The sequence below is a fragment of the Falco punctatus genome, assembly GCF_963210335.1.
Source record: "Falco punctatus genome assembly, chromosome: 3".
In the NCBI taxonomy this organism is placed as follows: Eukaryota; Metazoa; Chordata; class Aves; order Falconiformes; family Falconidae; genus Falco; species Falco punctatus.
In genome coordinates this window covers 103,136,761-103,254,588 of record NC_137582.1, presented here as the reverse complement: position 1 = coordinate 103,254,588, position 117,828 = coordinate 103,136,761, and the positions used below count along the sequence as shown (strand labels likewise).

The 117,828-nt window shown below is 42.8% G+C and overlaps 2 protein-coding genes and 2 long non-coding RNA genes across 15 annotated transcripts; 1 reads left to right on the top strand and 3 right to left on the bottom strand.

The window, feature by feature from the left end:
- The first annotated feature begins 2,597 nt into the window (after positions 1 to 2,597).
- RECK (reversion inducing cysteine rich protein with kazal motifs) lies at positions 2,598 to 70,384 on the top strand. Of its 2 annotated transcripts, XR_013927183.1 has the most exons (22): positions 2,598 to 4,633; positions 8,274 to 8,332; positions 15,847 to 15,921; positions 19,633 to 19,669; positions 27,674 to 27,759; positions 29,807 to 29,854; positions 39,590 to 39,623; positions 40,473 to 40,670; positions 41,072 to 41,339; positions 42,703 to 42,882; positions 43,849 to 44,061; positions 44,810 to 44,946; positions 47,129 to 47,269; positions 49,881 to 50,069; positions 56,385 to 56,507; positions 57,016 to 57,187; positions 59,255 to 59,447; positions 61,551 to 61,761; positions 63,100 to 63,173; positions 66,604 to 66,759; positions 69,112 to 69,534; positions 69,566 to 70,384. XR_013927183.1 is itself a non-coding variant. In XM_080381188.1 (21 exons), the coding sequence occupies exons 1-21, from the start codon at positions 4,555 to 4,557 to the stop codon at positions 69,325 to 69,327; spliced, it is 2,889 nt and encodes a 962-aa protein (XP_080237314.1). In that variant the 5' UTR covers positions 2,598 to 4,554; the 3' UTR covers positions 69,328 to 70,384. The 2 variants fall into 2 exon arrangements, 1 of the variants encoding a protein (XP_080237314.1); XM_080381188.1 differs by having other exon boundaries at positions 69,112 to 70,384.
- LOC308061354 lies at positions 64,743 to 69,147 on the bottom strand. The gene is made up of 2 exons (XR_013927185.1): positions 67,617 to 69,147; positions 64,743 to 66,249 (listed from the first exon to the last, which is right to left on the bottom strand). It is a non-coding gene; the product is annotated as an uncharacterized lncRNA (long non-coding RNA).
- LOC308061353 lies at positions 69,472 to 76,126 on the bottom strand. The gene is made up of 2 exons (XR_013927184.1): positions 75,595 to 76,126; positions 69,472 to 74,737 (listed from the first exon to the last, which is right to left on the bottom strand). It is a non-coding gene; the product is annotated as an uncharacterized lncRNA (long non-coding RNA).
- A 12,289-nt stretch (positions 76,127 to 88,415) lies between these two features.
- ADNP2 (ADNP homeobox 2) lies at positions 88,416 to 106,185 on the bottom strand. Of its 11 annotated transcripts, XM_080381184.1 has the most exons (7): positions 105,729 to 106,183; positions 103,086 to 103,288; positions 100,701 to 100,819; positions 100,319 to 100,478; positions 98,424 to 98,543; positions 95,694 to 95,783; positions 88,416 to 91,965 (listed from the first exon to the last, which is right to left on the bottom strand). In XM_080381184.1, the coding sequence occupies exons 5-7, from the start codon at positions 98,529 to 98,531 to the stop codon at positions 88,984 to 88,986; spliced, it is 3,180 nt and encodes a 1,059-aa protein (XP_080237310.1). In that variant the 5' UTR covers positions 98,532 to 98,543; positions 100,319 to 100,478; positions 100,701 to 100,819; positions 103,086 to 103,288; positions 105,729 to 106,183; the 3' UTR covers positions 88,416 to 88,983. The 11 variants fall into 11 exon arrangements, with proteins under 11 accessions (XP_080237310.1, XP_080237308.1, XP_080237309.1 ...); XM_080381182.1 differs by having other exon boundaries at positions 100,648 to 103,288; XM_080381183.1 differs by having other exon boundaries at positions 100,701 to 103,288.
- Between the last annotated feature and the right edge of the window lie 11,643 nt (positions 106,186 to 117,828).

The window sequence follows — 117,828 nt, the reverse complement described above, 5'->3', positions numbered from 1 at the left end:
GGCTGATGGATTTGAGTGGCTGAACACGACTCCATTTGAAATAGTCTCCCCCTCCCCTCACATTTTGAAGGGATCAACTTTCTACTGCCCAAATTCAAGAATCTTCCAGTACAGTTTGCCTCATTTCCAATTTCTCAAAGAGAAAAGAACCCCAAACTTTTTTCTTCTATCAATTCCTTTAATGTTATTCCAGAAATAAAATTTGAAATAATCTTCCATCCCATTAGACAGCCTTTTACGTGAAGGTACTCTGCACACTTGCTAGCAACCCTGACCTAGGGAGAGTAGTCTTGAAGGCAGCAAACCGGTACAGTTACATTAATACATAACTCCACCAGAGAGAGTATGCAGTACAAAGACTATAGAGCATACAAAGCAGTATAGAGAATAAAAAAGGCTTCTGACCAAATAGCACAAATGTACACGTATCTTGGTGACTTTTATTAGGCACTGTTTTTAGCATCACCTTCTTTAGCCTGAAAGGACATGGTAATTGGGCTTTACCGATGCAGATTTTCTATGTCAAAGAGAATGAACCATCTTGATGCTTCCATCAGTCCACAGTCTGTTTTTAAATTACTCATTTCATAAGCTCTGTTACCAGGAAGTATGTTTTACTTCACTCAGCATTCTCATTTGATTTGAAGCAGACATGTCTCTAATCCCGTAACATTTTGGGGTTTAAAATTTATACAGACAGGTGACTTTAGTTTCAGGTCACTTGCTCTGTTGAGAAAAGTTGCACTATGTAAAGTGGAGCCAGGCATTTTTTTATGGCACCTTTTATGATCATCAGAACTGCTTCTTTCAAGAGCATGAGATCTATTTTAAACTCCTTTCCAAAACAATAGAATAGTTTCTTAACTATTCTCACTGATGATGATGACAGAATCTTATTTACTTCTTTATTAGCTTCATAGCAAATTATAATTAATTATATACTCCACATTTATTTAATCACTTTCAGTTGGCTAACCTTCCAGACTTGATGTATGCAACATTAATTATTTGCCTATGGCAAGATTTTATGAACTCTAATATGCACCACATGTTCAGCTTGCTTAAAATTAGTTGCAGGCATTGTATTAGCATTAACGTACATCTTTACTGCCTTTAATTTTCACATCTGTGTTGCTTTATAGACAACTTTATTAGCGTAACTGCACACTGCTTCTGATTATGTAACAAGAGCCACCAAACCTTGCTTTTATATTTGTGTTTTACCTTTTCATATAGTTTTAGTTTTATGGTTTTTTAAAAAGTGATTTGAAAATAAATTAATCTTTTTTATTTGTTATTTGGAAAGTCAGCTGTAAAATGCTGCCTGAGATCTAATAGCGAAAAAATACAGTAGCTAAGGTTTGCCTGTTTAAGAACAAAATCTCTTTGAAAGAGGCTTTGCTGTGGCAATCCATCCTTAGCCTGGCGAATCGGGACTAGCTGTCAGCTTGTTAGGCACAGCCCCACACTGCCTACCAGCGCACACAGACCCGTCTGAGGTAGCTGTCAAGCCCTACCTAGTTCCAACAGAGAACATGAAACAGAACATGCCTCAGCACAGGAAAGCTATTCAACATGCACTGAATACCTGGCAGTGGCTTATCATGCTGCTATCCTGTTGTTGATACACAGATTAGACAAATTAATGCTAATTAGGGTAAGTACAAATGTTGTAAGTACCTTTCCAACTGTAAGGTGTAGATGTTCTAAGAATTACAGTAAAGCAAACTTATTTTAAAACTTTATGGCTAAGATACAATGGGTTTAGAAATTACCAAGAAGGAAAATGCTACTGCCTTGCAGTAATGAGATAAAAGGAGGAACAGAAGGTGTATAAGCTGAAAACAACCTTTTGTCTGACAAAGTATTGTGTCGAGAGGGGTAGCTCTGTATATTGGTTCTTGGAGATCTTAAAAGGTTGTGAAGACAATTTTTATGGTGCATGGAACTTATGAACATCTCCAAACAGATATAACAATATGTTAGATTCAAGTACAGGACAGTGTATTTTCAGTCCAGAAAGTGCTCTGTTGAAACCGAGAGATATGCCACATTGACAATACAGTTCTCTGGATTTAAGGAAAATGTGGCATCAGTTTACTTTCCAAAGGGGATCCTGATCAGGTCAGATCTCTTTCAGCAAAACGCATGTTTGGAACAGTAACTTGGACCATGACTACGTCAGAACATTCACATATTGCTGACACATAAAATATGAAGTAAAGTTCAAGCCTTTTAACACTTCAGCAATTTTTAGGTTAAGGAAGCAGGATTAAACACTATTCAGAACAAAATTCCAGCTGATACAAAATCAAAAGGCTCTGTGGGGGGCTGGGCAGGCCGGGCAAGGGGCCGAGGCCAGGGGTACAGGGTCCCCAGGGCTCATTGCCGGGTCCCTGCCCGGGGGTCACACCAGCCCCCGGCAGCTGCGGGCTGGGGGCAGGGGGCTGGGAAGGGCCCGGCGGGAAAGGGGCGAGGGGCTGGTCACCAGCGGCTGGGCATGAGCCCCCAGCGTGTCCAGAGCCGGGCAGGGGCTGGGGCACAGGCTGAGGGGGGAGGCAGCCTGGAGAGGAGGGGGCTCGGGGGGGCCCTGATGGCTCCCTACAGCTGCCTGACAGGGGGCTGTGGGCAGGGGGTCGGTCTCTGCTCCCAGGGAAGGAGCGACAGGAGCAGAGGGAACGGCCTCGAGCTGCGCCAGGGCAGGGTTAGGGTGGGGGTGAGGGGACATTTCTGCCCTGGAAGGGTGGTCAGGCACCGGCACAGGCTGCCCGGGGAGGGGGCACCGGCACTGGGGGCGTTTCAGAGACGCGTAGATGTGGCGCTTGGGGACAGGGTTTGGTGGTGGTCTGGGTAGTTTTAGTTAATGTTTGGACTGATAACCTCAAAGGCCTTCTTCAACCTAAATGATTCTATGATTCTATGAAAATTAAGCCAAATTAAACTATTTGGCATAAGCGGGGGAAAATGCATTTGGTCGGTTCAGGCCTCTTCTATTTTCAGCGAAGCCAAACCAGCCTGCAGATTCGGCCGCCTGGCTAATTTTGCTTTTGGACCTGCTGCCACCTCGTGGGCTCCTGATGAATTTTAGGTCCCGAGACAGCAGGCAGGTAGAAAATTAACAAAAGTGAACAGTGGGTTTTGGGGGGAAAATCCCAGCTATTTAACTGTCATATAAGCCCACTTACATACAAGCACCTGTCTTGGTGTGGAACGTTGTGTGGTTTTTGGTTTTTTTTATAATCAGGTTACATTTGCCACTTTTCAGTTTCTTGAATTCATAATTACAGCAACAAATTTAAGTCTAACAAATTAATGTACTGTTATTTCTTAAAGCTTTGCTCCATAATGAATTAGTGCAATTTAACCACTCTATACTGGTGTATAGGCAGATAGACAAGATACAAAAGTTTTCCATCTCATTGGAGTGTTCTCCTGTATTGCCTTGGGTGTTTTTCTGGACCATTTATGAATTTGATGCTGGAATTAAAGAGCACTGGTTTCCAACAGGTTCTCCAGGCTGTAGAAGATCGTGGAGTCATTAATACCTTTGTAGCTCGTTAGACTGTCTTTGGAGAAGGAGTTCATTGGGATTGGAAAGAAGCTATCAGCAATTCGTGGGACAATAAATTTTCTGGGTTCTTAACAATTTCCCTGTTTCGCTATTGCCAGAAAATCCAGTAATGGGATGCTAAGGTGCTCATCCAAGAGGTCTGGAGCTGCCAGAAGCTATCTGTTCACCTTGGAATAGCCAGACTTTGAGGCAAAAAGCTACTAGCTATGAAATGAACATTAACTTAAGTTTTCTTTGCCTTCATTGGCCATCTTACATTTAATTTTTCTTAAATTAAAAAAAATAAATGGATAATTTGGTTTGTACAGGGAAAAGAAACTGCAGTGGTGGCCCAACTATACAGATGTTTCTTCAGTTCAGCCTCTTTTTGTAATCATCTGCACCGTGGACTGTACCTCGATGGGCTCGATCGCCTTCCTGCCCGCACGCGGGCCCTGGCTGCAGCGCAGGGAAACCCACAGCCCCCAGCGAGCCCGAGTGGAGGGGCAGAGGCGGGAGCAGCCCGGCGGCGCTCCCTTCCCGGGCTGGGCCCCGGCGCGGGCAGCGGGGCCGCTCGGCGGGCTCAGCTCAACGCTCCGAGCAGAATGCGCGGAACCGCGTTAACGCGGTCGGTGCCAGTAGAAACGAACCGGTTCAGCGGGGGTCTCCGCCTCCCTCCGAAAACTTACAGCTAAACCGCGGCTCTTCGCCCCTCCGCCCTCTCACCGAGCCGCGCGCGGCCCCGCGAGCCGGGGAAGGGAGGCGGCCGCGGGGTGCGGTGGCCGCGGGCCGGGGCAGGGGGCGGAGGCCGCCGCGGGGTCCCGGCGGGCGCAAGCACCACCGAGCCACCGTGGCGCCGCAGGCAGCCGGCGGGGCCGCCTCAGGCGGCGGGGCGAGGGGCGGGGCCCGGCGGCGGCCGCAGCCAATGGGCGCGGCGCGGGGCGCGGGGCGCGGGGCCCGGCCGTCCGGCGGGCGGGGGGCGCGGGGCGGAGTCGCGAGCGGCCATGGCGGCGGCGGCCGCTCGGCGGTCCTGGGCCCTGCTGTGCCTGGCGGCGGCCGCGCTGCTCTGCCCCGGGGCGGCCGGTGAGTAGCGAGCCGGGGGCGGGGGGGAGAGGCGGCTCCAAGGGCCCCTCTTCAGTAACGTGGCGCAGGGGCGACGCCTCAGGGTGCCGGGCCTGGGGGCGGCGCGGCCCGGCGCCTTGGGTCGCCGCTTCTCGCCGCAGCCGGGGCGGCCGCCTGGCGCCGGGAAGGAGCGGGGCCGGCACCCCGGCACCGGCACCTGCCCCGCGGGGGCGGGAGGCGCGGGACCGGGGCAAATGAGGGGCGCGGGCAGCCTCTTGGCCCTCCCAGGAAGGGGCAGCGTCGCCTTCCCGGTGCCGGCCCCCCGCAGAGAGCGCCTGCCAGAGGCCCGGGGCGGAGGCCGGCGGCCGAAGTGGCGAGGGGGGGGGATGCGCGTGTCGGGCCATGGGTCGGTCCGTGCCGCCGGCTGGTCCGCGGGTAGCGGGTGGGCGGCCCAGTCCCGGGCGGCCGTGCGGAGGCCGGGGCAGGGCCGCACCCCGCTGCTCGCCAGGGCGCCGGCGAGGACGGTGCGGGGCGGTGTGAGAGCCGAGGGGAGACGTGTGATAGCGAGAAAACCGTGCCCTGCGGTACAGCTGTGATGGCAGGTAACTGCTTGACGAGGCTGAAAGAGTAGTGACAAAAGAAGGCGGTTCAAGCGCAGATATTGGCAAATAGCTTTTAATAAATAGATCCCGTCAGTAATGTTGTCCAGGAACGGAAAATACAAAATACGTAATAAGGCTTTAAAGCAGAATACCGCAGGCACGGAGGCTCTCGCGGGCACTCCGTTGTTGTCCCATGCCTCTGGCTCCCCGGGGGACACGGGTTTGGCAGGAAGGCAGTGAGAAGGTGGCAGCGTGGAACATGACAGGCACTAGCCCGATGTCCTCGCCATAACCTTGTCGAGAGAGTGGGTCTCACCGGAGAATGAAGTGTCATTATCTCATAGTTGGACAAGAATAAAATTTTGATGTGAAACCTGGAAAATTTTATTAAAACTAGAGAAAGTGGGAGTGAGAAGGTAAGGGACTGACCAAAAGACATGCCATAAGATGTTTCAGAGGAGGTTAACTGGGAAGAGAAGCAAGGAATTGTGTTTGGAATGGATATAGTTCATAACTGCCATTTCTGAACTGAGCACTGAAGATCACTGGGTCCAGTTAATGTGCTGCCAGTTTAAGATACCATCAATTGATTGGGATTTTGTAAAAAAGGACTTAAATGGCTGTAAAGTTTACTACATTATTACTTCGTTGTTGCACTCTTTGGTATAACTGATAAGACTTAAAATTCTGTGGTGGAAGTGATGGAGGAGGACTGTCCTGGATGTGTGTTAGTTCATCACAGGAGGGTTGACAGCCTCTGCAAACTAACAGATAAACGGTCACAGGGTGTTAAATAATCTGTGTGAAGAAACATTTCATAAAACAATGCCTAAGACATTCATGAACTCAAATCCTAGTGGCGTACACAGCTAAACATACGCATTGTCACCTAAGCCGATGTAAATTCTCTTTACGGGTTGGGAACTCTGAATTCTTGGGTCTTTTAAATGTAGCAGCTAATAAAAACTTATGCAATGAAACGTTTCTGGGACTTACAGTAAACAAAACAACAGAAACATGCCTGAGTAGCCAGTATTTCTCTGTTCTTAAGTAAAGCCTATGTTTAGCTACGTCTGGTTGAATTTTTTTTACCTGTGACAATTAATTTGCTAGCTGTCTTTTGGTGATGAAGGTGGTGAACCTTAATGTTTTCTCCAGCACTGTGTCAATGAGCTTGCAGTCAGATTGCATGGGCACTGAAATTTATAAGTGTTTCTCAAAATAAGTGCAACTCTTGCCTTGAGAAAAACTGTTCTTCAAAGCTAAAGGCTTTTATTGTTACGTATTTCTAATACTGTGGCTTTGTAACAGGACTAAGCGAACATGAAGCAAAGCTTTTCAGTTAGGTGAAATAATACCTGAAGCTGAACATGGTGGAGCCTGCTAATGAAGAAGTTGATTCTTGGCAGAGGTCAGCTTACTGAACATAGTGCAGGAAAACCTGCAAGATCCCACATGTAGCCTGCAAATTAGAAAGGTTTTTAAGTCATCTGCGTCGTATCTCAATCCTTTTCTGTGATGGTAGAGAGCTGGCAGGAAATGTTGAAGTCTGGTTTAGAATTTCATTCCTGCATTTCATAGTGGTGTAAGCAAGATTTGGGTGCTGTTCTCATTCATTACAGGCATTTTGCTGTGTTGTTTCTGATCATTAATGAAAACGTTCACCAGTTACAAGGCCTACTTTGGTTTATCTTCTTTCCTATTGAGACATCAGATGGATTTTTGTGTTAAAATATAGCTCAGTCATGTAGTAGCCATTTTAAATTGTGACTGTTTGAGACAGCCTTTTCAGTGATTCCCCCCCCTCCGCGCCCCCCCCCCCCCCCCCCCCAATTCTTGACATTTTCAAGCTGACATTTTCTTTTTTTTTAATGTCATTGCAATATCGGATAATTTTGGTTTTGGTGGTGGTGGATCCTTTTTGGTTTTTGAATTGGTTATCATCTTATAACAACTGTAAGCTTTCAGATTAAAACACTTGTAAGTCCAAGGTCCTTCTTACTGGTTCAGTCAGAATCTATTTAGTGACTATGTATTGTGAGAGACAACTTTTGACGAGTGGTGTCATTGTACAGTATTGCTTTTGTGTGTCAGTGTGATTCATAGTTCAGATACAGTTGAGCAGAAATCTGTAATATTAAATGATGCTATATGTAAAGATGAGCATGGAAGAAAAAGCTTTGAAGGTCATCTCTGTCCGTCTGTTTTCTGATACACTGTTCCAAATGCTGAGCAGTGAGGATGAAAACACATTTAAGGGAGTTGTGCAATGCATTTTATACTGGCCAGGCTTAACTGAGTGAAGGAAATATTTGGCTGGTAGAGGGAACAAAGTATGATGTTAAAAACGCTGCTTTGAGCCTTGGTGTTTCACAACTTCTCAGTGCTTTGGTTCTGACTTGTTTTCCTGTTAATGTGTTTGTATCTGTGTTTGCTTTGCGACTTCCATCTAGTCAGGCAAAACCACTCTTAATCATCCATCACTAGTGAAACAGGTGACAGTTTTCTTCCAAGTTGTTCAGAAGCCCGAGATCAGCGGGCACCTGTGCTCACCTCTGTGGGAGAGGGGTTACTGCTCTGATTTCCTTTTCCACCTGTTCGTACCTGGCGCTCGTGCTTTTCAGATTCTGTGAGATGATTCCATTTACAAAGACATATAGTCTATGGAGGGGTTTTGTTCACTTTTTATTATCCCCCCCCCCCTTAATAAATTGAATTTAAATTGAATTGCGTCATGAAGGAGTTTTGCAGGTGCCAAGCTAGTGCAAGTTCAGCAGCAGAAATGTGGTGAGAAGATGAAGGAAGGAGAGTGAGAGCTCCTTTTGGTGGCAGTGAGTGTTCAGGGGTAATTCTGTGAGACTTGAACCAGTTGGCGCTAGCTTTGGAACAAAAAATTCTCACATTCTTTTTTGCCTTCTGGGAAGGAAAATTTCTCACGGTCATCTGTGGACTGGACAAATTGTCCTGATAGGCCATCACACGGGCACTGTGTTCAGAAGTGATAGTTAAGTGCTTCAAGTCTTTTAAATATTTTTTTCCCTTCCCCTGCTTTTCCATAGGCTTGTCTTGTTGTTACCATGCAAAGGACAACTTAATGTGCCGTGATGTCTGTGAACAGGTAAGCTTGTTTTAAATTTGGTTTATCCCTCAGAGTTAAAATCATGCTTTAGGCAATGATGTAGCAAGATTAGGTTTATAAGCAAATGATTTTCTGTGTGAATGCTATGCATGAACCATGAGATGTATTATTTCTGTTATTTAAATGAGAATGTAGTCCTGTTTTCTTTCAAGGTGGAAAACAGGTTCTGCTGAAGTTGAGGAGAGACAGAGATACAAATCTGAGGTCAGGGTTTAGTCAAGAAGTGATAAGCATCTTAGGAAATGGAAGGGGTGAAAGTATTTTATCTGATTTCTGGATCTGGTGCGTTTCCAAGTTTTTGGGAGTTTAAAACAAAGAACAAGTTTTTGGTACTGATCTTTCTTCCTGCCACTTCTTGTTTCTTAGCTAAGCATCTGAGAAACTCTTTATGATATAGGGTTTTGTGAATCCAGCAAAAATCTGTTTCATTACTCTGCTCATAAGGGTAACAAAGAGCTGCTTGTGCTAAGTTCGAGCTTGGAAAATAGTTTCCCACATCTTTAGATTTGTACCTTTGGGTAGGCTCTGTGTGTGTGTTTATATAAATTTATATACATAAAAAATCTACATCAGTAGAGCATAGATACACATATACACAATTTTTACATTAAAATTGTGTCCTTACATCATACCTGCCCCCTTTTCTTGTCTTCATTACCCGCTTTGGGGCTATTCAACCACTAAACGTGGTTATGATTAAGTTTATATTTATCTATGATTGTAGTAAGAAAACTTTCAGTTTAAATTGCACTTCTCTCTCCCTGATATATTTATAGAGCGCAACTAAATCCCCTTTCAGCTTTCCTATTGTTAGGCCAAAGAAGGAAAAATCTTACAGTCTCTTTGCATGAGATAGTCTTTCAATTCCTATAATTATTCTTGTAGCACCTCCAGCATAAGTTTGTCTTTTTGAATACAGGTAAGCAAAACTGTACATGGCATTATGAACAAAAATATATCACTGAGTCTTAAAAATTGTGTTAAAACTTCTGTGTAAGTAAGAGAAAGATCCGTTCTTATATACAAACAGATTTAATTGGCAGGTTTAGCAGCTGCATTGAGAGGGCATTTGGAATAATCCGATTCTTTCTTCTGTTCCATTGGTTTGAAGTTTCCAGTTTATCATGTGAATTCCTGTTAGCCCCTCATAAAAAGCCTTGAGCTTCTTGCTGTCATATTTCACCCCATTTCTGTTATACTGGTTCTGATTATTGCATAGAGTTTTCTGTGGTTTTTGTAATACATCTGATCGTGCCTCATCTGGATGATCTCTCTCTGCTTGGATAATCAGCATAATCAGAGTCCTTGTGGCGAGAGGTCTAGAACAAGTCTAAAGCAAGACTGGCGTCCCTCACATTTACGTGTAAGGAGCTTAGTTACCTCTGTCATTTTCTGAATGACCCTTTGCTGTAGGCCAATGGGCTGGCTGCTATTTTTCTACTGATTTTCATGTTCTGTAACTCAACTATTTTATGCAGCATGATTCAAATACTTTGTCTTTGTTGAATCCGTTTTGGAATGTTTTACTTAATATTTACCCCATTGTCTTAACCTTCATCCTACAAATGTTATGTTTTACTTATGTGGGGGGATGACTGTAAGGGAACAGAGTTGGATAACTGATTTGCCTTCTTCCATCTTTCCAAAAAACCTTTTCTAAAATATTTGCCAGGTACTTGTTGCCTTGTCTGTACCACCACACTTTACCATCCTGACATGATAATTCATTTAATGATAAAAAAATAATGTTTTCCTTCTAGACTTGGTAGTTTGGGCCATAAAACATTGAAGTTGCTTGCCAGGGACAGCCGGGAGAGAGCAGGCTTGTGCCCCATATTTCTGTTTAACTAATGCTTGGGGAACGTCGGTGACCAGGGTGCACAGATGGGAATTTGGGTGTTAACGCAGCCGATTCTTGTGGAGAGGGCCAGCAGGAGGTGTGGATTTGCCACCTGGGCACCTGTTGTGGCTCTGGTACTTGCTGGGCCAGTCCCTCAGGACATGTTGGTTGCCTTGACCCAGAGGGAGCTCTTGAGGAAGGATGTGTCCATCCAAGGTGTTGAGTGCAGGGAAGGGAGGGCGTCTCTGCATGAGTCAGTGGCGAGTCATGCTCTGGTCTGCTTCCTGAACTGTCAGATAAAGAAGCTGAGGGTAGAAGCATTGCCTTAGCGTACCTGGGAGCTGAACAAGCTCTTTGTGGAGAACCTTCAAGGGCAGTGGCATGGAAAGAAGGACGGCCAGAGGCTGTGCTCACTGGAGACTGAAAGTTTGTGACTCCTGGCAGCAGGAAGAATTTTCTTGGCCTCTCGTTGGATATGCACTTACAGAATAGATTTGGGGCCTGGAACAGGTGAAGAGGAACAAGCTACATCAGGGAACCATGCTAAAGAGTGCCACTGGGAGGAGGACTCCCTTCTGCAGGGGATGGAGGCACTCACCTGCAGATGAGACTTGCCATCTAAGGTGGTTTGGGTTTTAGGGGCTGAGGTCTAGGACACGGCAGAAATTGCAAGTTTTTTTGACCCTCAGACTAGGACCTGTTGGCTGCTCATCTACATGGACACTAGTAATGCTATTGAGGGAAGCCTTGCATGGGTAAAAGGTAACTACAGCCCAGGGGCTAGGGTGAAGGGCACGGGAGACCTGGTGGTGTTCTCCTTGATCCTGCCAGTTAAGGAAGAAGGCTTGATAAAGAGTAAGGGATTCTGCAAACTAGTAGTTCAGCTACTTTAAGCGAGCCCTTTGAAAAAGAAAACAGATTTGTTTGTCAGCTAACATGACTCAAACATCTAATTACTTTGCATTCTTAGTAAGTATTATTCCAAGCTTAGTTTCAGTATCATTTCCTTTTTGTCATTATTTAATTAAGTCTGTTGGATACTCTAGCAAGGAATACATGAGCCTGTCTTTCTTTAATTGATATTTTTTTCCTACGTTTATTTCTGGGAAGTTTCACAATTACAAGGTTCCTGGCAACATTCATCTGCGTACCACTCCAGAGATCTTTATCCAGATCCTCCTCCAAGCATAAGAGCAGTCCATCCCAGTCCTCGGGAAAACACACTAATGTTTCAGGAGGCTGGCTTGGCTGCGTAGAGAAGTCATGAACAAGCTTCAATGCAGAAAGACTGTATGGAGAAGGTAGAAGCAGGGAAAGGTTATAAAAGAGGCATTCAGAAAGTTTGCCCAGGCATGTAAGTTTATATTGGGAAAGGCAAAGCTCAGCTGGAGTTGAGGCTTACAGAGGATGTGAAGGGCAGCAAGACATCCTGTGGCAGTAGTTAAAGGCTGAAGAAGGAAAAATGTGAGACTTGCTGAATGCAGCACGTGATTTAGTGTCAGCAAACACAGGTAAGGCAGAGGTACTGAATGCCTTCTTTCCTGAGTCTTTGTTAACAAGGTCTCCCCAGTCCTCTGTGCATAGAGATGGGGTCCAAGGAGGGATACTGCCAGTAGTAGGTGATACTTGGGTTGGGATTTACTTGAGAAAATCTGGCTTATGCAAGTCCATGGGACTAGATAGGCTGTGTCTGAGGGTGCTGAGAGCGCTAGCTGCAAGGTTACACTCTATCATCTTTGAAAGGTTGTGGAACTTTGGGGAGGTCCCCAATGACTGGAGAAGCACAATGTGCCCATCTTAAAAAAAATAATAAAAAAATTAAAAAATTTACAAAACCAACCAGAAACCCCCAAAGGATAGATCCCAATCCAGCAAACGCAGGCTAGTAGTCTTCTCTTAAATCTCTGGGAAAATCATGGACAGAGTCCTCTCGGAACACATCTCTGAGCATGCGGGAGGTAAATTATGCCTGATAAACCTAATTGCCTTTGATCATAAGATTGGATTTCTGGATGAGGGGGAAAGAGTGGATGTCATTTGTGTTGATTCTAGCAAGCATTTCAACACTGTCTCCCTCAATATTTTAGTATCCATTTTAGGATAATACAGTTTTGATAATGGGCATCTAGATGAATAAAAAAAAAAAGACTGGGTCATCACACTCAGAGATTAGAGGTTAGTGGGTCCTACTCTACCTGCAGGCTCATAAGAAGTGGGATACCCAAGAGGTCTGTCCTGGGACCTGTCCTGTTTAACATCTTTATTAATGACCCGGAGGAGGTGACAGATTCCACTGTTGTTGAGTTTTCAGGCAATACCAAGCTGGAAGGAAGAGTTGATAATCATAATGGCTTAATGGCAGGACTGTCATCCAGAGGGACCTGGACAGATGGAAGAAATTAGCAGACAGGAACTTAATGAAATTCAACAAGGACAAATGTAAAGTCCTGCACCTGGGAAGAAAGAATCGCTTGCAACAATATGAGTTGGAGATTGATTTGCTAGGGAGCAGATTTGCTGAAAAGGGACCCAGGGTACTGGTATACAGACAGCAAGCTGAGCGTGAGCCAGCAGTGTGCCCCAACACTACAGGAGGCATCCTGGGCAGTATTAACAGTGGCATAGCCAGTTGCTCTAGAGAAATGATTCTCCCCATTGAGTCAGCAATTGCTAATGGCATCTAGAATACCGTGTTCAGTTTTGTTACAAGAAAGACATCAATTAACTGGAACAAGCTAGCAGAGAGTCACCGAGGTGATTTGGGCTGTAGCATGTGCCCTCCCTGGGGAGGCTGAGGGAGCTGCCTTTAGCCTGGGGAAGAAGGAGCACCTCAGAGCAGCCTTCCGATATGTGAAATAAGATTGCTCAGAAGGCAGGACAAGAGAGAGCAGTCATAAATTGATACTAGAGAGTTCCAGCTGGTTATGAGAATGAACTTTTCCACCATGAAAACAGAGAGGCCGTGCATTCTCCATTCCCAGGTGTTTTCACAACCTGACTGGATAAAGCCTTGAGGAACATGGTCTGGCCTTGTAGTTGACCCTGCTGTAAGCAGGAGGATGAAATAAATGATCTTCTGATACCCCTTCCAACCTGAATTATTTTATTCTATAACCCCAGAAGACCCCAAATACTACTGCAGTTCTTTTCTTGCTCTCATTTCTGAAACCAGTACTATTGTTTTCCTGTTTTTCTTTCCCTGAGTTTATCATGTTGCAAATTTAGATCTGTACTGTGTTTCTCCTGAGAGATCTGAAATGCATCTGTGTTTCAGTTATTTCTATAATTTCCAGTTGTTTTACTTGGTTGGACTGCTAAAGGAACAAGGAGTCAAAATATGATTAATGTGGGACCAGGAAACAATTTGAAGTGTGCTGAGACTCAATTTGTGTTAACACTTCCGTGAAACTTTAAAAAACAAAACCAAAATAAAAACACCACCAAAATGATTGATGAGGTAAAGTCATCATGTAATAAACTCTGAAAATACTGCTACTGTTTTAAGGAAATGAGATGAGCAATGCTACAAAATGGTCTGAAGGGCACCTGGGGAAAAAAAGATAAATTTACATGATTCAGAATTGTGTATGGAAGTCAATAAGGTAAGGTAAGATTTCTTCCCAAGTGTAGCTGTGCAGAATAATTTAAGTTGGAAGAATCATTTTATCTAACCTCCGGCTCAGAGAGGTACTAGCTTCAGAATTGAGTCAGGTTGATCAGGATCTCGTTAGTCAAGTTCTGAATATCCTCAAGGATGGGCTCTCAGGGGAATCTGTTCCAGCACTGAACTACTCTCATGGTGAAGATGTTTTTTTTCCCCTTTGCATCCAGTCAGCATTTCCCTTGCTGCAACTCGTTACTTTTGCCGCTAATCCTTCCACTGTGAAACTCCGAGAACAGTCTGACTTCTCTTTTCCTGTAATCTGTCTGCAGGTACTGGAAGACAGGACTTGAGATCCCCCCCTGCTCCCTCTTAACCCTTCTTCAGTTTGAACAGATTCTTTCACCTTGGCCTGTGTCGGTATGTTGTCAAGCCCAGCACCTTTAGTGGCCTTCTGCTGGACTCTGCAGTTCATCAGTAACGTTCCTTGCACAAGGGATGGCACAGGGATGGGTTTGATGTTGCAGATGTGGCCTCAGCAGTGCCTAATGAAGAGAATGGTCATCTTCCTTTAACCTGCTGGCAGTGCTGTTGCTAACGAAGGGCAGTATGCTGTTAGCCTGCAGGGCTGCCTCGCAGCTGGCCCACGTTCAACTGACCATCCACCAGAACCCAGTGCCCTTTTCTCCAAGGCTGGTTTCTGGCCAGTGAGCACCCAGCCTGTACTGGCACGCGTGAGTTTATTCCATTTCAGCTGGAAGATTCTGGTTTGCCTTTGTTGAACTGCTTGAGTTTCTTGTCAGTGCATTGCTACAGCCCATTGAAACCTATCTGAGTGGCAGCTCCACCCTTGGGGATATTGATGACAGCTCCCAGTTTAGGCTCCTCTGTGTATCTGCTGAGGATTTTTTTCTGTCCCGTTGTCCAGCTTGTTAGTAAAGCCATTTATAGTGTTGGTTTGGCTCTTATATTATACTGCTTCTAGGTAGCTAACACTTAGACATTGAATGGCTGACTGGTAATCTTTGAACCTGCTGTCCAGGCAGTTTGTCGCCCGCCTTGTAGCCCACCTATCCCATCCATGTTTCACCAGTTTGGCTCTAAAGATATGGTGGGGAGACCATACAAAAAACCTTTTTAAAGTCAAGGTAGGCAACATACATAGTTCTCTACCTTTTTACTAAACCAGTCTTATTGTTGTGGAAAGCTGACATGGTAAACTTGCCCTTGGTATGCCTGTACTGGCTGTTCCCAGTCACCTTCTTGTCTTTCACGTGCCCTGAAACTGCTTCTGCAAGGATTTGTCCCACAGTATTCCTGCAGGGTGAGGTTATGCTGAACAGTCTGTAATTCCCTGGATTATCCTTCTTGTCTTTCTAATGGGTATGATGTTTGTCTTTTTTCAGTCATCAGGAACCTCATCCAATCACCATGGCCTTTCAGAAAAGGTAGCAAAGCTGCCCTGTAAGGACAGTGACAGTGACTCACTCCTCAGGGTCCTCAGTTGCATCCCATCCAGTCTCATGGACTTCTGGACGTTCAGTGTGCTTAGGTGGTGCTTAACTTGATCTTGTGCTGTGGGTAGTACTCAATCCCCAGTTAGTTTTGGTAGTCTCTTTAACTAGTCTAGGTTTTGTTCATCAAATTACTTGTTTCAGGGTTCTTTGAGAGGAGTTCAGTTGCCTGAGGTCATGTAACATAGCAGGAGGGTAGGTAAGTAGAGTTGTATAATACAGAGGATTTCTGCCCCGCGTATCAAATGTTTTTCACACTGCCTATTCAATAGAAACTTTTTGATTGAAGTGTTTGAAGGAATTCTCATTCAGTTCAAAATATAAAAATCCTTTATTCATAAAAAAGTGCAACGTATTTGAAAGGCTATAGATACATAAAAGAAAATCTTAACTTTCATTGTTTACATATTAACTGTTAGCCAAAGTTGTCAAAAGGTAGATAGTAGTGAAACCAAAAAAACATTAAATTAATTGACAAAAGTATTCTATGTGTAGCTACACATTCTACATGGTTTAAGGTGTGTTTTGTTTCTAACAGATTTTGTCTTCTAAAAGTGATTCCCGTTTGAAGCACTTACTGCAGCGAGCACCTGAGTATTGTCCAGAATCAATGGTAAGGCTTGCTAATATTTAATTAAATAAAACATAACAGCTAATTTTATATTAATAGATTTTGCTTGCAAAAAATTACTTGTATTTTATTTACTGAGTGAGTTTTGAGCAGGTAAAACATGTGTTTGTCTTCAAGCTTTTTCTTGTTATGAGAACTAGAAAAATCATCCTCAGAGTAGGATTTTTTAAAATTTTTTTTGTGTGTGTGAAGCCTTCGTATGTTAAACTACTTGCAATAAGATGGACTTGACAATTTTGTTAGGTATCCTGGTTGTGTAAGCTATGAAATGCAATGAAAATCTGACCTATGTTCTAAAAATTTGTGTTGGGTGATTGTCACTTGGTTATTGATGACAGTGACTTAAATAAGATCATGTGTTCCAGCTTGTGTATGGGACAGAGCTGTGAGTTCTTGATTGGGCTAAGGCGAGGAGACCCTCATAGCTGCTCTGAGTGGTTTCTGGCTGTATCTGACAAACTGAAATAATGCTTTTATTGGATAAGTAAGATTATGGTTTCCTAGAAGTGTATCACTAAAAAATTGTACAATGTAATGTGTTCCCTGTCAGCGATGATCTAACTGGGGGAGAGATAAGTACTGTCATTCAGATTGTAAATTCTGGAGTCTTATCTCTTGGCAGCTTAGAATATCTCAACAAATTCCCTGTCAGAAAGATTTGCTTTCTTCTTGTGATTTTTGTTACTTCTATACAGTACCAACACTGTTTCCAGCTAACCTAAAACATAAACTCAGCTCAAATGGGCAATATGTAGGAGTAGTACATCTGAGAATAACATTTTATAGGCAACTTTGCAAGAGTGTGTTTGCTTATAGATTCTTTCCTCCTGAGTGTCAAAAGTATGTTGTTTCAATGTTTTGTTTCTGTGGGTCATCAGCTCTAAGGTCTTGGAAAATTATAGATGGCTGATGGTATGAGTAAAACCTGTGGCATGAAAACATATCAAAGTGGTGAATAGCATTTGTTTTGGTAATGGTTTTCTTCATCTTTTATTCCCTGACAGGAAGAGTAGGATCTATCTGTATAGTAAAGCAGTACATTTTCAGAAGACAGGATTGGAGAGTATGTGAAAGGGGGAAAATGATTGACACAATGATACTGTGTTTTTTTTTTAACCCCAATTACCATCTTTATAAATGGCAAGTCTACTGTACAGTGTGTATCTTAAATTAATATCCCTGAGCTGGTAATATTTATAAACTTTTATAAAAGACACTAGATATAAAATAGTTAACATTTCAACTTAATACCATATTTCCTGTTTTCAGATACCACCTGTCTTCTGTTGGAGCAGGGTTCTAGTGACATCCAAAGATGAGCAGATAGGTTACACTCTTTTCATTTAAGGCCCCTTGGTTGACCTTGGCTGCATGCCCAGGTGCTACCAAGCTGCTCTATCACTTCCCTTCCTCAACTGGACAGGGGAGAGAAAATAGCATGAAAGGCTTGTGGGTTGAGATAAGGACAGGGAGGGATCAATCACCGATCACTGTCAGGGGCAAAACAGACTCAACTCAGGGAAATTAACTTAATTTGTTGCCAATCAAGGTGCTGCTGCTTCTCGGGCTCAGCTTTGCTCCTGGTTTCTCTGCCTCGTCCCCTCTGGAGCAGCGCAGGGGGCCAGGGAATGGGGGCTGTGGTCAGTTCATTGCACATTGTCTCTGCTGCTCCTTCCTCCTCGTGCTCTTCTACTGCTCCAGCCTGGGGTCCCTTCCCACAGGAGACAGTCCTCCATGAACTTCTTCAATGTGGCTCCTTCCTGTGGGCTATGGTTCTTCACAAACTGCTCCAGCATGGGTCCCTCCCACAGGGTGCAGTCCTTCAGGAACAGCCTGCTCTGGTGTGGTCTCCTGTGGGGCTGCAAGTCCTGCCAGGAAACCTGCTCCATCCTGGGCTCCTCTCCACGGGGTCATGGGTCCTGCTATAACCTGCTCCAACGTGGGCTGCTCTCCCCAGGGCCTGCCAGCTCTCTACAGGCTGCAGCTTCCTTCAGGGCACAGCCACACTGCGGCTTGTCAAGGACCCCACACCAGGGCAGGTGGATATCTGCTGTGCCATGGTCCTCCATGGGCTGAGGGGGACAGCCTGCTTCACCGTGGTCTTCACCGTGTGCTGTGCCAGTGCCTGGAGCACCTCCTCCCCATCCTACTGCACTGGCCTTGGTGTCTGCAGGGCTGTCTCTCTCAGATTCTCTTACTCCTCTCTTCCAGCTGCTGTTGCACAGCAGCTTTTACCTTTTCTTAAATGTCTTATCCCAGAGGTGCTACCAGCATCGCTGATGGGCTCGGTCCATCTTGGAGCCAGCTGGTACTGCCTGCATCAGACACTGGGGCAGCTTCTGACATCTTCTTCACACAGCCACCCCAGTAGCCCTCCCACTACAAAAACCTTGCCACGTAAACTTAAAACAACCCTTAAGACTTGTCACTTACTGCCTTATTCTCTGCAGAATTTTCCTCTGATTTCATCTAATTGGGGTTTTCCTAGTGTTTGCTTAAAAATACTGAATTCAATGACATTGTACTAAAATACATGTCATCCTTCAAGGCTTTTCTGTACTCTTGTGTTTTTAATACTATACTGTGATCATATTGTCCAAGTGTAAGACTCCATTTGTAGGATGTTAAACATCTAACACACAGCATATAGGAACTCCTATAGCTTTTAATACTTCAGGCTTCTAACACAGGGCACCCACTGTAACTGCGATATGTACTTCTGACAGTTGAACTAAAATTTTTGCCTTAGATGGAGTTCTTCCTCTGCTGGCTAAACCACCTTCTTCCAGGACATTTGTAATTTTATTGGGTGAGTAACATAATTTTACCTGTGGTAGACCAGTGTCTGACCTGAAATTTTTTTGTACTAGCCCCAGTGTAAAGAATCCCCTGTTATCAACTTGGCTAGTAGTCTTGGTAGTAACAGTAATGACAAAGATAGAGACAGCAACTCTTTGGTAAGCTCTTCACCTTTTTCTTCTTTTTCTGTCAAAAAAACCCCAAACACCAAAACATTTACAGAATTCTGCCACAAACAAAAAAAAGACACATTTACAGAATTCTTCTGCCTAATACCATCAGCCACCTAGGTGCATTTAGCAGGTCCTGTGCTTAGGACCAGCAGCGCTTTGCATTTGGGGTGAACCGAACAGATCCCTGTTGTAACTTTTCATGTTGGTAAACTTCACTTCTACAACTTTTTCTTCTGTGTGTCTATCTTTCCCTGAAGCTACATTTCTGTGGTTTCTGGGGTACCTCAAACCCTCTTTGTTTTGTTTTGTGTGTGGTTGTTATGTGTTGTTTGGGTGGGTTTTTTTTAAGCTGGTGGAAAGGAGTGCTAGGGCAATAAACTTCTCTACAGGTCTTGGTCCTACATAAATCTTTTTCTTTGTCTAAACCGTTGCTATTAGTTCTCTAAACACTGGTGGAGAAAGTTGGCTAGCTAGCATATTCCAGATGATGACAGTATGTTCTGCTATTGACACCATACTCTGTAGATGGCAGCCTTCCTGTCAAAGCAAGTGGTACTTCTATCATGTAGCACTCCTTCAAAAGATGTTTTAAATAAAAGCATTTTTCTCCAATAAGATTTTTAAAAAACAGGGCCAAAACACTGAAAGTACTGTTTTGTGTCTGCTAGAAACTCTCTTATTCTGTGGAGTTACTTTTGCTTAATTGCATTTTACTTTTCAGGGAGAAGTGTGGGGTTGCATAAATTCTTCTTTGCCAGGTAAGAAATACTACTTTAGTACTGAATTGTGTTGCTTTTTCACATATGCATGTTTTGATGTTGTCTACCACCTGCACCTATAGACTTAATGATAATTTAACTTTCAGTATGCTTCCATTATAAACTGTATTTGGTGTCTAGTTTCCTTTAGTCTAAACTGGGGTGCCTGTGCATTTTTTTAACACTTCCTTTCTTTACCTGGTTAGAACATGTTTAATATGTTTGTATGATTAAATGTGTGCTTCTGTTGACACATTCAAGAAATATCAAGGGTTCTTTCGAGGTCTTCTATTATTTTTAGTTTCAGTATACTTTAGCCTATCTATAAAACCATGGACTATTGCAACTTTGCTCTAGATGCAGTATAATTTTGAAAAAAACCCTGAGTAACGGGGAAATAGCAAGAGCTGGACAATTTAGAAGTGCAGAGGCTCAGATCAAGAAGCAAACTGCTTGGTAGATTTAGAAACTTGATTTAGAAAGTTAAAGCATAAATCACAAGATAGGACTGTTAAATTAAAAGGAGGGAACCTTAAAGGACATTAACCACTACTCCCAAATTGTCTGCCTGTACTTTCTAAACTGGTGTGAGGCCTCTTCAGTGCCTTCATGGTAGAGTTCTACTATCCTCTTGAATTACGGAAACAATAACTTCAGTGGTGGTGTAAATTGTAGTTTAGTCCTGTGATAAAAATGAAATCTTCCTGTAGTATCCTGAACTTGTATCCTGAACTTTATACCTGCACGAAGCCAGTTGCTTTTCATTCTTCGTGCACGTGAAGTTATGTTACTGTTTTCTCCTTCTTTGACATGAGGCATTTTTAACATTCTTTTGAGCATTCTCCAGCGATTCTGTGCACTGTAGGATTTTGTACGTGAGCGGTGTGTGTACAGGACAGCATTACAGGGGAAGCTCTTACTCCCTTTCTGGGGAGTCGGTGCAGCCGCCTGCCCCCACGGTGCCCACATGCCAGCGCCCGGCATTGGGGACAAGCAGGAGGCATGAGAGTCTGTGGGCAGTTACAGGGCTGCAGTGTTATTGGGGTTGCAGGGACATGGCAGGAGGGTCCCATCGTGGGAGGGCTGTGATGGGCAGGTACGGGAATGGCTGGTCTGGAAGCGGGGGGGTGGGGGTGGGGGGGTTGGGGTGGGGAGCTGCCCTCTGTGCAAGAGTGTAACTGGCACGTGTGGAGCTCTGCCTGGGGATTGATGATGAGCCGGCAGGGAGCAGCACATGGGCCTGCGAGTGGCGTAGTGCAGGTATGCCAGCGTGTCAGTGAGTGGCCCAGCCTGGGTGGTGCTGTGGGTGTCAGGTGCAGGCTGCTGCATCAGGAAGCAGTGGCAGAGGAGGCGACCTTTGTACAACTGGCAGAAGTCTAGTGTTCACAGGTGCTGATGCTCATGGGCAACTATAATCACTCTGGTACCTTTTGAAGAGACAACACAGAAGGGCACAGGCAATCTGCTTGGAAGAATCCCATGGGATATGGCCCTGGAGAGAAGAGGGATACAAGAGAGCTGGTTGGTTTTCAGGGATCACCTTGTCCAAGCTCCAGTTACATATGTGATGGAGTTAGAAAAGTCAGAGTCCATCAGGACTTGATCCTGGTGAGGTGTGTGAAGGACAGCCAGAAAGATCCCCTGTTTCTTTAACTGCATCAGCAGCAAAAGGAAGGCTAGCAGGAACGAGAGCCTGGTGCTGAATGGGCAGGAAACCTGGTGACAGGTGACACTGAAAAGGCCATGGCCGCTTTTGCCTCAGTCTTTACTGGTAAGGTAAGCCTTCAGGAATGCCACATCCCTGAGACCAGCAGTAAAGTCCAGAGCAAGGAAGACCTGCGCGTGAAGGAGGAGGATCAGGTTAGCTAATATTTAAGCAAACTGAACACCAGTCTGTGAGACCTGCTGGATGGCCTTACACGCTGACTAACATCATTGCAAGGTCACTCTCAATAATGTTTGAAAGGTCATGGTTGTTGAGAGAGGATGCTGAGGACTGGGAGAAAGTGAATGTCACTCCTGCCTGTAGGTAGGAAGGGCAAGGAGGACCTGGGGAGCTACAGGCTGGTCGGTCTCACCTCAAACCCTGGGAAGGTAATGGAGCAGATCCTCCTGCAAACAGTTTCCAGACATGTCATGGACAAGAAGGTGATTGGTTACAGTCAGCATGGATTTATGAAGGGGAAATCGTGCTTTAACCAACCCCGTAAGCCTCCATGATGGGATGACTGGCATGTTAGATGATAGGAAAGCATTGGACGTTGTCTGTCTCAATTTAGTAAGGCTTTCAGCACTGTTTTGTATAACATCTGTATAGACAAACTGATGAGGCATGGGCTGGGTAAGTGGATAGTGGAGGTGGGCTGAAAACTGACTGAACTGTTGGGCTCACAGGTTTGCGATCAGCAGCACAGAGTCCAGCTGGAGGCCAGTGTTCCAGGGGCTGATGCTGGGTCTAGTCCTGTTTAACATCGTTAATGATGGGACAGGGTGCACCCTCAGTGTATTTTCAGGCGATACAGAACTGGGAGGAGAGGCTGCTAGACCAGATAGTTGTGCTGCTACTCAGGGATGTTGGCAAGATGGAGAAGTGGCCAGACAGGAACCTCATGAAGTTCCAAAAAAAAAGAAATGCAAAGTCCTGTGCTTGGTGACGGCCCATGCTCCACAGCACACAGGAGGCTGGCCAGCTGGAAAGCAGCTTTGTAGAAACATACATGGGGATTCTGGTGGACAGTGAGTGGAATGTGACCCAGCAAAGGCCAACAGCACCCAGGCTGCATTAGGGAGAATGTTGCCAGCAGGTCAAGGGAGGTGATCCTTCCCCTCTGCTCAGCATTGATGAGACTGCATCAGGGATACTGTGTCCAGTTCTGAGTGTCTCAGTACAAGAAAGCTATGAACACAGTGGAGCAAGTCCAGCAAAGAGACATTTAAGATGAATAAGGGGCTGGGACATCTATGAGGACAGGCTGAGAGAGCCTGTTACCATTGACAAGAGGAGAAAGCTGATGGGGGTGAATCTTATGGATGTCTAATTATCTGATGGAAGCATGTAAAGAAGATGGAGCCATGCCCTTCTCAGTGTTGTCCAGTGATAACTCAAAATGTGGTATCTCAGTGGTATCCCAAGAGGCAGTGAGTACTGATTGAATAACAGTAACTTCCATTTAAACATAAGAAAAAAAACTTTTTTACTCGAAGTATCATTGAACCGTGGAAGAGGTTGCTCAGAGAGGTTTAGGAGTCTCCATCTGTGGAGGTATTCAAAACCTTATTGGGCATGGTCCCAGGCAGTTTGCTCTAGCTGACCTTGCTTTGAGCAGGGAGGTTGGACTAAACAATCTCCAGAGGTTCCTTCTGACCACAGCGATTCTGTGGTTTTCTTTCTGATTTTTCTCCCCGTCACCTACCCTCAGTACAGGAAGTATTTCATAACAATTTAGAATGGGGCCACAAACTGAGATTTTACTGGATCAGCATCTCAGATTTTTCATAGTACAGCATCCACAAAGTGTGTTCATACACACATGTGCAGATGCGCACACACTGATGAAACTGTATACAGCCCTCCCAACACCAGCGTTGTCATGGACAGCTGCAGGATATTGACTGGATAAACAGACTTTGGTAGTTTCTTTCTTTCTTAACGGCTCTATGACATGCCTGGCAATTTAGTTAAGAATGCAGGCGGAAACCTGTTTTGCATATGGGTTTCAATGGCATTTTATCATAACACAACATATAAGGCAGAGTCCCAAATGACTTGGATGTATCAAGCAGCGAATTATGTGCTTTTTGTGTATTTTCATTATATTTTGTGTTTTCTTTTCTTCCATTCCTTCCCCACAGCAACTTGGCATTACTGATCTGTGTTAAAATTTTGAAATGGTTTGATTCACTACAAGTTTGATTGTAACGTCATCGCAGTAGCTACCTTAAAATGTTAATGTTCTCACAGCTACCGCTTGAGCTACCGTTCTATTTCACATTTGTTTCCACTTCCTTAAACCCATTATGATGGTCTTCTATTAACTTTCTTTTATGTCTCATCCTCACAAAACACTGTTAAGTCTTTATTTATTGTTTTTGCCAAGGCAGTGTTGTAAGCCTTAACTACTTAAGACTAGGTATTCAGGAATGTAAGTATTCTCTGAAAGAAAATTATTTTTCCATGTTTTCTGAAAACAAGTATCATTAATTTTTCAGTGTTTGTTTATTAAATACAGTAGGCCTACAGAACATGCATTATTTTTTGGGACTTGTCTAGGAAATTAAAGTTTATGACCACGCACCCATAATACTCTTCAAGAAACTGCTTATTAAAGATGCTTGAGGGACCCCCAGCTGGGGATGGGGGGGACAGAGAGCAAACCCAGCAACCTATAATTCCAGATGATAACTATGTTCCAATCTTAAGCTTTATCATTTTCTGCAAGCAGACTGTGGAAAACTTCAAAGAGACAAGAAACTTCTGACTTGGGCTTTCTTGCACCCTTCTTGACACATACAGCTCTTGAACATGAGAAACCTAGTTGTTTTTTAATGGGTTTTTTTCCACCTAGTTGTTTTTTAATGTTTTTTTTTCCATCTTCCTTTTTGTTTTCCTCCCCAGTTTCCTCAGGATCACAGTGATTCAGCATTTCTCAGACATTTTCAGAATGTAGAATGTTTGTCTCATCACAAAATAAATGTTTTAGAGGTGACATTCTCATTTTTCACGTTTATGCAACTTCTTATATCTGTTTCTGACTTCAGTACTCTTGTGGAGACCACAGTAAAATATAAGGGTGAAAAGTGTGTGCGTGTTGTTAATCATCTCACTAATGGGATGTGGCTTCTGGAAACTTTCTGGAGATGTGGGACAAGAGCCTGTGTTATGCAACTAGATGATTTTTTTTTTATAGTTCAGGGATCTATATCATACTTAGATCAGTTAATTTGGTGAATAATCAGAACAATGGACGCCAATCAGTTAGTTGTGCACTGAAGGTGTATTTTCATCTAGAAATACATGTGCTTTAATTACCTTGGCTGGAAAATGAATTTACAAGTTTGCTGTATTCAAACTGCGGTTCAGTTTTTTTGAGGATGTGACATCAGTTTTTTCTCCATAAGCTTGTCTGCTTCTCGTAAATAACCTGGGAAGAGGGCCACTTGCTAAGAAAATAATATGGCTGAAACTTATCAGCACTCCTAATTTGGCATGTATTTGTAGCTTGCTTCATTCTTTTAGCACAGTTTAGTTCCAGTAAAAGTATGCCTGAAAATCAGACTCTGTATTGCACAAAATCAACAGATGCTGGAATCACTGGTGCCTATTGAGTGGCGACATTGCCCCCAAAGCTGTACAGCTGTATTTATCATGTGTTTCTCCTGGATGTAGCTGTTTATTGCAGAAATCTTGTTTTCATATTGCACATGATATTTTATGTTTTTTAGATTGCTTACACATTACAATATCAATCCTTGTAATAAATATTCTACCAAATGTTACTGTTCTGATTGAGTCTCTGTATAGCTTCACATATGAAAGTGACGCAGAAACAAGAGCTAGACCTGAAATAGGATGTAGTGAGTAGTTGATTGGCAATTAACTGTACATACATAGTTAAACGTATGTGCATGACTTCCATGCAGACGTGCATTTACTTTTGGAATTAGTTTTAAACTGTGCATCAGATGCTGAATTTTTGAACATCGATTACAAACTATTGATTGTTATACAACAGCCGTCTCTTTGGTGCTTTCAAAAAGATGCTCAGTCTCTGAAAAACTGATTCCATACCCCAATTATGGGAGTAGAAAGTGAGCTGAATTTGCAGTTGTTCGTGGCCTTCACAGCTGCTTTGAATTAGTTTGAGTTGGAGAGGTGAGCCAATACTCTGAATAGATGTAAAGAGGATTTGGACAGTCTCCAAGAAGACCAGTACCTGGCTGGCCTGCAGTGCCTCCAAGTCTGGACCGTTCAGGCGACATGTGGCCATGTCACGCTGGCAGGCTGCAGGCTGCGTGGGAAGCTGCTCTTCACCTTGCCTCGCTGCTCCCTCCACCTGCTGCGCCATCCTGCTACCTTGTGTCAAGCAGTAAGGTTTTGACTTGCCTTTTAATAAATGTAATTAATATTGTAATTTTCTGGGGAAATATGTTAATTTAGGTGAAGATTTTTCTCCTCCATCTCCAGTACAAATTCAGTGTTGGTGTGTTTTCTTAATTTGCCCATCAGAATGTTGTGAAAGGCTGATACTAGTAAGACTTTCTATGCCACCTGTGCTTGTAAAGATGACAAAGTGTATTTTAAAGGCAGTTTTGTTCATGATCAATACCTACTTGTGATTTTTTTCCATTGATTGCAATGATTTCTAATGACCTTATTTCCAGTATTTTCTTAGCATTTGCATTTAAGCTTACGGGTTTCACTCCTAGCTCTTTCATGTCCCTTTTTTTAAAGCTGGACATCCCATGTGACTTTTCTGAATAGGCATTTCTACTAGGCTTAAGAGCATTTTCTTAAATTAAGTGGTTGAGTATTTTACTTCATACTTCTTTTTTTCTACATAAAGGATATAATTTGTGCGTGTCCTAAAATACTGCTTTATTTTTATAATATTCATGACAAAAAATGAGCGGTTCATTTGAGCTGGATAAGAAAAAGGTGTAATGAATTTCCCACAGCTGCTGGGCAGCTGCATAGGTTAAACCTTCCCTTTAATCATTTCTATCTTTGAAGTTATGTGAGAAATCGATACAGGAACGCATTCTTCTTTTACTTGATTTCTGATGTCTTGAGAACATCAGAAAATCTGTTTTTGTGAATAGATCAAGAGGGTGGAACAAATTATGGCAGCAGTTTGCTTTTCTGTGTAACTTTATGGTAAGAAATGAGGATAATGGGAATAGTGAAATAAATGGAAAAAGAGGAACAGGGACATGGGAAACTTTTATTGAAGATAATTGGGGGGGATAAACTACTCAAGTAGTGTCATGGTTAACCCTGGTGGGCAGTGATCGCTCCCCTGCCAGTGGGGTAGAGGCAGGGGAACAAGAAGGGTAGAAGTGAGAAGACCTGCGGGTTGAGATAAAGACAGTTTGTAATTAAATAATGGAAGAAAAAAACAAAACAAACAAAAAAAAGCGAGAAATAAAAAGAAAAACAGATGACACAAAAGAAAACAATTACTTGCCACCAGCTGCCTGCTGGCCAGCCAGTCCCCAAGCCTTGGCAGCCCCTGCCAACCACCTCCCCGCCCCCCCCCCCCCAGCTGTACATGCTGAGCATGAGGGCGCATGGCCTGGGACACCCCTCGGTCAGGGGGGGCAGCTGTCCCGGCCGTGCCCCCTCCCAGCGCCCGGTGCCCCCCAGCTGCTCGCGGTGGGGCGGGTGGGGAGCAGAGGAGCCCTTGGCTCAGGGTAAGCACCACCCAGCAATAACGAGAACATCCCTGTGTTATCAGCGCTGTTCCCAGCACAGAGCAAACCACAGCCCCACAGCAGCCACTGTGGAGAAGTTTAACTCCATCCTGAGCAAAACCAGTACAGGGAGCTTGAAGAAAAAGTAAGAAACACATTTTGCATTTGGTTGGTAGAAAATTATGATATTGAAACCAACATGAGGATGTGTCTGTAGGAGGCAGTGTTAATTTTAATGAGGTCTTTCTCTGTTGGCTTATATTTCAGATTAGATAAATCAAATTATCAAACTCTGGTAACTTCCAGTGAACATATAAAATAGTGTGCGTAAAGCATGTTTAAACTCAGTGTATAGAAAGTACTTTATAATTGCCAAGTTCAGTATTTTTCAAGGTACAGACTTGCTCTTTCCTTGCTTAAAGTTGGTTTGGAATGACTTCATAAATTCCAATAAAAATGGAATCTGTAAATGGCCTTCTTGAATGAGAATGGGATTATCAAATCTGAAAAGGAATTGACTTGTGGGGAGGGAAGGGAAAATGATGGCATAGTTTCTCTTTCAAATGTAATGTGTACTGTCATTTATTTTCAAAGGAGTTTTGAAGAAGTCTGATGGGTGGGTTGGATTAGGTTGCTGTGAGCTAGCTATTACTGTGGAATGTCGCCAAGCATGTAAACAGGTAAGGCCTTCTAATTGTTTTTCTGTGGTTAATAAAAAATTCATGTTGAATTCATTTATGTATTAGCATTTGTGAACTTCAGGCTTAATGCATTTTTTATGTCAAAATCAAATTACCTCATAAATTCCTTTCAAAATTGCAAAATAAGCCTAGGTACTTCCCAGAAGGTACTACTGGTGATAAATGTCAGCAACAGAATTCCAAAACATGAAAAAATTTATGTTTTTAAAGTTAATTTTCAGCAAAAAAGTGAAAGTTCAAGTCTACTGAGATGAACACCTAGTTAAAAACAAAAAAAAATCGTGGGTTTGGGGGCGCGGGAGGATTTCTGGGGTATGTATTTTCAGCTGTGCTGTAGGACTAGGCAGCTTGCTGTGGTTCCGTGAGCCTGACGAAGGCGTTTTAAGACCTTAGGGGGGTACCGTGCCTTCCTACTACTTCATAGTAACTGATTGAATCCATAAAGATCCTGAAGCTCTTTTTGGTTATACTAAACTTAATTTCTTGATTTTTTTTTTTTTTTTTGTCACAATCTCTACATAAAAGTTGTTATTTTAGAACAACAGTGCTGAGTGGAAGGCAACATGTGGCTGTTACTAAGCTCTCCTTTTTTTGCGGTGTAATGTTAGTGATGCAAGATAGGGTTGTAACCACAAAATAGATTTTTATGCCTCTTCAAAAAGGTTTTTATTCATCAGGTGGATGAAAATTGGTTTTGGTGTTAACTGTATCACTGGGTTTTGTCAAGTGACAGTTATAAGCATAGTACGTAAGTTTAGCAATGGCCTTTTTATTAAAAATCTGTGAAGCATTTTGTGGTTTTATTTTTTTTCCCAAACACATACTTGTGACCTTAAAAACATCTTCACAGTCAAAGAGCATATATTTATCATCATCCTTGTGACTCTGTTCTGGAGCACAGACATACTTGGACCAGCAGCTTACTGCAAATTGTCATGCAAAAAAACACCAAAAGATGCTACCTTCACCTAAAAACATGTAGTTTAAACTGTTTGACAAGAGATGAGCAGTAAGTACACAAACTGAGTAGTGTGGAAGAGATGAGGAGCAAGTAAACAAACTGGGTACTTTGCATCTTCTGAAAAGAAGATACACATATCTGTTCCTAAATGTATTTTTTAGCAAAATTTTCAAATTTATCCTAATGTTTTATTTTTGCAGACTTGATAAAACTAATTCTGTTTATTGCAGTGTCCTATGAATCATTTCTCATTGTTCTCAGAATCAGGTGCTGTATTGTCCGATTGCACACTGCTGTCTCAGAATCCTTGCTGTAGTTTGTACTTCAGCCCACTTGGGTTGATACATTTCATATTATTTTCATTTAAACTAAAATATAGATTCTTGCCAAAATTTCGGGATAATGGGAAATGTTAGGAATTAATTTTGATTTTTGGAACTCGAGGGGGGTTTGGAGGCATTTTGAAGGTGGTGAAATGATAGGTCCAAGGTCAGACTTTACCCTGGTATTTTAAATTACTACAGAGGAGAATAGCTGATGTTAGTAGTAATAATAGTAATTAACTCAGAGTATCAGTTATGTGAAAAGGGAGCAAGAGTTGCTCTGCAGAAAAAAACTGATCTGCAGTTTGAAGGGAGAGTATGTGCAACTCGCTTTGACAATAGGAACTGCAAGACTGTGCACAAGAGGGCGGAGAAGGGAGAAAGGGACGTAAGTGGTACTGAGCATGCAGGATGAGATTTTTACGCTCAAGTTCTTCCATTTCCTAAATAAATTTCTTGTATTCTGCTCTATCTGGTAGACCTTATGAAAACAAAGTTGCTTTGTGTACTTCCAGTATCAATGAACTTGGTGCAGAAAAACAAGGGTTTGTTTTTTAATTAAATGTAGTATGGGCAGTCATGGTTTCTGCTTTTTTCTTAAAGTTTTGCATGTAAAAAGGACCATTTAAATAGATCATGAATCCATGATTATCACAGTTAGTATAAAGGTAGAATTGTCTTTATTTTGCAATATGATTTTATTGTCTTCTACTTAAAATGGAGAAAATTATTTGTCTTTCAGGCTTCTGCAAAGACTGATGTCTTAAAGGTCTGCAGGAAGGAATATGAGGTATGTGTGTATGTGTATATGTGTCTGGATACATCTTACTAAAAATCAGCTATTTCATAAATTCTGTGAAAGATATCCTGTAGAAAAGCGAAAGTCCAGTCTCCTTATAGTCATATTTCTGGATATACTCATTTTCATCCAAATGTAGCTTACCTCTCTCTACAGTTTTGGTGGAAGTATAGTTGTCTGTAAAAAAGACCTTTTTTTAGATTTGCATATATCTTAATTTGAATGAAAAAGATGCAGCTTTCAAAATGGAGACATGGATTCCAAAAACATTTGTTTCATAGGAGTTCTGATGAAAGTTGACATTCATTTTGAGAATTTGTTCCGTCAGAAACCTTTCAGCTTCTTTAGTGGGAGAGTCAGCTTAAAAATGACCTAAAGAAATAAACTCAGGAAAGAATAAACTTTTAAGTATTCTATCCTAATTTAAATAATTTCAAATTAATAATTTTTTGTAGCATCAGTGATACTGTTAATGCTTGCAATTATTTTTACTGTTATGCTCTTAATCATCAGGAAGTTCTCAGAAATCTGCCTTTACCTGTATTATTTTTAACGCAATTTGTAGAAATGTTGCTCTGCTAGGACTTCCTTTTTTTCAATCTGTTTCTTAATTAAAAGCCAGATTCCTCATCCCCACCTTTCATCTCATTTCCTCCTACCCTGAGTTAGGTAGTCCTGCATAAATTCTGCTCATAATCAACAGTTTAGGATATCAGGCAATTCTGTGTTCTCTTGATTTGGGCAGAAGCGTAGCAGGTTTCCTGTTTTTCCAGAAAACATAAAATTCCTCCCCCACCCTGTCCATTTATCTAAACGATCTACGGAATATTTTCCTAGACCCTTGACTGTTGTAGTTACCATAGCTTGTTGTCTAAAAATGAAATTTCATTTTAAGTAGTTCTGTCTCCTCTCACGCTCTGATATGCTATACTGTCAGCATCTGTAAGCTTCTCCTCTACTATGCTGGTCTGTTTCCTTCTTTTTTTCTGAATTTCTGCATTGCTATAGGAAGTTGGCCAATATGGGTTGAAGGAGAACGGGAGAGGAAAGGTAAGAGATTAAAGAATGACTACGAAATGGTGATGGTCATCTTATTTAGTTTTTCTAGATTGTGTTTTTCCAGTTTTTTTCTGGAATTTTGCAGTGGGTCCCTCTTACTCAAGAGTGATCTTGCTGTGAATGTACAGAAAACCTTAACTCTTCCTGCCTGGGCAACACTAAAAGAGAATGAGAGGTTGAAAAATGATGGAAGAAGGAATCAGTCTTCTGGCAGGTGAAGAAGGAAAGAGAACTTTTTTAATGAGCACTAGGAGTAGTAGATACAGATACTGTGTTAGGGACAGAAATTAATTATGACATAGTAGATTGTTAGTTATTACAGAATTTTGTATGACAGTGGTTTTTCCTATGTGTCTAGGCTTACAGGTACTCATGAGAAATAGCACTTATAATGCTCTTGAGACCATTGGTTATATACAAGTCCAGGAAGTTTTCCCTAAGTTAGGAGATTCCAAAAAATACTTCTGGAGGGAACCTGTGCTTTTTCACACCCTAGTCATTCTTTCTCCTTTTTTTAAAAACAATTTTTTTTCTTGCTACCTTGGTGAATGTGCCCTGTTCCTTCTGTAGTCTGTGAGTAGCTTCTGTGTCTGTGACTGGTACCATACTTTGTATTTGGTTGGATCGGCTGGGGAAGAAGTTGAGGAAGTGGTTAGTTTAAACTGAAAGATGTGAGAGAAGATCAGGAGCAGGCTGTGATTTGCATACATTCAATGTCATATGTTCTGTGTTTGGCATTGTGTTTTAAGAGTTCATGCTTCATTCACTAAAAATGACATACAATTTGAAAACTAATTTACAATATAGATCATAGTGATTGTTTATCAGCTCTCAAGCCTGTTATTGAGGCATTGAATATATAAGTATATGACATGTAAGTAAAACCTAGCTGAATTAAGAATATGAAAGTATGTAATACCTTTTTGTGAACACTCTCATAGCTCACCAACTTTCGTAGCTTGCTTACATATTCATATAAGGATTCCCAGGAGGATTTTCCCAAGCTTCTTAAAATAATTTACTGAACTGTGCATAGTACTTCTCTGTAATCTTTTGAGATTAGGGAGGCAACTTCAGGAGTTACCTTTCAGCTTCCCACTAAATTAGTGAGCATGAAGAATGAGGTAAGTCTTTGAGGGCAGGGCAGAGGATTCAGGCAGTGAAACCCCCTCCCCCAAACCCCAAGCAGGAGGTGTGACCAAGTTTGAAGTTGCTAAGCGGTGTCTCAGGTTGTACAGTAGGAGAATAACTTTAGCGTTGATGTGTCAGCTTTTAACAAGACTAATTGAAAATGCTTTTTCTGCTGAGCATATGTTTCTGAATTACTGTTACTGTAAATATTTATGAAGCTTGTGATTCCTCTAATCTGGAAATTTTACACATTTTAGAAATTATTTATATTGTCATAAACTATTCGGTTTTGACCAGTGCATTGAAGATTGTGTATCCTCTTAAACTTTTATTTTCAAGTACCATTGCATACAGAAATTTAAAAATTTAACATAACTTGCTGAGTATTTTTGAGTATCACTGAAACGTACTTTATTTGCCTTCTTCCAAAAGATTTTATTCTGGTAGTCCTTTTTCCCCATCTGCTTCTCAGATACTCATTTTGTCATCTTCATTTTTCTCTAGTTCTATGTGTCTCAACTCTTTATCTTTCACTACTTCTTCCAGCTTTCTGCTGTCCTGTTCATCTTCCTCTAAAAAGAAGGTAGGTAATAGTCAAAGGAAGAAGAAAAAAAGAAGTGGAGAATGGATTGTATGTAGGATTTTCTGATTTTCCTATTTTAAAAAGTTTTGTGTAAAGTTGAGGTTCATTCTTTGAAAAGAACACATGGATTACATGCTTGGAGGAGTAACTGAAAGTAGTTTATAAAGCTTGAAGTAAGCTGTAAAGGCTTTATTATTGCATTTAAGGTCACACTTCTTTTTTCTGTGCATGGAAAGTGTATTACTAACATTTCTGTCAGATTGCAGCTCTTGAGCCTCTGCACTGTATTCTGTGAGTTCACCTCTCTGCACATTAAGAACTCCAGGTCTTATTTCATGTACTAAGAAAGACATTCAGACTTCTGTAGTTAACTGGTATTATGGGAGCTTTGCTGCAGCAGAGCACTAGTAACATCTGCCAGTTATTTAGCTTCTGCTCTTAAAACTGTTTTTGACACACAGTAGTAAAGCCATCTGATGTCTCGGGGCTGTTCAAAGGTATTTTTGCTCTCTCAGATTTGAACACTTTTTAGCTTAATCTGACTTTGTTTGCTTACAGTTTTTAAAAACTGAAACTTCAGATGCAGTGCCTGCAGCTTCCAGTGCTGCAGTAGGGATTCAGAGAAATATGCGCTGTGCTACCGTACTGGCTTGGTTTATCTCCTAGGGTCTTATGATCCTGCTTTGTGCTGAGGTTTTAGTGAGTGCTGGCTACTAGTTACCCCTTCTGAAAAATGCAGCCAGCAGTTTTTACTTCTTATCTAATTGTTTGTGCAGATTATTTGGAGGCAATAGATTATAACTCAAGGAGCTGTTTAGGCCATCGTTTAGGAGAAGGTTCCAAAACAGTTTTAGTGAACTCTAAGGCACGTGGCCATGTGTGGCCTGTGGAAGTACTACTAAAGAAATTCAGGGTGGACTCTGACCACGTTGTAGCCAGGATTTTTTTCATCTTGCCTGCTGGTGCTTTTTGTCTCAATTCTATTCTGTTCAAAGAAAGCTGGTAGAATACTCAGCAATCCTGCCGGAATTTAAGTTCCAGTGATTTTGTTCTACCTTACTGTGCAAGTGTTCCCACTTCTTTACTGGTTTACATAATTGAGGAAAATCTTGGCCTTACTTGTTAATTACTGCAAGTTTTTAAAGTTTTTAACAGATGTGCACCATCATTTGAAACTTCAGCTGATTCCACTAAACCTTAGTATGTTACCTTCTGACTTTATCTTCTGTTGATAAATTGGAAGATTAAATGAACTCAAGGAGAGATTAACAGGACTTTCATTGCAAGGAGTGAAGCATTTTGTTTCCTAGTGTATTTGTTAACTATATGTAATGCTTCTAAATTAAGATGGCCTTAATTGGATAGGACCTATATTCAAGTATTTGACAGGGTTAGGTTGCCCAAGACAACAGTACTAAACTTATTTTTCTGCCAGAGCTAGCAGAATACTGATATCATGATAATTTTTAGGAAGGAAAATAATTGATTTTTTAGCAAAATGCTCTTAATTTCTGGTGTGAAAGAACAGCTTCACTGTCGCTTTTCATTCAAGGTGCAGGCGGTGGCCGTTTAGAGAAAATGCGCTTGTAATACACAAGCATGCCTTCTAATGCAGAAGACTTCTTCCTTTAGCAAATGTTCTGCTCTGTTTGTGTGCATGCATTTTGGGTTTTGAGCCGTTACCTGCAGCTGATGAGCTCCAAAAAGAGCGAAACCAGTTAGGTCCTGCAGTACTGGCTAAAATCTTTCTTCAGGGAGCTTCTGATGAAGAACACTGGACAATGTTTGTGCTGGATAAACTTCAGTTGCCTTTTTCAATTTCCGTAACATCAAAAGATCTTTGTGACTGTTTTCTTGAAGGCACACACAGTTGTGTTGCCTGTGTCTGCCTGCCGCTTTCCATTCCTTCTGTGTATAGTCATATTGGCTTTAATCACCAATTCCAGCAACATTTAGTTTTAAAAAAAAGAGTCTGAAAGATTAGATTAATGCATAAGTAAAATATCATCATGTTTGTATTTTATAAATTCAAATATTGCCATCTTTGCTCACTTAACATGTTTATTCACAAGCTGAAAATGGCCTATCAGACTCTGTGTGTGTAGACAGTATTGCCTTTTAATCCTCATTTTCCCAGATTTTGATGATTTAGTTCTTCCTTTAAAGAGAACATCAATTTCTGCTCTTCTGTTTTTTATGGGATTTGTTTGGTTTTGTTTTTCCTTGCCTATATCTCTGGTTTATCTTTTGCTTTGTTTTCTCTTTCTTTTCTGCCAGTGCCCTAGCAGATTCAGAAGGACGCTTGAGTGGGTCAAAAAGCTGCTGATTTCTTAAATATGAGTGCTGCTGTACTGGAGATGGGCATTAACCCTGTGTTCTGTAATGAAGTTAAGATTAGTAACTGAAATCAGACAGACTCTTTAATGCGGTTATCGGCTTGATTTATGAGCAGGTGGCTACACATTAATTTTATTTTTTTTAAGATTCTCTTACATCTGTGTAGCTATGCTCCCCACATGTGTACCTGTACTTTTTGGAAAGCGAGCAGTTACCCAGAGCTACACAAAGATCAGTCAGCCCCTCGCTAGCACTGTGTTCTGTGGTGGCTACAGGTGCTGCAGGTTCATGGGACGCAGCGAGTTGCTGTCACAACTCCAGGCGGCTGTTGTGCTTTCTGTGCCTTCCTGCAACTGCCCTTCTGCCACAGATTCCCTCCCATAGCTAACCTGACCAATATACCGCTCCTTATCTTACTCTGCCTCTGGCTTCTGGCAGGTCCACCTAAAAGGTGATACTTCAAAGATTATTCTGTTCTGTTCTAACTTAGTGTTACACCTGTTGAAATCACCGTTTTAAATTCCTAGGAGATGAGAAAAAGGAGTTCTCAGCAGGGTTACTGAGAAAACTCAGGCCCTGAGAAGACAATTAGTGCCAGAGCTGGTGTAAAGGCATACACAAGACTACACAACTGGGAACAGGGAGAGAGAGTTGAAAACAAGGTGAAAAAGAGAAGACCACCTGCTCTTAACAGACACAGAAGCATTATTGTGGTGATTCAGTGGTCTGTGGAACTATAGTTTCAAAGCACAGAAAGAATAAGGTTTCTTACCTGGTTCGGGCATCCTGCCTGTTTAAAATTGGTGTGTAAAATTGCTGTAAGATGATTTTGTCTCAGCTTGAGTCCTCCTTTAGAGGAGGAATGTTGGTAGACACCATAACCCTCTGAACGTTCTCCTGGTTTTGTGCGGTTACAAACTGCAATCTAAGCTAACAGGGCTGGTGACACTGTTATCTCTGAACTGCTTTGTAATAACTTTCTGTGTTAACATTAAACTTCTAAATAACATGGCAATTTCTAGCTGAGTTTATAGCAGCATTACACCATGATTCTAAGTATTGTTTGTGCTAACAGTAGGTCAAGTACTTATGTGTAACCGACAGACAGACCTCAGCCTTTCCAGGAGCCCCTGCTATCCCTGAGCATTAATAGTTACAGTGATGCTTTCTGCCTGGTGGGTTTGCTTGCCATGTTCCAGTGCGTGGTACAGAGTGGGTGTGGAGAAGTCTTAATTTCAGCAGCTTCTGAAGACAGTCAGTTTTGGGTCAGAGCGATGTTTATATGGCAGTTCCTATCTGACAGTTGTTTCTCGTTTCATACATGGAAGGTCCCAAAGAAACCAGGTGGCTGCGTTGAAACAGTGACTTTCTGATAACCATTTGTTGGAACTCATTGAGAAGGATGTATGGTGCTATAAAAATGACATGAGCCTTTAGTCAACAGTATAAATCTGTTCTTTACAGATACGGGATAGTGATTCTGTCTACATGTTCTGTTTTCATGAGTTCTCTGGTCCCTCATCCCTGTTACACAGATGAAGGGGTGACAGGATTTGCTTTGTGGGTAGTAAAGAGGGAAAATCTAAAGTGAATCAGATGAAAACTTGCTGCTGGGATGAGGAATGCTGCTGCAAATTCCTTCTCAGTCTCAGAGAAATTATGCAGGATCTGTGCCCTTGGGATAAAAGATCTACAATTTCATAGAGGATATTAGAAGAATGAGAACAAAATGTCTGAATTGTTACTCCGTGAGGTTTTGGACCTTGTTTTTTGTAAGGCAAACATGTAATTTTTGTGTGAGGTGTTCTCAGTAGACCTGTGCTTTGATTCATGATCACTAAAATTATAAGTAGCTGGCATTCATGGAGAACAGACTAACATTTTTCAAGTTAGATTTGTGTTCATTCTCCTAGGGTCATTGTTTCAGTGCCACAAGTGCCGTGGTTTACCCATGGTTTAAAGTAATTTCAGACTAAATAGAAGAAAGTGATGCTGCTCACAACAGTAAATGGAACTGTCCTCTTAAATCTTGCTTTTGACTGTTAACATATTTCACTATCCAGAAATATATTATCCAAATGATATAATTGTGAAACTGTAGAAGACAGGATTGTGGCGCTATGATTTACATGGCATAAAGAGTTAACTGGCAAGTTGGAACTTGTGATTTAAATTAAAGCGTAAAATAAAATCATTAATGGCATGATAGAAACTGAAACTTCAAGGCTTGAGCTTTTTAAATCTAAGTTAAAATGTGAGTCTTCCATCTTCTGGTACAGTAAATAATTCTTTTGGCTCTTCAGGTTTTCATCAGAACCGCCTCTGCAGGAGTGGTAATTCGTTTGAATGGTAATTCACACAGAGGGAGAATCTGTGTTCTGAAGTGCTTGCTCTTAAATGAACACCAGAAAAGAGGATAAAGATAGCCATGAAAATGAAGAAAAACATTTTTAAAAGAATCACGCTTTACTTGGGCACTTACAAAACTTGCATGAGGGAAAAAATTAATAACAAGGGGAAGTGGGATTGTAGAATTCTCTGGTTCTCTGGTGGAATGCTTGTGCTCAGTGCATAGCACTCCCGTGGGATACGAATTTGGGACTCTAATGCTTGCTGGTCCTGGTGTCAGGCTTTGCAATGCCTCTGAAGGTCAGGGAAGGGTGCAGGAGGTGTGAGCTGTGTACTGAAGCTGCCTAGCAGAGATGCAAACGCAATGTTTACAACACAGAAGTTTTTCCTTTTTCCTGCGTCTCCTCCCCATCCCGCTGCAGGGGGTGAATGAGCGGCTGTGCAGTACGCAGCTGCCGGCCAGGGTTAGACCAGGACAACACCAAACAATCAGACAAAAAGAACATTAAAACCTCAAGGTGATTCCTAGTGCATTTATATTTTCTTTACTTTAAAAATGTAACACTTCCATCTGTTTGCAGCAGTACAAATTTTCACAAAAATACCAGGCAGGTTGTTGGGGATACCCACTGCTCTGCAGGGCAGTAAGAGCTGGTGACCAGCGCGGGTGGATGCGGCGAGCTGCGGAGCTTGGGTTGGGGCTGCGTCTTGGGGTCTCCTCCTTTCCTTAGGTGGAGGTAGTAGCACACGTGATACTTTGCTGTACTGAAGCAAGATTTTAATCCCACATTATGTTCATGGATCAGTATGATGGCATTTCTGATTTCTTCTCTATATGCTGTGTAAAATACAGATTTATTTAATGGTGGGGGTAGGGGAAATTACGGAGATCAGGAACTTCAGGCAGATGAGGATTGTGTTTTGTCACTATGTTAATATATTTGATCACTTTTCATCATGGCTGTTTTGACAAGTTTGGAGGTCAGGTGTGGAAAAAGGTTCAGATGTCTCTTCTTTTTCACAACCGTGATTTTAAAGTCTTTGATAACTGGCTACTACCTTTTGGAATTTCAGCCTCGTGACTTCACCTTTTCACAGAGTTCCAGAAAGCTTATATGCTTATATCTATTTTTTTAAGAAGGAATGTGCTTTTTCAGTGTGAGGGAGGCCATGGTTGCTTTGGGCAAGAGTTCAGTAGTCTTGAGGGAGGGGGCTGTGCCCCTCTGCCCGGGTGAGACCCCCTGCAGTGCGGAGGCCCCAGCACAGGACAGACATGGACCTGTCGTAGCGGGTCCAGAGGAGGCACAGAAATGCTCCGAGGGCTGCAGCAGCTCTGCCGTGAGGGAAGGCTGGGAGAGCTGGGGTGGCTCAGCCTGGGGAAGAGAAGGCTCTGGGGACACTCACTGCAGCCTTCCAGCATGTAACGGGGGCTCACAGGAGAGACGGGACAGACTTTAGCAGGGGCTGTAGCGATAGGACAAGGGGGAATGGCTTTAAACTAGAAGGCGGCAGATTCGGACTGGATGTGAGGAGGAAATCCTTGATGATGAGTGTGGTGGGGCAGTGGCACAGGTTGCCCAGAGAGGCTGTGGGTGCTCCATCCCTGGGAACGTCCAAGGCCAGCCTGGCCGGGGCTCTGAGCATCCCGATCCAGCTGAAGGTGTTCCTGCCCATGGCAGGGGGGCTGGGCTGGATGGCCTTGGAAGGTCCCTTCCTACACAAACCATTCTGTGATCGCTCTGTGCGTTAAGAGTCCTCTGAAACAGAACAGCAGGGTGTACGTTTCCCTTCTGTCACTTGGCATGTTGTGTACCCCCAGCTGTACCTTTTGGCTGCTGTCTGAGTGAGCTGGTGGCATGCTTTAGCTTTCAAAGTGTATTGCTGTTGAGTTGAGATTTTAGATTTGCGTCTGTGCAGACTTTTTTTCACATAGAATCTCTAAAATTACTGCCATTAAAAAAAAAACACATGACATTTTGGGACATCCTATTATAGCATGCTGTTTCTAAGTTATTCCAGGGAAGTCTTCCTATTTGCTCGCTTGAATATTTGTCTGTTTTGGTACAAGTGCACACAGAACTCAGGTGACCTCTAATCTTTTAATTTGCTACATTCGGTGGTTTTGTATAGTATTCTTGTTTTAATCCAATCTAATTGGAACAAATAATAACCAAGTTAGACTTACTAGCTCATTAGAAGAAATGAACGGACACAAATATTTATTTGAAGTTTTCTGGCTTGTAACACTCTTTTTGTTTTGATTTCAGAATGCTCTCTTTAGTTGTATTAACAGAAATGAAAGTAAGTATGTAATGAATAGCTTGTCTTTTTTGTTTTCCTTTTATATCGTTCTTTGCTTTTATCTCTAAAATGTAAGCATTCTGTGGGTGTACATATACACAGATCACATGGATTCAGTTCCATAGGACAAACCACAAGAGTGAATTTTCTTGCTCAGTGATAAGGGGATTTGGCAACTCGTATAATTTATATTAGTTTTTAATTTGTTCATCTGTATTTGTTTTTTCTATTCTATTTTGATGATAACCTAGAAGCTCATCTTTTCCTTCTGCTTTGTTTATTTGATTAGTGTTAAGTAAGAAAATTAAATGCCTGGATAAAGTCTTGCATCATGCAAGTGTTTTGTGCCCAATGTCTGTCTATATAAAATGAAATCAGCATCTCAGAATTAATTCTAGTAAAAATATTCCTCAAGAACTGTGTATTTAATAAAATATGAAAAATGGGTGAAACATGATGCCATCTGTGTATTTTTTTGAATGAGTTTTAGGATTCTACTCTATTTGTTTGTTTACTAATAATACTTGTCTAATAATTCTGTCTGGCTACCCTAAATAAGAACAAAATAGCTGATGATAAAATTCAGCTGTCTTGCTTGTGTCTTGAACTTGAGTTCAGGATGGCTGTAGGGACTTTTTTCTCCAGCCAAACAAAAAATGTAATTTGGCTAATTACAGATCCTCCTACTCATTCTGTAGATGGAGATTATTTTAATAGAGCATAGAAGAATTTCTTCCTTTCTTTTTCCACAGTAATACCTTGAGCATCATTGTGGTACAGACATGGCTCATTTCTTCGTTTCTCTGTTTGGGAACCCATAGATTTTCTGTTGTTTGTTTGTTTCCCCAGTGGGGTCACTCTGTTGCAGTTATGCAGGTCATCACACAAACTGTCGGGAATATTGTCAAGCAATTTTTCGGACAGACTCTTCTCCTGGTCCTTCACAAATTAAAGCAGTTGAAAATTACTGTGCATCTATTAGCCCTCAGCTTATACACTGTGTTAACAACTATACACAGTCATATCCAATGAGAAATCCTACAGATAGTAAGTATAAAAAATTCTTCTTTGCTGAAAGTTGTGAAAAATACTGAAAATGTTTGAGGATTGTATGCACTTTTTATATAAAATGTGTTATTGTATGAGTCTTTATAAATTGTATTAATGTATTTCTATATTATAATTTTGATTATATGAGTTTATAAAATGATAACTTTAGTTTGTAGGTGCATTATTGATTTTTATTTATGTTTTTGATTCCACATAACACTGTTGTGTTTTTCCAGAGTTGAATCTCTTAGCATTTAAAAGCAGCAATTTTCTGTGAGATTATCTGGGACGGGGCGAGGAAAGCCTTCTTATAGGACTTTTTCTCCGAGGGCTGTTACATCATGCATCTTGGTGGTTGTTGTATGCTTGATCATTGATTATTTTTAATTTTTTGACAGGTTTATATTGCTGTGATAGAGCAGAAGACTATGCATGTCAGACTGCTTGTAAACGAATTCTGATGTCAATGAAAACAGAGCTTGAAATTGTTGATGGACTTATAGAGGGTTGTAAAACAATGCCTCTCCCCCAGGACCCGCTTTGGCAATGCTTTCTTGAGAGTTCAAGGTCTGTTCACCCAGGAGTCACTGTGCACCCTCCGCCTTCAACAGGCCTCGATGGAGCTAAGCTCCATTGCTGTTCTAAAGCAAATTCTTCCACGTGTAGGTCAGTATCTCCCTGCCCTCATGGCCACTTGTAAAAATGCTTCAGAATTTATCTCATATCAAGTCTTTGCCTGAATTCTGCCGTGTACATCAAACAGAGTTCTGTGAATTCTTAGGAAAAGTAAAGGTTTAGGTAGTCACGTGGGTGTCCCATTCTGTCCAATACTTACTTTGTATCTTAAAAAGTAGCTGTAGAAGAGGAATCACTTCTCACATTTAGCACTGGCTATTTATAGGAGACACAGTAATTACTGAAACCTGTACCTTGCATGTGGCTGTGACAGCAGATACTGCAGCAAGATGCAGAGCCCTTAACCAGGTGCTGAAGGGAGCCAAGGAGCCAGCAAACTGCACAAGCTCTCAAGTACCTGGTTGCTGCTTGTTCCTTACTAGGTGCTGTTCAGATTTTTGTCAGTGAAAAATAGCTTAGATTATTTAGTTAATAATTAAATAATGGAACTAACTATTCTGACGTTAAAAAAAAAAAAAAAAAGGTTTGCAGCAAATAGTTGCACACTTGCAAATAACTGACTTGGAGCATTTTTAGTGTCGAGCAATTTTCTGTCCACTTTAGAAATAGATTGTTGTTGCATTTTAAGTGCATCAATATGTCAAAATAAGTTGCAAACATTGATTTCTGAGCTGTCGCTTCCTTTTCTATCAAACCCTCCCATAACAAAACAATATGCAGCAGGATCTTACAATGCGTTTAGTAGTAGAGCGCTGGAGTTGTTATTTTTTTAGAACATCGAAGCACAAAGCAGTTGATACAATATCTTTTAGCTGCTTGCTTTAACAATGAGTTCTAAAAATGGATCCTTCTCTCATGTTTTCAATGTGCAGTAGACTTTAATACCACAGCAAAATTCCGTACCTTCAGCTGGGGTGGGAACAGTTGTAGTTTGTAGGATGTTGCTGTGATCAAAGTGGCTTGGGTATCACTGACACCAGGAAACAGCTCAAACACAAGCAAAAAACCAGTGTGCCTGTTTCAAACATCAGGGCAAGAGAAGAAATGTATTTTGCTTGCCAGTTGTTTCTGGAGGAGGAGGAGGAGTGATGTGAAGTTGAAGGATGGGGAATTAGAAGTTGTTCATTATCATATCAAACTAGATTTATTACAAGTAAAACTAGCTGGGATAGTTTGCACCTTAAAGTCATTAGTTCAGGTTTCCAGCTATCACATTTTTATTCGATACTGCAGTTTTATATTCTGAAGTCTTTCAGTATCACTAACAGAGTTTTCTACAGCGAGCATAGGCTGTTGTGATCAGCGGGGAAACGATAGGCTCTGCTTTAGCTGGATGACTGCTGTTCTTTTAATTTTATGTTCTTTGTCAATTTTTTTTTTTTTTTTTGTTTAGAGAGCTCTGCACTAAACTTTATAGCACGAGCTGGGGCAATTCACAGAGCTGGCAAGAATTTGATCGCTTTTGTGAGTATAATGCAGTTGAAGTTTCCATGTTGACCTGTTTAGCAGATGTACGAGAACCTTGTCAGCTGGGCTGTAGAAATCTTACTTACTGCACTAATTTTAATAACAGGTAGGAGAGAGACACTGAATATTTTATAAAGGAATTCCTATGCTTTGATTTAAAAAAATAAAGTAAAATGTTTTTCAGGCTTATTTTGAGATTGTATGTAGCTGTCTTTCTGCACATATTTTTTTACATAATTTAAAAATGAAATTTTTTCTTTAGAATAAACTTCTAGAAATGTATTTAACAACAGACATAACAAAACTTACAAGAATAAAAGCAAACCCATGAACTTGTAAAATGTCATAATGTATTAGCAGCATATTGCTCTGTCTTACCGTATAGATAAGTGAGCTATGATTACTGGAACACTGTGTATTATAAATCATGTAAAGACGCTTGTTAAATTTATATATTACCCCTTTTTCAAAATTCCTTTTCTTTCAGATATTTCTGTAGTTTTATACTTTTTAGGGCAAAATTCATGATTTAAAAGTGGTGTCTGAATTAGTAATTGCAAGGTTACAAATTAAATAATTGGTTTCAAAAGAAAACATTTAAAAATTTTGTTAGCTATTAAAGATCTCTGGCTTGTCTTTCAGATAGTATACAGTGGTGTGAGTGTTACGTAAGTAGCAGAATTACGTATGTGATAGATGCAGCCTGGGCAAATGTAAATTATAAATCAGCTTGCATTAGTGATTTACCAGGAAACATTCATAGAGATATTCTGGATACCTAAGATATTTGCTTTTAAGTCACCTTTCTTCAGGTTAAAAAAAATTAAGTGATATTTGGTCTAAGAGGTAGAGATGAGAAGGGAGTTTCAGTCTTGAATCTCTAAAAGCTTGTTTTCCTTAAAGACAGAATTCAAGTTGATTTCGATCTTGCTTAGCTGTGGAAGGGTTTTGTTTCTTTTATACCACAAAAAAATCAAGCTATATCAAGGCTGTAGAATTCATATGGTGAAAGAAGAGATGTGTGGTGGTTTATTTTCTTGTATACATGCCATATCTTAACTTTCTTTTTAAGACCAACAGAACTTTTTAGGAGCTGCAATACTCAGTCAGACCAGGGAGCCATGAATGACATGAAGCTGTGGGAAAAAGGCAGTATTAAGATGCCATTTATAAATATTCCCGTGCTTGACATTAAAAAATGCCAGCCAGAAATGTGGAAGGCAATTGCCTGCTCACTGCAGATTAAACCTTGCCACAGCAAATCTAGAGGAAGTATTATCTGCAAGTAAGTACTTGGGGGGGCTGGGGGGACAGAGTTCAGAACTTCAGCCTAAGGATTTTAATGAGAACTAGAAGACTGCTGTAGGGCTGTTTGACTTACATTAGGAAAGCATGGCAAGGCAAGCACAAAAGAATGTGAGCTTGTGTAGTTGCCGTTGCTTGAATCTCCATCACTGGGATGGGAAGGTGCTTGTCTGTTAACGAGATGGATGTATATGCTTCCGTTGTAAAGCTGATTTATTGTTGGAGGTTTTTGGGCACTCTGTGGTGTCTACAAAACCTTTCCTCTTTTTTTGTGTTGGGACCTACTGCAGATTTTCAGCTGACAGAAAGTTCTGGGAAAAAAATTAAGTTTATCTTTTAAAAAAAATAGATTTTGAAACTAAGTGATTGGGTAGAAAAGAGACCAGCTAATTTAGTACAGGTAGTGAGATAGAGTTCAACCCATATTAGATGTTAGTAAATCAAGGAAATGTTTGGTCTTGAGAGATACATGCGTATGATGCCACAGAAAATGAAGTTTGCCAAGCCCAAAGTGTAAGAGTATTGTAAGCAATAGTTCTTGTCTTTGTGTCACACATTTGTTCCTCCCCCTGATTTATATATATCTATAAATAAACACTCTGTTGTGAGGCAGAAGAGGAAAATCATGGATTCAGTGAAGGGAAGAACATGGAAAGAAGCCTTTTTCATACAGGACCTTTTTTCTTGAAGTAGTGTTCATGAAGTTCTGTTTCTTTATTTATCTGAAGATCGGATTGTGTGGAAATACTGAAGAAATGTGGAGATCATAATAAATTCCCTGAAGGCCACTCAGCTGAAAGTATTTGTGAGCTCTTATCTCCAACAGATGACTTGGAGAACTGCATCCCATTAGATACATACCTGAGTAAGTATCAACATGCCTATGCGAAGAAACAAGGTACTTGGAATGCTTATCATCGCTTTTAATAATTGTCATTATTTCTTTTAAAGAAGTTGTATTGAATTTGAGACATTTTATTTAGGGTATTAGAGAGAACTGGATTGTTCACATCACTATAGTTCATGACACTTATTCCTTCTTGCACTGGGTGTACGTGGCCAGGTTGCTTTGGTAGCAGCGGAGGCTGCAGGGGCTGCGGTGTGCCAGGCGCAGCCAGCCCTGCATGGGCCTGCTACAGGGCAGAGCTGAGCTGCTTCGCAAAGTTTGTGGTGCCTCTGTGAGAATGTGTTGAAGAAAGAGCAAAAAATGCCAGGTGGGTGTAGGAGGGATCAGGAAGAGTGAAAAACAACAGAGGTGGCACAAGGTCGGAGGAGCAGAGGTGCTGCATGGCGGAGAAGGTGGCCACGAGGCAGGCTGTGGGGGACCTCGTGCTACGGCAGGTGGGCGTACCCAGAAGGAAGCTGCTCCCATGGAGAGCCCATGCTGGAGCAGGGCAGCGGGTAAGAAGGAGTGAGCAGCAGAGAGAAACTCCTGTGTACTGACCACAGTCACCATCAGTCCCCCCTTGCCAATCACTGCTGCGTCACTTGGGACAGGGGCAGAGATGGCTGGATGATGGTGAGCCTGGAGAAGAAAGAAGTTGCTTTAATGTTTGTCTTTTAGTTCCCGTTACCTGCATCTGTAATTAGATGCTTATTTTAACTGGCAGTAAATTTAGTTAGTTTTCCCCAGGTCAAATGAGTTTTGCCCACAGTGGTAATTCTTAATGCAGTCTCCCTGTCTTTATCTCAGCTCGTGAGCTCTTCTGTTTCTGTTCCACCTGTTCTCCACCCCCATCTGGGGTGGGGGCACTGAGTGGGAGTTTGTCAGCCAAGGCTAACTCACCACACTTCTATTTTGGGGACTGTATATTCAGGACAAGTACGCTCGTCTGCATCATCTCATAATCTGGCTTGTTGAATTTCAGTGATTTTTACATATTTGAAAATAGACTAGTTAGTCTTACTTTAAGAAAACTCTGTTCTTCAAGTAGTCATCTCGCATGCCAAAAAAAGTACTATGACAATAAGATCGCTAGCACCATTTATTTACAGGACAGAAGCTGGTCATGCTTGGGAGGACTAATCTCAAATGTCACTTAAACAACAGCATGATTTATAGCATGACTTCTTGATGTACAAAATTAAACTTTTGCCTGATGCAAAATCTCTATTCTTTAACCGTGCAATTAGAGTAACCAAAACTAAAACGAACTCTTGGGGCAGTAGAACATTAATTTAGCAGGCATATGGAAGAACTACATTTTTGTGATTCTGCTTTCTTCTAGCATGTCTTATCCCTTAGAGTGGAACACAATTGTATTAGCAAAATTTCATCTTGGTTCTAGATTTCATTTAAATGCATTTTTTGACATTATTTTCCAAATCTGCTCTACCCTATTACTTCTTCCTGTTCTAGCATTTAGACCTTTTTAGCTTTTATGGGATTTATCCATTTTAGACCTTATTCTGAATTAAACTTTGATACTTCTTTCTTGGAATCCCAGGAACTTTGAAAACAGTAGATTTTTGGTTAGTAAGAGCTGCAACTGAAAGTGTGCTTCAACAAATAAATTGATCCCAGAGGGACGATGTATTGAAGCTTTGGGTGGTGCTTTCCTTTTAGCTGCTGCTTTTCCATGTTGCCTTCCCGTTCCCTAGTCTTGTAACAGGAGAACTTTACTAGTGAGTTAAAGGGAAAACAAAAGTTTATTGATGATAGCGAACTTGGTTAAACAGTAAGTGTACTTTAAACCTGCAATTTGTTAATCGTTGACTATGGGACTTGTCTTGATTAAACTGCTGGTCATTGTCAGTTTGTATTTTTGTCATATAGAGAAAATTATTTTGAACACAAGGTAGAGGACCTATATTTTGCTTGTGAAGAATCATTTGGGCTGTCATTTCTAGGATTGAGGACTATAAACTTTTGAAATCAGTTAGTATCTTGCCATGTGAAGCTTCTACAAGTGTAGTTTTAAAAAAATACATATTTTTCACAGAACCATCAAAAATATGATTTCACTGGATGTAAGAAATGCTGTGTTTTGTTGAAGAAAAATAAACCTCATTTAAGTCAATGTAAATGCTGTATGTTCTGTTCTCAGGCCCAAGTTCTTTAGGTAACATTGTAGAAGATGTTACACATCCGTGTAATCCGAATCCATGTGCAGCTAATCAGTTATGTGAAGTAAACAGAAAAGGCTGCCAGTCTGGAGAAGTGTGTCTTCCGTACTTGTGTGTGCCAGGTAAGGGGTTTGGATTTCGGTTTACCTGAGTTTTGCTGGTAAAGATAACAGCACTGAAATTTTGTTGAAAGTTCTAAAGTTAGTTGCTGATATCCCAGAAGAATTATTACTGCAGTTATCTTGTGTTTTCAAAATCTGTAGCCTACCTTCTACCTCTTTTCATTTCTTGCTGTGTTTCTGGTTTTATTGTCCACTGAAACATAACATCTTATTAGAAGATGCATTACTTATTTTGCTTCAGAAGAAATAAATGCCCGTACATGGCCTCAAAGCAGCTTGCCTGCTATTTAGAATTACAAGCGTGCAGTACTGTAAATACAGTGCAGCTCACTGTTGCTGCGGACGCTGTGACATGTATTGCCCTGTATTTCCATATATTATTAGCCATATCTGCGTTACTTTCCATACTGGTGAATTAAATGGACATTATGTCAGGCTTTGATGTTAATGGAAATCAGACTGTTGGTCTTGGGAGGTCATTCTGAGAGCTCTGAGGGTCTGATCAGAAGCAGGGTGCCCTGGGATGTACATTTGCGTGGGCAGCAATTCTGGTGCTATATTAAAGTTTGAGGTGGTATCTTACATGGAATTGTCCTAAAGCCTTCTCCACAGGCAGGTCAACTTCTCGGACTGCCTCCAGCAGCTCCTGGGTAACTAGCTCTGGTCTGAGTAAATTAATACCCAGACTTTTTCTTAAGGTCTTCACTGTTCCTGCTTCACTGGGTCTGGAGTGCCCAGGTTTGGGGCTTGGGAAGGAAGTGGCATGGCGCGTAATTTATTGCCCTCTCCTTTCTTCTCTCTACTACTTGAGCTTGCAGCACTGATGCAGCATCTCAGCACTTAATCTTTAATGACTGGCAGTGCTGTGAGTTCTCTGGCTGGCAAAAGGCAGAACCACAAGGCTGGTTAGCTCTGTGTCTCTCCCAAATCTGCATGTAGACTTGCAGTTTGGTGGAAAGCGATGCTGACTTTGGGAAACAACAAAAATACAAATAATGCTTCTTGTGCTGCCTTGCACTTCCACGAGACCCATGGTACTGCCTCTCATTAAAGATGACGTCTGGAGGTGCAGCAGTAACGGCTGTGTGCACTTCTGCTGCTGCTCCATTGAGCGATACCTGTAATGTAGATGCACCTCGCTAGAAAGGCATTGGTGACCATTTGGGAACTGCCATTTTAGAACACAGGCATTGTCTAATTCCCGCACCACCATAAATGCGAGCTGACTGGGGAGAGAGCCTCATGTGCAGTGAGTTTCAGCTATCTCACTTTGGAATGGCAGGCTTGGATGGTGTGGGTAACAAGGGTCAAATCCACATGAGGAGGTGGGAGACTGTAGGATGTCCCAACTTCTACAGCCCCTTCGTTGTTCTACCTCAGCTAGTAGTAGTGCGTGCCTCAGTTTTTCCCCTTCCTTTGTCGCAAAGTGTATCGCTCAGTGACTGGAGATAGCACCTATGGTTCTTGAAGCAAAGAGGAAAGCTTGTGTTTGGTGACAGCTTGAACACATGTGTTGAGAGAGACTGAGCAGGTGAGAGTGGCGCTGATTTTTAAACTGAATTGCATGAAGCAGCCTCCTTTCTAAAGGAAGTGATAGAATTGCCATAACTGTCTTGCATCTGTTCCCTGAGCATCTTTTGTTCCAGTGGTTCTGTGTCTGATCCATTTCTCCAGTGATTTTTAATTACAAAAAGGAAAACTGGGTTTTGCTTCACTCATACATCTGCTACAGTCATGCTTTTCTAAAAGTGAGGACAGACCTCAGCTTGTTCTTTTTGTGAGCCTAGGGACATTGTTAGGTTTCTGTGACCCTTACAACATATTTTTGTTTTTCTGAAAAGCTGAGCATTATTGCTGTAGAGGTGGTATTGTCTTCACTTGCTGCAGAAGTCATTCAAAGCGATCTGAAAACAAGCTCACCCAGAACTTTTTAAGAGACAGTTTACTTCCTCTAAAGGTTGTAAAGTGACTTTTATGTTTGAATTCAGTCTTTTTATTGGTTGAGAGCTTTGGGGGAATTGTTGAAGTTCATAATTTCTAGGGTAATTTTAATCTGCTGTTTGTTTTATTATTTTTTATTTGTGATTTTAAAAACAATTTTCCTTCTATTTCTTTTTTTTTAAAACCAGTTTTCCTGCTTTTTCTCCCTTTCTCCCCTCCTCACATCTACCTATGTGAATCCTTCAGTGTTCACATAATATGTACAAGTAGGGAAGGAAGACACCAAAATACGTGAGAGAGAGGAAATGACTACGCTTTGCTTGTGAGACCCTTTAATTAAGATTCGGTATTGGAGAGAGTGAAGCATATGTGGTATTTGTCGTATTGCATACATTTTGTACTACTGTCGAACTGTGGAAAATGAAATTACTTGAGAATTGTTGGAATTACCAGTCTTTTTGTCTTAAATGACATTTCTACAGGTACTTCAGAACATCTTCTATTTCTGCTACTTGTTGCCTCTATGAAATGAGTGTATTTGTCTAAAGGGCAAGAGCAAGGCTGCTTTAGGAACACCTTAGCAGTTTCACGAGTCAGAGTAGTAGTTTCGATAGTGGCACTTGCCAAAGTATTTACTAAATACGAGCTAAAATTTCTCGTTGTTATATAGGTTGCAAACTGGGAGAAGCCTCAGATTTTATTGTCCGTCAAGGTACACTTATTCAGGTTCCATCCTCAGCTGGTGATGTTGGATGTTACAAGATTTGTACCTGTGGACACAGTGGATTGCTAGAAAACTGCATGGAAATGCATTGTGTTGACCTCCAAAAATCATGCATTGTTGGAGGACAAAGAAAAAGTAAGTATTAAAGCAGCAATTGTATCTTTACACAGTGCCTGCTCCTTAAGTCATGAAATCTGAGGTACATATGAAGACCCAGAGGATCTGAATGCAGAGTTTATCAGAAAATACAAAAGTTTGCATCCCTATATATAATACCTGTTTAGTTCTTGCATATGCTGGAGGGTTCCATTATTGAAGTCAATACTGAACTGTGTCTGTCTCAGCCAGTGAAAGTCCCCTGTGAAGCGTGTTCTTAGTATGCCATTTTTCAGCCAAGGTGAAAACAAAGTCACTGACGTGCCTCACATCCCCTGTGTTTTAGGGTGCTTGATACTAGGGAGCTTCCTTTCTGGAAGAAGAATTTGCTGGTGGGAGCTCTGGGGGATGAAGGAGGGGAAAAGTTCTGAGAGAAGCCAGTAGGCAGCAGGGGTGAAGCAACAGCAGCAAAACAAATGGATCTGCATTAGCATGCTGTAGTTCTGCAGTTGAAGCACGGTGGAAGTGACTCTAAGTGGCTCCTGTTTCCTGGATTCCAGCTCTGCAGGTGCTCTCAGTCTGCTTTTAACGGTGTTGGATATTCAGTGACCAACAGATATGTCTGGGGAAGAGTATGAGAAAAGGCAGAGGAGTTAATTTTATTTCCCATTTATATTCTCCCAGAATCTGTTCTCTGCTTCAGACTACAGACCCCTTGAGTATGAGTTTCTTAACTAGCTCTTAATGGTTTTGGGGGGGGGGGTTGGCTTTGTCTCGGGTGGTTGGTTTCTTTTTCTTCCATGGATCTTAAATACATGTTGAAAAAAAAAAAGAGTCGGAAACTTTTATCATGAGCTATAACATATGACAAGAAGTTTCACATGTTAAGATGTGTGCCTAAAACCCCTCCCTTTTGTGTTTGGTTTTTTTTTGGTGGGATTTGCAAGGGATTTCTTTTCTTCGAGCCTTCATAATTTGTTTCATCTAGTTCTTCCTGGTTTATGAGATGCATCCTAATTCTTGTACTGAAAAAGCTGACAAATGATTGTTACCTATTTGCCTCCTCTTTTGGACCTCTGTCATATTCCCCTCAGCTTTCTGGGTTTTTCTCCAAGCCAGTTCCTATTCTATGTACTCATTCCTTGTGTAAAAACAGGTGTATGCTTTTGATCATATTTGTTACCCTACTGTGTACGTTTCTCTAGTTCTTACATTTTCTTTGGAATGGGAGCTGAACTTTATGCGCCATTCACAATGCAAGTGCCCAGTCAAGCATATGTGATAGCAAAATGATGTTCCTTTCATAATTATTCTGAACATTATCTTTTTTTGGCTACTAGTTCTGCTGAGGTCATGCTTTCACAGAGTTGTGTGTTGTAACACCATGGTCCCATTCTTAAGTGGGAACGGTCAGCTCGCAGCTCATTGTGTGAACTGTAGAGACCTACTGTATGTTCAGTGCGATTAATTTCCTCCGCTGTAGCCTTCCCCAGTTGCTCAGTGTGGTGAGATTTTTCTTGCAGTTTTTCATTATTTGGTCCTTTGTACATGAATATTATTGGTAGACCTTGTCATGTAAATACTTGCATTTGTTTTTTTGGATCACATATTTATATGTTGAACGGAACAGCCACTGCATAGAGCATGGAGACTCTTCCAGTGACCTCCTCCTTTCATTGCCCATTCATTCTGTTTCACAGTACTTAACCATGTTAGTGCCTTTTTTTCCTATCTCTGCTTTTTTTTTTTTCCTTGAAAGCCTATATAAAAGAGCTGTTAAATGCCTGTTGGGTATTGAAGCGTATCAACCTGATTTTCTGTGTCCACCTGGCTGTTGACTCCTTCAGATAATCCAAACGATTTGTTTTGTGACTTGTACAAACCCTGTGATTCCTTCCCCTAATGTGGCATATGTAGTTATGTGTCACTGGGGGAGTTTAAAGCAAGAGGTTGCAAGTTAAGTTTGCTTGTATGAGCAGGTATTTCACACCTGAGGAGTTCTGGATTTTTTTGCTGAATACCTGCTCTACTCACAGAGTTGTTAGTGCTTGTCTGTCCAGAGCTGTTTCTGAGGCAGGTTGCCTAGCACATTGCCTGTGCAGAAGGTACTCTCTGGGACCGTTAACTCCCTCTGCAGGGAACAGGGATGCCAGAGAGGCTTTTACTTTTTGCTTTTGCTGTTGGCAAATCTTCTGAGTGCTTCAGGTGATCACTGTATGATCCTCCCTCCTACAACAGACCTAGCTGTAGGTGTAAAGGCCACATAAAACTGATTTTGCCAAAACAGAATTGGCAGTGAACAAAGCCAGAAACCACTGGATGTGTTGTCGAGAGAGAGGCACCCAGAGGCACGCGCACACACACGCACACACACGCACACACACACACAGAGGCGTGCTGCTGATGTGGGCAGCCACACTGATCAACATGGACAGAAGATACTGCTTTACTGGCACCCACATGAAGACACATAGCATTAACACAAACCTGTTCCTGCCCTGCTGCTGATCAGAAATGAAGGCTGCTAATAAGCGGTTCTGCCCGGTGGCGGCCCGCCGGCCGCTGCCCGTCTGGCAGAGCTGGTGGCATCCAGGCCCAAGCAGAGCTCCCAGGGCTGGTGTGGCCGCTCCACTGCTGGCTCACAGGCCTCTTACCCTATGCACTGACTCATCCAGCTTAAAGCCTGTTAGCATTCCTGCATGTATTCAGGGTAGGAAGTGAACGCACACAGAGGGTAAAAATAAAATTGAATAAAAATGTAGGATGGATTGTGGTGAGAGAAGCATACTGACCTGTCTGCACCCAGCAAATCCCTTTTTCCCCCTTTCCATCTGCTTTCCCACACATCTTCATGATTGATCTGTCTTAATTCCTCCTTTTCCTCATCTTTGGTCCTTCCACTAAACATCCCATAATAAGTTTTGCACAATCCCAGCATTCTCTTCCCTTGGCATCACATAAGAAATCTGGTACTCTTTTAGGCAGCGATGCTGGTGTAGTTCTTACAGCATTCTGGGGAGGGAGTTTCTTTTACTGAGCAATGTTGGTAGGTTTCACACCAAGGACAACGGTTTCAAAAAAAAGTGTTTAGAAGACTGTTCTGCTAATGTGTACAAATGTGTTAGAAATACATACCAGGCGTCGTCTGTCCTCTGCACTCGAATGTCTTTGAAACCTTCGTAGCGTACAGTTGAGCATCACAAGGCAGCCTGTGCCTTTCAGAAAAAAAACCTACTCATTTTTTTAATGAAATTAATATTAAATAAGAATTATAGTTCAAGATTAATCGATGGGGCTAACATATGCTTTAAAATGAACATGTAAGTGGATACATTATGATAACAAAGGTATATTGAACACTGTGGTTCTTGAAAGTCTCCTTCAGCATAGTGGGTGTAGACCTCCTGCTGATCTCTGTCTGCCAGGTAACTGTTGAACTAGCAGCTTTCTGTTTTAACAATAAAAGAATGCTAATTATCTCTTGCTTGACATTTTAGAAAGTTAATAATTTAAACCTAACTTTACTGTTATTGACTGTTTGAAGACTAAATTAGCATGGGCAGCAAGAGTTAATTGGGTTCTACCTAATCTGACAAAGTAGTTGAAAGAGACATGACAGGTGATACTTCTTAAAAGATAATACTGATTTATTTTCAGATTTAATCATTGCTTGAGAACTGTAAAGGTCCGGTTTTGTCATACAAACTGGCACTGTGCTCTTTGAAAAGGAAAGCAAACTAAAAAACTACTACCAAGATAGGAAAAATCTTGCAAAATGTCTTGAATGTAAAATGGAGTCTGTGCCGAGCTGTGACCTGTCTGAGGCTGGTGTCTTTGAATCAGTCCGCAAGGAAAAGATTTTCTGCTAGTGAACAGTTACGTATTTCGGCACTGGACACTGCTCAGTGTCTGTAGATCAGCCCTTTTACATTACTGTCAGACTGAAGCTGAAGCGTAAGTAAAGCAATTCAAAGATACCTAGTAAGGTCAAAGTAACTGAGTCACTGTTTTTACATACATCTTTTAAGTAACTTTTGAGAAGCAAAGCACTTGTTACATTTGCCACAAACATAATTTTCTGCTTGTGAACTAAACCTTGATATCATGAAAGAGTAGGTAATTGTCATATTTCTTTCTCTTAAAAGATACCAAGCAGAGCTAAATAATCAATTGCACAATTATTTTCATCACTTAGGATAGTCTGCCTGTAATGTTCCATGATTTACAGCTTGCAATGTTTGGGGTTTTTTTGTTCATCCAAAGCAGATAAAAGTCAGCCAAATGTACTTAGAACACAGAACACTTCTTAACCTTAATGATACGTTTGATGGGCAGTTATAGAAAGTATCTTGTGAAAGTAGATGCTTTCAAAATAGAGTCATTAGCAAATATATTATTTAAATGGCGACTGAAAGTTTTCATGGACTGTTCTGTCCAAAGAAACTTGCACTTTTTCAGATTACTGGTAAAAATAATCACAAAAATGTCTGAAGTTGTATTTGTGTTTGATGTTTGCACAGTGGACAGCTGTTGCTTGTTCTGGTAAATAGCAGCAATATGTGTAGCTGGTAAGGTATTCAGTACTCAGTAAGTGCTGTCCATTTAAAACAGAACAAACAAACAAACACAAAACCACCAAAAAATCACAACCAAACAAACCACCACAAACCCAAACCCAGACATTCCACTTTTTGCCATAACTACTCATTAAGTGTGTATGGTGATTAAGACTCTATGTATTATATAATAAAAAATTAGTAGATTCCAGATCCATTAGATGATGTATTGAAAAAAAGTAATTAAAAATTATGGTCACCATGTGATCTTTTTGTAGTGACTGCATTTAGCTGGTCTCCATGTTAGTTGCAAAAAGCCAGGGTTGAGTCATAACGTCCGAACTAAAACCAAGCAGCCCTGAACGCTTCATCTGGCGCTGGGGTTTTGGTGCTGTGCCCTGACGCCGGTGAGCGCGGTGGCTCCTGAGGAAGCTTTGCTGTGTGCACTCTTTGCTGGCGAAAGCCAACCCTTGCAGAGTTGCCACGTGGTCCCTAAGCCAGGTACTCTTGACTCTGAAGAATCATCTAAGAAATCCTGTGTTCAGCATTATAGTCAAACCTTGGAAACTTTTCTTCTTCCCTGCTGACAGATTCATCTTTCTTCAGTAGTGCTGTGGCTTAAACGGAGCTGCTTGTGCTGCAGAGGCTTTCTGTCCTGTCCCCTTGCCTTCTGCCGTCCTTTGCCTGGGGTACCCCTTCCGAAGTGCTCGGATGCCAAGGGCTTTGCCGTCTGCCCCTGCACTGGTTTGCAAAACGTACATCCTTGACCTCAGCCCTTTGCAGGGAGATCAGCGGGAGCTGCCTTGCTCGCAGGCGCAGTTGGCAGCAGTGTGCTGAGGGGCGGCGTGCCTGCTGGCAGCCTTCAGCAGCCACTTCCCTGCGGCCTGAGCGGTGGGCGCCGGCGCTGGTGGGTCTCACAGGGGACATACAACACAGCAGAGGGCAGTCCTGTGGGCTGCTCACCAACCCAAACTGGAGTCGGTAAACAGAAGGAAAATGCCTGTTTGCAGTGGGATTCTTAGATCGAGCTGTGAAAAGGTTGTAACTGAGAAACGGCGAACGCGGGGCAGGTTGCTCGGCCGCTGGCGGTGGTGGCCGCCGTACTGAGGGCTCCCTGCTGGGGCCCGCTCACCCGCGCTGGGACCTCTGGGCTTCTGCTCGCCTCGCTGCAGTCTTGCTTGTCCCCTGCCTTGGACAAAGCTGTGTCTGCTTGTGGGGGCTGAAATTACAACTGGAACAGGTGTAGCAAAGCAATAAAGACCAGAGCGACGCGTTGGCACTTCTCACCTCTCGGCAAAAAGTATGTGCAAAGGAGAGAATTGCGCCACAGAGGGGTGTTCGTTATCTGTAAGATTATGGCTGACAGCAGTCTTACATAAAATGAGTTTAGGAGAACGTATCTTCACAAAAGCTTTACCTTTAAAAAGATGTAGAGCTTAGTAACTAGGATTTATCAACCACTTTTACAGCTTTATGACCATATTTCTTTTTGCAGCTTTAAATTGTTCTTAAAAAAAGAAAAAAGCAAATGCAACTTACACAGGCTTTGAAAGTATAAAGTGCTTGTTTCCTTTTTTAACTAATTAATCAAAAATGCATGTGAACAGACTTCTTCAAATGAATAAAGCAAAACTTTAAATCCAAAGTAGACATTTCAGTGGGAAAATAAACTGGATAAGGGAAATTACAGGAACAATTAATAATGAAAATGTAGTATCTGTGTAAAACACATGAGTATATAGTCTTCTGGTCTATTTGCATTAATTGTATGCATTTACTTAATTTCTTTTATTTTAAGGCCATGGAACATCCTTTAATATAGATTGTAATGTCTGTTCATGTTTTGCTGGAAACTTGATATGCTCTACGCGTCAGTGTCTAACTGAGCATAGTTCAGAAGACGAACGTCGGAAGTTTACAGGTAACTTTCCAAACTATGGAAACTGTAAGCTTAATACTCTTAGGGCGAGAGTTAGCTTCTAAATTCCTTCCACAGTATTAACAGAAAATATCTGATAATTTGTTAGTAATATGTTCTTTAAATCAGTTGTTTTTCTGATGTCCAACCAACATACACCTTTGGAAAAAAAAAGATCAGTACTGAAAAATAGAAGCTCAGGTAATATGTAAAAATAATAAGTAGAGATGACATAGTGCCACTAGGGACAAGAGAGGGGTAGTTTGGGGGGGAAATGGAGAAAGCTGAGTCGAGGCAGCAAGGAAGCAGTGCACAAACCTGCCCTCCTGCTGCTTCTGAGTGCACAGGTGCAGTGCCGCATCGCTGAATTACAGGAGGGAGGACGTGGCTGAAGGTATGGCACATCTTTGCATTTGCTGGAAGGCAAAGATATCCTAGTGTCTTCTTGTGTATCTTCTGCCTTAGAAAATAAGAGTGCACCAGATTCCTGGTTTGTGTGTTGCATTTACAGGTTTGCCGTGTAACTGTGTGGATCAGTTTGTGCCCGTCTGTGCTCAGAATGGACGCACGTATCCAAGTGCGTGCATAGCTCGCTGTGTTGGGCTCCAGGACAATCAATTTGAATTTGGATCATGTCTTTCCAAGGACCCTTGTAACCCTAACCCTTGTAATAAAAACCAGAGGTAAAAGCACAATATGTTTTAAAGCTTTTCTTTGGCATCTTCTACTCGTAAAGCAGATAACGCTTTTTCTTTGAATGTGTTGTGTATTGTAATAACGTTCTATGTTTTGGGATACTCCAATAAAAATAACTGTTTGAAGTAGCTATTTTTTATTTATCATAGTTAGTAATGGACTGTAATAACTGTCAGTGCTTGGTTCTGTTTATGTAATACTATATTTTTTAAATCCATTATGCAGATCTCTGTTCTAGCAATAAAGAGAATTAATGTACACTTTCAAAAGTGGAGGAATCAAATTTTGGTGAAATGGCTATAAGTGTCATTTTACTACTTGTTCCACACCTTCTTCTAGTAGTTTAAAAAAACCCACACCTGTATTCGAGAGTTGCAGTGAGTCTTGCTTATTCAGTGAATAATCTGTGCTTTTTATCTCTAAAATAGGAAAATATCAATCACTTCAGGACACTTGAGCTTCTTTTAGACTGATATCTTGTGAAAACTATGCCTGTACAATCTCTGTTTTTTCAGTGTCAGAAAAAGCAAAATCTGTATAGACAAACATGAAAACAGAACCCATGCTCTGTACTAGTGTCAGGAAAAAAGAAAATCGGGCCTTTCTTACAGAAATCAAAGTCTGTGGCTCATAATACTGGTCTCTGTCTTCAATTTTCTCAGTGTTGTGCAATACTGCAGTCTCCTTTGAATTTGTACATTTTTCTGTTTTGAAAGAAAGCCACCCTAAGTTGTGTAATACTGTGCTTCCGTGAAAACTGATTATAGCAATTTTATTTTTTTCCTTTTTCTGCACTTTAAATGGTTTCATGCAGAAACCTGCAGAGAAAACCCTGTGGCTTTGTACTGTAATAGCCATTATGGCATTGAAAATTAGAATTTCAAAGGTGCATTGGGGATGTATGCTTTTTACCTTTCTGATTTGGAAAGTATAGAGAGGTTTTTCAGTTCTACAGAATACTATTATGCTTAGAACCGCCACTTGTAGTTTCAGTAAAGGACTGAAGTTTCAGTAAAGCAGTATGTTTTTCTAGGTCAGCTTGATAATGTAGCATAAACTAACCATGCTCATTTTAAAACATTACTGAAGCACTTAGAATCTGTTTAAGATCTTACATTCCACTTGTAAAGTGTTTAAATGTCAGAATTTCTGAGTCTTCCCTAATATGGGAGGAATATGTGTAATGCATAGGACAGCAGCGCTCAGAGAGAATAGGGACGTATTGTACATAATCCAGTGGTAGCCTTGTTGTCATTTGGAGGAGGAGCAGTTTGTTAAAAAAGCCATTTGACTTTTCATCAGCCCATTCATCAAACTGTTGGCTGGCATTTCTCTAGCACAGGGATGTCTCGCAGGGCATATGGCAAATGTTTTGCACATAAGTCCTTGGAAGTTATATATTTAATAGAAAGGAGAAAGAATTTCTGCGGTTGATTGCTCTTCACTTACCTGTGAAGGCTTGAGAGGGATGACATGCCAAAAAAGGGAATTGTGTTAATACTAGATTCTTCCCTGGTTTGCAGTCATCCCCAAGATGGGATGGGATGGGATGTAATGTACTGAACCAACAAAGCTAGCATCCAGTTAGGTATCTGTAATTGAAACCATATGAGCTTGTAAGTCTTGTGTTCACTACCTCCCCAGGGAAGGATGAGGCTAGACCTCTGCAATACAACCTCTTGCAGTTGACTGCTTTCATGTTTTCTCTAGTTTTCCATAAATAGGCATTTACAGAATGAAGCTTGGGAGTAGGTAAGAAGTTTATCCAAGCCTTTCTCAAAAATCCTTTGGAAAATACGTGGTAAAAGATAAATTTGACATAAACGTTCACATATGTTGACTAAACATGGTGCAAACCAGTTCCAGGTTTGTGATGAGACCTGAAAGCGGCTTTTCAGAATCTTTTACCACTTGTATTTCCTGGAGCTCTGCTGAACCATAGTTAGCTCTAAAGCGCTGGAGAAGATTTCACTGCAAATATTTTCCCTGAATATTTTGAGACTTATCAATTCCATATCGTGTACAGGATTATTTTTGTTTATTACTTTATGCAGGTGCATACCAAAGAAACAAGTTTGCTTGACTAGTTTTGGGAAGTTCGAATGTAGCCAGCATGAATGTGTGCCAAGGCAGTTAAATTGCGACCAGACGCGGGATCCTGTTTGTGACACAGACAATGTGGAATACAGCAACTTGTGTACTTTGTACCAAAAAGGAAAAAGTTTGGCATACCGAGGACCATGCCAGGTAGGAAGTGGTTCTAGCAATAAATACCAACTCATCTTTTTCTTTAATGTTCAAGTTTTTTGCAATATTCTGCTTTTTATAGCTTACAAAATGTTTTAATTTAAAGTAATCCTTTAAAAATGTAATTTTAACCAGTATAAAAAATACTCTTTCAAAATTATATTGAGAATTTTGTCAGTCTCTGCTTTAGTGAACAGCTGTCTCCAAACCAATCAAAAGCTTTATTTATGCTTTCTTGGGGATAGTACTTTGATATTTATGTTAAATCTTCCTCTATTTTTCACTATTAAAGCTTGCACCGAGATATGTTTGCAGTAATTGGTTGCAGTTCCTTGGTTAGTTAAATGCTAGTTTTTACCAATTTGAGTTTGGTTTATTTAAAAATTAATACCTAGTCATAGAAAGCCTTTAGTGTTTTGTGTGATAGTGCTCCAGGTTTACCAAGTTCGTTGTTCAAGATCTATTTACACCTAAGTTTTGTCGGAGACTAAGCAGTCTGTAATGTTTGGGGTTTTAGTTAACCTGGATTGAATTAGTCTTCATATTAATTCCTGAGAAGGATTAGGACTAGGTATAGTTCTTCCATCCCACGGCTCCCAATGGTGTGTGCATACAAGCTGTTTCTATCGCTTTACAAGGAAGGTCAGAGCTAATCTGAACAGAGTTGCTGGCTTTACCATTGATAGGCTGTTCATCTCCAGGTTTTTCTCAAATGATGAACATCGCGACCTTCTCTTGATCTCAGCTGATGGATATCCCTAGCAGTACAGAACATTTTTTCAGGGTTTTTCTGTATTATGAATGCTATTGCTCTTTTAACCTACTTCTAGTTTCTGCCTTTCTGTCTTTATACCTTACTTCTCTTGCCCTTTTTCAGCAACCTCTTTAAGTACAGATAATTCTCATTGCCCATCAGATATCTCATGAGACACTCAGAATGTTCAGCCCCTGAACAGTAAGAATCAAAGGAGTATTGCATGGCTGGATTTTTTTTTCTCCAGCAGTCGTGTGCCTAGTTGTATCCATGTTCGTAAGTTTTGGACAGTGGTAGCTTTACGTTTTCATTCTTGCTTTTACAGGGAAGATGGCTGCAAGATAGGAGACTATTTGGGGTGCTTGCATTTACTTGTCCTTTGTCTGTTTTGTTGGCAGCTTAGGTGTGTTATATAGAAACTGTAATTTTCTTGTTGTTTTAGAGGATATACAGTGATCATATAGCTATGGTGACTTACTAGAAATCTTCGTTAGTTTAATAAAATGCTTGGACCTTAGCAAGAAATTATGAACAGAGTTGCATCATTTCACAAGACTTTGGACAAAAGTATTACTTACCTTGCCTGCAGAGAGTCAGCAATTCCATTTGTTCCTGTCATGAAGCTTAAGTTTATTGGTATTTGACCCCTTGAACAGGTTGGATTAATGTATGTACACAGGGGGATAGGAAGAAACTGTATTACAGTTTTCTCTGATTCTTTTTTTACACGTGTTTGAATCAAATAACATGTTGAGAGAAAATGGACAAAATAAATGTATTTTTATAGATTTAAAGCTCTCAACAGTATATTTTTGACAAAGGTGTCTAGTAATGGATTTTATTCTTTTGAAGTAAATGTATACGTTTAGCTTTTCAAGTAATGTGTTAGAAATACATGCACACACACTAATTAAGAACATAAAAACACTGAGATGAATTAATAAACTAAGTAATTAAAATATTAATACATAAACCAGCAGTATTTTATTAATAATACTTTATGAAGTGATAAAATTATGAAAATTAATTAAGTAAGTTAATTTAAATGACATGGTTGTTTTGTTTAAGAGTTAGCACAGAACAAAAAATGTTGTTTCCAAAACATGTCTTGCTGTACATTTCTCTGATTCCAGCTTGTATTTTTCTGTTGCCTTCTTGAAGTGGTTATTCTTTGCATTTATTACCCATTCGTAAACAGGCAGGTTATTTTACTCTAGTGTCCCTGCTTCTTTGGATGTTTGACAACGTTAGCAGTGAATTTGCATTGACTTTGGTTTTCCTGATGTTAATACTGCTCTGGAGTTTCTGTACGGGAATAAATTGATCTGTGGAACGTCTCTGTGTTTCAGCCGTTTTGCAAGTCAGCAGAGCCTGTATGTGGGCATAACGGAGAAACCTACCGCAGCGTCTGTGCTGCCTACGCCGACCGCGTGGCCGTTGACTATTACGGGCAGTGCCAGGCTGTGGGCGTGCTCTCAGACTACGGCTTTCACACCGAGTGCGCCTTCGTTAAATGCCCCCAGCTTTCTGCTACGGGCTGCAAACCTGTTATTGCTCCGGGTACGTTAATTTGTCGTTGGAGTTTACTGCAGTAGGAGAGAGTCTCCAGGCCACGTGCATAAACAGGTGTCTCTTCAGGACAAAACTTACACTTTAAAATATTATATTCCCTGATGTCCTTGGGACATCTAAGAGAAAGGGTGAAGCAGAGGTTTTTACTTAGGGCTGGAACAAGCAGTATCAGGGCTCGGCTGAGTAATTCTAGGGTGGCAGGGCCTTGGCTTTAGCAGTCACGCTCCTTCGGTCTTCAGAAGCTTGCTGCTGTCGCCATCGCTGCTCCAGGAGAAGCAAGTGAGGTCTGCCGTGTCCAGGGCAGAACACTGCCCGCAGTCAGATGAGTGATCTTTTGGAAGTAGCAGCACAGATACCACACCGGAATGCCAAACGGTCATCAGAGCTGGAGTTCCCAGAAGAACAACGATGACATTTAATTGAAGACAGAGTAAGGCACTGTGTGTATTTCCAGCCCTGTGAAGGAAGAGGGCAGTAGGAATAGTTTTGCCCTTGTGCTGTTTGAACTGGGTTTTTATTGTTTTCACAAATGCCTTCTATGTGAAACAGTAGCAAATTGCAGGTAACACATAGAACAAGGAAAGCTCACTTCTTAAAAAGAAACAATTTTATCCATTTTTCTCATTCATGGGTTTGAAGAAGGGTCTTTGTGCTTTATTACATTTAACATTGTAAAAGTCACTCTGTGAATGTGAATTGTGCATAATAAGTTGGGGCTGAATTAAATACACAGTCATGGGTAGAAAGCTGAAATATTAGCCCTTTGGTTTCTGAGATGGTCAGAAAAAAAGCAGTAGAAGAAATATGACCTATTTCTCTGTTAAACACACATCTGTCAGGTCCTTTGCCCCCCCCCCCCCCCATTATATAAAGATTCTAAGCTCCAACGTGGTGTAACTGCATGGATTAATGTTTGCAGTGTGCGTAACTGGCTCCTGTCACGCCCTAGCTGTTTCAGTGCTTGAAATTCATCATTTCTGTAGTTGCATGTGCATCCATCCATCCAAAACCTTGGCTTGTGGTACAGAGTGCCTGTGGGTTTTAGCTTACAGTAATGAGTCATCTTGAAACAAGTGAAAATTCATCTTGTTGCTTCATGTTGATGGGAGTAAATGTGTGTTGAAAGATGACTGCTTTTGCATTATAAATGTCTTCAACATTAAAAAAAATATCTTAGGAGTTCTACTATCAATCCGAAACATTTACTTTGCTTTGGCAGTCTTGCTGTTTTTAGTCTCAGTTAACATTCAACTTCTGACCTCTGCTTACTTAAAAGTGAAAGGACTATTTGCTTTTATTTCTGAGATATTTCTTTTATTCACATAGGAGCCTGCTGTCCGCTATGTGCTGGAATGCTGAGAATCTTATATGACAAAGACAAGCTGGATACTTTTGCAAGGGTAAAATCATGCCTTTATGTTAAATGGTACACAAAAAGGTCAAATTACTCTATACTCTCTTCTGAAAAGTTAACACATTATAAACCAAACAATTTTTCTGTAGGTAGCATGTGATTTGGGTTTTTTTCTTTATATTGTTTATACTTTCCTTTATTTCTTAATGTCAAGTATAGAAATTGAATTACAATGGAAAGTAAAACAGAATTAGAGTAGGCACAAACAAGCACATTCAGCTTTGCGTTTTATATGATATAATAGTATAATATTATATGATATACATATAATTTATACATAATAGTAAAGACAAATGATATGGGAACTGCATCTGTCTCATGATAGTAATACACTGTATATTTATTATTTATGGCCTTTTTGTTAAGGTTATTCTGCTAGCTCAGTGTTTCCTAATGTGGGTAACTTAGCTCTGCCATTGTCTTATGTTTAAATTGGATTTGTTTACGCTCCTTGGGTTATTTATACAGTTGTCACTGATTTTGTTGCTCTTCAGCTAAAATGTTGGATTTTAACATCTCCATAAGTTAGACACCAGCATCCTGTATTGCTGCTCTTTGAAAGCCTCCAGTGTAAGGTGGATCTGCTGCTGTTGTCTACTTCTGAACGCAACATTACTAGGCCTACACTGCCCAAGGGGTGTGTAGAAGGATTGCACTTTATTGACCCCTGCTTTTATGCTTCAGTATACGGAACAGAGCAGAACACTTGATTTTTGGCATGACACCACAACAAAATAGAGTAATGACAATCATGCCTCATGAAGCAAAACAATTCATGTTTACATCTGAATGAGTTTTGTTTTTTTAAATATCAAGAAGAAAGAGAATGTCACTAAAACAGTATAAAATTACGTTAACCTGTTTATTTGTTTAGAAGTAGAGATAATTAGCTATTATTGTAAAAACATAGAAAAATTTGGGTTGAACATGACCCCTGAGGATGGTCTAGTCCCAACCCCCTGCTTAAAGCGAGGTTAACTCCAGGTTGGATCAGCTTGGCCAGCTGAGCTTTTAACACCTCCAGGAGTGGAGATGCCACAAGCTGCACACGCTGCTGGACTCCCGCCAGCTCCTCAGTGTGGCCTGGGGATGGAGCAGGGCATAAATAAAGGGGGACAGTGACTTCTGCTGGCTCAGTTCTTGCTGTTGCAGCCCAGTGTGTGGTTGGCCTTCATCTCAAGGCTGTGCTGCTGACTGGTGTTCTGCTGATTTCCCTGATTTCCCCTTAGAGATTTTGCGTTCGTGTTGTGTTGACTGGTTTTGCTGAATAGCAGTGTCTGATGGGTCATGACTGCATCCTGGAATGTCTTCCCGTTGTCATCTCTAATGGTACCAGGGACTTGGTGACCGCTGCAACTTCTCCCTTCATACCTTACAACCTGTGGTTGTGAAGAATTTTTAGTTTTAGTTAGAAGGGCTTTCTAGTTAAAGGAATTATTTGGACTTACTTAAGTAGTTATTCAAGTAGTTGGTGGTAAGTACTAAGTACCCAAATCCAGGTACTTAGTAGGTGAGAGGTGGATTAGGGTACTTAAATCGTTGCTTTTCTTCTCCCCCCCCCCCCTCGTTTTTTTGTCACCACGGTCTTCCTGACTTTCTCTTCTCATGCTCATCTAACACCACAATACACAGTCTTCAGAGTTTTCAAAACTCATATATTTATATATATAAAACAATATATATATATCTCTTTACATTTGAAATATGTGATCTCTCAAATATTCAGGCCAGCATTCTCTTAGCACATACTAGAAACTACAGAAAGTTGACTGGGGTATGAAGCCCCCAGAGATGATCTCTGAGTGTTGCAGCCACCTGGAGCCTGCGCAGGGTGTGAACTGCCCTGAGCACAGTCCGGAGCTCTGTCCCTTTGTTACTCCACTGGCAGTCAGAGGCCAGCCAGCATCTCGGTAATACCGTAGAAAATGCCCAGCTGTGTATTTGAGTAATTTGATACTTTTGTCATCTATATTTAATTAGTAACATTGATCTCCTCTGATTGCATCAATGAAACTTTAGGATTGGTGTGCAGCTCTTGCTTTTGCCAGTATACATATACATACAGTGCATACATGTATTGTGCTGGAGATGGTTAAGGCTCAGATACACAGACTCATTGCTACAATTGCTAGTGTACACTTTAACCAACCCGAGAGGGCAAGGAGTAGTAATGTGCGCCTATTTTAGTTCAGACAGGTGGTTAATTTGAGGGAAAACTGCCTCAGCTACTGAAGAGTTTCTCCCCCCACCCCTCTGGCCTTTTTTGTAAAGACAGCAGGAAAAAAAAAGTCATCTTCTACACAGAGCAAAGAAACATTAGAGATCTGCTAAAATTCTCATCTAGTCTACTAGATTTCTAATCTAAGACATAAAAATCCAAGTTTGACACTATCCATCATCCTTAAAGTATCCATGTGCTTCTGTTTTAAGACTGAACAGGGTTTGCTGATCAGTCAGCATGTCAGACTACATTTCAGCGGGGCTGTGACAGGGAAAACCCTCAGAGATCTGGTAAAAGAAGTGTCGTGCAACACCTTGCAGGTTTGGTCCATGTAGTCTACTTCGATTTCCCAGATTTCCATTTGTTAAGGTCCTGTACCAGTGGTCTTAAAAGAAACTAAGCTACAGTAGGATACAAAGAATGGATTTGCTGCAGCTAAAGCTGGAAAACAGAACAAAGCAGAATGACCAGAAGTCACAAGTATTTGTGTTGGTGGTCTATACTGTTCAGCACATGCAGAAGTGACCTCGAAAAAAAGATGAAAAACCTGTAAGGTGTGGCAGTCCTTGAACAGACTGAGCATCTACAATCAAATTGTTGTTTGTCAGATACAAGCAGCAAGCAGAACAGAGACAAGAATTTTAAGAGAAAAACACATTTACCTGGTCGTTACGTAGTGATGTTGAAACATCATGTGCTCTCACATATACAGACATGTAACTGTCTTTACAAAGCCAGAGCTCTTCATTTCTGGTGGCTCTTGAAACAGATTCTATGATGGTAAGGGAGTGCTGGCTGGTGGGGCTGCTCTGCCTCTTGTTTCCCAGCGTGCGAGTACAAGCTGCTTTAACATAACCAGTTACGTTACTTTGAGGTACATGATACACGTGCACGCTAACTATGAAGCTGGAGAACAACATGTATTGAAACCGTGGTTAATTTGAGCAGTAAATAATTTTTTTCCGCTCTTCACTTTTTTATGGGTTTGGTTTCTTTTTCAGAATCATAGAATCATTTTTTAGACTGATGTTTTAGAATCACTGAATCATTCCAGTTTTTTGCTAGCAATTAGAACTGAATAGTTTAATGGCTGAAACAAATTTTCTGACATGATTTCAAGTTGTTGAAACTGAAGAGGAGAAATGTAAGTTTGCATAATATCACTTCATCCATGAAGTTCTTTGTTTTCTTCCAGGTGACAAATAAAAAGCCTATAACCGTACTTGACGTACTTGAAAAAATCCGCCTGCATGTCTCAGTGCCACAGTGTGATGTGTTTGGATACTTAAGCATAGAATCTGAAATTGTGATCCTCATCATTCCTGTGGATCAGAACCCCAAACCGTTGCAGGTAGACCATGCTGTTATTTTGTTTGCCCGGTGTGGATTTACTTCATTTTTAGATGTGTACACTACTTTTCTATTTTCAATACAGCAGTTTTAAAATTGTGCATTCTCCTGTGTCCCAAATACATGGGGATTTCTGTAGTGACTCAAATCTGACTAGCCAGGGTTATGGATGGTAAAACGTGTCTTGAGAATTCTGCTTTTCTGGTAAGAGGCTTTTAAGTGTGGGTAGTTAGAGGGGGGAAGTGAAGGAAGGCCAAGGACAGAGCAGTATGATTTTTGTTTTAAAATTAATAAATGCAGAACTCTCGATTTCCTATGACTAAAATAACAAAAATAATTACTGAATGCCCTCTTAAATTAATACTTTTACACTCTGTATTAATTAATAGATAATTAGTTAGTAATTATATATAATTATATAAGATATATGATTATATATATAATTAATATATAATTAATTAATTAAACACATAGCTGCATATGAAATGGTACTCCTTTGTCTCCGGTGTCAGTGTTAAGAGTAGATTGAAGTATCTGTGGTATTAGGCTGAAGCACATCATGCGTATTGGTACCATATTCATACACTGTGCACATCTTGATGTTAAGGAGTCGTTCATACCAAAGAAGATCTGTTGATCCTATTCTGAGACCATCCTGGGTTTGATACTCCTTTCCACTTTATGGTAAAAAGTGCTGGGATATCCCGAAATGCTATTATGCCCTTAAAAAGGAAATAACTTTCCAATAAGCTGCCCAGTTCGCTGTGTCACAGCTAGTTCATGCTAGCAAACAAGAACCCAACACTCAGAGCACGGAACTCTAAAGGTAAACCAACAAATGCAGCTCGGAGTCCTTACGGTGTTATCTTTGGCGTAGTTCAGCGCAACAGAAGCAAGGCTTTGCTACGTATTGCTTTGTTACACCCTTGGAGCTGTTGCTTCATTTTTACTTTCTGCTTGTTAACCTGTGCGAGCAAGGAACATAATTCCTTGCCATTTTATAGTTGTTTCTAATAGTCTTGCCCAGCCCTGCTGAGAGCAGTTTATAGCGAAGTGGCTTTGCAGATCAGGTGCTCCGACTGCTTCATTCTGTTCCTGGCATGTCGGTGTGTACTGGTGTGAAATGAAGGACTTAGCTTTGACAAGGAAGGGGAGAGAAAACCTGGCCACACTCTCTCTTTTATCTTTTACAACGCAAACAGAATTCAGGCAGATTCATTTCCTTGTTTATTTTATATTGGTGGCTGCTTCCCATTTCCATTTTATTTGTACAGTCTAGTTTTGCATGCTCGGTATCGCTTCTGGGACAGGCTGAAATTACAGTGCAAGAGGACACATCACTGCCACAGACTTTGCAAGCTGCAGTATCTAACTGGGTAGGTTTTTTTCCCAGGCAGATACATTGTGTGTGTTTTGCTTGCCCATGCTACTGGAGCTACTGGCTCCAACTCGGCTCCCGCTTATGTCTCTTTCTTTAATAGAAATAATCCAAAATGTAACCAGGACTTAGGAAACAAGGTCTGAGCCCTGCCAGCCTGGTCAGCTCTCACTCCACCTGCAGCAGGTGCAGTTGGACCCCTAGGCAGAGGAGGACTCTGAACGCAGAGAGCCCCTCTGAACCGGGGAGGAGCTGCTCTCCCACTGGTGACACTGGTTGCTGTGCACGGGTTCCTCAGCTTTCAAGCCCTGGGCCTCCACGTGCGAGCTTGTCAAGTTAAAACCTCAGCCGAGGCAGCTTCCAAAGCTCTTAGTACTAAATTGATTCCTGGGTTGCAGTAGAAGGTAAGGTGGAAAAAATTAATTTTCTAACATAAATTTCTAATTATCATCATGTCAGTGGGGGAATGAAAACCTGAAAACTTGGGGTTTCTCAGGTTTTCCCATTATTTCCATTCTTCTCTTCCCTGCCCGTAAAAGAAATCAGTTTGCCCTGATTTAGAAGAAAAATCCCAGTAAGATGAAAATCCTGGTTCTTCCACTGTTGCAGACTTCAAGGCAGTATCCTGCTTAATCAGGAAGTCAGCCCTCAGTTTTAGAGATACTGACTTCAGTTATAGGTTACTGTGAGATTTTTGGCATGGGCATTCAAAACACATTTTACGTAGCTTCCTTCCTTCCCTTTTGCTACTACCTGGGGCTTCCACAGCAGTTTTCATAGTACCAAAGTCTATGATAAGAGCTCTGATATATTTTCTAGGAAACACTCCCAAAAGTTATATAACTCTTATGTGCTGATGGGAATAACTCTGATTTCCTTTCCTGAATTTTGCTATCTAGCAACACTTTTGCATTGGCATTTCATGTGGCAAGAGGAGAACTAATAACTTCTTTTTTTTTTTTTTTTTTTTTTTAGATTGAAGCCTGCAATAAAGAAGCAGAAAAAATAGAGTCACTGATAAATTCAGACAGTCCAACATTAGCATCACACGTGCCGCTGTCAGCTCTAATTGCATCTCAAGTACAAGTTTCATTGAGCATCTCTTCACCTTCTGTTAAAGTGGTGCCTGTTCTGCACTCCCTGTTTGTAAGCCTTTTATTCCCCTTGTCAGCATTAATATATTATATATAACTGCTAAGAAAATATACATGAGTATTGCAGTGTTTTATATTGTGAAGGACATTCAGAATTGTTGATCACTGAAACAGAAAACAAAAATTGTAGAAGATTTGATAAACTAATATTTTTTTTCAATGAAGAACTAAAAGTATTTGGAATAATGTGAAAAGATTATTCTTTTATTCATTACTAGTCAGATGAAAGTTTCAGCACAGGTAGGTGGTTTTCCATTCAGTTTCAGCACAATTAGGTGGTTTTCCATTGATCTTGGAAACATAAAAATACTCTCAAAGGATCCGACACAGATTTACGATTTTTGCAAGAAGGGATCTTACAGGGTTTTTATCTGCAATGAACAAAATAGTGTTTCAAATTTATTGAAGAATGTTAACTTTGTATTGTTCAGATGTGTATCAGTGACAATGAAATGCTATTTTAAACATCATGTTTGGAAGAAAAAAATTGCTGCTACTTAATTACCTTACCAAAAATTTAAGAGTCTATTCTCATGTAAATATGCTTTCATATTTTATTATGAAGAAAACTAACTAGCCCTGGGCCTGTTTCTGTAGACATCTTTACTTGGACTAGTGAAGATTGGCAGGACACTGGGCTCAGTGCGTGTAAAATGACAATCAAGTTCTATACTAGTACCTGACTTCAATGAAGAAATATGTTCTTTTTATAGTTTTGTACATTTCAGAATCTCATATTGGATGCAAATATAAAGAATCTCAGTATCTATATTTAAGTGTCATTTAAAATATTGCAGTATTTGCATGTTATCTAATGAAATTTATACTTCAAATGTTTATACAAACAGTATGTTTTATTACTTATTGTATTTTATGCACCTGACCTTAGTCCACATGAAGTATTTTATATCAGTATTATGATAGCCAACTTTTGAAGTATATACAGAAAAACTTATTTTTGCCAAAATGCTGAACTTTGAAAGAAAGCACTGAAAACTTTTTGAACATATATGTTGTTGTAGCATGTTTGTAGCGATTATTTTCTGCTAAATCTTTTAAATGCAAAAGTATTAAAACTTTTTATTTTAATAAAACACTTTGTCATGTGTCCTTGTATATGAATGCATGTAATTTTATAGAATTCTGCAATACAACATGTATTTTTCTTTCTCAAATCAACACAGAACTAACTGCAGTTACACACATTCATGACTCACGCAGTTTAATGTTTCCAAATGAAGTACATTTCAAGGGGGTTCAGGGGGTGGGCTGTGGGGTTCTTGACCAAATCTGCGTCACGTACATGTAAATCTATGCCATGAGTGTCAGACTCGATGAGCGGTAGAAGAATGCAGATGTCTTCGTGGGACCCTCCTGGGTAAGGTTATAGGTATCCTCAAGTTACATTTAGAAGAGACATCTCTCACCTACACCTGTGAAACTTGCACAAATGATAAGGACAGTATTATAATAATATAATATATTGTATATTATATATGATATAATAATATAACATATATAATTTTATATGATATAACAGAAATATAGTAATTTGTACTTGGACTTGAAGGTTCGACCTCCTCCAGAGCAAACAGAGTGACTGGGTGCGTGTGCTCACAAGCCCACAGAGTGAGTTTCTCTGACACCGCCATCAGCTGCTTTTCCAAGCACGTCCTTGTTGTTTGTTGTCTCTTTGTGAGTGAAGAGCACTTCTGTATTTTAAGTGCAGTTGTGCTGTGCGTGGAGTTCTGAGCACTTCTGCTAGACGAGTACAAACGTAGATCATCCTTGGAAGTGTTCTTGCCAAATAACATCAGGAAGACTCATGCACATAATCATCAAAGTCTGGATACAAAAAAACTTGCCCATCTGTTTCTGAAATTTCTTCTGTGGATTCTTTAGAAAGTTGGACACGAGTACAATGAATGCATTTGAAAAGCTTTTTGAATTGAAATGGCTTAGATGATCTCCCCAGAAACTGCAAACAATTCAGGTGGTTTAGTGAATTCCTTGGTTTTTCCAAGTCATTAGCAAGTATCTCTTCAACATGTAGCCTGTTAGCTTGCTTAGCATTTGGCTGAAGCAATCCATTGCCTACTAAAATGAACAGAATTGTTAATGTCTTAAGAAAACAGATGTGTGCCACACCGGTAAAACTATTAGTGGGGTTTTTTTTTCCCACCTGTGAAGATTTTCTCAAATGAAAGGTAATACCAAAAAAAGTTACCTCGATTTGCATGATGAATCTGGAAAAAAAAAAGAATTTAAGCCCAGAGATTTTTGAATTCACATATGAGTGTCCAGTACTTGCTAGAAAAGAATGGAGATTTTGAGTGGTTATGTTAAATATTTGGTGATGCCTTGATGCAACAGAAGTTTAATGTTGTTGATTATGTGGGAGCCACTGGGCATTTCCATTTTGGCAGAGCCATAGTTAATTTGTATTTATGAATTATTAGTCTTACTGTTTTTTATTAGCTGATTATTTTTTTATGTGTTATTTTAATGTATTCCTAAATTCCTGAACCTAAGTCCAGCATCTGCAGTGTACTGGGCTTAGGTTCTTTTTGCTGGATGAACAGAAGTACTTTAACAGTTAATGGGTTTTCTCAAGACCTCGGACTGCCTCAAGGGAATGAAGAAACTATTTACTTACGGGGTTTGAATCCGATTGAATTAGGAGAAAAGATGGAAGAAACCAAGCCTGGAGTTACTCACAAGTCAGGAAATTTGAACCTAATAGGGAAAATCTGATGCAGGTTCCAGAGGAGTTTTCCCTCTAAGTGCTGATCACGTTCTGTCCCATCTGCGTGGGAATCTGGGGCCACTTCAGCAGAAATGGTGACAGCACAAGGGCACTGCAAAGCCGCACAAGCCTGGTTGTTGCTTTTGTAACAGGACCCAGCTGAAGCATTTACAAACCATCATTTTTTTGCCTGCTGAACACCAGAGGTGACATCGGTAACTGGCTCCAGAGGGATGTTTCCCTTCTGCTTCCATTAGTTTAGTTTGGCTGCTGTCAGCGGGACAGGGCGCAGGGGCTGCAGCAGCACCCGCGGGGATGCACTGCCAGGGGCTCAGCTGCGCCGCGGGCCACAGCCTGCCGCCTCGCGCCTGGTGCCTGGTGCCTCACGCCTGGTGCCTCGCCCTGCTGCCAAATTTCAAGCCCAGCAGGAGCTGGGATCGCTGGATTTCAGAGACCGCAACAGTCGGGTCTGCGAGAGGGCACGGGATGGGCGCTCGGCCCCGCCGTGTGCCGCCAGAGCTGCGCCGCTCTTCCATGCTCCGGCCTTACGCAGCGTGACGCTACGTCAGTGCGTGGACAGCTGTGTGAAGGGCTCCGGGCTGAATGGCACTGCCAGCGGTACAGCCTTGCTTCTATGATGCTTTCCCAGGTCTTCCTTCCACACACAGCGTGCGGCAAAGCTTTTCAACACTGTCACTAATTACAGCTGACCAGAACTATGCCGTTATATATGAGCACAGTTCTGATTATTATATACAGATATATACATCACATCTATGAACCTATACATGGCTTTCCAATTTGTTGTATTGACAGACACCTGTTAATCAGATCTCCATCCATTCTTAGAATAAATATATCTTCCCTCAATGTATTCTCAGATTTGCCCTCCTCAAAGCCAGTTTCTGTTGGGTTTGGCCAGGTGCAGCAAGAAATAACCTGAGCCGAAGGAGGTGGTGCTGGTTCAGTACGTCATAATCTTACGTGCTGTAAAGAGCCACCCTTGTGTTTTGGCAAATGCTTTCTGTTGGCTTTGGCGAGGTTTCGTAGTTTACTTCTTTGTGCTTGGATCCAAGCATCAGCTGCAACATATGCAAAGGTTTTTAATCTGGTTCTTCAGTTCTGCTGCTCCTTCTAAGCTAGCATTCTTCTAAAGCACTTCTGAGCAATCCGAGCAGGTGATGTGATTTTGTTAGCAGGTCAGGACACACAGCAGAACAGGACATTTCTTTGCAAAACCTTCTCACTAGTGCTAGCGTGGTCAGTTTCAAACTGAAGCCTCCTCTTCAACTCGGCGATCCACAATTCTGCACGGCTCGCTGGCAGTGGACTGAATGGACAGGTTATGAATACTGTTTGGTGCATAAATTTACTTTTTAATCGATTTTTGAACTGCAGCAGCAGGAGTAACATCAGTAAATATATATAAGGATGTATTGCCATGCACATATATATATACACAGCTATATAAACATATATGTGTATAAGTACATTTATCTCACAGTGCCCTGTGTCAGGCTCTGTATCACCCTCTTCAAGAAGAGCACATTTGGCCATTGCAGATAATTTAGCAATTTATTTTAGCAAAGAATCCAAATTTTGGGTGTTAATACTTCTAAAGTTGAATATCAAGTACAACATGGCAATCAAAGCTGCAGGATCCAACTGTGTGATTTTGTTATGTAATTTATACATGGTGTTGCCTAACTGTAAGTGTGCAAAAACACTGAAAAAAATGTCCCTGGCTTGTTGCATTCTGAAGTGCACCTCTCAGCAGCCATCCCTGTTCCTGAGTCAGGGCAAGCGCAGCAGCAGCTCCTGCGCATGGCGCAAGGGCCGCCCTCAGCAGCAGCAGCAGCTGCTACCAGCTGCCCGCAGAGGTTCAGTCCCTCCGGCATAAGTAAGTTTAAGTATTTCTAGCCATTAATTCCGTGCAGAAACTGAGCTGCTGCTGGCAAGGCTGTGGTTGTCCTGTTCACTAGCAAGGACAAGGGCCGTGGGCACCACCGGCTCCTCCGAGCGACCACTTCAGCCAGACCCGGCACAGCTTGGCCACAGCACAAGGTACCACAAGCGGCTGGTTCTATGCTGGAAAACAAACTGTGTCACAAACACACTCTGTGCATGTGTGAAACCTGCCAGGTTGTGCATTTTGCTTTTTTTACCAGACCTGAAGTGGCAATGCAAAGTCTGGCCCAGCATCTCATGGCTGCAGTGTTTCAAGTGCTGCTCATAGCCCCAGTGCTGCACTTGCTGCACACCTGGACCACGGCTTTAAGAGCTCACTCAGGACCCAGATGAAATCAAAGATGATGTCAGAAACACAAATACACATTTCAAAACTAGAAAATAGATAAAGCTATGGTATTTTTAACTCAGTTTAGCTAAGTCAGGTTAGCATAGTCATGAAGACAGAGTAACTTTGGTTTTACCTTCCCCAAGTAATGCAGACAGGATGCATGTCTCACTTCCAGGCTGGTCTAGGAGCCTCGGAGCCTTAACTCCAGCGCTGCCTGCACAGTAGTAGCACCCTCTGCAGTCCTCAGCACGGAAATCGTCAGTGTCTGGGCAAGGAACAACAGAGCTGGACAGAATATTGCATTCCAAAAATTATCAGATGTGGCCTTCTCTGTGCAATGGAAAACCTGCGGGGTCCGACTTCCTGGTCCCATCAGTCTCATTTGACTGAAACCCGATTTTCCTAAAGGCACAGGATACAACCATAAAACCGTGAGTTGGCATTTACAAAGCTGTTGTAACTGAATTTTCTAGGGTAGTTTCTTGCGTTTTTTTTTAACTCCCCAAAAGAAAAATGTTATTTGCAATTGCAGATTATTTCTTCAGCTTATGGTTAACAGAGTTATGCACTTGGTACCGCGTAAAAGTAAATTATATGCCATGTCCCTTAACCACTCCTTGTTGCTGTGTGCTTTTTTGTAGCACAGTGAAGACTATGGGCACAGCTGGGAAAGTTTGAAAAGTTGCTCATAGGGTTCATTACAATCATTTTAAAACTATGAAAATAAATGGGTATCTCTTTTTCCATATTCTTGGAAGCTTTCCACAATTTCTGTTATCACGTAGCTCCCCACCATAATTTCCAATTTATTTTTGTTTTTCCCACTAGCTGCAGTAGCTGTCACTCAAACATTTACTGACCAGAACCAACCCTTCTTTCTTACACAGCACTTTTAAAAAAATAATTACAAAAAACTTTGACCATGTGGGTTTTACAGCCATTTAGAAAAAAACTGTTCTTTAAAAACAGAAATAAGTTTTTGATCTCCTCACAGCAGAGCACACTCCTCTGATGAAAATGCAACTGTGTGCGCTGCATTACTTTGCCTTACCCAAGTTAACTAACCTGCCGTTACAGCATAGATCATGGATATGCCCGCCGTAGCTGGCATGTATGTATGAGCGCTACCTTTTCAACTGGGTGTACACTAGTGTTTACAGAAATGTTTTATTACCATAACAGCTCTTTTCCTGTATCCCATTAAATTAATTTGAAATTTGCAGAATATTTAAATAAAAGCAAGACACCTATCATCTTACCTCTGAACTTCAATCTGTAAATTGGGGTGTTAGCATCACTATTTCTCTGTGGTTGGACAGCACGGCATATTCTGCTGCTGAATCCCATGTTGCAAGTCACAAATTACATTCTCCAAGTCTTTTTTGGTTTTGTTTTGTTTTTTCTGTCCTCCAAATGAAACAACTGCCATGGTTTCACCACCTTCTGTTTGAATTCTGATGACAGATGCAGACTTCCCCTGCTTATGATACCCTGTAAAGAGAAGGAACTCAGCTATCCAAACTTGCAGCGCTTGTTGCAGCCCACTGGCAATTCGTAATGTATTTAAAACATGGCATTGCAGTAACAGATACCTACTTCTGTGTAGTACAAGGTTTGCTCTCATTATTTTACGACTAATTAAACCATGGTATTAACAGGGTATATAGAGTTGACTCCATCTAAGCACCCCAACCACAATCTATCATCTCACACATGCTCAGCTATTCAGTCAAAGCCAGTGAAATTACGGCCTCTAATACCACAACCTGTGTTAGTGACTAAATACTGCCCGTCCAGACTAAATACTGCCCGTCCAGCTCTAGATGGCTGCAACAGGAGAAGTTGCACAGGCAGAAACAGAGGAACGACCCCTGTAACAGGATGGCTGTTACGAAGGCGGCTGCTTTGACCCCAGCCAGCAACTCCGCCTCATGCAGCTGCTTGCTCCCCCCACCTGGTGGGATGCAGAGGAGAACTGGGAAAAGGTAAACATTGTGAGCTGGGATAAGAACAGTTCAATAATGGAAATAAAGTCAAACATAATACTAACGCTACTAGTACTAATTACAATGAAAAGGGAGATGACAACGGGAGAAAGAGAACTAAAGCTCGAGACAGAACCGCCCCCCCAAGCGATGCACAGTACAATGGCTCGCCCCCCACTGAGCGATGCCCAGCCCGTCCCCCAGCAGCGACCCCCCCAGCCCCCCCCCAGTTTATATACTCAGCGTGACGCCATATGGCATGGAACAGCCCTCTGGCCCCCGGGGGCCAGCTGTCCCGGCCGTGCCCCCCAGCTCCTTGTGCCCCCCAGCTGCTCGCTGGCCGCCCGAGAAGCTGAGAACTCCTCGACGGAGTATAAATGTGGCCCAGCACCAGCCGAGCTCAGCGTGTGCCCCCAGCGCCGCTCCCACCACCCCCAGTGCCCCCCGCCCCCGCTACAAAGAAAATGAACTCCCTCCTAGCCCGCAAGGACACTAACAGAAAAAACAGCCAGTGGCGACTTCCACCCGCACTTGACGCCGTGGGGATGCGCCAGCGGCAGCAAGCTGGTGCCCTTGGCACAAGGGGCAGCCCAGCAGCGGGCAGGCAGGCTGCGGCACGGCCACGGGGGTCCCACACCCGCTGCCCTGCCAGAACGGCTGCCGCGGGCTTACCTGTAACAATGCCCGACTGCATTACTGCATTATTTTGCCGGCACTTCTCTTGCATAATGGTTGCCATCTTGCAAGCCTGAGGTGAACTTCTCTTTTTAATCATCAAATGCGTGCGAGCAGCAGAGCTGAGCCTGCGGCTGGTGGCCTGCCCACCATTTAGCTGTTCCAGCCATAAAGGTCTCCACCTGAACCAGCCATCTGCGGGTCCTGTAGCACCTGCGGAGAGAAATAAGCATCTTCAGGAGGAGTCATCTCTTGTATTTTAAATATCTTGTAGGGTAAGAAAGACTGCGCTCTAGGAACGCTTGCGTGGGCAGAGGGTGCTCCCACTGGCGCAAGGAACAGTGCGCGGGGTAGCTCCTCAGCAGTGGTAGGTGTAACCAGGATACTTCTCATTAGTCTTAGACCAATTCTTAGCCAGTTTAAGCATACTCAAAAATATGCAAGGACCTGATTACAATCCAGTAATATGCACCCATCACATTCGTGGAGAGCAGCTTCTCTTGGGAAGTGTTCAATAAGCTTCAGAGGCAAACACGGTGTGGGCGGGGGCCAGCGGTGCTGATTCACTCTGAACTTTCCCCGTCACTGTGCACCGAGGCTCCGTGTGGCACTGCCTCCGGCGCGGCACCATCCCTGTGCCCCGATGGTGGCACCCGCAACCCATTGTCCCTGGTATTCATTTGTCACACAGCCAGAAGTAGCACACTCACATCTGTGCTCGACAAGTGGAAATAAGTGTAAATAAACTCAACTTGCGCTCAACAAGTAAATAAATTAAATAGAAAACATGCACATTGATAAGCAGACCGAGATAACATCACTGGAACAAACACTGGAAATGAATTAATTGTTCAGTACTTGTTCTCAAGGGCATAACAAGATTTCCAATTCTGAAATTTCCAAACCCGCCTAGTTCACCCGAGTTTCCTTTGTACAGCCGAGCCACATGTCAGGCAGAGGGGTTCCGGCACGGGCAGCGTGCACATACCAACCATGCCACCCCGTCATACTCCGATTCTTGACAGCAGAGCAGATGTTTCATACGAGGGCACAGCAGGAACATCTATCCTCAGTGGCATGTGCAGCCGCTGCTGACGCCCGACAGCCGCCCCGCTGCCCCGCCAGCTCCGCCGCCACGCTCACAGCAGCCAAGGAGGCTCCTGCCGGCACAGGAGGAATGAAGCCAGGCTGGGCAAAGCGCGGCCCCTCTGCCCACGGCGCGGGCAGCATGGCACACAGCCCAGGCCCCACGGCCACGGCTCAGCAACCCCGGCGCCCGGGACCAGCGTGGGAGTCGGTGCAGGGCAGGCGGGCGCACCCCTCCACAGGGGACCCCTGGTTAGGGATCCCTCAGCCCAGCGGACATGCGTAAGGCCACGGGCAGGGAGGGAGCAGGCAGATTCTGTGCGATGGAGGGGCTGGAGCAGCTCAGCGGCCAGGGAAGGTGGGAGCGCAGGGACACCTCGGCTGGAGAGGCGACAGGGGTCCCACCAGCGCACGGGCGCCCGAAGGGTGGGAGCGGCGAAGGGGGAGCCGGGCTCGCCCCAGCAGAGCCCGCTGTTAGACAAGAGGCAAAAGCCTCAATTTCTGTCTGAACACCAGAGAACACCTGCAGTGTGAGCTGGGTCGGAGAGCGGCACCGGCTGCCCAGAGGGGCTGGCAGCACCTCCCGCCCCACAGGGCTCCCGCTCAGCACGCCGGACACAGCCCCGGGCTGGATTAGATAACCCAAAGAAGTCTCGTCCCACCTCAACCATTCTGTGATTCCATAATAAAGCTCTGAGTGGCTGAAAAGTAGCACTACACGTGCTACACGTGCTGTAAATTTTGCGGGTCTCCTCGCTTATTCTGCATTTTTAAAACGTAGCTATTAATTGCACTATTTGAAGCCCTAATGTATGCCCTATCTTCTCTTTGTAAGTTAATTAGTTAATTCCACATCAAGAATCCTATTGCAGCAACACATTTCAAAAACAAATACCAAACAACTCTGAGCTGCTGCACTTTGTACATCCAACCGGCTGCGGCCACCGCACAGCGCTGGGGCAGCCCCGGGCACGTAGCTGGCACCCGGGAAGGGGGCTGAAGGCGTCCGACCCCCTCCTGGCTCCCCAACAGCTCCCTGCACTGCTGGGGGAGTTCAAGCCACAATTCAGTAAGTCAAGTGAGTTGAAAACGTATTATATAGCTACTACATACTTCTCAAAGGTACATATTTCTCTCCATATAGTATGGCCCTTCCTGCGCTGTGAAATGAAAGGTCTGGCCCAAAACTCACAGGTTAGGGGAAGACTGACAGCCATAGCCCAGGTGCCTCTACTTTGAATGTTTAACACCCAGATCGCTGTCTAGCGTACTTCTCTATTTGTGTTAAAGCTTAGGATGTATTTTTTGAAGTCTGTATTTATTTATGGCTTCAGAATGTTCACCTTTCAATACAGAAATCCTGTCCTCTCTAAAACGTATCAATTTCACAGGTTCAAAACCACTGCTGTTATGTTGTCAGTAGCTCAAAAGATTTTTTTGTATATTGTTTTATGATTTTTTTTTACAAGACAGAGCTAGTACGTGCTAAAGGTCTTTTTAGAAAAGCTGCTGTGGACCATTAACAGGAACGGAAAGCTGTTCAGAGCTGCATGAGGTGTTTGGCTCAGATTTGTGTTTGCTGAAGGAAGCATACCACGGTTTCTGAGAAGGAATATAACTTTCCTTAAATTAAGTACAGAAATAGCTAGGTACAGTGTGGGAAACATATATTTTGATAGGCTCGGTGGGACATTACACTCTTGTGGTTTTAAAACAAAACTTCAACCCTAAGATTCAAAATACAAAGTGTGGCCAGGGTTGTGTCCCCACGGAAGGCCCGCAGGTGGCATCACTGCCCAAGCTGAGTTACATTTCAGCTGCTTTTAACTTAGAAGGAATATAACTGGTTTGGGATTTCTTTGCCCTTTTTTTTCTTAAGCTAGCGCTTTTCTACAGCTTCAGCTCTACTTTCTGTGCCACTTAATTCTCAAAATTGAATTTGCACAGGCCTGATAAGTCTGTCATGCTTTTACGTAAATTTACTTTCTCCTGCAGACATCCACCGGGAAGCGTCCCAGACTGCTCCAAGAACACAACTCCTCTGTATCTAAACCGGCACGTCACTTCTGCGTGGGTTTTGAGCGCACCTGACGCCAAGGACGTGTAGGGTTGTGTTAAACTGCTGGCATGGAACAAGCCAAAGCTGTAACAATAGTTTCTGTCACTACTAATCTGCAAAGTCTGTGTAACTGGGCATTCCAAGAGGCCACACACACACACACACACACACACACACGCGCGCTCTCAAGTTTTCAACCCTCGTGAGCAAAGAAGTGCATGTTTTGAAGATTAAGAAAACCCTGGTTCAAGGAACTCGTGTGCACAGACGTGACAGTATCAGGAACTACAGTAGATTCAGCCTTACTGCCTTAACTTACAAGAGGGAAACCAGCAAGTGAGGAAGCCAAGTTACAGCTGGAGGCGCCACCGGAGGAGAGCAGAAAGCAGCCTGGTGATGTCGCGCGAGCTGCTGCAGCGTTGGTCCATCGTTCAGAAAGGACATCAAGCGTTACCAGTACCTTAACATCTGAACGGTCACCAGCAGACTGCAGCACTGCTTCTTCTCTGGTATCGGGGGCCTCAGCAAGGGCAGGATGGAGGATCAGCCAGGAGCCAAGGCGCAGGGGATCCTGGTGGCCACCAGGACACAGTGCCCCCTGCTCCAGCTGCGGCGGCGCTGAACCCTTCCACGTGCAGCCACCTGGGCACCACGTATATCATCTGCTGTTGAAAAGAAGAAGGATGTAAACTGAGGCAGGGATGTCCCTGACTGAGCCTTGACTGGACGCCCCCCTCCTCCCTCGCAGCCCCCCCATGGCTTCTGGGGCTCCCTGCCGGCCGCAGCGCGAGCGGGCTGTGCTTGCTCTGCAGCCCCCCAGCGACACGCACATCCAGTCCCGGGCTAGAACAGAGCCCAGTACCACTCCCACCCGCTCCTCATGCGTGCTCTCCCGAGCTGGTCTCTCCTCTGAGGGACCTCAGCAGCATCAGCTGCACACCTCCAGTGTTACAGGCTGCAGCTCAGACCCCTCATGGACACAGGGTAGGTGAGAAGTTGACTCGTCAGAGAAGCACAAATCGCGTATTTTATTTAGCAGTATGGAGGGAAGGGAACTTTAAAAAAAAAAAAAAAAGTCTCCCTTGCAGGATTTATGGCCCTGCTCAGGGCTTGTCACCAACATGGCATTTGCGGTGCTGCTTAACCCTCCCATGTCAGCTGGTTATCTTTATCTGGTTTGTGAATTCCTTTCTCCAAAACTGCATGTGTAAACCTTTGCCCTTCTTATTCCTTTAAAAACCCACCCCCTTCCACCCACAGAGAGGGAACAGGGCTGGCCCCACCAGCTGAACATCTTCTAATGGTAAAGTCGCTGTAATCGGAAGGTTTTATGGCTGCAGGTTTCCTGAAGAGCAACCCGTATCTCCGCATGACACAAACACCCCATCCACAGCAGGAAAGTCTGACCAGCAAACACACAAGTAGGTCTAACAACGTTCAGCCACAAAGCAGCACAAAGCAGACGTTTTATGCAAGTAACAGATCTTCCACCTACTCCAAACCAGGCAGAAAGCGGACAAGAAAGTGTGAAACCCACACCAACACTTTCAGTATTTTTATGAACAGTTGAGCTCACTGGCCCAGAGGTACACATGGCTCAGGGCAGCAGAAACAGTAGGAAGCACACAGAAGCAGCTGCTCTGAAAATATGTATTAAAAAGAAAAAAACAAACAAACAAACAAAAAAAACCAAAATCTTTTTGCTAAGTTCATAGAATCCTAGAATGGTTTGGGTTGGAAGGAACCTTAAAGACCATCTGGTTCCAACCCCTGCCATGGGGACACCTTCCTCCAGACCCAGCTGCTCCCAGCCCTGCCCAGCCTGGCCTTGGACACTGCCAGGGACGGGGCACCCACAGCTGCTCCGGGCAGCCACTGCCAAGTTCTGCTCCCCAGGAGCCCTGAACTATTAAGAGGTTTTTACTGCCGATGTTGTTCTGGGTCATCCCCTCTCCTCCAAACTAAAGCATTCAGAATTGTATGTGCAACTTTTTGAGTAATTTTTATTAAAATATTTTAGAATTTTATAAATACTTAAAATATTATTCTAAGAAATAAAATGTGAAAGTAATTTTTATGCGAAAGCCTCTGGTCCAAGGTGCCTAATACACCTGATAAGGAACAGAAACGGTACCAGAAGCCGGAGGCTCTCACTTGTGAGAAGGGCCCGTGCTGCGCCCGGTGGGATGCGGTCCCCTGGCAGCCCAAGGCCTCTCAGGTGCAGCAGCACCAGCCAGCTCAGCCCCGTGCCCCAGAGGGGCTCTGGAGAGCTCCCCCCAGCACTGCCCACGCCCGCAGACCCCCAGCACCCAGGGACCCCCCAGGTCCAATTCACACTCCTCGCTCTACAGAGCCCTACTCAAACCTGCCTCCGGTCAAGGTCACGTCCAGCAACACCCGGGCCCCCCAAACACAGCCCAGAAAGAGGAAGGGGGTGCGGGGCGCAGCCCCCTGCCTGCCCAAGGGTACGATTTGGCAGTGTGCCTGCAGCAGCCTTTACATGGAGCTCCCACGGCACTCCGAGCCCCAGCTCCAGCTGGGGGGAGAGGCACCCTGCAGCACCCCATGGCACCCAGGGCTGCAGCCCCCCACCAGGCTGCGCCCCCATGCAGGGATCGGCGGTTGCCGCTCCCACCGAGGCTGCCCAGTGCCCTGCTGCGCTTGCTACCCGCTCGCTCCTCTCGCTGCATTCTGGCACCCGGGCTCAGGCACCCTCCACGGGTTGCCGGAGGTGCACGCTAGCACCCAAACATCCGGAGCCAAGCCCCGACAGGTGGCCCGGCCACTCGGACCGGTAGCAGCCCTCTGGAGATGCCAGATGGAGCGGACAGCTGCCGGGCCTGGAGGGGCTCAAGGAGGGCTCCACCGGCCCTGCTGCGGGAACCCACAGCCACCAAGGCACAGGCAGGCAGGTCCCGAGCCCTGGCAGCCACCGCAGCACCCCCTCGGCCCAAGGGGTCCCGCTCACCCCAGCCCAGCTCTCCACACGCAACGCGGCCCCTGCTGCTGCACCTCACGGCCCAAGCGCTGGTTGTGTGCTAGCCCGTGCCGAGCACGTGGTGGCCACGTTTCAACCTCACCTTGTGCCAAGGTTGCCCCCAGCCACCGCAGGTGAATCTCTGCTGGTTAACCTTCATGCACACGTGTTTGTAAATCGTGACGTTGTCAACACATTAAACCCCAGCACTCAGGTTCTTCAAATACGATACTTGCTCTTCTCTACGCCAGTGCTGCCCAGTATCTTCCATTAACCATTTTCGTTAACAGACTTGCACTTTTCACATCGCCAATAACATTAATAAGATCAGTCCCAGCGGCAACCTTAAAACAAACGCTTATTCCAGAATAAGCCAAGACGGAGTCTATCAGGCGGTACCGCTCACGATCTGCCCTTCATGCATGCTGCTACACGCAGCGGCACCACTGCTCGCCAGCTCACCCGGCACCTTCAGGCCTGCTCAGGATCACTGGCAGCCGCTGTAGCACTCACCAGGAGTGAGTTCTACAGAACTTGGTCACACGCGTGGCCACATGTCCAGCAGACCGCCAATGCTTTCACAGGTAACTACCCATTCGGGGGAAGCAACGCCCTTGCAGCCCTAACCCTCTGCCCAGACCCGGAGAGGAGCCTGTTCGGAGAGCGCCGAAGCAGCCTGTCACCCAGCCCTCAGCCCCCAGCGCAGCACCCTGCCAGTCCTGTGCCCGACGGCCGCGTGCATTTGCTAAGCCAAGACCACTGAATAAATGAAGTTGTTCAGAGCACTTACCCTTCGTGACCTAGAAACCATTCCACAACGCGTGTCCCAGAGCTAGGTCTTTACGTGCCCAGCGTTCAGAGGCTCCATTAGCATCCTTTCTGCATCACCGTTTCTAAAACGTGACGCTGGCAGCACACCACGTGTGAGTGTGCAGCAAACGAGCCCAGTCCATAAAAGAAAGCCTTCCACATCCCAGCAGAGACTGGGAACTGCCAGGGGAACCTCTCACACCTTTCACTGGCTTTCTGCAAAGAACTACTAAAAAAAACCTACAGTGCTTCTCTGTGACCCCTCTTCTGCTGCGCATCTATTGATACTTCCCTGCACCTGAGCCCTGGCATTTACCCTCCCACCCATAACTGCGCATTCCCTTCAGTTATCCGTCCAACAGCTGCTCGGATGCCGGCCGGGCACAGGCCAGCCCGGAGCAGCCGGCAAGGCTGGCAGCAATTGCAGCAGGAACGCTGCGAGTCTCACCGCAGCCCGTCCGCTCCCCACAGAGCGATGCACCATGCCGCAGCCGCACCGAGGGTGCCGGCCAACTGAAAGCCACCGACTGACCGAAAGCCACCGACGCCTTCCCCAGCCAGACTGCCTCAGCCGTGCAGCACGTGGGGAGCAGCACTGCTTCGGAGCGCACCCTTTCTTCAAAACCCAGTATCTTCTTCACTTCCAAATGGACTGTAAGCCAGAACGACACTGACTCTGACAACACAAATTAATCCGAACTCTCCAGAAATGCGGCTTTCAATCATACATACGCACTGTCAGCTGCTCCATACTTGGCTTATCTAGTGCAGCTCAACTCAAAATACCTACCGCTCTCATAGTCTTGTTAAGATATTCACCCACGATGGCAAGAATTAACATTACTCCCATTTAATGGACAAGCAGCCAAAATTAGATAAAACCAGATAAAAATACTTACAGAGATACTTGAGGGCTCTGCTTTCCCCTGATTTTATTGTAAGGTGCTCTTCAACATTCCACTAGGTAAAACACCATGTCAATAAATACCAGTTCATGTGGAATCAGAGGCAGGCCCCCAGCACACGCTCGCACTCCGTTCTCTGCAGACCTGCATCCTCCGCAAACAGGCAGGGCAGTACTGTAAGCACACAGCGCATGCACCCCCTCTAGCTTAGCACGCTAAACTCCGACAAATGCAAGGCAACGAGCGCCATGCCATCGTGTGTGGGGATCTGGTACCCAAGTAAAAAGAGAAACAGTCACAACTGTGGCTTGCCTGTCAAGTCAGAGCAGCTGAGATACACAGGCACTAAAGCAAGGTGTTAAGACTTCAAATGCAGCATCACAAAGTTCATTCCTGAAAACCCTCAATTTGTCCTTTTCACATGCACTTTGCAGGGGAAGGAGTGAAAATTCTTTTGACCCTTCAAACAAGCCAGGCACGTTTTCTCAAGGTTTTTTTCGTCTTTTTTTCCCCCTCTTGCTATTAGACTGCAGCTTTTTTCTCCACATCTCCATACTTTACTGCTTAGACTCAAGTATCTTACTGAGAAAAATGTGCCCACAGGTAAGTTTGACAAATGTATGTTTGCAAATGGCACAGTCAGCTGCAGTAGAACTATATTTTAGAGATATTTGTTGGGAATTGCATACCCAAAATTATATTTAACAGCTACTTAAATAACCCTCTAAGCTTTCTTGAAAAACTTTAACCAATGAAGCAAAAAAGAAGTCTGATGAGATGGTGAATTGTAGCATTCTACACAAAAGTACAGCACTGAAAACCAGTCACAAGGGTGTTTTGGTTTTTGACCCCTTCCAAACCATCAGTTTACCAAACAATATTAACTTAACTCCCACCACATGAACATATACAGAAAAAACACGATCAAGTCCCATGATAATAAACCTTCCTACTACATATTGAAATAAGTTATCACACTATTTCACAAGCATAATTTTTCTTCTCAAAACCTGAAGACACCACAACAAAATATTTCTCTAACACCGACTTCTCCAGGCCAATGCATTTCAGAAGCAGAATATGGGCAGCTATTTTTTTTTAATTCCCATAAGGAACAAGTACTTGCTACAAGCATCCTGCAAACCAACCAGTATTCTTCCCAACTTGACTTCTTTTACAGCAGACCAGAGCTTCATCCACGTGCTTTAGGGACTTGCACTCGGAAAGCCTGCTGCAGGGGGTCGCTCCTTTGGTAAGGTCTTCCCCAACAGCAGCCCTAGGCTCTGTGCATTCACCATACTGCCCACAGGCAGCCCTAGACCAGGGCACCAGTATCTTTCCAGACTAACACATCTAACCGAACGACTTCACACATGAGAAGCCTACAGCAAAAGCCTGATTTGGTTAAAGCCACTGATTTAACTTTGCCGTTTTCAGGCTCCTTGGCTTTTCTGAAATCCATGTCCACACTGCGTCTCAGTTGCTACTTCCACATTTCAAAATTCATTTTGTTTTTTTGTTTCTTTCTGCAGTCCTCATTTAACAAGAGCAGGAGCATTTAGTGATAGCAAATTAGTACGAAGATGTAAGAGCATCAGTCTCTAGGAAAATACGCAGCTGTCAGTACGTGGGATAATCAAAGGTGTCACTATAACGCACTAAGGCCTACCTAAAGCATCTGGATCTAAGTTCTAAGTCTTACCTTCCTTTTGTGTCTTTTAACAGCTGTTTTACATAAAAAGAAACTTCCAGATCAAGTTCCCTGACTACATTAAAAAAAGGTAAGGGGGTGGGTGGGCGTAGGTAATCATTTGCACAACACCTATGGCGAAGTTAGAAAGCTGGTTTATTTGAAACTGTGAAATCCAAGTCCAATAAATAAAATGTTTAACATCACCACTGGACACTGTATGAGAACTCTGGTAAGACTGGGCTGGTTCCCTTGCTGCCCCAGGCATGGATGAACCCTGCAATGCCTCCCCAGCTCTGCACTCCAAGCCACACTTACCCCAGACCAACATCTAACTGCTGCCGCAAGCCTGCCTGGACACATGCCGCCAAACCCCCTGCTGAATTCCATCAATCTCTGCACAACCAGCCCAAAGATGACAGGGCTCACAGTATCGAGGGTCTGAGAATGAAAGTGAGTGCCTAGATATCACAAATCCTACAGAGCATCCCTCTTCCTCACTCAAAGCCCTGTGAACTGTGCTATGCCCAAATATCTTTTTTTATTATTTTTAATGAGCTATTATTAGGCTATAAGAACACACTGCTTCTTACTCACTGTCACTCTCTGGGATGGGGCATGCAGACACCACCATAAATGGTGTTCACATTTGTTCAACGCTGCTATTAAACAGCTAGGTTTTTCCAAAGAGCAGACTCTCTCAGTTTATGTAACCTTATGTTACATATACATTAAAATTCTTTGAAGGGATCAATATGAAAATATTAAGACCGTATCCAAAAAACAGAATCTCAAACAGCATCTAGAACCTCAGGTGAACAGTCACCAAATTCTGCTAAAAATGTCATGCTCTTTTAGAAATGGCACAAAAACATTCTCTATCTGCTTTAAAAACTACTGCACAGGGCGTAAGTATGCTTACTACTTAAAAAAATAGAAATAAGCTTGGGCATATCACCCTTTCCTTGTAACACTGGCACAAGTGAAGTGACAGAAGAGCCTGCTCTTTTTTTTTCTTTTGGGAAATAAAAATGAGGAAAGGGGGCATAAGGAGGAGGAGGAAAAAAAAATGCCTGTTACAGGTTACTTGTTATGTAACTGTTTACCAATACTGGGGGCACCGCTGGGACCAGCCAGATGAAACCAAGCAGTACTATAGTTTGCTCTTCCAAGGCAAGTGAACCTTCCCAACAACTTTCCCGTAACCTGTAACAGGGATGCTAGTTCATATCGAACGAGACAGCCTGTTTGGGTTTTATACTATTCTTATTGCTTTCTATAGGGCAATAAAAAATAATCATTACATGAGTATTCAACAGTATTAATTGTACAATTCAGGTACTCAACAGTTTAAAGTCCTGAGGCTACCAAATCATCCAGTTTCAGTTTGTACAATTTCTGACTCAAAGGTCTTCAGCTCACATATCTGATTTGCTGGGGAGGAGGCACTATTCAGTTACTACCTCATGCAACACCAATTTAAAATAAAAATCAGATTTTCCACCAAATTCTGGTGATATTCGGACAGGGCTTCTACAGGTGAGTGATATGCACAGAAGTCATACACTCCACACATCAAAGCAATCTGACACTCCAAAGCAGTTTTGCTTTTTGAAAAAGAAACCAAAAGCTGCTACCAACCTCTGAACAATAAGTATTTAAGCAACCAGGCTTCAACACCAACAAAAAGCATAAACACTTCTGGTTAGCAAGATCTATTTAACAGATAACACCACAACCATTTCATGTGAGTTAATTAATTACAGCACTTCAATAGGCACCCCCAAGCCCCTCAATCCCCACCATGTTTATACTAGTTAGGTACTACAAGTCGCCAGACTTAACTGGCACAGGCATTTTGACCGAGGAGGAAAAAAATAAAAATTAAAAAAATCTGCCATGTATTTTATTGCTACCAGTGCACTGGGAATTTGAAGGGGCAACTGATTTAAAGGCTACAGTCACTTCAGTAGATAGAACAAAAACATATTAAAAAAATAGGACTTAAACCCACAAATAATCAAATAGATGTTTATCACATAGTTTACCTCAGTATTTTAACCAACATTATACATTTTATTGTTTAGAAAAAATGACAACATTGCAGAAAAATAAAACAAAATTTGTTAACAGGACAAATGTTTTACATGATGGTATAAAAAGTGTAATGGGAGCCTGAAAGGGAACCAAGGGAAATGGAACCAAATAAACACCCCCAAAAACACTAGTCCAGACAAAGCAAGAAGCTAAAACAAATTCCAGATGTGTAAGTCTGAAGGTTTTAGCTTTTTCAAATACACAACTATGTGTGCCTTTCACCATCACAGCCACAATTGAATGAGACTTTTTGTACTACTGTACCCTTCAACAGGCCAGTCTGCAAGTTAAAACAAGTAAAATAAACTGCTAATTCAATGAGTATGCAATTACGGACTGCTTTTAGCTGTTATAAAAAGCTTGTTTACACATCTAATGGTTTATCTTTTATATTCAAACTGTGCTTAATATTTTTTAGTTCAGACATACTGAAACCCAGCAGCACAGACGGTTTGTGATTATTTATCGCCTTTAAACATATATTCCTTCTTTTTCCAAAGAAAGATGCAACATCAATTTTCCACGCATATAGCAGCAAAGTAAGTAATTCCACCTCTTTTTTAGAAGGATATGGCCTCTTATGAAAGTAGTCTGTCAAAAACTGTTTTTGAGCCTCGTATGAATTGTGATCATACTGTTTAGGATCTACTGCTAGAAAGCGAAGATCGTCACTAGAAGGAAGCTTCCTCATCTCAGTCCTAGTATGAATCTTCTGTCGTTTGAAAGGCACTACCCCTGAATTCACTTCTTTTTCTGGAGCTAGAACTATGCCAGTACTTAAGCTCAGAGGCTGCTGTTCCTTATTCCTTTGGTCTTCTGCAACAAAGCAGGAATCCGATTGCTTTCTTTTCAGTACCACTGAATCATGCTTTTCGCCGTTCACGAACAGTAGCTCTTTCTTCTCACTACGCTCAAGCTGCATCTTCATGCTTGAGTTGCTGTCTTTGGGAGCACTTCTACAACGGAGCAAATGTACAGCAATAGCTGTTAGAGTCATATTTCCAGTGTACACACCACAACAGTGGATGCACTTGAAAGCAGGAGATTTTAAAATTGTATGTACAGTTGGCATTATATGATGCCGCTCTTTCAAATGCATTTCATAGATTTCTTTACTAACAAACGTACCAAAGCAAAAGGGACAGGTTAACACTTTTTTGTTGCATCTATTATTCACTTCTGCCGTCTGAGGCTTCACTTTGATGTAAACAGGGACAAGTGTCCTTGAATTTAGTCCAGCAAGCACTGCCAAATGTACTTCTCTTTCACCGATGTCTTCCTCTGGTAACACTGTACTGAAATCAAAGTGTGGAAACACAAGGTCACCCTGAGCATCATTACCTAACTGAAATCCTCTGTTGCTATAATCTGCATGTAACTGCTTTTTCCCATTGTGTGTGGTTTTATTGTGTTCCATGAGGCTTTTTAAGTCATGGAAAGTAACTGTGCAAAACAAGCAAGCTAAGCCATGCATCAAGAGATGTTTCATGAGCTCTTCCTCACAGAGAAAACATTTACAAGAGAAACACCGGACCGTCTTTTCTGTCATCCACCTTAGAAAGGGTGCACAAGCTGCAAGTTTGTCGGGTTCCAGGGTTTCCTCCGTTTTTACTTCACCGTGTTGGTGGGCAACCTCCACATGCACCTGGTAGACGTTTGATGGGAAAAGCTCGTTGCAAACTGGGCAAGTCTTCCACTGCTTAGCCTGTCTGACAGCCTGACTTGTTTCAGGATCAGGCGGGGAGGCTTGTAACGATATATTCTGAGACATTAAAACCACTGGAGGAGAAGGTGCACTAGCTGGTGACTGGGACAACTGAGTTACCGTCCCAGACTGCATTAGCTGGATGGGCACTTGCGGTGGTGTAACAGTGGCTACTCCACCACCAGGAGGTACAGGCAAAGTAACGGAAACGGGGGCAAGCGTGTACGTAGGTATCCCATTAACCTGCTTACCGGTTGGAATCAACTGCCGAAGTATAGAACCTGCAGTCAAAAAAGCTGTGTTTTGAGAAACTGCAGGTTGAACTGGCTGATTTACTGGGATAACTGCTGATGCAACAGGTTGATTAAGCTGAAGAAACCCAGGTCTGACAGGCTGCCTGACAGGAACAACCCCAGATACAACAGGCTGGTTAAGCTGGAGAACACCGGACCCAACTGTCTGCACCACAGGAAGGACCCTGGGACCAATGGGTCCGTTCCCATTCCCAAGAGACTGGTTGACAGAAAGAACTCCTGGTGCAACTGGTTGATTCACAGGGCTGACAGGCTGAATAACAGGCAGCGTTCCAGCTGCAACCGGACCATTTATAGTACCAATGGGTTGATTAACAGGAAAGAGCCCAGGCCTGACAGGCTGATTAAGAGGAAGAACTGCAGGGGCCACAGCTCTATTTACAGTCCCAACGGAATGATTAAGAGGAACAGCTCCAGCACTCACAGGCTGATTAAGGGGGAGCCTATGGGAAACAATGATAGACTGGGAAGGTGACGGCTGAATATTAACATTATTCTGACCTACAGGAATATTACTGGATACAAGAGTAACATGTGATGGGCTAACAATCGGAGCAGAAGTTGTATGTAGAACGCTACCAGAGGCACTTGGAACAGTCAGTGATCCGACTGTGTTCTGAACTGCTTTTGGCTGCACCACACTCTGGGTTTGATTATTCTGTGGAAATGCAAGCTGGACGCAAGACGGAGCTGTGACAGAACCTGCTGGGGCAGTGGCAGGCCCTGCAGATGGAGCAGCTGCTGTCACACCTTGAACAGGCTTTGGAGCAATTTGCATTTGTTTCACAAGTCCTGGTTTCTTAATATGTTCTGAAATCACAGACCGAAGTTTGTTCTCCAGGTCTCGGTGCGTTTCAGCTGTCAGGACATGATACATTAAAGAATCTTGGCTGTTTGCAGAAGCATTACATTTTTTACAGTAGTGCTCAACAGAATTCTCGTTACTTTCATCAGACTTCTGGCCAAAATACGTACTTACTAAGTCCTGAAAATGGTACAGCAGCACATGTTTCTTCATATTGTAATACAATGTGTCTGTGAAGTGACATTTTAGACATGTGAAGTTTATGATGTCACTTCTGAATTGTTTCATGCCATCCAAAATGCTGACTGTATAGTTCTGTATTCTTTTATTAGATGAATGAAACATTCGGATATGTTTTCCCACTATTTTGGGATGAGAAGCAAATGCACATTTTGGGCAAGGAACCACCAGCTCTTGGTCCATTTCATCCTCATGGTAACGATGCAAGTGATTCTTGAATGAAGTAAGCAATTTTGAGGAGAACTTGCATAAGCTACAGCAGTACGGCTTTGTTCTGTATCTCTGCAAACAAAACAAAAACATCCACTTAGAAACTGCCAGTTCCTAAATCCGTGTTATCTGTTTGAAAGTAAGTCTGCACTATCACCTGTCAAAAATGCCTTTACCAGATGTATAGCATGTATCTTCTCAAGTTTCTTCTGTTTTTGAAAAGCAGACTGAAAGATGACATACTTAAAGGCAGAAATATTTGTGCCCTTTTTGCTTCTTTATAATTTATTAAAAAGCCTTAAGCGAGTTCATTTCTATTCCACGAGAATAATTCTGAAGCCTATTTTTAAAGATGGGAACCACAAAATAAGCTAAGAAGAATTTGCATGCCACTGTACATAGGAGGTGAAGCCTTAGCAATTAAGAACACCAGCCCTTGTACTGTGACACTCTTAAAGCTTTGTTTAGTTCAGGGCCACCTCCCATCTACTGGAGGAAAAGAAAAAAAAAAAAAAAGGAAGAAAAAAAAGGGGGTGGGGGTATTTTTGTGTATTTCAATACCTTATCCTTCACTGAAAGCTCTCCAGAAGTATCTCTCCCATCAAAGCCACAAAACACTGATTTAAGAACATTGTTTTGAAGCCAGACTAACAGTAGAAAAAGAAAGGAATAAAACTCCCTTTTATGATAAAGCAGCAATGACCTCTTCGTATTACCTCAAAATACTGAGCATCCCATCACAGTAATTTCTTTACGAAATTTCCTCTAGCACACTCATTATAGAGCATATACATTCTTTTCAGAAAGATATTATAACTGTATAAAAATAAACTTAAATATCTTCCACTAAACAGTGGTTTGCTCCCTCAATTACAGGTCACTTGACAGCATTACATTTCGAGTCCATATGAACATTATTTGCTCTTCCTGACAAAAATAGCAGTCCTGTCAACCATTTTGCATTAGCTTCGTAGAAAGTTGACCCTGGCTCCTGCCAAAAGCTACAAAATCAGTCACAGCCAGCATCCAGGTGACAGATCTGCACTCTCAAACATCTAGTGGAACTTGTCTGTTCCCTCAGATGCGTTTCACACCTAACTCACTTCTGCCCCTGATGAAATACCATCCAAAAAGAACAAGCTGTTCCACCACTACAGCATCCAGCCTAGCTAGATCACCCACATATGTCACAAACATGTTATCAAGAACTGTAACAAAAATCTGTGCAAATTTTTTTTTCCTCTTCATTTCATATAGCCATGAAGGTGTCATCTACTAGCAGTACTAGAAGAGTCCCCTGACAATAACAAAAATCTAACCTCCAAATTCGAAAGACTGGGTTAGATAAAGCCACTGGCTGGCTAAGGCTGCTGAAGGGTACGCTATGAAAGCATCAGTGAATTATCCTCTACTTACACTCTAGGCGTTTTGTGTCAGCTGCTAGTAAACAGCACCACAGCAAATCAGAAGCTTCAACCTTACTTTTGAAGCATACTGAGCAGAGAAAGGACACTGACACTACTGAACTAATGGAGCATACAGAGCATTATGAACAGCTAAACCTCACTAGCCTTACTTCTCAAGAAATCAGGTGACAGAGGCAACTGCTCATTTTAATTGGTTGTCTGAGGCTTAGAAAAGTTTATATGCTTTTAAATACTGGGCCCACATACCCTTTATTTTCCCCCTCCCACCCCATTTCTGGTTTGGGTTTTTCTATCCCCATAAACTTATACCGTAGTGTAATACACCATCAATATTTCCTTGCTGCCAAGTCTGAACAATTGTCATTAGGTGCAGTGAGAACACTACAAGTGGTCCAAGTGATGAATTAATTTACTATTATGTCATAACAATGGCTTTACTTCTTCTATAAACAAGCACTGCAGCATACCACTAAGAAACCGCACCAGTACTTGCATACTGTTGAGTCTAGGGGAAATAATGCCACCTTAGATCATTTGGGTTTTGATGGAGGTAAAAATTATGAGACTTCAGCAAATGAAGTTCTGTACCTCAAGTTCTCTCAAATTAGGATGAACCCAAAAGATCCACTACTTAGCTCAAAAAAACCCCAAACCACCACCAAGAAAAAAAAATCCCCAAAAACTCCGCTTCAGCAAAACAGAAGTATGTGGAAGTCTGCTACTTCTATGTTTTCTGTATGAAATGGAGCTCTTCCCCACAGAGACCTTAGAAAATCACTGTTAGCATCTTCTCCTTGCATATGTGTCTTAAGCTGATTCTTATGTTCCTAAGCGTTAACTACAGTTTACTAACAGCATCTCAGTTTTACAGAAAATTTGAAAAAATAAAGAGTTCTAAGCTGCTTAGGAAAAGTGAAGCACCTTTGAGATTGACCAACACAACCCTAAACTGTACAGATGGAATCCAAAAGGGCTTATTAGAGGCATTTGGGAAAAACTCAAATTAGTCCCACTCCAGAGAAAGCACCCCAGAACACAGTAACACTTTCCATTGTGTAGTCTCACATCTCCCTAAAAATAGTACTAATGGTTGAAATCACCAACACATATAGACAGACATCATCTCTAGCCTACTGAGTTTCCAATGTAGCTCAAACAATTTATTTTCCCCTTAAGGAAATAGCTTTGGAACAGAACATCCTGAAAGACCAACTACTTTTCCCAAATATACACAGCATGATGCCAAGAGGTATGTGAATGATAAACAACATTTGACTGTTTTAAGAAAATGGGTAAGAAGTAAGTTTAGTACCCAAAAGACACAGCTTGGCAAATCTGTTCCACTGCAACGCATCACAAAGTCTACACTGAAACTCATCAGATCAGATTCCAGTCTTGGTTTTCAGACATGCTGACTAGCTGAGTCAGGATCTGTGTTCTTCCTTCTGGTAAGGATCGGGGGTCTCTGCCTGGCCTCTCTCCAGACAATAGGGATGAAATAAGATTCCCTCTCTAGTGCATGACTTCTAGCTCTTTTCCTCTTTCACTGAAATGGCTTGCCATTTTTCATAAAGGACTGTGAGAAGACTGAAAAAAACCAAACAACCCTTCATCCTAAGTTTTTGAGAGGAAGCTTCACTTGCTCTATCTTCATCCTTCTCTTCCCTGTTTCATGTCTGGGGAGGAGGGGGAACTCCCCTGCTCATCTAACACAGATGTCCCAACACTGAATTTTTTTCTTCGGTCAAAAGATAGAGGAAAAGACAAAGACAAAATCATCAAGGTTAGAGAGCTCAGACAACATGCTGGCTGGAGCCAGGAGGCTCCATTGGTTTGTTCATCTCAACCCTGCCCTTCTTATAGATTCTAGCTTCACAGAAGATTCCAGCTACACGGAACCAAAAGCTGTTTCACACACACCAATTTAACTTAATACACCTTCCACTGCAATCCTATCCCAAACCACTAATGGTAACTTCAGTTTAATCCACTCACACCTACGCAATCACATTTTCACCCCTCCAACGAAACAAGTGTATTGTACACAACAGCCGGTTAGGACTACTCATCAGACTAAAAAAGCTCATAGGCTAAAAAGGCTGAACATTAGTATGACATCTTAAATACTGAAAAAATAAAGGGTTGTACCCTTAAAGACAGCGAACAGCATACACCGTCCTCAATCAGCTGCACTGCAGGGAAGAACAGAGGAAATGAAAGATTATTCCCTGACTAATAATACTTAGAAAACAGGATGTGAAAGCTAATTTTTTTACCATTAAAAAGGTGTATTTTAACTTTTCCATGACTTCTGAAAGCGATGAAATTCAGCGATTCCCCATGCATGTCTAACCAGAACTTACATACACATACCTTCCTCTTTCCCACGGACTCCCAAGGAGAGACATCACTCCATGAAGTGTTGCAGAAGTGTTTCTCACCTGGGTCAAAACTTTTAAGATTCTAAAAGAAAAAAGAAAACAAGAAATAATCTGCTTTTGCAGCCTGTTCTGAACATAAAAATTGTCTCAATACAAACCAAAGAAAAAAGGAAAAAACACACAGAGGATGAATGGGAAGTCTGTACAGTATTCAGATATAGGTCTCAAAATTCAGTTCAAGGAAATTACTTCTTTGATCCCTCTTAATTTTACCTCAAGTACTTGTTCATATGACTGCCTCATAATAAAGCCGTAATTTTGAACACTTCATAGTTACTGAAAATAATGTAGGAGTCAAAATATTTACGCTTTATTTCTGTTGCTTCTAGCCAAGATCACAGTGAATACTGAAAGATATTTTTCTCCCTCTGCCTTCCTCCTCCTAAATCTGTAATATTTCACCATTTACTTCCATTTATTAACTTACCGCTACAGTTTACTTTGCAACAAGTTTTAGTATTAAATCTTCATAGCATTGCTATGCTTTTAACTTTGAAAAACAAAGACATTCCCAGAACCTTATTTCAAAGAGCAGCTGTATTTTGCCTCAAGCTGTAAAAACAACAATATTATCACCTCTGGAACCACCATGCCAGGGTAAACAACATTCCCTATAGCATTCTTATCAATCCCATTGAACCAGTTCATGTTCCTCAAGGCAAAACCAGCTACTACTCTAAAAATTTTCAGAGTTTAAATGAAGACTTAAAGACGACTATGTTAAAGCTAAGAGTTTACTAAAGGAAAGCCTCTGACATTACAGCATACTTAAAGAGTACTACTTTGACAGTCAAACTAGTAATCTAGCACAAAAGCCTTTCTTCCTAGCAGAGACTAATTAAGAACTTTCAGCCTAAAAACTAATCCATTTGGTCTCCAACCTACAAAGAGGATACTAGTTGCATGTGAAATTCCTTCACTTTCCTCACAAACTACTGTCCATTATCATGTCTTATTAGAACAGTTTAAGACCAACTTTGAGACCAGATGGCAGGTCAAGCTTGCACTGTATCATTTCATACCATTTCCTAAACTGTCCAGCCTCCTCACAAGGACAATGTTCAGAAATCAGTCTTAATATTAGTGGAAGAAAGAAGACTGAAGCTACTTCCCACCTATTAAGTCATCACACAACCTATTCTACCAAAAAGAAACACCATCATTCTATGAGCCAAGAACAAATCAAGTACTAAACCCCATTACTCTAGCTGCTAAAGTCATACCAAAACCAGCCCCAGATTACTTGGCAAAAACAAACTGAAGTTATGAACTTGGCTGAGGAAGAATTATTGGGGGGATGACGATACCCACACACACAAAAAAAAGCACTAAAATGGTAATTTTTGGGCCTACATCTCACACCGCTTTTTCCAGAATGGAAATGTTTGCTGGGTTTGCCACCACCATCATTTATTAAAAGTGAAACAAAACCACACACACACAAACACACACCACTACCACACCAACCAACCAACCACAACACACCTTATTCCTCATTCACCACTAAAATCTATACTGCAATCAACAAGTTAGACTGCCATCAACTTCACAGCAAAAACACTAGCATCATCAAAACATTTCTCCTTCAAAGGGCCAAGGCACAACAGCTTCTGACTCAGAGGTTTAATTACAAAACAATACACAACACAAACAACAGTAAGAAAATGGAAATTACTAGACTTTTTTCCCTGAGCTCTTACGGTATTTAGATATATCAAACATTGTTCAACTGCAATAACCAAGAATGTTCCAGAATTAGTTCTGCATGTAGATCTTTAGCATTTATTTTCTCAGCCGTTTACTTACCCAGTTTCAGAACACCACAAAAAATACAATACCACCCCTACAGATAGTTAACTTACTTTAGTACCATCATACAGAATTAATCCAAACTCTTAAATTGAAGTCATGAACACACCAAACAGTCAAAAAAGCCTGTGTACCAGCTGGCTAAAATACACTACTGTTTAGTTGCACTACTGAGTGCATTACTTGTTTGCACTTTTTCTGCTATCAGGCTTACCAATCTGATGGTGTGAATTCCTCCTACTTGTTGCACAATACTTTCTCCCTAAAGTAGCAACAATGGTACTAGGTTCATCTTGGTATCTCAGTACACATGCATATACTATTTAAGATGCAGAACTGAACTACAACTCAGTAAGGCAAGTTTGGTATTTTTCCCTGGACACAAAGTTTAAAGGCCTACACCAAAGTCACTGATCTAACTGGTTGACGGTTTTCAGAAATAGCGAAAACCTGTATATCCTTCAAAGGCTTGCCCTTGGAACATGACAGGATGCCTTTGAGTAGACTTAAGTCTTCGTCTGCTTGTGATTTTAAAAGACCTGCCAAAAAGCTGCAGTGTGGTACACATTTCTTTAGTCTGTGGGGGTCTTCCTAAAACTGTACTGGTTCCTGCTGTTGAAATATTACTAGCAGAGAATAATATACAGCACCATCTATAACACATCTTGTTGAGAAATCAGTTTCTTTCAACGTTACGTACTAAACCACGGAATTCCACCCTGGCATACGAGTAGTCAGTCATGAGTAATACTTCAAGTAAAGGTCACACCATAAAGATCTGTGGCAGAGCAGTATCACATTCACTAAAAGCGTTTATGTTTCAGATTGGTTTACATTATTTCAAATGCTTTACCTTCAACAATTCCCTGCAGCTGTCAAGCCCAAGATCCACAAGAATGCCCTTCACCTTTTTTCGAGCCTTCCTGATACTATCAAGATTTTGAACAGGAATTTGAAACATTTTGCACTTTTCCTGGAAAAAAAAAATCAAACACAAAAAAAGCGATGGAACACTTCAACACAGGCATTTAACAGTATTAGAACAAAAACTAAAGTCTGAAAAATGCATTCTTAAATATGAAAATCCAAAATCCTTAAGCTGAAGAACCAGTCTCATTAACAATTCCCAGTAGATGACTTGCTTCCTCTTGAAGGAAAGCAAAAATGATGGGGGGGGGGGGGGGGGGGGGCAGACAGGAATCCTTTATATTTTTTCTCTCATACCTACAGAAAATTCCAAGTTTTTCTTTCAGATCTCTCCGTGTATACATGGCAGCTACAGTGTTTTGCATTTGTTTGGTAAGAGAACATGAACACCAGAATTTTACTAAGGTCTATTCAGAAAATTCCTATCATCTCATTTAGGAAGAGGAATTCAACAACTTCCACCTTGCATGTTAGTGTCAGGATGAGAAGCCTCTTTGATAATTCGGTGTGTTGTCGTTTATGTACATGCTTAAAATATGATTGCTAGTAAAAACCTAAATTTCCTGCAGAAGTTTCTGCTGCTGTAAGCAGATATGGACCTTGGCATAAAACAAGCTACTACAGTATTAATGCAGCAGAAAATAAATGTAATTGAAGTATGGCACTGACAGGTAGAAGTGGGACAAATTTTTTTAATACCCATATGCTTTCAGCTCTCCTCCTCTGAAGAAGTGTATATAGCTCTATTGCCTTCCCTTACTCCAGAATTTGGATTTATACCCGACCCTGCTCCCCCTTCCAGCAAGCTGCAATAGCTAGAGTCCAACATACAGAGGAGTATGACAACAAAAGCAAGACTACAGAAAGGCAGATTATCTGCTGCTGGCCATGTTTGAAGGACTGCTGCACGGCACGGTTGCCTACCAGTCTACAACATAGCCCCTGGAAGGCTCTACCACAGGGGTCCTCAAACTACGGCCCGTGGGCCAGATATAGCCCCCCAGGGTCCTCAGTCCGGCCCCCAGTATTTACAACCCCCCCCCGTCCCCACTGGGGGGTGGGGGGGGGAAGCCAAGCAGCTGCAGATGACTGCCTGCCACCTCATCCGCGCGCCAGCCCCCTGTTTAAAAAGTTTGAGGACCCCTGCAGTCTAGCACTTCCCCAATAGCTAGGCTTTTATCATCACTGCCTAAGGAGCTGGGCTATGGACACACCATTTGCTTCTCTTCAGCTCCCAGTACACCATAAGGTATCCCCGCGCACTTAGCTTTAGAAGTATGTGCCTTTATCATCTCCTCCCTAGATGACAGCAAAATGCAATTTAGACTGAGATTTAAGTAACTGAAATGGGCACAGAATGCAACAGAACTACCCTGCACTGAAAAAGGACAGCGGGAGCTTCACAAGTACTCTGTTCTTAAATAACTGACAGAGGACCCAATAGAGTTTAAAAGAACCTAGTTCCTATCGCTAGAAAATTTATCCACCCAGGTCAAGTTCTAACAAAAAGAAAAAGAAAAAAATAGAAATGATCCCTAAACAGCACTTCAGCCTTGATGGCCCTGAATGTCTTGAAAAGCTGTACTTCTAAAAAAAAAAAAGATAGATCGCTGTCAACATGAAATCTTTGCCTGGAAAGGAAAGACAACTGTAAAAACTCCTCCAACATAAGTAAGAAGCTACAAGCTAAGCCTCACCAAACTAAAAAAAACCAAAACACAACACCTTTTTCTACTTTGTATGTCATTACTCAAGACAACAATAATTTACATACAAAACGTACAGTTAAGATTTTTTAGAATTAAAATTCAAACAACTCACATGCTATTCTCCTCTTCTTCTCCCCCCAAAGGAAAGGTGTGTAGAGAGAAATGGAGAGGGAGCCCCATTTGACAGATGCTAGTCTTGTTTTCTAATCTTTTTTATCCGTAAGAAGTCTGGAAGACATTCTGACACCATTGGGGTGGGTGTGGAAAGCAACCTATACAGAATGGAATACATCAGTGACTAATCTGTCATTCTATCAAAATCCAAGGAGTAAAATTAAGACATAAAATTCTTTTTTTAAAGTGAAGTCAAACAGGAATTCGTATAGCCTGGTTAAAGCTTCATGATCAGTCCCTCTATGACAGCAGGTTATGTGCACCAACCCCACGGTCCACTGCTGGTAACAACAGGGCTGACAGGATGCCACCATGCTCACATCAGCCAGGAGATGCGGTTCAATACATTAGGCTCCACTGGGAACAGCTCCTCCATCTCAGTCCGTTAACTGATATGCTGATGCTACTGAAGGTGAAGCAGACATTTCTTGAGGCATGTCTACCTTACAAAAAAGAAACACTGGTCTACAAAGGTGGTATAGTATGTAACTGCCATTTCAGAATGATTACTGGGTAAGAAAACTCTTGAGATACATGGAAGTCATTAATCCTGGAGACAGACAAGAGACAACAACAGGAGGGACAGGCTTGAGTACAAATGACTTATTTTCCAATTTTCAAGTAGCTGGTCTTCAATCCAAGATGTACATTTCTGAATCACATGCAAGGCTATTCATCTGCTATTTAAACAAACTGGTTTTGTAAGTGTAAGACTCTTCATTTACACTCATCTAACATTCTCTGTACCCATTAGACCAGTAATGCCCCATCATAAAGATCACAAAATTTCAACCTTCTAAGCTTATTCCCTCAAGTTCTCAGTTTAATTCCCTGGTTGCTATACACCTCATTATCCCTATTATTTTACTACCAATTTGTCTTTTATTTTGGACATTCTTCAGGCCTTAGCTTGCACTTTTGTTTCCATGCATAACTACAGGCAATCTTCTGCTGGTATGCAACCCATTCTTAGCCAACAAATTCAACATGAAAGCACTAAAACTAAATTAAACCCAAGTTACCCTAGCCCAAAAGTCTTGGTCCTTTTACCGCGTTGGCTACCTAAAGACAGATTTTTCTTAAACTACTTTTAACTGTAGTTTCCAAAAAAGAAATTAAAAAGTAATTATAGTCCGTTGAGTTTTCACAGACAGTACCTTTTCATAAGCAGAACCAAGGTAATTTAATAGCAAAATAAAAGAGCAGATGATGTCCCAAACTCAGTTCTAAAAAGATCACTCGACCCTTGCTCAGGCATTTTATCCATCAATCTATTCCTGCATTTACTGTTCATTTAGATAAAACCTCCATAACAATAGAGCAAACTGGAGTTTCATGCCACACTAAAGGATCCCTTCGTTTCTCTAACGTTTGTAATCATGTATTATAACATCCAACTATGTTCAGCTTTTCAATAAAGATCACAAACGGAACTCTTGCCCTTCTGGTGGTACTGCAGTATTTTAGTACTAATCTAAACACAAGGTAATGGTCTGGACAGTACCCTACTAGTCAAATACTACTAATTTGCTGAGTAACTATGCTCAACTATAATTTCTCTGCATTAAAGAAAAGCAAAAATGCTAACATTTCACTTCTTCAAAGTGAGAGGTCACTACAAAATGGGAAGTTCCTGTTTTGCCTTCCTTTCAGTTTACTACTTGGAACAATACTCGCTTGCCTTGGAAGGAACCTCAACAGGACACCCAGTCCAGCCTCCTACTCAAAGCAGGCTCTGCAATGAACTGCAACCACAGCGCTCCGTGTCTCAGCCTGTCAGGTCTTGGAAACTCCTGTAGACAGAGGTCTGACAGCCTCTCTGGGTAACCTCTTCCAGTGACTGACTGCACCCAGCGTAAGGCGTTTTTTCCTTACATCAAATCAGCACCATTTTAGTTCGTGTTCCTAAGGAAACCAGGCATATGCAATCAAATTAAATATGACACTGGTATGGAGCTGGAGCAAGGAAGATGCAGAAATGTGCCTTCCACACACATGCAAATACATCCAGCGAAACCCAACAGTAAAGTAGATGATCAGGCATTTCTAGAGATTTCATGAAAACAAGCAGCTGAAGAGAAATGCTATTAGAAGATCCACAGAGAAAAATGCTGCAACATAACCCTTTTTTAGAACACCAGATAACCCACACAGAAGTCAGACCTCCAGATGCATTCCTAGAAAGCTGGCCTTCATTAGTCTGTTGCTCACAGAACTGCTTACAGTACGAAAATTACGAAAGGCTTATGCATTTTGTTCTTTCACATAATCTGCACTGGAAATTCAGCCATTCTCAGTTTTGATACCTTTTTATCTTGTAAATTGTCAACAGTAATGCAGAGGAGATTTTTTATGAAGACTTTCAGGTTTTGGGATATTTAGGTGGGAAGTATTTTTAAAGGTTTGTTTTAACAGCTTGTATTTCAGCAGTTATACCAGAACTGACTCATTAGAAGTTGATAAATCAGTATTAGTTGAAAAAACAGTAATAACTGCTCCATTCCTGAATATGAAACAAAGAGCATGTGACTACTAATCCTCAGATTCTAAAGAACAAGAACCCAGGATGTCAAAGACAGCAGCCAGAAGGACAAGCACGCTGAGAAACTGCTTAGAAGAATGCGGGTTCAGCTTGGCCATGCTGATTTTACTCTCAACAATTTTGTTTTGTTTTCAATAAGCTTACAAGTCTCCAAAAGTCATACCTGGATATCTGCTAACCGCATTATTACATGGATGGTTCCAGTCCCTGGACTCTTATCTGTACCTTCTGAGAGACACCTAACCGGATTTACAAGTGCGTTGTAACCATCAAAGCTTATCCAGTCTTTGGAAGGAGAGGGAAGAAATGCATATAGCTTCCTATCAACATCTCTAGGTGTTTTAACGGCTTTGAAAGATTTGATTCCTGGAAAGAAAAGCAGTCAATTGATTAGAATGGATACTATTATTGGTTATTATTTCATTTTTTGTAAATTAAAATAGATTAACAAAACTTACTAAAAGCAGTTCTGGTCAACAGAACAAAACAATGCTACCTTATCTTCCTAAATTCCAATTTCTGTCCAAGTGCAACTTGATAGAAACCTCGCTAAGTCAGAAACCTTTAGGGGTCTAGAATTACAGATCTCTTATAGTCCCAGTAATTTCACTCTTTTCTTGGCTATAAATCACATACCTGTTAAAAAAAGTAATCTAATCAACACAAAGCGAGCCATCATTCAATGGTTGCTAACACAGTAAAAAGGATTAAGGTATGTGATTACATACATAAAGACACAGCACCTCAATCCACATCTTACCTAAAAAGTCACACCAAAATGAATTTAGGTCACCAAATTTAGCTACTATGGTTTAAATAACTATTGTGATGTTTCATAGTCTGTTAACCAAGACCAGTTAGACGAGAAGGTGGCACTACACCATCCAGTTCATGGAGCCTTCCTACAGCACACAGTGCTTGACTCACCTGGGGGTCAGCATTAGCCAGAACCCAAGCCCATTCTAGACTACTTGAGGAGCTAAGTGGAGCCTACTCAAATCCCATAGGACTCATCAGCCCCATGTGTAAGTGAGCAGAAGAGTCACACACCAAGTCCAGCTACTCTAGGAAGAAGTACAACTGAGTCTGCACGGCACTAGTCTATGTGGTATGACTCAGACATTTCACACAGGTGCACAGAACAGTCCCTAGCACAGATAATCCACAACCAGAGTAATTCAGCAAGGGGACAGAACTGAAAAATAAAATAAGGCTGTGCTACAGGTTTCAGCAGCAGGACCAAAGTGTTTAAACACAAGCCAACTCTTAACAGTGTTCAACAAGACTTAACCCAAATCAGTGAGTTTCCAGCAGTAAAACATAAGGCACTGTAAAACTGTGCTCTTATTATTGTGTGCTCTTCATTGTGTCTGAAGATTTGTTACAATTTGGGGGGTTTTGTTGTTGGGTTTTTTACAAATGAACTGTTAGAATTACAGGTTTTATTACAGCTCATAATGTAGCATATTCACTACACACAATTTGTCTAAATATTGTTCTAAAGAAATCCCCTTTTCTTGATCAAAATTCAACTGAAAGATTATTTTAAAAAGCACTAAGATTTCTAGAATATAGACTGGAGTGGGGATCCCCAGAGCGAGTCTTTTAAAGACTTGTAATGGAACACATTTAAACTTTTAGGAGTTCAAAAGATGTATTTCTGATGATAGAAAACTGTTAAAGAAAATGACCAGTGCCCACCCCAACAGTTTACCTGTCAGAACTTAAGTATTCATCAGTTAAGAGGGAGAAGTTTGTAATTTTGACAGTACAGAACTATGAACTGCTACAGCACAAGTGAAATACTTTTTTTTTTTTAATTCCATTTACAAATCAAACAGGACAAAAAAAAACTTAGCTACTTGCTCTCAAGTGCAAGGCAAGCATATCCAAATAGCCTTAATGATTTGCATTGCACGGGTTATGTTTGGTTAATTATTCATAAAATTTTTCTATTTTTTCAAAAATACATGCATTGCTTAAGTACCACAATCATACTGAATGCAATTTTGCATCCATTAACATTTTAGTCCTAATTCTGCATATGCAGTATTCCCAAGCACATCACCACAGTCTTCGATGAACTGTTTGAAAGACCCGTATCGCCTAGAAGCAATTAGGGCTTTGCACCCCCCTACGCTGAGCCAGCCCGTTAAGTCGGTTCCTTAGATGTTCTATTGCTCCACTACTGGCAAAAATTGGAGGGGGGAAAAACCCAAGCAGCCCTAAGCAGCTGCTGAGGGGCAGCCGCCCCGCCCAGCTCAGCCCCGCTGCTGGCCGCGGGTGGGGCAGGGCTGCTCCCCCGCCCGCCCCCTGCGAGACCACACGGCGGCCACCTCCGCCGCCTGCCCAAGCCGGGCACGGCGGGAGCACCCCGCGGGACCGTTCCGGCGGGCAGCCGCTGCGCTAGCCACCGCGCCCCGCCGCCCCGGGGAGCGGCCAGGAGCCGCCCGCAGCGCTCCAGCTACCGCGGGGGCTTCAGCGACAAGAGGGCCCGGCGCCCACGGCGCTGCCCCGGCGGGGAGACACGGCGCCCCCAGCGCAGCCACCCGGCCGCGCGGTTCGGCTCGGCGCACCGCCCCTCCCCGGCCGTCCCCCCGCGAAGCCCTCGGCGAGGCGGGCCCCGACCCCCCGCACCCCGCCGCGGCGAGCCGAGAGCCGGGCGCAGGCGCCCGGGCGCGCCGAAGCCGGTGCTTCCTGACAGCCGCCGGCGCACCGCCTGGCCCCCGCGGCGGCAGCGCCTCCGCCCGCGCCCCTCGGGGCGGCCCGCCCTGGGGGAGCCGCCGGCCCGCCCCGCTGCACCTACCCGGCCGCCCTGCAGGGGGAGCTCGCCGTCGCTCCGCCGCCTCGCTGCCGCCTGCTGGGCCGCGGGCCCGCGCCGCCGCCTCCGCCCGCCGCTCCGCGCCGCGCCGGCCCCGCCGCTCCGCCGCCGCTTCGGCGGCCGCACCACTCCCGCGCCGCGCCGCGCCCGCCGCCCCGCCCCGCGGCTCCTCCTCCGCCGCTGCCGCGCTCACCCCGGGCGCCACGAGGGCGGCGGCCGCAGCGTCGCCGGAGCCCGCGACCGACCTCGGCTCAGCCCCCGCGCAGCGCCTGCCGCCCCGCGCCCGCCCCTCAGCCTCCGGCCGCTCCCCATCCAGCGCCAGAAAGAGAAAATGGCGCTCGATTATCCCAGGAAGTGACGTCGCGGCTCATTTGCATGCCAGGCAGCCAGCCAATGGGAAGAGACTTGAGGCAACGCTCCCATTGGCTCCCCAGAGGAGCTGGGCGCGGCTGGGGGCGTGGCCTCAGGTGTCGTCCCCGCCCCCCAGCCCCAGGGCCCACCTGCGCCCCTGCCACCTGCCTCTCCCGCCCGCGACCTCCCGGGGGCACCACTGGGGGCTCTCGCGAGAGCTGGGGCCGTGACGTTACCCTGCACTGGGCGTGGCTCCGCCATGCCGTGCCCCTTATGTGAGACCACCACGTGATTACCCAGCAGAACTCTCTTTGGCCCGCGGGGAATGCTGGGTGACACCTCATGCAGCCAATAGCAGCAGCGAGGCCTGCTCGGCTGTGCCACGCCCACCCCACACCTTCCCACCCCAGCTGCACCACGCCCATCCCACACCTTCCAGCCCGTGGCCGGCTGCGGAGCTGAGGACGGGGCTGCAGGAGCCAGGGCAGGGGCCTGGGAGCCTTGCTGGGTGCCCCTGCGGTTACGCCAGCAGCATGGTTGATACCAGAAGGCACTGCAACCTCATAGACAGTGTGGCTCTGTAGGCCATCCCTTGAGCCATGTCTACCTAGTGTCTCCATGTTGAGCAGCAAACACACTTCTTACTCCAGCCATGGTTGGAGGTGGCTCCTCACAAACACCAGATGGAAAGGGAATTGACCTCTGTGCTGGCAGGTGGCAGCCAGACCACATGGACCAAGACAACCATCCACATGGGCAGCGTGGTCGCTCTGGGTAGGACACACACCACAGTGGAGGTGCGTGAGGCCATGCTGGATCCCATCTCAGCACACCAGGACCTGTTCCCTGCCATCACCCTGGGATGGCTTGTCACCTTCCTCTTACCCATCAGGTTGTCCTGGCTTTGCTCAGGCCATCTCCAAAGGGTTCATCAACTAGGTGCTTTAACTAGAGCTTCTGTAAGTGTTCATGTGAAGGAAGTGCTTATCACATGGAGGCCAAGGGGAGTTCTGCCGCTGGCCTTGGTAGCCATACAGTTTCATTGTTTGTCTACCTATAGCTCAATGTGCATCAACATGTTGGCCAACTCCCACCAAAGTCTGTCCAGGCCACAGCCATAGAGTGACTGGTATCTGGTCAAAAAACTATACTAATATCCACATCGGCAGGAAAAATTTCTGGTTTTTTTACAGTAATGGCCACAAAAGTTATTTACCTTTGTAGCCAACACTAAGTACATTTAAACATACTTAGTTCTAAGGTTTTTTTGAGTGATAACCTTCTCACCTTAAAAATTTATTTGATACAATTTCATCAGCCAGGTACTTTTTTGCACCGTTGTATGTGCAGCAAGGGTGTAGGCAAGTCAAGACTCAATTTTAATGGAGAAAAGGGCAGCCGTCTATGAAAGATCAATTTTTTTATGTTGTGGTCACATATCTACTATGAATAATTTGTTACCGTTACAACAGTATTAATTGTTATTACACAAGGAGGGATATATCTCAGTAGTTAAAAATGTAGCATTTAAAATAATCAGCTGCAGTCTAATAGTTCATGAAGTAAAATAATTAACTATGGCTCTGCCCAAATGGAAACGCCCAATGGCTCCCACATAATCAACGACATTAAACTTCTGTTGCAACAGAGCATCACCAAATAATTGCTGAGTGTTTCAAACAATGGGTGTGTTAAAAAGACTAAGCGAAAGATTAAGAGAAGTCTTGTGAAAGGGTCTTTTATGGCCAAACACAGGAGCAAAACTGTGGAGTACCTCCAGTTTCTCACAGAAGCGGGGAATGGGTGAGGTGGGAAGGGACCTCTGGAGCCCATCTGATCCAGCCCCACCTGCTCAGGCAGGGTCACCCAGAGCCAGTTCCCCAGGATCACGTCCAGACAGCTTTTGAAACCAGCCTGTGCTTTCTATCACAGTAGTACAAATGAGAGCTTCATTATAAAGCATGCAGATTAACTATACCTACATAACAACTTTTGTTGTAAATGTTAGCTGTTTGTCAGATCTCCAGCTGTCAAATCATGCAGTGTACTCAGCAAACTCGGGTCCTATTTAAGTGAGGTGGAGTTAGCGCTTCCTTGGGAAAGGAGGTTACTTTTTCACATTGTGGGACTAGCATTAAATTGCACGCATGGAAAATTAGATCTGTTAGCTTCCAGCACATCCTTAAGACCTTCCAAAGACAAATCTGTGACTAGACTTCAAATTTCTCACCTTGTGAAAAATAAGGTAGCAAGATGCAAAAGTAATTTAAGAAGAGGACTTGAAAGAACAAAAATGGACAAGGTTAAGAGGGAGGAGCAACATATATATCCATTTTTCCCATAAGTCAACAACAATTTCGCAATATAAAAATAAGTGAGTTTGAGAACAGCATGAGGGAAGAAAGTCAGAAACATACAATGTAAAGAAGAGTAAAAAGATCAGTTAGTTTTTCTTAGATAAAAGTAACATTTTGGGTCAACTGCATTCCATGGGATTAGTCATCTGCCTTGGAGATGTATTTCAAGACAAATACTTCTGCAACAAGGACACACCAAGAAATTCGGTGGTCGTGTTTTAATCGTGTAAGCTTTGTTGTCATATGGGAGTTCAATATCTGTTTAGTAAGTTATGCCCTTTAAGTAACATTTAACAGTAACAGATTAAGTAATATTTCTGCTTACACTGTTGGACAGTTCAGTTCTGGAGGAAGCAACAACAGCAACAAGAGAGTGCCTTGGCAGCCCCCAGTGACCTGTGAGTGCCTTGGCTCCATCATCTCCTTTGGGCAAGTTTTGCAGCTTCAGCTCTTTCCCGTTAGCTCCCTCTGAGCAGAATGGCAGAGGCAAAGAGCACCTACTCACAAGTGTGCAGCCAACAGCTGGGTTGGCAGGAGGGGCTCCTCAGAGTCTATAGAAGAGTCAGGAGAACAAAATCCTATAGCTGCCTTCCAGGTCCTGGAGTAAGACCCCAGATGAGTCACTGACCTAGATGGCTTTTCTGGGGAGGTACAAGAGCAGAGCTCTGTCTTTTACAGAGATTTTCAGCCAATGCATCTTCTCTTGCACTCTTCAGTACCTTTTCTACATCAACTCACATTAATGTAATGGTAGCAAAATTCTCCTTGCTTTTGAAGCAGATGCTGCAGCACATACCAGTCTCAGTGACCATTTTCAAAACTGCCTGATAAATATTTTCATTGGCCCATTCTAGAAGTTTAAAGATTAATGTAATTACTTTACAAAATCTCTTCCCAACAAGCAGAAGTTACAAGTTCTCCCTTTGCATAGTCCATATGTTTAATGTTTCAGAAAAAGGTCTTTAATTGATTGCTGTAGAGTTGCCATGATTCTGGAGAAACAGAAGACCTGGGAAGAGTTTCCAAAGGCACTACGCATTGGTCTCCCACTGGTGCCCCACTCTGCTTCCTGCAGCAAGCCTTCCCTAATCCATCCTTCCTGAGTAACAACACTGTACAGTTCCAACTCCTGAATTCTTTTTAGTTCAAACAAAATTAGGCATTAAGAGCTAAAGTACTTTTCACTCAAATCCCATTACAATAGCAGGATGTCTACTGTGCTCAGAGTCTGGGGATCAAGCTGGCACAGCCTGTTCCCTTAGATCACCCCCAAATTCTGCCAAAGTCTAGGAAGCCTCTTACTGACTGCAAGTTATCATCATGAACGGAGGACCTTCTCTTCTAGAAGCAGAAAAGGAAGTCAAGAAACAAAGCACAATGGAAAGGCAAAGCACAATGCCAGGCAAGCAGAAGTTATGCAAAAAGTAACCATATTCCAAAAGTCTGGTTGTTTTTACAGCTTAAAGCACATTGCAGCATCAGTGCTGGAGAAATTGAAAGAATGACAGTCAAAAAAACTGAATCCCATTGTAAAATAAAATAATGGAGAAAGAAGCTCTTTCCAGGGAGGCTATGCTCTCATTCACCCTAGTAAAACTTTTTGATCACAACTTGCTGCTTTCACTCTCTGCTGTGAGACACCATCATAGCTACATGCCACCAGATTTTCTGGAGAACCCTTTAAAACCCAAGCTCTCATTTGGAACATAAACAAAGGCTGTTAATATCTGTGCTAAAATTGGACACATTAATAACAGTAATATGAATGTGTGCCATTCTCTAGCCTGGGTCTTCATTCAGTGGTATTAACAAAACCAATAGATCATGTCATATGCCAGAGTACAATATCTAGGGTGAATTAACTTGTCCTTGGTATTTATCCCTAAATCAGTCATATTCGTTTGGATACTTAATGAAATTACCTCATTCTATATTAATACTTTAAATAAGAGCATAATTTAAAGATTTCTAGAGGAAAAAATGTATCACAATTACTTGTTGTTGAAGCAAGATCGCTGTCTTTACTAAACAAAACAATGTATATCAAGATGTTTTTACCTACAAAAATACATTTAATATTACTCTTAAAATATGTGATTTATTTGGCTAAAAGTAAGCTAGATCTTAAAAAATCCAGGTCATGTGGTAGGAAAGAATAATTCAGATAAACTAAGAAGTAGAAGCAACCAGAAAAGAATAAGGAATCTTTCCAAGTCCATTATCTCAGGCACTAATTCACACTCAAAATTAATCACATTAATTTTAGAAATAATCTTTTATTTCTGAATTTCAAATATCATCAGCAAATTTTCAGTTTAGTTTGTTAGAAGCACTTTAGCCAAATTTGAAAGAAGCATATCTAGAAAGATTATACTTGGTCAAAAATATTTTAATTGTAAAATGTGTGCATTAATGCAGAAAATCAGTTCCTCAGTAGATGCAAATATTTCTATTTTGAGATTTCCATTGGGAAACACAATATACTCTACTTTTCGTAATTTTTAAAGTCTGGAAATGCAAACAAGAAAATGTTAGAAAAAAGTCTCCACTGCCTTTGCCAACACTGCACATACAATTCTGATATTTCCATTTTTCAGATGTTCCCTATTTTTAGAAGGGGAATTAAAAAACAGTTATAACAACATGTTAGATGGCGCTAGTCATTGCCTTTTTATGTCAAACACCCCTGCAAGTTTGGACCAGGTTTCCCTAGGTTGTTCTGAAGGTACACAGGTATATGTCTACCAGCATCAAAGGAAGGCAAATAGCTCGGTAGGAGTAATATTCAGTTCACACCGTAGGGCTAATAAAAATCTACTAGAACTTCAACATTTCTGCATTATTTTGAACTTTATTGAACTGGAGAATATATTCAAAGAATGAGCTATATTTTTCTCACCTGTATTTTCTCCTTAAGTTTTATCAGCAAATAAGTTTCCTATAGTGCTTGATGTCCCATATTATCTGTGTGACAAATGTTTACAAGTGCAGATTGTTACAAACCTATTCAGCCTTTCTGCTATATTCCACTGAAGATGGTGTTTCCATCAAGCAAGTATTCTGAGAAAGCAATAAGCCAGTATCATATAGCTTCCTTCTAAATTATGTACAAATTACATTTTAAGTATTTTTCCTTGTTCAGAAATAACGTTTAGTGAATTCTTAGAATAAATGCAATTCATGTATGTGTTTATTTACATAGCCACAGTAGTTAGGGTGTAGCATTTAAGGAAAGGTAACATTGCAGGGGGACTCCCCCATCTCAGCTCAGCATGGCGTGCTGCTTATTTGACAGGAAGCAAGATAAAATAAAGCATAAAATAGTTGATGTTTAACAAATGCAGACTAATCTATAAGATTAACTCTTACTAATTATTAATAATTAATATTTTAATATTGTATTAATAATTGTTACATAATTAATAACATTAAATCTAGTCACACAAAGTAGCTAAGTGGAGTTTTTTTAGTTACCTAACTGAACAGATAATAAGCCTAGTCCTTGGCCAGGGGTAAAGTCAACACGTTTCAGCTAATTCCAAGAAGCTGGGCTGATGTTGGCCAGTCCCAGCCCAATATTTGTGGAGTTCTTTGAAATAAACTACAGCCTCAATTTTCCAGTTAGCATGCAGCATATCTACTTGAAATAATTGTTCTATATTTAAATACTTGATTTTATGCTACTCACATGTAAAGGAATTTTCCCATTCATTTGGAAGATAATAGCTCAGAGTCCAAAATAATTAACAGTTTCATAAAATATGGTGCTATGAGTGTTCATGGTCAATCTCAAAAAGTCCTAAGTTCCTTTTAAAAACATAATGCTTCCAACTGAATATTTCTAGCATTGAAACTTCTTTGCCTTCTGCACAAGAGAACAGACATTTAAATTTACAGTTAAAGTGCTTTAGCTATGTTACACCCTGAACAATACCTCCCTCCTCTTCTATGGATTCAGAGGTTTAATGAAATATTGCAGGGGTGGGGGAGGCAAACAAATAAAGACCACTTAGTGTGGAAGCATAGCAGTCCCCCTAGACAGCTCAGCCTGTGCCCACCACAGGTGACTGGCAGGCTTACTCTTGGAAATGAGAGGTTTCAGCTGAGCAGGTGAAAAAATGGTTGTGGTGCTGCTCCCTCTCCCCAAGCTGACATATAACCCCAAATCACAATATCAAAAAAGCTTAAGAGATAATTCCATTACACAACCTTTCCGATGGCTTGTCTTGACTTACTGCTAAAGCAGACAGAGAAGTTTACCTTCTGTTTTGCGAGCGGGTAAGTTAGTGTTGCATGGGAGAGGTACACAGGCGGACTGACAGAACAGCAAGGAGGTAATTTGTTGGTGGCTGGTCTTGACTAGAAATAAAGGGGCTGGAAAAAGACCGGATTGCTTCTGTCAATCCATCAAAGGAAATTCTAAATAATTTAGGTGCATACAATTTCTTCATATTGTAAGTATTGCTTGAAAGAAGACAGATTAAGAGACAGATTTATGTGATAGTCTACAACTGCTCTATGGTCTTCATGTTATCTTATCCTGAGAGTTTGCCACATACCATGGTTTAGCTAGAGAGGTCCAAATCACAGAATCCCAGACTAGTCAGGGTTGGAAGGGACACAGGTGTCTGGAGACCACCCAGTCCAGCCCCTGCTAGGGCTGCACAGAGCTGCATCCAGGCAAGTTTGAATGTCTCCTGAGAAGGAGCCTCCACAGCCTTTCTGGCAGCCTGTTCAGTGCTCTGGCACCCTCAAGGGAAAGAAGTTCTTCCTCACGTTCAGGTGGAACTTCTTGTGTCATAGTTGGTGCTCATTGCCCCTTGTCCTGTTGCTGGACACCACTGGAAAAAGCCCAGCCCTGTCCTCCTGACACCTGCCCCTCAGGTATTTGTAGGCATTGATGGGATCCCCTCTCAGCCTCCTCTTCTCCAGGCTGAACAGCCCCAGCTCCCTCAGCTCTTCCCCCTCAGGAAGATGCTCCAGCCCCTCATCACCTTCACAGCCTTCACTGGACCCTCCCCAGTGGTTCCCTCTCTCCTGAACTGGGGCACCCAGCACTGGACCCAGCACTCCAGATGTGCCTCACCAGGGCAGAGCAGAGGGGCAGCATCCCCTCCCTCGACCTGCTGGCCACGCTCCTCCTCACGCCCCCCAGGGTCCCACTGGCCCCTTGGCCACCAGGTCACGCTGCTGGCCCAGGGGCAACGTGCTGCCCCCCAGCCCTCCCAGGCCCTTCCCCGCAGAGCTGCCCCCCAGCAGGCCAGCCCAGCCCGTGCTGGTGCGTGGGGCTGTCCCTGCCCAGGGGCAGGACCCGACACTGGCCGTGGTTAGACTCCATGGGGCTCCTCTGCCGACCCCCCAGCCTGCTGGGCCACCAGCCGCTCCTCGGTTCGGTACCACCAGCAAACGTGCCGGGGGCCGCTCTGCACCTCAGCCTGATCACCGGTAAGCTGCACGGGCTGGACCAGCACGGACCCTGGGGAACGCCACCAGCCACGGGCCTCCAGCCAGGCTCTGCGCCGCTGATCGCAGCCCTCTGAGCTCCACCGTTCAGCCAGTTGTCAAACCACCTCACTGTCCGCTCGTCTGACCCACCCTTCCTGAGCTTACTGGGGAGGGTGTTGTGGGAGACAATGCCAAAAGCCTTGCTGAGGTCAAGGTAGACAACAACCCCCACCACTCTCCCCTCGCCTACCCAGCCAGTCATTCCATCACAGAAGGCTGTCAGGTTGGCCAGGCATGATTTCAGTTCACTTGGAGTTAAGATGTAAAACAAGTCTCAGAATACACCCATATCGATTAGTTGCAAGGGCTCACCTCTCACCATGTCTGTTACAGGGCGCCGGTTCTCCCACTTGCCTCAGCTACATTGGGCTGCCGGTTGTTGCAGTCAGAGCCCAACTCAGTCAGCCTTACACGGGATACCCACTGTTGCAGCACAAGCAACCTATCAGGCTGCAACAAGACTTTTACCATCGGTCAGATTCTACTGTCCATGCTGTTTGTCCTTCCTCCAGAGGTCAGACCACACCACTTCCCCCATCCAACCCTTCTCCCACACTCCTCAGGGCTATTTAACTACTTAGCAGGAACAAGCTACAGCTGCACATCATCCATGTCCATCAACCCACTGCCTTGGAGGCAAGGCCACAGCTGTGTGTTATCAGTGCTCATCAACCCACTGCCTTCACTCCTCTACAGATTTCCCCTTGGTGAATCCATGTTTACTGTTCCTGATGACCTTCTTATCCTCCACATATTTTGAGGTGACCTCCAGGATGAGCTGTTCCATCACCTTGCCAGGGAGGGAGGTGAGGCTGACCAGCCTGTAGTTTACTGGGTCCCCCTTCTTGTCCTTTTTGAAGACTGGGGTGACACTGGCTTTCCTCCAATCCTGAGGCACCTCTCCTGTCTGGCACAGCCTTTCAGAGATGATGGGAGTGGGTTAGCAATAACACCTGCCAGCTCCCTTAGCACCTGGGGGTGCATCCCATCGGGCCCATGGATTTGTGGGTGTCAGGTTTGCTTAAGCCTTGCCCCCTTTGCTTATTTCTTGCTCGTGGGGGTCTTGAGCTTGGAGGAAGTGATGCTTCAGCATCAGCCAGCTCTCTTAGACCCCCTATCTTATAGAGCCCTAACCCATGGGATTCCTCTGAGTAGGTCCTTGAAGAGGCCAAGTTAACTCTCCTGAAGTCCAGGGTTGCAATCCTACTTATTGCCCTGCTTCTTCCATGCAGCATCCTGAACTCCACCATCTCACAGTCCCTGCAGCCAAGGCTGCCCCAACCAGTCCTGTATTTGTGAGTATAAGGTCTAAGAGCACACACCTCACCTCGCCTCGCTGGAATCTCAGAAAAATTGTAAAGGTCACAGGCAGCAGCAGCAGATTCATGGCCAATAAAAAAAACATTCAAGAAAGGTGAAAAAAATGTGAGATTGTTGTGAAGTTGGGCTTATTTCAGCTGAGCAAATCCAATTGGATTCAATGCCAGCAAAGGAGAAGCAGTGTAGTGATGATTAGAAAGAGAACATTTCCTCAAAGCACAGCACCCAGGGCTGACTGTGGGGACTCTAGTTCTGATCATGTTTTCAATACCAGGAATGTGTTTGAAGCAGCTGATATGAAAGCCCTCCAGACTTATAATTTGTTCAGCTTCCTCACAGATCTCTGGAGTTCTCATCCTACCTGGATGCTTAGGAAATTCTTGAAGAAGCAACGTTTCACATCTAGCTAGCAGACTCCGGATTTATTTCTAAGCTTGATCCAGCTATCAAAGTCCTGTTTGCTAGCAGGTACAAACCAGTCCCAAAGTGGTTGGTACAGTTGCTTGAACAACCATCAGCGAGATAATTAGTGCCAGGGAACTTCATGTTGAGGATTATCTGGGCTAAAGGACTGGTCTTCCTGATTCCCCATCAGAAGAAGGGGTATCAATATCCTAGATGATAAAAAGCCTAGAGCAGCATGAGATGTACTTAAAAGAGGAGGGTTTGAGCTCCACCATGAGTTATGACAGCTGGCCCAAAGGTGCTTGCCTCCCTCCATCAGCAGGCTCAGTGTTTAATTTCTTCTGTGTAAAACATGGAGACAGTCTCCATGGAAGAGACTTTCTTTTTGTCACTCAGATGCCTGTGTTACCAGCTCCTGGACAGGCGGATCCAGCTCAGCTAGAGACCCTCAGGTGGGTGCTCTGCAGCGTGGCCTGGGTTGCAGTGGAAGGGCTTGCCATCCCCTGGGGGCAGAGGGCTCCCAGGGCACCAGTTTCAAATCCCCTGTAATTCCAGCCAGCTAAAACAAACGGAGGATTTATTTGCAAGATCTAAGAAAGGCAACACAGGCAAAGTCTTGCAGGTGCCATAACTAAAGAAAAACACGCTTTATCTGCCTCCACTCAGAAGAAATCTGAAAGGTCTCTCTTTTTCTCCTTCTCACCAGCTGACAACACTGGGGACCAGCCTCTTACCTAACCCACATGGTCTGTGACTGAGCCCTCTTGCGTTTCCCCTCCTCCACCGGCAGAACAGACTATTTTTATACCCATGGGGTGGGTCCACTCACATTCTCTTCCTCCTCCCAGAGATTACTGAGGTATAATAATGTTTGGGAGGTAATTCTAATGCTTTTTGCACTTTTCCCTTCATAACTGACAGCTTTCACCTCTCTGGAAATGCTCACATCCCTTTGGCACAGTCAAAAGTGTTTAAAAGCTTTCTGGGCAGTCTGTGTAGCCAGTCAGCAGTTTCCCTAAGCTAAAAGCAAATCACTAACCCTTTGAGAAGACAATGTCCTTTTGCTCTGCGTGGGACTCAGTGAAGTTCACTGGGGGAAGCTTGTTTATCCACCAAACCACGTACGTAACATACAATACATAATTTGGTAAGCACACTCTACATAACTGCAGGCAGGGAGGGCAGCCCTGTAGCCCTTTTCCCCGAGCAGGACCATGGCAAAGCAACACAGGTCAAGGAGAGCATGGTCTGGAGCAGTGTCTCCAAGTCTTTCCTGCTCACTTCAGTTTTCCCGCTTCCTAAGTCTCGTGCTGGACCCCTGCTGCTGCTCTGTTGTATGCACACAGGCACTCGGGCTTTTAACACTCTCCGACCTGCCAGCCCCCCTGCATCCCCTTTGCCGGGCTGGACTCTGGCAGCAGCCACTGCCTACGCAGGCTCTGTCCTGCTCATCACTTCAGGTGCTGACCTGCCTGCCTGTTGGGTAGGAAGGGTCCGAGGGCCTGCAAAGGCTGATTGCTCATCCTGCCTTTTGTGTTGACTCATCACAAGGCATTTCAATCAGCTATTTCTGCCCGTGTCCTGAAAATGAGGCACTTCTCTTCAGGGTGGGATTTCAAACCTTGGGCTGAGCAGACTCCCACAAAACCCACAGAAAGCACTGGACTCCTCAAAAGAGGCCCAGATGCCGTTATTGTCCCTGAGCAGGGGACTCTGTACAGCTCCCCAGTAGGCCTGGCTTTGATTCACAGAAGGCTGTTCTGTTGGTCAACAGAACCACTGCGCCCAGCGTGGTCTCTCTTACACACTTTGAAATGCCACAGTTTTTCCCTCAGCCACCCACCTCCCATCACCACCTTTGTGTCTGGGCTTCCACACAAGCCTGAAGCGTGCCGTGTAGATTAACTCCAGACACAGTTGTAAAAGACGCGGCTGCATATAATACAGGGTTCATGTAACAGCTCTGGCCAGGAGTTGAATAATGCTCAATAGGTTCTGTCCCACAGCGGGCCACTAGACTGCCCACGAAAGTGCCAGGGCCACCTGCTCTGCGGTCACCTGGCAAGCTCAGGTTTGTGGTGTGTTAAGTGCTGCCACAGTGGGACCAACCCGCCCCTCATTATTTAGGGCAAAGCTCAAAAATCCTT

Excerpts from the sequence above, each read along its gene's own strand:
- ADNP2 (XM_080381182.1), bottom strand. The coding sequence starts at position 98,531 with ATGTTTCAAATTCCTGTTCAAAATCTTGATAGTATCAGGAAGGCTCGA. Across the intron at positions 95,784-98,423 it reads GCTGCAGGGAATTGTTGAAG|AATCTTAAAAGTTTTGACCC; the intron begins GTAAAGCATTTG and ends TTTTTCTTTTAG. Across the intron at positions 91,966-95,693 it reads AGTCCGTGGGAAAGAGGAAG|AGATACAGAACAAAGCCGTA; the intron begins GTATGTGTATGT and ends TTTTGTTTGCAG.
- RECK (XM_080381188.1), top strand. The coding sequence starts at position 4,555 with ATGGCGGCGGCGGCCGCTCGGCGGTCCTGGGCCCTGCTGTGCCTGGCG. Across the intron at positions 29,855-39,589 it reads TCTGCAGGAAGGAATATGAG|AATGCTCTCTTTAGTTGTAT; the intron begins GTATGTGTGTAT and ends TTTTGATTTCAG. Across the intron at positions 56,508-57,015 it reads CGAACGTCGGAAGTTTACAG|GTTTGCCGTGTAACTGTGTG; the intron begins GTAACTTTCCAA and ends TTGCATTTACAG.